This window comes from Zingiber officinale, chromosome 6A (genome assembly GCF_018446385.1).
Source record: "Zingiber officinale cultivar Zhangliang chromosome 6A, Zo_v1.1, whole genome shotgun sequence".
NCBI classification, from domain to species: Eukaryota; Viridiplantae; Streptophyta; class Magnoliopsida; order Zingiberales; family Zingiberaceae; genus Zingiber; species Zingiber officinale.
The window spans coordinates 3,804,339-3,948,517 of record NC_055997.1 but is presented as its reverse complement, the minus strand read 5'-3'; the positions used below and the strand labels follow the sequence as shown (position 1 = coordinate 3,948,517).

The window sequence follows — 144,179 nt, the reverse complement described above, 5'->3', positions numbered from 1 at the left end:
GAGGCATAGATTGTCTCTCTTAGCATGTGTACAACACTTAGGTACTCTTAGAACGTCAAGTTAAGACTTCACAGTAATTAGTTTAGCAAATTTTAAATTAGCTCAGTTTTCCGCACAGTCAGTACAGCAGTATTGTAGCGATTCGCCTTACAGCCTAGTCAGTAGAAGGCGGGTCGTTACAAGGTCCAATCGATTGGAAGCCCTAAATCGTGGCATATAAAGGCGACGATGATGTTCAAACACAAACAACTCTCACACGCTCCTCTCCTCCAGTTCTTGGAAGTTTTGGGAGACAAAGTGTTGCTGCATTTCCCACCTTCAAGAGGTGCTCAAAGCAAGAAAATCTCAAGGGATTCAAGGTTTAAAGTATTAGGTCGTGTTTCAATTTGTATTTACATTTGCTTCCTTGTTTCGAGTTGTGTTTTCTTATTCTTGAGTTATATGAGGTTTCTCTACCTCCGGATTGTTCCGAGAATGAGTATATTTCATAGTAGAGAATATGCTCAGCGTAGATCCTTGGATTAGTCCCCTCTTCTTGAGGTGGATATCAAGTAAATCCTTTGTATTAGTATTGGAGGAGTTCACTTCATGGTTTTCTGCTACAAATCATCTTCAACAAAGCGAGATAAGCTATTAAACTCCCCCCCTCTAGCTCTAGAGTGTTCCAACAAATATCAATGTTAGTATGATAATGATGGAGTATTGAGATAAAATAATTATAGAAAAAATAGCTTAAAAATTATTTTGAATCAGGTTTTTGGGTTATTCGGGCCAGGTTCGGGTTACTCAGGTTCATGTTTAGGGGCTTCAGGTTGAATTCGGGTTTGAGTCGAGTTCGAGTTGGGTTTTAAAAAAAAATTCAACACAACCCAAACCCTACTTGATCCATTCGAATTGACACCCTTAAGCCTGAAGCAACTCAAGAGTGACCGGATACTCGCGAGGAGGCTTGGACCATGAGAGTAATGGTGGTCTTCCATTTGAGAGGAGGATTGTTAGAGATATAATCAAAGTCTCACCTTGGAAACATATAGAAAAGATTGTGGGTTTAAAAAGATATAAGATATCTCCATTGACATGAGGTGTTGGTGCAGGTAACACCATAATCAAACTTATATTTTGATGTTGTCAAAGGTTCAAGTTAAGTCTTGTTATTATATGATAAATTAATCTACTATACAGGATGCTCAACTAGGAAAGCCCTAATAGGTCAGCTGGACCTGATACTAGGCAAAGAAAGTTTCAGCAGATCGTGGAACTAGGTAGGAAGTCCAACTAGGTCAAGTGGACTTGACATCTGGCAGGTGAACTCGATAGGTTTGGAGGACCCGATATTGAGTTAAGTGGAAGCTCTGGTAGTCGATCCGATGCTGAGCAGTTAAGTCTAAATAGGTCTGGAGGATCTGATATTTGGCAGGTGAGTTGAGGTAAGTTATTGGAGGTAGTCCGGTGAGGTCGTGTCCCAGTAGGGAGAAACCTTAGGTGCTGATCCAACTAAAGAAACCATCAGAGGTTTCTAAGTTGAGATCAAACAACCATAACTGTCTTATTCATGCATTTATATATCTATCTAACTCTGTTTTGCTAGACTATTATTGTTGCACTAACTTTATTTTACAAATTGAACAAAGTTTGAATTGATCGAGGGTTCAGTCTACTGAACAGAAGGTTCGGTTGACTGATCCAGCCAATGTGGCACTATTACAATCAGGTTCTGCAAAGTTGGAAATAGAGGCTTATCGATCGACCAAATAGGTTGTTCAATCGACCGATCCAGTGAGATTAGATCAAATTGACATAGAAGTGGTAAGATTCAGATTCGATCGACTGACCAACTGGATTAGTCGACCGAACAACGTGATTTATGGGATCATACAAATCGAATCGTGGCAAACAATGAAGGGTGCGGAGTTTAATCAACCAATAAGAAGTTTAGTCAACTGCTAAGTTCAGTCGATCAAATGGTTTTTCAGTCGATCAAACGATACCTATAAAAGAAGGTCTTGGGATTCAAGCCAAGACAACAATTTCTTATTCTGCTTCATTCTATTTGCAATTTTATTGCTACGACGTCAGAAGGCTCACTGAACCCTAAGCTTCATCTTCATTTCTATTTTGTTGGTATCTTTATTTTACATACACATTATATTCATACTTGTACTATTTCATCATTTAGTGGATTGTTCAAGGAAAGTGATCAAAGATCATGGACCTTGGAGTAGGAGTCGATTAGACTCTGAACCAAGTAAAAAGGAGACTTGTGTTGGTGCAGGGTGTACCAGATGATCGAATCTAAGTTTTAATTATGGCAAAGAGGCCAAATTTAAGATGTCTTGTTATCTAACAAGTGTGAATGAGCTTGTAGGAAAGTCCTAAGTGTTCTTAGGTAAAAGTCCTAGTGTATTCTAAGCAGATGGAAACCCCTAGGGGGAGGTAATCGTAGGTCCTAAGGAGAGGTAATCCTAGGTGATGGAAAGTCCTAACTGCGATTAGGCAAGACGAAGTCTTGGCGGGTCGAGCACTTTGGGTGAAATCCTAGAGTCGGGGACTCTAGGTGAAAATCCTAGTGGTCGCGAACCAGATGGAAGTCTGGACGGGTCGGGGATTCGATGTCTAGCAGAAAAGTCCTGAAGATTCGGACGTTGAGCAAAAGTCCAGTCAGTCTGGAGGACCGATCTGGCAAAAGGTAAACTCTCCTGAGAGGAGTAGGTGAGGATGCGTTCCCCAAAGAGGGAACAATGGGCGTCGGTTCGACCTAGAGTTTTAGCGAAACTCAAAGTCAGAACTGGACAGTCCGGAGACTGTCAAAATAATTTCATATTTTATTGTGCTAACTCTATTTTACAGAGTATATTTTGTATTTGAACTAATATGCCTTGTAGGAAGTGGAAGCACGAAAGAACCTCCAGTGAACAGTGTTCAAGGCGCCTTCCATGGAGCTTGAAGGCGCCTTCGGATAGATAGAATTCACAGAAAGCGGATTTTATCGACGACTAAATCTGCAGGGATGAAATTCAAGCTGGAGGCACCTTCCATGGAGGCTGAAGGCCCCTTCAATAACCTATTTAAGGTAGGTTCAAGTAGAGCTTTAATATACTTGATCTTCACAATCTTTCTATTGTGCGCTGCTCAAAAGACGATCCGACGAAACTGTAACGCAACTCCGACAATCGGAAGCCTGAAATTCCTTATTCGTAGTTGTCGGTATACTTTCAATTATTGTACTTAAATTATTATACTTGTAATTTCCGAATTGACAGTGAATTGCCTAAAGTAAACACTCAACGAGTATGGACATTGGTGTAGAAGTCGCCACAGGCTCCGAACCAAGTAAAAGAAAAGTGTTAACGCTTGTTTTGCTGCCACTTTATTTCTGATTTCCGCTGCATTACTCTGTGCTTTCCGAAACGAGTGAAAAAGTCATGAGCGTTATTTCACCCCCCCTTCTAGCACATCTTGATCCTATAATTGGTATCAGAGTGGGGCTACTCTTAATCAATACAACTACCGTTCGAGCATTTCTTCGTAGTTTTTGTTGGTATAGCGGAGACCGGCAAGAGGGGGGGTGAATTGCCTGCAATAAAAACTAAACCATCCTCAAGACTTTCAACTTAAATAACAAAGCAACAGTTATGAAATTCAACAGAACTAACATAAACAGAAATATAAGACTCAGCTATTTACTTGGTTACAACCAAGAAGGTTGTTAATCCAAGACAGTAAGAGAGTGCACTAAAAGAAGTCTCCTTCTTTGAAGGCGGAGTAGCCTTTTACACTTGAAGAGCACAGAACTGTTGCTTAGGAAATGAGAGTACAAGAGTTGTATTTCGAGATCGTTCGTATTCGTTCACTATTTTCGATATCGCTAAGAGCTACCCGAGACCCTCTTTTATATAGGGGTTCTTGAGCTTATCAGTTCACCTGATCCTTCGGAATCAAGTTTGACTCGAGAGGGATCGGTCAACCGATCCCCAGGTTCGGTCGACCGGACCTGCTGTACCTGCCCAGCTTCGCGTCCAGGTGCAGTCTCTGTGGATTGAGCTTGGGTTCAGTCGACCGATCCTTTTGTTCGGTCGACCGATCTGCCAACGGTCTTCTGCTGAGTTGGCCCGATCAGATTACTCGACTTGGTCTTTGGATAGACTTCGGTTCGGTCGACAGATCAGAAGGTTCGGTCGATCGATCAGCTTCCCAACGGTTGGCTGCTTGACATGGCTTCTGACGTGTCACCAACAGCTGGCTTCGGATACAGAAGGGTTCGGTCGACCGATCAAGGGGTTCGGTCGACCGAACCATTGACAAGTCAACTTCCAGTTGACTTGTTCCGGTTCGGCTCCTTGGGTGATTGCGGCCTACCGGAATAGAGCTCACCCGAACCCAATTCCCGGCCTTCTCCTCGAGCAGGCTTCCTCCCCGGCTTTACGTCCCTCGAACGCCGCGCACATTCTTCTCACCCATCGGGTGTACTCTTCCGCAGCTCTCTCGTCCTTCGGACGCACCGAGCCCGTCGGCTCCCTTTCCGTGCCGTCCTTCTCGCCAGCTGCGTCTTCCGCTCGATTTCCTGTGCTCCTAAGTTCCTGCACACTCAGATACAGGGATCAGACAAAACGCAGGACCTAACCAACTTGGTTGATCACATCAAAACTACCACGGGGTTCAACAATCTCCCCCTTTTTTATGTGCATCAACCAAGTTCAAGTTAGGGGTAAACCAAACAAACAGTAATTTAAAGAAAATTACTAAACTAACAATTCAGGCATAAATTTGCAATTTTGAACTAAATTGCAACATTAAAATATGTACAAAAAAAATTTTTAAATTCCCCCCAACTGAACTTATCTTTTATTCTCCCCCTTTGATCACAGCAAAAACGGGGACAAAAAGATTTTCAATGAAAATTTCCTAAGTGTTCAACATCCAAGAAAAAAAAATTCAACGTTAAACATTTTCTAAGTGTCAAAATGTTTTTCAAAATGCAACTAAAAATTTTCTAAACAATTCTAAACAAATTTCTAAGTCCCAAACACTTTTTCTAAGCACTATTCAATTTTATTTTCAATGCTTTTGTCAAAACGTTAATTAAACAGTTCATTTCTAAGTTTAGCTTCCAGGTAGTGGCGAGACACTAGGCCTTCTTGGTTATTGGAGCAACAACCACTTTCTAGTCAAAGCCGCATTAGGAAAATCCATGTTTAATTTTCTCTTTTGAAGCCTTTATTTTTAAAGGATTAATTAAGTACGGATTTTGGAACCCAATAGAGGTTTCTTCCAACTGGGTTAGTCAGATACTTAGGGTGTATATAGTTTCTTGGTACTTTTCTAAGTTGACCCTGATAGTTTTTAATGTACCAATTTAATTTTCCATAAATCCTAATTTTTGAACTTGGAAATTTCTTTAAGCATGAATCACTTTTCAATTTTTCAATTTCATTTTTTAATTTTGTATTTTCTAATTGCAAAATCTCATTTTCCAAACTTATTTTTAAATTGGCAATTTCTTTTTCTGATTTGAATAGATCTTTAGATAAAGCTTTAATAAACTCAAAAGACTGTTTAGGGTTTAGGGCACGAACCTTACTTACCTGTTTGTCGGTAGCTCCCCCTTCATCGCAGCTTTCCTCTTCTGTCTCTCCCCCTTGATCAATGCTCATCTCTGAGTCTGAGTTATCTTCAAAGAGGTGGTTGGCCACCAATGCTAGTCCCGAGAATTCTTCGACTTCTGACTCGGAGGATGAAGAGTCGTCCCATGTCGCCTTCAAATTTTTGTGCTTGGAGGAATTTGGTTTCTTGTAATTGGTCTTTGTCTTCTCCTTTGGTTTGCACTTCAATTTTGGGCAGTCCTCCTTGATGTGCCCTTCTTCGTTGCAATTGTAGCAACGAACTGTCCTTCTCTTTTGACGATGTTTACTTGACTGCGATCTAAATTGGTTAGATTTAAAAAACTTGTTAAATCATTTTACCATTAACACAGCTTCGTTTTCGTCAATCGTCGCTTCGGAGTCGGGATCATCCTTTTCAGCTCGTAGGGCAATGTTGAGGTTCGACTTTTCTACTTGATTTTCTGTAATTCGAGATTCATGAAGTTCGAAAGTTGAAAACAAATTTTCTAAACTACTTACCTCAAGATCCTTAGAGATGTAGTACGCATCTACTAAGGATGCCCATTCTGGAGTCCTCGGGAAGGCGTTGAGCGTGTATCGGATGGAATCCCGGTTCGTTACTTCTTCTCCAAGGTTGGTTAGTTGCGTGATCAGTTATTTGATCCTTGCTTGGAGCTGCGCTACCTTCTCGCCTTGGTTCATCCGGAGGTTCGTCAACTGGTTCCGGAGGATGTCACGCCTAGCTAGCTTCGCTTCGGATGTACCCTCGTGAAGCTCCAGGAATTTCTCCCAAAGATCTTTCGTGGAGTCATAACTTCCGATCCGGCTTACCTCCTGAGGTGGCAGAACACTGAGGAGGTGGAATTCAACTTTTCCGTTGGTGACGAAATCAGCTTGCTCCTTCTTGCTCCACGTGTTTTCTTCTTTGTCTTTAGGAGCTGCAAAACCATATTTCATAGTAATTAAAATATCAAAATCTGTTTTAAAGAATACCTCCATTTTTCGCTTCCATGTAGTGAAATCTCCGTCGAACTTCGGGGGATGGATATTTGCGCCGGCCATTGTTCTGATTTTTGTGCTTCAGATGGCGGTTAGTCCCTCTGAGGCTGTTAAGCTCTGATACCACTTGTTGGTACAGCGGAGACCGGCAAGAGGGGGGGGGGGGGTGAATTGCCTGCAATAAAAACTAAACCCTCCTCAAGGCTTTCAACATAAATAACAAAGCAACAGTTATGAAATTCAACAGAACTAACATAAACAGAAATATAAGACTCAGCTATTTACTTGGTTATAACAAGAAGGTTGTTAATCCAAGACAGTAAGAGAGTGCACTAAAAGAAGTTGTTGGTGCGGTTAGTACTAACAATTTAACCCAGGTTTTGATGAATGACAAATCAGGTTAAGTTAGTCTGTCGTTATCTAACACTCTGATCGAGTGTGCAGGATAAGTCCAGACAGGTCGACGGACTGACCGGATATCTGGCACGAAGTCCAAGCGGGTCGACAGGCTGACCGGACGCTTGGCGAGAAGTCCAGCTAGGTCGATGGGCTGACCGGATAGCTAGCGAGTGTTGGAGTGTATACTGAAAGCCTAAGCTTTGTAAACATTCATTATGAATAAAGAATCACATTTGGTCTAATTATCTACATTTGTTTGTAGTTGTTCATTTAATTTATATTATAGATAACATAGTATGTGGTGTCACATACAGAAGATGATGTTATCAGTACCTTATAAATTATAAACAGTAGCTCACGACCAGAATGGAAAGGAACAAACCATTAGAAGGTCGTAGTGTAATTAGGTATTAGTTTATCTTGACTATATAATTACACTAGTACACTCAGAGTGTATTGAGTAGGACCATTTGAGGTCGTTCCTTTTATACTGACTTTATAAAGGAACAAAGACCTCAGTTATTATGGAAGTGTGTGCTCTTAATCCTAATATAATAACAAGCACATATGTTTGATATTTATTTCTTTAATTTATCAATGGGTGAGATTTAGTTCGATGAATCAATAAACCCGATAAATTGGGAAATGGTATCACTATAGTGTGTGTTGTTGATTATAGAAGGAAACCGTGTCCTAGTGATACTAGGTTGATAATGTCCTCAAGAGGAGCTCATAAAGATTGTCATGTTAAACCTGCAGTGGACTTAGTCCGACATGATAATAAGGTTGAGTGGTACTACTCTTGGACTTAGATATTAATTAAATGAGTTGTTAATAACTTACTTAATTAGTGGACATTCGACATCTTAAACACAGGAAGACTAACACACTCATAATAAGAAGGAGCCCAAAAATGTAATTTGGGATTGGTGCGGTAGTTCAATAATAGTTCTCTAGTGGAATGAATTATTATTGATAAAATTAATTTGTGTGTTCGGGGCGAACACGGGATGCTTAATTTTATCAAGAGACCAAAACCAATTCCTTCTCTCGGTCCCTATCGTAACCTCTTATTTATAGAGTACTATACCACATATACCCACCTTCATACCCACCATAAAGGGGCCGGCCAAGCTAGCTTGTGGACCAAGCTAGGGCCAGCTTGGGTTTAAGGTGGCGGCCCTAGCAGAACCCAAGCTAGTAGGGCCGACCATAATTAATTAAAAGAAAATTTAATTTTAATGTTTATTATTATGTGGAAGATTTAATTTAAAGAGAATTAAAATTAAAATATCTCTCTTGTAAAAGATTTACAAAAGATTAAAGAAAGAGATTAGATCTCTTTCCTTATTTGTAGATTGGAGAGATGTTTTATTTTATCTTTAAAATTATTCACATGTTAATAAAATTAAAATTATAGATATTTCGTTTTATTAACCATGAAGAGACTTTAAAGAGAAATTTTATTTTTAAAATTTCCGGAAACAAATAAGGAAAGTTTTAATTGTTGATTGAAACTTGTCCAATTTGCTTCCTATTGATTTGGCCGGCCATCATTGTTTAATTGGGGAAATATTATTTTATTTTTCTCAATTAAATCATGTCAAGGAAATTAAGGAAAATTTATTGTAATTAAATTTCCTAATTTACCTAGGCCAAGGAATATAAAAGAAGGGGTGAGGGTGCCTTCACAAGAGACAACATCTATTATTCCTCTCCCTCTTTTGTTCCTTGGTGTGGCCGGCCATCATCTCCTTCTCTTCCTCTTGTGGTGGCCGAACCTCTCCCTCTCCCTTGGAGTTCTTGTGGTGGCCGGATACTACTCGGAGAAGAAGAAGAAGAAGGAGAGAAAGCTAGCATCTCTTGGAGCTTGGTTAGTATTTTGGTTTTTCTCCTTGGTAAAGCTTTTCTTTTGTGGCCGAACCTTGCTTGGAGGAGAAGAAGGTGGTTGGTCGTTTCTCATCTTGGAAGATCGTTGCCCACACAACGTCCGAGGTTAGAAGAGGAATACGGTAGAAGATCAAGATGTTTTTTCTACAAGGTATAACTAGTAATTTCTATTTCCGCATCATGCTAGTTATTTATGGAAATAATACCAAATACAAGAGGCTTACGTTCTAGTATTTCGAATATATTTTTTCGAAGTTGTGTTCTTTTGTTTCTTTCTTTTCCTTGTGATTTGATTGTTCTCTTTGGTTAACCTAAAGTTATTTTAGGAAATTAAATATTAGCTTTCTATTAAAGGTTTTGTCTAGTCGGTGGTGGTTGCTCCCATATCCAAGAAGGCCATGTGCCTCGCCACGTCATGGGAACCTTTATGGAAATTAATATTTAATGGAATTAATAACTTAAGGAGACTTGGGTCGAACGTGTTAAGTTCCGCAGAGATCCAAGTCAAAACCTAAAAGAACAAATAGATTAAGTTTTGGATCAAACGTGTTAAGTTCCGCAGGCGATCCAAAATTTAATTTAAAAGAACACATGGTAGCTAGGAAAAGGTTCAGACCTTTGTACAAAATTTTTGTACAGTGGAACCTATAGGTTTTCCGAGTAGCAACCAACAATTGGTATCAGAGCTAGGGTTTTGCCTCTGTGTATTTGGTATTTAGTTTAATTATGCACATGTCATACATAATTTAGGCAGGATAATAGTAGGATGTGCTAACTTTGTTGATGCAGGATCCAACTATTATGGCTTTTAGTTAATTATGTGTGTGATTGGACCCTTGGACATGTCAAGGGCAATTTATATGTGTGTGCATGATTGTATTAAAATACAGCAGGAGCTGTATTTAGTTTTATTAGGATTTTATTTTTGATCTAGATACATGTACATTCCTTTTATGGAATATAGGATCAAAATGTAAAATTCTATTTATGTCGCGGATCGAATCTTGCAAAGCGTGGAACCTTCTAAGGACCAGAGGCGCAGCGGAACTCGGAGCAAGATGGATGCGATAGTTAGACCCGGTGGCGGTGGCCAAATATGGCAGCAGCTTCGGATGACAACACACGGAGGACAATTAAAGATAAAAGCCATAATAGTTGAAAATTAGATTTTCTAATTATTGCTTTTATATTATGCTGTGTGTGCATGTTAGTTTACAAGTTTAGTAGGCTAGCATAGTTAAAATTCCTCATTTATAAATAACTAAGTGGGAGAGGGATTTTTAAATAAATCCCATGGTCTCCATTACTGGTTTGTAAGTGATACAAACAAGCTTGCGCGTTGGCTCTGAGTGCCTTCCTCCATAACGGATGAGCTTGTTTGTGGATCACTAGAACAGACTTCCATTTTTGGATGACTATAGGAAATTAATTAAGAGCGTGTGATCTTCCCCAACGGAAGGGGCATAATCTTATTAATGGACTTAGTGTCAAGTAATGGTATACACTTAGACACATCTAATAGTATCCTCCCTATTGGAGTCACTGCTATTATTTGTGTGACCAAATGATACCAACTATTAATTTTATTTGTCAAAAAGTTAGGTTGACAAAATAATAAAATTAATGGGTTAAAACCCTCCTTTTACAAATGTTGAATTTGTATACGTCCACACTAACGTGGCATACAAAATTCACGGTGTGATGAGGTGTTGGTTAATTTAAAATAGTATTGTTTGAGGAATCAATATTATTCTAAATTTAGAATTCTGACCAAAAGTTATTTGTGATTCTTAGGATGTCTTTCAACCCACTGTCCATCATACTTCAATAGAATAGACTAACTGGACCAAACTACATAGATTGGAAAAGAAACCTGGACATTGTTCTTACTGCTGAAAGCTATAAATATGTACTGACTGAGCAGTGCCCTGATGCACCTACTGGTGAATCTACCCAAGAGGAGATTGAATATCATAGGAAATGGGTAAAAGCAGATGAGATGGCGCGGTGTTACATTTTGGCTTCAATGTCAAATGTATTGCAACATCAAGATTTACCAATCACCTATGATATTATGAACAATCTCAAGGAACTCTTTGGTCATCGGATAGGGCTTCTAGGCAAGAAGCCATGAGAAAGATAATGACACCACCATGCAAGAGGGTACTCTGTAAGGATCATATCCTAAAGATGATGGCTTATCCGAACGAGATAGATCCTTGGAGGAGAAATTGATGGGGAAACCCGGATCGATATGATCCTCCAACGCTACCTAAAGTTTTGAGCACCGAACTATAATATGAATAAGAGGGTTTATTCATTAGCGGAACTACTGAACTTCAAGAAGCAGAAGGATTATTTCGTCACAATGCTCAAATTCACTATGTTGAAAATGGTTCTACTTCTAAACCGAAGGAAAGAAGAAGAAGAAACAAGTCGGTTCAAGAAAGAAAGTGAATAAAACTCAGAGTACGGGATTTAAGTTGGAATGAAGAAGCCAAAGGGCAAGTGCTTCATCTCAAGCAGTCAGGACAGAAGGCGGACTATCCTCGTAGGAACCAAAACAAAGGTATATCTCATACTCTAGTTGTTGAAACATATTTAGCGGTGTTATCTACCAAACCTGGTGTGTAGATACTGGAGCCATCGATCATGTCTGCAATTCCTTGCAGGGTTCCAGAAACCCGACGACTATCTGAAGGAGAAATTACTGTCACATGGGCAATGCTACTAAGGTGGCAACTGCAGGGGGAGACGTCTACTTATCTTTTAGTAGAAATAGGAATTTGGTTTTAAGAAATTGTCTTTATGTACCCAGTTTTAGAAAGAATTTAATTTCAGTTTCTAAACTGTTTTTAGATGGATATTCAGTTTCTTTCAGTAACGATGTAGTTATTAAAAGAAATAAAGTGATTATCTGTTCTGGTACATTAGTTGGCAATTTGTATACTTTAAATCCAATTTCTTCCACAAAGCAAAACATGGAAATTTATAACTCATCTTCTAATTCTAATAAGAGAAAAGAACCTTCGCAAATGAACCAAGCATATCTTTGGCATCTAAGGCTTGGACATATTAACTTAAGTAGGATTCAGAGGCTTATAGCCGATGGACTTTTGAGTTCATTTGAGTTGGAAAATTTTCCAACTTGTGAATCTTGCTTAGAAGGTAAAATGACCAAGAGGCCGTTCAAGGCCAAGGGGTATAGAGCCAAAGAAGTGTTAGAGTTGGTTCACTCTGATTTGTGTGGTCCTATGTCTGTCCAGGCAAGAGGAGGTTTTGAATATTTCGTCTCTTTCATAGACGATTATTCAAGATATGGATACATTTACCTAATGCGCCGCAAGTCCGAGTGCTTTGATAAGTTCAAAGAATACAAGGCGATGTGGAGAAACGACTAGGTAAAAGTATCAAGACACTACTCGATCGTGGTGGCGAATACCTCTTAGGAGAGTTTAGGAATTACTTATCGAAGGGATTCAATCCCAATTGTTCGCACTGAACACCCTAACAGAATGGTGTGGCGTAACGAAGGAATAGGACTCTTATGGAGATGGTTAGATCAATGATGAGTTATTCAATTACCAAATTCATTTTGGGGATATGCTCTGGAAACAGCAGAACATTCCGAACTTAGTACATTCTAAATCAGTTTCTTCTACTCCCATAGAATTGTGGAATGGGCGAAACCCGCCTAAGACATATTCGGATTTGGGGTAGTCCGGCACATGTGCTAAAACCAGATCTTGATAAGTTAGAATCTCGTATGAAGTTCGCGTGTTTGTAGGATATCCCAAAGGAACAAAAGGTGGTTTATTTTATAGTCCTAAGACCAAGGTCATTGTTAGCACCAATGCCCGCTTTTAGAAGAAGACTATATAATGGATCACAAGCCCAGAGTAAAGTTGTTTTAGAAGAACTTAGAGAGGACATGTCTACTTCAGTACAGGACAAGATGAAGTACCACAAGAGACCGCAACACGTGTCACACATGATACACAACCACGGACTGCCTCGTAGTGGGAGGGTTGTGAGGCACCGAAAGATTCATGTTTTTGGGAGAGTCTTGGACTTGAGCCGGGTAAACATGAACCCGATCCTCGGTATTATGAAGCACTCCAAGATATAGATGCGACATCTTGGCAAAACAATGAATTCTGAAATAGAGTCTATGTACTCTAATAAGGTTTGGGAGCTTGTAGAACCACCTGATGGTGTAAAAGCCGTTGGATGCAAGTGGATCTACAAAAGGAAAAGAGGGACAGACGGGAAGGTAGAAACCTTCAAAGCTAGGCTTGTTACGAAAGGGTACACTCAGAAAGAGGGAATCGATTATGAGGAGACCTTTTCACCAGTAGCTATGCTTAAGTCTATCCGGATACTCTTATCCATTGCTGCTCATATGGATTATGAGATTTGGCAAATGGATGTCAAGACAGCTTTCCTTAATGGAAGTCTTGAAGAGAACATCCATATGAAGCAACCAGAAGGGTTCATTGAAAAAGGCAAAGAGCATCTAGTGTGCAAGCTCAATCGGTCCATTTATGGACTGAAGCAAGCTTCAAGGTCTTGGAACATCCGGTTTAATGAAGTAATCCAGTCATATGGATTTATTCAAAGTCCGGATGAGTCTTGTGTATATAAGAAGTGTAACGGAAACGTGGTGGTATTTCTTGTACTATACGTAGATGATATTTTGTTAATTGGCAACAATGTCAAGGTATTATCAGACGTAAGGGTATGGTTGTCCAAACAATTTGATATGAAGGACTTAGGAGAATGTGCACACATTCTTGGGATCAAAGTTATAAGGGATCGCAAGAAAAGAATGTTGTGTCTATCCCAAGCTTCATATATAGATACAATCCTTGCTCGTTTTAGCATGCAGGATTCCAAGAAAGGTTTCTTACCTTTAGACATGGAGTAGCTCTATCTAAAGAGATGTCTCCAAAGACATCAAAAGAGATAGAGGACATGAAAGCGTTCCTTATGCTTCTGTAGGAAGCCTAATGTATGCAATGCTATACACACGATATCTGTTTTGCCGTAGGCATGGTCAGCAGATATCAGAGTAATGGACAAGGACATTGGACTGCGGTAAAGCATATATTAAAGTACCGAGAAGGATTAGGGATTATATGCTAGTTTACCAAGCGGATGATTTGCTCCACATGGGTTACACGGATTATTTTCAATCGATAGGGACAATAGTAAGTCTACATCAGGCTATGTGTTTACTTTAGGAGGTGGAGCCATTTCATGGAGGAGTGTTAAGCGAATGCGTTTCGGACTCAACCATGGAAGTCGAGTATGTAGCAGCCTCTGAGGAAAGAAGCAGTATGGCTCAGGAACTTTCTAATGGACTTAGATGTGATTCTGGTTTGCCCAAGATCATCACAATTTATTGTGATAATAGCGATTGCAAACTCGAAGGAACCACGAGCTCATAAGGCGAGTAAACATATAGAGCGCAAGTACCACCTGATACGAGATATCGTGAAGCGAGGAGAAGTTGTCATCGCCAAGATTGCATCAGCAGATAACCTGGCAGATCCTTTCACTAAGGCCCTTCCGGCGAAAGCTTTCGATCGGCATGTGGAGGGAATGGGAATCAGATGTATGGTAGAAGATATGGCAGCTTAGTCATTAGTATAAGTGGGAGATTGTTGGAGTGTATACTGAAAGCCTAAGCTTTGTAAACATTCATTATGAATAAAGAATCACATTTGGTCTAATTATCTACATTTGTTTGTAGTTGTTCATTTAATTTATATTATAGATAACATAGTATGTGGTGTCACATACAGAAGATGATATTATCAGTACCTTATAAATTATAAACAGTAGCTCACGACCAGAATGGAAAGAAACAAACCATTAGAAGGTCGTAGTGTAATTAGGTATTAGTTTATCTTGACTATATAATTACACTAGTACACTCAGAGTGTATTGAGTAGGACCATTTGAGGTCGTTCCTTTTATACTGACTTTATAAAGGAACAAAGACCTCAGTTATTATGGAAGTGTGTGCTCTTAATCCTAATATAATAACAAGCACATATGTTTGATATTTATTTCTTTAATTTATCAATGGGTGAGATTTAGTTCGATGAATCAATAAACCCGATAAATTGGGAAATGGTATCACTCATAGTGTGTGTTGTTGATTATAGAAGGAAGCGTGTCCTAGTGATACTAGGTTGATAATGTCCTCAAGAGGAGCTCATAAAGATTGTCATGTTAAACCTCGCAGTGGACTTAGTCCGACATGATAATAAGGTTGAGTGGTACTACTCTTGGACTTAGATATTAATTAAATGAGTTGTCAGTAACTCACTTAATTAGTGGACATTCGATATCTTAAACACAGGGAGACTAACACACTCATAATAAGAAGGAGCCCAAAAATGTAATTTGGGATTGGTGCGGTAGTTCAATGATAGTTCTCTAGTGGAATGAATTATCATTGATAAAATTAAGTTGTGTGTTCGGGGCGAACACGGGATGCTTAATTTTATCGGGAGACCAAAACCAATTCCTCCTCTCGGTCCCTATCGTAGCCTCTTATTTATAGAGTACTATACCAACATATACCCACCTTCTATACCCACCTAAAGGGGGCCGGCCAAGCTAGCTTGGGAACCAAGCTAGGGCCGGCCTAGGTAGGTGGCCGACCCTAGCTTGAACCCAAGCTAGTAGGGCCGACCATAATTAATTAAAAAGAAAATTTAATTTTAATGTTTATTATTATGTGGAAGATTTAATTTAAAAGAGAATTAAAATTAAAATATCTCTCTTGTAAAAGATTTACAAAAGATTAAAGAAAGAGATTAGATCTCTTTCCTTATTTGTAGATTGGAGAGATGTTTTATTTTATCTTTAAAATTATTCACATGTTAATAAAATTAAAATTATAGATATTTCCTTTTATTAACCATGAAGAGATTTTAAAGAGAAATTTTATTTTTAAAATTTCCGAAACAAATAAGGAAAGTTTTAATTGTTGATTGAAACTTGTCCAATTTGCTTCCTATTGATTTGGCCGGCCATCATTGTTTAATTGGGGAAATATTATTTTATTTTTCTCAATTAAATCATGTCAAGGAAATTAAGGAAAATTTATTGTAATTAAATTTCCTAATTTACCTAGGCCAAGGAATATAAAAGAAGGGGTGAGGGTGCCTTCACAAGAGACAACATCTATTATTCCTCTCCCTCTTTTGTTCCTTGGTGTGGCCGGCCATCATCTCCTTCTCTTCCTCTTGTGGTGGCCGAACCTCTCCCTCTCCCTTGGAGTTCTTGTGGTGGCCGGATACTACTCGGAGAAGAAGAAGAAGAAGGAGAGAAAGCTAGCATCTCTTGGAGCTTGGTTAGTATTTTGGTTTTTCTCCTTGGTAAAGCTTTTCTTTTGTGGCCGAACCTTGCTTGGAGGAGAAGAAGGTGGTTGGTGGTTTCTCATCTTGGAAGATCGTTGCCCACACAACGTCCGAGGTTAGAAGAGGAATACGGTAGAAGATCAAGAGGTTTTTCTACAAGGTATAACTAGTAATTTCTATTTCCGCATCATGCTAGTTATTTATGGAAATAATACCAAATACAAGAGGCTTACGTTCTAGTATTTCGAATATGTTTTTTCGAAGTTGTGTTCTTTTGTTTCTTTCTTTTCCTTGTGATTTGATTGTTCTCTTTGGTTAACCTAAAGTTATTTTAGGAAATTAAATATTAGCTTTCTATTAAAGGTTTTGTCTAGTCGGTGGTGGTTGCTCCCATATCCAAGAAGGCCATGTGCCTCGCCACGTCAGTACTGGGAACCTTTTATGGAAATTAATATTTAATGAAATTAATAACTTAAGGAGACTTGGGTCGAACGTGTTAAGTTCCGCAGGAGATCCAAGTCAAAACCTAAAAGAACAAATAGATTAAGTTTTGGATCAAACGTGTTAAGTTCCGCAGGCGATCCAAAATTTAATTTAAAAGAACACATGGTAGCTAGGAAAAGGTTCAGACCTTTGTACAAAATTTTTGTACAGTGGAACCTATAGGTTTTCCGAGTAGCAACCAACAGCGAGAAGTCCAAGCGGGTCGACGGGCTGACCGGATGCTTGGCGAGAAGTCCAGCTAGGTCAACGGGCTGACCGGATAGCTGGCGAGAAGTCCAGACGGGTCGAAGGCCTAACCGGACGTCTGGCAGGTAAGTAAGGTAAAGTCACTGGAGGGGAGTGACTGCGAGGACGCGTTCCCGGGAAGGGAACATTAGGCGTCGATCCGGCTTAGATCCATTTCGGAAATCTAAGTCGAGATCGTGACTAGATTCCGGTCTCGGAAAGACGGAATCTAAGTCATACTATTTGTGCTAATTCATACTATTATAAAATGTGCTAACAATCTATGTTGCAGGTTATATATTGCCTCAGACTAACTTTGTTTTGCAGGAAAAGGGAGTTTTCTGGAACAAAGTGGTCCGGGCACCCGGAAGGGATCCGGGCGCCCAGAAGGCAAATTATATCCAGCCAAGTCGTCGCCACGTGGAGCATCACGGTTTGAGCAGCTACGTCACATTCCAGGCACCCGGAAGGAATCCAGGCGCCCGGAACAACATATAAAAGAAGCCCCAGGCAGGAGCTTCAAGGCATCAATCATCAATCTGAGAACTCTTCTACTGCTGGTCCTGCTGCTCTGCTGCGACGCCAACAAAGCTCCGACAAAGTGCTCCTTCGGTTTTTAGTTAAATTCCTTGTCGGTATTACTTTGTTTCATTAGCATTTCCTATATTTCATCTTGTAATTATATTCGAATTGCTAGTGATTGCCCAACGAAAGTGGTCAAGGACCACGGGCCTTCGAGTAGGAGTCGTCACAGGCTCCGAACGAAGTAAAAACAACTGTGTTCATTTACTTTTCCGCTGCGCTTATACTTTGTATTTTCGAATCGATATTCACCCCCCCCCCCCCTCTATCGAACGATCACAGTCCTACAAGTGGTATCAGAGCAGGTACCGCTCTGATTTGGTGCAAGGTCATTTTTTTTAAAAAAAAAATAGATATTGTTTGCCTTTCGTTTTTTTTCCCTCCAAAACCGTTTTTGAAAAACACATCATCATCTTTTCACCGTTGCTTAGTATTGATAAAATATTACATTTTCAAAATTTTGGAATAATATTATTTTATTAATATTTTATTATTTTTTGAAATTAGTGCAATATTATACTCTTTCTCCAGCACTGCTAATCCAAGACCAAGTCTTGGGATTTTTTTTCTGTTTCTCTGTGTGCAAGAATAATGACTCTTCAAGAAGGACGGAACCCCCACGAACCACCACCATACGATCATGAAGACTTCAACTACTGGAAGCGATTAATGAAATGCTTCTTAGGAAGCGTAGACATCGATTATATGTTAATTTTGAGGAAACCTTCTCAAAACTCGGAACTGAACAAAAAGGTAAGTAACATTATTTGTAATGTTTTACCTAACAATATTTTATGCAGATTAGAAAAGTACAAGAATGCATATGAGCTGTGGACCTAGTTGATCAAGCTTCATGAGACGCCGATGGAGCTAGAAGATCAAGTTAAAGTCAAATATGGACTCGAGTCAAATCCAATGGAGAAGCCTACTGAATTAGGGATTGCGCTCAAGGTTAGTAATTTTTACCAAAATACCCCTGCTAATAGTAGTTTAAATAATCAACATGATGATAAGTATGAAATTAGTCCAAGTATGGTGCATGATAATCTAGATTCAAATGATTTAAATTCAAAATCACAAAATAATCTAGATTCTGATCAAGTCAATCAAGACTCTGATCAATTTGGCATCAACCTTGACTTGGTCAAACAGAACAATGACCAAATCAATTCAAATAATTTAATTAATTCAGAAAATTTAAAATTAGGTGAGCATTTAGACATAAATAAATCAAACATTAAAATAAATTTGAATTTAAATGCTAAAAATGAGAAAATGGATAAAATCAATAAATACCCTGATAAAATATTTAATAATCAAGATAAAATCAGTCTAGAAAATGCTATCCAAAACCAAGATAATTTAATTAATAAAAAATTAAACTTTAAAGATAAAACTAATCTAATAAATTCAATTAACCATATCAATTTAAAAGGCAAAGAAAATATAAGGATAAAATCAAACACTTTGATAAAATCAAAACGGAATTTAACAAACTTAAAATTAAATGTTAAAGATAACATATTAAACAAAAATAATCCAGAAATTTCAAAATTAACAATTAATAAAAAGCTAAAAGATAAACCGTTAAGAAAATATAACTCAAACAGTTTAGTTAATTCAAATTTAAAAATAAATAAAAACTTAAACTTTAAAAATAAGCTATTAAAGAAAGATAATTCAATTAACCCAATAAAATTGAAATTGAAAGAAAATTCAAATATTAAATACACTCTCTTAAAGAAAGATAATTTGACCAATTTAATTAATTCAAAATTAAAAACTTAAATTTAAATTACAGATTAAAACTTAACTAAAACCAACTCTAATTATACAAAAATCTTAAATTAATGGCCAATAATTCAGGGGGAGGCTCCAGAATAGCTAGCACCTCCAAAACTAATCTACCCAAAAAGGGTAACCCAAACCAACCTACCCGATAGGGTAATTAGGACTAGTTAAAGAGGGTTAAAGTTTAACTTGAATCATGGTACTGGTGAAGTTTTATGATGATAGTACGTTGGGGAAGCTTGGGAATCGCATGTCTAGAAAGATATGGCTTCAATCTGATGCATTTGGCCAAGTGGAACCGACCGAAGCTACCTTTAAATTGATCCTAACTAGTTAGACCAAGGTTTAGTACTAAGCTCCGTGGATAGGACTATTCGGAAAACCTCGAAAGGTTGGTTACTTCTAATGACGTCCAAGTGACTCACCAAGCTTAGAAGTTTATCCGAAGATTGCCTATTTGTTGACGCCAAAGCTAAACCTGAATCTAACACAAGTTAAACCAAACTCTGTAATTAAATCTAATTCATCTCACAAAATTATAGAATTCCCTGATTGATAATCTAGATCGGGTGAGATGAATAAGGATTAAATTAATTAATTTTCAAACTAAATTAAAATTAATTAAAATTAAAATTTTAATTTCAAATTAAATTAAATAAAATTAAATTTTTTAAAAAATCAATTTTAAAAATGATTTTTTTAAAACTTAATTTTTTTTAAAAAAAATTATTTTAAAAATTAAACTTAATTTTTTTTAACTTAAAAATTTATTTTAACCTAAAAATTATATTAAATGAAAATTTTATTTTAACCTAAAAACTATTTTAATTTAAAAATTTTATTATTTTAACTTAAATATTTATTTTAACCTAAAAATTATTTTAAATTAAAAATTTATTTTAACCTAAAAATTATTTAACTTAAAAATTTAACTTTAAAAATTTTATATTTAACATAAAAATTTAACTTTAAAATCTTTAAATTATTTTAAAATTATCTACAAAATTCTTTAAAAACTATTTTAAAAAAGTATTTTAAAAATTATTTTAAAACATTTTAAAAATCATTTTAAAAAATCTTTTAAAAAGTATTTTAAAAATTATTTTAAAACATTTTAAAAATTATTTTAAAAACTTTTTTAAAATTATTTTAAAAATTTTAAAAATTCTTTTAAAAATTCTTTTAAAACCTTTTAAAAATCAATTTAAAAAATCTTTTAAAAAGTATTTTAAAAATTATTTTAAAACATTTTAAAAATTATTTTAAAAACTCTTTTAAAAATTATTTTAAAAATTCTTTTAAAAATTCTTATAAAACCTTTTAAAAATCATTTTAAAAACTCTTTTAAAAAGTATTTTAAAAATTATTTTAAAACATTTTAAAAATTATTTTAAAAACTCTTTTAAAAATCATTTTAAAAATTTTAAAAATTCTTTTAAAAATTATTTTAAAACCTTTTAAAAATCATTTTAAAAAATCTTTTTAAAAGTATTTTAAAAATTATTTTAAAACATTTTAAAAAGTATTATAAAAACTCTTTTAAAAATCATTTTAAAATTTTTAAAAATTCTTTTAAAAATTCTTTTAAAACCTTTTAAAAATCATTTTAAAAACTCTTTTAAAAAGTATTTTAAAAATTATTTTAAAACATTTTAAAAATTATTTTAAAAACTCTTTTAAAAATCATTTTAAAAACTCTTTTAAAAAGTATTTTAAAAATTATTTTAAAACATTTTAAAAATTATTTTAAAATCTCTTTTAAAAATCATTTTAAAAATTTTAAAAATTCTTTTAACAATTCTTTTAAAACCTTTTAAAAACTCTTTAAAAAAGTAATTTAAAAATTATTTTAAAACATTTTAAAAATTATTTTAAAAACTCTTTTAAAAATCATTTTAAAAATTTTAAAAATTCTTTTAAAACCTTTTAAAAACTCTTTTAAAAAGTATTTTAAAAATTATTTTAAAACATTTTAAAAATTGTTTTTTTTTAAAAAAAACTCTTTTAAAAATTATTTTAAAAATTTTAAAAATTATTTTCAAAATTTTAAAAATTATTTTAAAACATTTTAAAAATTATTTTAAAAACTCTTTCAAAAATTATTTTAAACCATTTTAAAAATTATTTAAAAATTACTTATAAACTCTTTCAAAAATCAGTAAAAAAAATAAAAAAAAGTCTTTTAAAAATTAAATCTTTAATAAATCATTTTGAAAACTTCTTCTTAAGATTATTGTTCTCTTTGATAAAATGTTGTTAACTTACAAAAAATTATTCTTATTGATTATTTAATTTAAAAAATTATTATTTAGATTTTAATTTTTTTTTCCTTAAACATTATTTTAATCTTAAATTAAAACTCATTAAAACTTAATTTAAACATTACTTTTCAACTTAATTTAACCTAACTGAAAATTAAAACTTAAATTTAAAACTTAAACCTAAATTAATCACTGATATTAATTTAAATCTAAAATCAAAACTGAATTGAACGTATATTAATTGATATTAAATAATTATAAAAATCATTTTAAAATCCTGTTAGAAATCCCTTAAAAATAATAATTATTATAATTCTTTTAAATTCATTTAAAACTTAGACACCTAACTTAAAAACTTAAATTCCGTTAACTTTAACTTTAAACTTAATTATGTAATTAATAAGTAGAACTTAACTATTTAAGTTTAACTTTATTTGAGAACTAAGCTTGATTTGATTAGAACCTAGGTTTTGTTAGGATCGATGGTCGCGGCTAGAGAGGGGGGGTGTGAATAGCCGCCCCAAATTCTTCGCGTTTCTTCCTACGATTAGGGTTAGCGCAGCGGAAATGAAACCGTAGAAACGAAAAGGAAGAAGACAAACCTCAAACTCGATGGATGTAACGAGGTTCGGAGGTGATACTCCTACTCCTCGGCGTGTCCGTAAGGTGGACGAGCCCTATCAATTCGTCGGTGGATGAGTCCCCGGAGAACCGGCTAATAAATACTCCTTGTGGGTGGAGAAACCTCGCCACAATAGCTTGCAACAGCAATATGGAAATACAAAGAAGAGCAAGAACAAAATACACAATGAATGTACAAATACTCGCTTGCCTTCTCGTCGACTGAAGTCCCGGATGAAGCACCAACTTCACGGACGAATGCCAACAAGCAACTCAGTCGAAGAAGCTCACACGAAGCTTCGGAACTCAGCAAAGCTCAAGAGCATAGCTTTCAGAAGAACAGCAGCTCAGTTCAGAGGAGGAAGAAGAAGTAAGAAGTAGCTGCCCTCGATCTCCTTTTATAACCTCTGATATCCTGAGACAACCTGTGAACCTGCAAGCAAAAAGGCCAGAACACAGAAGCCCGAAATAACCTAGCCGTTGAGTCACAACGGCTAGTCCTGGACCGATCAGGCTCCACCCTGATCGGTCCAGGGTTCTTCTGATCGGTCATGGAGACCGATCAGGCTCTATGCTGATCGGTCCCCAGACCGATCAGAATGCTTTCACAAAGAGTTGCCCAACTCTCTGTGCGTACCCTGATCGGTCCCGGGGACCGATCAGGCTTCCTGCTGATCGGTCCCCAGACCGATCAGTAAGCTCACAGAGGCACACTGATCGCTTTCTGATCGGTCTCCAGACCGATCAGGAAACCACAGTATCAGTGGATCGGTCACCAGACCGATCTAGGTCTTGGTTTTTGCCCAAACCAAGTCCAAACCAATATCCGGTCAACCTTGACCTCTTGGTACATCATGCTTAGCATCCGGTCACTCCCTTGACCTGCTAAGGCTCCCCACCAAGTGTCCGGTCAATCCCTTTGACCCACTTGGACTTTTCTCTTCGTGTCAAGTATCCGGTCACTCCCTTGACCTACTTGACCTTCTCAACACTAGATGTCCGATCACCCTTGATCCATCTGGATTTTCCCTTGCCCGGCTTCACTCACCAGGACTTTCACCTAGCTTCACTCACTAGGATTTTCACCTGGCTTCACTCACCAGGACTTTCCCACTGCCTGGCTTCACTCACCAGGACTTATCCGTCTGCCTGGCTTCACTCACCAGGACTTTCCACATCCGGTCCAGAGAACGAGCTACCGAGCCCTCTCCAACTTCCATCCGGTCCAGAGAACGAGCTCCCAAGCCCTCTCTGACCACAGTCTGGAGAACGAGCTACCGAGCCCTCTCCGACTTCCCATGTGCCAAGCTTCCATACTTGGACTTCTCCGTGCCAAGTCTCCATACTTGGACTTTTCCCGTGCCAAGCTCCCTGCTTGGACTTTTCACCATGCCAAACTCCATGCTTGGACTTTTCCCATGCCAAGCTCCCTGCTTGGACTTTTCCCGTGCCAAGCTCCCTGCTTGAACTTTTCCGAGTCAGATCAACTCACCTCGGGTCAACCAGGTCAACCTTGACCATGGGTTGCACCCACAATCTCCCAAGCTTGTAACCTTGTAAAACATCAAGATACAACTTTTCTGTTCACGTCAAACATTGTCAAACATAACTCGTCAAACATCAAAACACAACTCAAGTCAAGTCAACTCGAGTCTGGTCAACCAGGTCAACCTTGACCTAAGGTTGCACCAACAGGTTTAACCTTAGTAAAAATATTAAAATTACTCTAAGTCATTTTTTTATCAACCTTTAAAATATTAATTATTTTTATTAAAACATAATTAAAGTTTGACTTAAATTGAACCTTACTTAATCTTGTTTAATAACGAGTTTAACTTCAAATTACTACCAACTTTAAACTAAGTTAATCCAACTTAAAAGGAAGTAAATGAAAAGTTAAATTATAACTAACACCTTCATCAATTAATACAAAATTTAGATTATATTAAATTATTGAATCAAGCAAAATTTAATCAATAAATTATTAATATTGATTAATTATTGAATTAATAACAACTTATGTTACTTAACATTACACTAAAGGTTAACTCATTTCAACTGAATCTAACGTTAATTACGTTTAGTCAAATTTAAATAAATAATTTTATAAAGATAATTATACAATCGCCTAAAACACTTAGGTACGAAAATATGTTATGGTTGTAAAATTTTATATTAAGGAGGATTAATAAATTAAAGGAATATCAAATTCAGGGGGAGGTTTTTAATTATCTCCTTAAGTGTTATTTTTTAATCTTCTCTTTAAAATCTCTCTAGAAAATTCTACCTCAATTTTTTTCTATTTTGAATATATTTAGCAAATATTTTCAAAATTTTATGTCAGGTTCAGGGGGAGAAATAAAACTAATTCAGTTTTTCAAATCGAATTTTAAACTTAATTTTGAAAATCAAAGTTTAAAAACAATTTTTAAAATCAACCTGTTTAAAATTGTGAAAAATTTCTTAAATCAACTCACAATTGTTTGTTTTAAATCACAAATTTTTTATTCTTTTTACTTAGTCCTTGAAAACTGAACTTTTCTAGTATTTTAAACCATGGTTTTGAAAGTAGTACTTTTGAACTTTGAAAATTTGATTTTTGGTAATTCTACAAAATTATTTTTGTAAACTAAAAGTAAAGTTCAAAATCATTTTTCTTAATGTTTAACTTCACTTTGAAAATTATCCTGAATCCAGTTTTGAAAAATTAGATTTTACTTAATTTTGACAATTTGATTTGAATGTTAAATTTTACAAAAATTAGTTTTAAAAATTGCTTTGTTATTGAAAATTGTGGAAATTAGATTTTTCAAACTAAGCTTCTCAAAATCATTTTCCTTAATTTTGAAAATTGAATCTTTTACAAACTTAGTGTTGAAAAATTAATTTCAATCAGTTTTGAAAACTGGATTTTTCAAACTTAGTTTTGGAATTTTGATTTTGAAAACTTATGTTTGAAAAGCATTTCAAAGTTGAAACGTGTCTTGGAAATTTAAAACTTGATCTTGAAATTTAGAACTTATACACTTATGTTTGAAAGTTATTTTTCTAAAAGCTAAAAGCTAATGCTTCAAACAAGTTTTCAAAAAGTTTAAACTCCCCCAGATTATCTTGACATTTTTTCTTTGTCTGAAGTCTATGCTTACTTAATCCATGCTTATTTTTGATGAATGCCAAAGGGGGAGGGTTAGGTGGTTAAGTTAGCTAAACCAGAATTGAAAATACAAACTAACTTAAAAACTCTTTAAATGCTTGTTTTTTTCTTGCATATGTTTTCACTAACTTAACCAGGTTGTCATTCCATAAAAAAGGGGGAGATTGTTGTTGCGGTTAGCACTAACGATTTAACCCAGGTTTTGATGAATGAAAAATCAGGTTAAGTTAGTCTGTCGTTATCTAACACTCTGATCGAGTGTGCAGGATAAGTCCAGACAGGTCGACGGGCTGACCGGATGTCTGGCACGAAGTCCAAGCAGGTCGACGGGCTGACCGGACGCTTGGCGAGAAGTCCAGCTAGGTCGATGGGCTGACCGGATAGCTGGCGAGAAGTCCAAGCGAGTCGACGGGCTGACCGGATGCTTGGCGAGAAGTCCAGCTAGGTCAACGGGCTGACCGGATAGCTGGCGAGAAGTCCAGACGGGTCGAAGGGCTGACCGGACGTCTGGCAGGTAAGTAAGGTAAAGTCACTGGAGGGGAGTGACTGCGAGGACGCGTTCCCGGGAAGGGAACATTAGGCGTCGATCCGGCTTAGATCCATTTCAGAAATCTAAGTCGAGATCGTGACTAGATTCCGGTCTCGGAAAGACGGAATCTAAGTCATACTATTTGTGCTAATTCATACTATTATAAAATGTGCTAACAATCTATGTTGCAGGTTATATATTGCCTCGGACTAACTTTGTTTTGCAGGAAAAGGGAGTTTTCTGGAACAAAGTGGTCCAGGCGCCCGGAAGGCAAATTATATCCAGCCAAGTCGTCGCCACATGGAGCATCACGGTTTGAGTAGCTACGTCACATTCCAGGTGCCCGGAAGGAATCCAGGCGCCCCGAACAACATATAAAAGAAGCCCCAGGCAGGAGCTTCAAGGCATCAATCATCAATCTGAGAACTCTTCTACTGCTGGTCCTGCTGCTCTGCTGCGACGCCAACAAAGCTCCGACAAAGTGCTCCTTCGGTTTTTAGTTAAAGTCCTTGTCGGTATTACTTTGTTTCATTAGCATTTCCTGTATTTCATCTTGTAATTATATTCGAATTGCTAGTGATTGCCCAACAAAAGTGGTCAAGGACCACGGGCCTTCGAGTAGGAGTCGTCATAGGCTCCGAACGAAGTAAAAATAACTGTGTTCATTTACTTTTCCGCTGCGCTTATACTTTGTATTTTCGAATCGATATTCACCTCCCCCCTCTATCGAACGATCACGGTCCTACAGAAGTCTCCTTCTCTGAAGGCGGAGTAGCCTTTTACACTTGAAGAGCACAGAACTGTTGCTTAGGAAATGAGAGTACAGGAGTTGTATTTCGAGATCGTTCGTATTCGTTCACTATTTTCGATATCGCTAAGAGCTACCCGAGACCCTCTTTTATATAGGGGTTCTCGAGCTTATCAGTTCACCTGATCCTTCGGGATCAAGTTTGACTCGAGAGGGATCGGTCAACCGATCCCCAGGTTCGGTCGACCGGACCTGCTGTACCTGCCCAGCTTCGCGTCCAGGTGTAGTCTCTGTGGATCGAGCTTGGGTTCAGTCGACCGATCCTTTTGTTCGGTCGACCGATCTGCCAACGGTCTTCTGCTGAGTTGGCCCGATCAGATTGCTCGACTTGGTCTCTGGATAGACTTCGGTTCGATCGACCGATCAGAAGGTTCGGTCGACCGATCAACTCCCCAACGGTTGGCTGCTTGACGTGGCTTCTGACGTGTCACCAACAGCTGGCTTCGGATACAGAAGGGTTCGGTCGACCGATCAAGGGGTTCGGTCGACCGAACCATTGACAAGACAACTTCCAGTTGACTTGTTCCAGTTTGGCTCCTTGGGTGATTGCGGCCTACCGGAATAGGGCTCACTCAAACCCAATTCCCGGCCTTCTCCTCGAGCAGGCTTCCTCCTCGGCTTTACGTCCCTCGAACGCCGCACACGTTCTTCTCGCCCACCGGGTGTACTCTTCCGCAGCTCTCCCGTCCTTCGGACGCACCGAGCCCGTCGGCTCCCTTCCCGTGCCGTCCTTCTCACCAGCTGCGTCTTCCGCTCGATTTCCTGTGCTCCTAAGTTCCTGCACACTCAGACACAGGGATCAAACAAAACGCAGGACCTAACCAACTTGGTTGATCACATCAAAACTACCACGGGGTTCAACAGTTTTTTCGTTCATTTTTGGTAAAAATAAATTCTTACTCCTTTCATTTTTTTCCCTCCATTTTTTTTTGAAAAATCTATTCTCAAAGTTTCACCATTAGTTAGAATGGGTAAAATATCGCATTTAACAAAATTTATCACAATATTTTTTAATATTATTATTTTATTATTTTTATCAAAATTCTTGGAACATCCTTATTTTATCTTCTCCAACACTACTAATCCAAGACTAGGTCTTAAAACAAGTTTTATCATTTTTGTCTTTGCAAGTGACTTTTCCTAAATGGCCCACCAAGAAGGGTATAACACTGCATGCCCTCCCCTCTTCTCCAGCGAAGACTTTGGCTACTGGAAGAGTCGAATGGTGTACTATCTGAAGACCGAGGTTGAAATGTGGATTATGTTGGTGCGGGAAGCATCCGACGATCAAACCCGAGTTTTGATAATGGCAAAGGATTCAAAGTTAAGGGGTTTTGTGATCTGACAGCTTTGTTGAGTGTTTCAGGAAAGTCCTAACTGGGGTTAGGCAGGTGAAAACCCTAGGGGGTGGTAACCCTAGGTCCTAGGGGGTGGTAACCCTAGGTGGAGAAAAGTCCTAGCTGCGGTTAGGCAAAGGGAAAACCCTAGGGGGCTGTAACCCTAGGTCATAGGGGGTGGTAACCCTATGCGGAAAGTCTTGGCAGGTCGGTGGCTTCAGGCAAAAGTCCTAGGGGGTGGTAACCCTAGGTGGAAAGTCCTGGTGTCGCGAACCAGGTGAAAGTCTGGACTAGCCGGGAAGCGGATGTCCAGCAGAAAGTCCGGAAGCGTCGAGTGCTGAGCAAAAGTCCAGTCGATCTGGAGGATCGCACTGGCAACAGGTAAATCTCCTGAGTGGAGTAGGTGAGGACGTGTTCCCCGTAGAGGGAATAGTAGGCGTCGGGTCGACCTAGGGTTTCCGGGGGAAACCTGAAGTCAGACCCGGACAGTTCGAATGCTGTCAAAACTTTCATTTTTATCATTCATTATGTTTCTGTGCTAACTTTGTTTTGCAGGGTATGTGTTTGGGACTAACACATTTTGCAGGAACAAAGGAGCAAGTTACAACTCGGATGAACAATGTCCGAGGCGCCTCCATGGAGCTTGGAGGCGCCTTAGATGAAGTTCAAGGCGCCTTGGGTCGAAGGTTGAAGGCGCCTTGGGTAGGCTGAAGGCGCCTTGAACTGGATGAAGTTCGACCAAGTCTGTGCTGATCTCCGCGGGTGACTCGGCCTGTTTAAGGCGCCTTGAAGGGCTTCAAGGCGCCTTGAACACCCTTTATAAGGGGTCTCGAGCAGCAGCACCAGGATAATGAACTCCAAGCAATCCTTACGCTACAAGCTGCTCTAGAAACACCCAGAAGTGCTGTTACAAGTCCCCGACAACCCGGAGCTTCAGATTCTGCTACTTTATTGTTGTCGGTATAATTTGTTTTAGTTCTTTCAATTGTAATATCTTATTGTACATTTTACGAGCTTATAGTTGTTGCCCACGGAAAGCGATCAAGGATCGCGGGCCTTCGAGTAGGAGTGGCCTTAGGCTCCGAACGAAGTAAAACTTCTTGTGTCCCTCTGTGATTGCATTCGTTATTTCCGCTGCGTATATTTACTTTGATAGTTCTTCGATTTCGATACGATCAAAATAGCCACGAGTGCTATTCACCCCCCTCTAGCGCGTCTCGATCCAACAGATTATCGTCCAAACCGGCCTCGCGCTTCCACTCGACGGTGCTTGCAAACTAGTATCATGTGTAAACCAGGACACAAGTCTAATGAAGAAAACCGAGGCTAATGCCAAGGCGACTCGAGCCCTACAATGCGACCTAATAAAAGAAGAGCTGAACCGGGTTGCCCCATTTTCAAGCGCAAAGGAGCTGTGGGAGAAGCTAATTGAACTGCATGAAGGGACTTCCGACACCAAGGTAAGTAAGCGTGATTTAATATTAAATAAATTGTATAATATAAAAACGCAGGATGTTGAATCAGCAAGACAGCTTCACGCTCGCATCCAAGACCTCCTCAACGATCTTTACGCAATTGGACAAAAGGTGGAAAATTGCGATGTCATTAGGTATGCACTCAATGCATTTCCAAGGAACACTTTGTGGACATCCATGGTAGATGCTTATAAAGTATCCAAGGATCTTTCAATTATTAGATTAGATAAATTATTCTCGGAATTCGAATTACATGAACAGACTAATACACCTTCGTTCAAGAAAAGTATTGCCTTTGTCGCAATTATAAACAGAAGGAAGGAACCAAAAGTCAAGCGTCGGACAGAACCCGAGATTGAAAATGAATCGGACTTAGAAGAAGATAATGATGAAATCACCACCAAATTAGTCAAACTAGTTCGGAAAGCACTTAAGAAGAAGAAGGTGACTCAATCGAACACAAAAGCCAAATCTGGAGTTACCTGCTACGACTGTAATAAGAAGGGACACTACAAACTGGAGTGTCCAAACCAGACGCAAAGCGGAAGGAAGGCCTTGAAAGCAACGTGGTCCGAATCCTCGGAAGATTCCGACGAAGAAGATGAGCAAACAAGCTTCCTTGCCCTACCGGTACAAGCTTACATTGCCAAAACAGAGTCTAAGTCCAGAACTGGAGCCGAATCAAAAACAGAGTCCGAAAGAAGCCATGGATTTGTATCCGTTTCTGAAGGGCCTAACAACATTGTAAGTTCTCTAATTTCTAGTACTCAGATTGATGACTTACAAAATTTAGTTTCATATTTATTAAGAAAGCTGGCCAAATCCAATGTCCGGGTCAAGTCACTCCAAAAGGAGGTAACAACCCTTAAGAAAGCAACTAACTTGAGCTCTTTGACTGAGCAAGTTCAGGAAGAGAATTCCAAATTAAAAACTCAAGTCAAAGAACTCAAGGACTCATTGGAACGGTTCACTTTGGGTCCAAGAACCTTGACCTAATTCTTGGAAAACAAATGACCGTATACAACCGATCTGGACTTAAATATAAGGCTAAACATAAATTCAGATCTTATTTATCTCTGGTAAAATGCTCAAATAGAAACTTAGTCTAAGCATGGGTCTCCAAGTCTAATCTAACTAATCAAGTTGGACTTGGCCAATATTTGATCCCTAAGGATCAAATCCACTATCTTGATAGACCCTATCGAGGCTATGATCCAGGGGGAGCTAATAGAAAGATCATTTTTATCATTAGATAGATTTGTTTGATGCTTGCTTTACTGCTTTCACTATACATGCTTAGACTAGGGTAGATAAGGACCTAGACTTGATTCACACTTGACTAGTTATACCTAGGATTTTCAAAAAGGAAATTAAATATTCAATTTCTTTGAAAGGCTTTGTCTAGAAGTGATGTATGATCCCATACCCAAGAAGGTCTAGTGCCTCGGCACAGTCTGGAAGTCAATCATTGAAATAAATATTTAATTGACCAATTGTAAAATCTTAGTCTAACTCAAATATAAATCAATCCTTACATGATAATTTAAATTGAAGATTAAATTAACCATCACACAAAACTATTTAGGTTCCCTGATTGAAAATCTAGAAAACGGTGAGATGGATTTAAGTTTAAATATAAAGTAGTTAACCAAACCCAAATTAATTAAACTCACTCAATTAAAATTCTAAAATTTAAATTCAAACTTATTCAAAACTTAAAATTCTAAAATTCAAACTTATTCAAAATTTAAACTTATATTCTAAAATTCAAAATTCAAAGTTATTCAAAACTTAAACTTATATTCCAAAATTTAAAATTCAAACTCATTCAAAATTCAAACTTATATTCAGTATTTTTGAAATTCAAATTTAACTTAAATTATTTTTGAAATATACTTCAATATCATAAATATGTTTCAAAGTTAAAGATAAAATTAACTTAACTTAACTCCGTTTCACACACACTCATAAGCTGAATATGTTTGATAATATAGAATGAGTGAGATGGAAATTAGGAAAATCAATAATATCTTTTATGTCCTTATTTTACATGCTTGGACTCTAAAATACCCTAAAAAGCACTTATTTTTTGCATTTGTTAAGGGAGACTGAAAGGAAGGTTAAGACATTAATTCTTTTTGTTGAAGCATTGTTTTCAAGATTTCAAAGTTAATTTTGTAGATCTTTAAAAAGTTCAATTTTTTTATTGTTTAACTATTTTTGTATCTAAAAAAACAAGTGTTTATCAAAATAAAAGCTAAGCTTTTATCAATGTCATTTTAAACCCTAGTTTTTATTAAAATCTCTTTTCAAAAAGCTAAATATTTGATAAGGTATTTTAGTTAAGTATTTTTACAAGGAAATCTTTTTCAAAGCTAAAAGTTTATCAAAATCCTTTTAAAAGCTAAATTTTCATCAAAATCTTTTGAACGCTAAGTACTTGACAAAAGTTTTTTAAAAAGAATTTAACTAAAGTTTTTTTGGAAACCCCTAAGTCACTTTCAAAGTTTAAAAATTAGCAAAGTTTTTTCTTTCTTCTTAATTAAATATTCTTCTTCCCTCTCTTAGTATTTTTTTTTTCTTTTTTATATATGTCAAAGGGAGAGAGAGAGGTTAAAGTTAAGTTAAACAGAATCTTTATGAAAGAGGGAGCATAAATTTTTATAAAAGGGGGAGCATAAATTTTTTTCCCCTTTTTCAAATTATTATTCTTTTAATTATTGTTATATTTTACTTAACTTTGAACCAGGTTGCCATAATCAAAAAAGGGGAGATTGTTGGTGCAGGGACCTCCAAATGATCGAACCTAAGTTTTAATTATGGCAAAATGTCCAAAGTTAAGATGTCTTGTTATCTAACAAGTGTGAATGAGCTTGTAGGAAAATTCTAAGTATTTTTAAATAAAAGTCCTAGTGTATTCTAAGTAGGTAGAAAATCCTAGGGGGAGGTAAATCTCCTTTTTCCCTTTATCTGCTCTTCAGAAATTCACAAATATTCAAAATGACCCACTAGCAAAGAATTCTAAGTTGAAAATGTTTAATTCAGAATTTTTTCCCCTCATCCCTTAGCTAAAATATAGGAGCATATTAAGTTATTTTGTGAAATATCTTGAAGAAACTATTTTGTATTACAACGATGCTAAACATAATCTAGAGTATTTTGATAAATCTTAGCAATGCTAAAAATTGCATTATCTCTTCTTTCTTAAATAAAGAAAGCATAGGAAGTCTCTCCCTCCATACATACCATATCTTCTTGGATATTACAAAAAAGAAAAGAAAAAAAAATTGATTCATACCAATTTTCATAAATATCCTTTCAATTTTATCGGATGTCTCCTAAGAAACTCACATATGATGATTGTGGATGTTGAACCAATCATTGATGGACCATCTAATCTTACCGAGGGGACCAAATTAGAGTGTCACATCTTCCATTTATATATCTTTGGCATTGGTTGTGGCTTGGAAGATCTAGATTATCGGTGGGACAATGAAGTGCATGGACTCAAAAGACAAACAAATAATATGGACACAAAGATATATAGATGAACTTGGAGGTGCTTGCATATACACAATGCATTCATTCATGTTTTAATGTATAAAATATGGAGTTAATAGGTTAATGGATATTTTATGATTGAGCAGTTACTCGTTCACTAGATGTTTTATAATTGAATACTTAGTGAGATAGTGGATATTTCTTTTATGTTGTTTTTAGTTACATTGACAGGGATGTTTGACATAATAGTAAAATTATTATCATGTGATATGATGATTATCAGTTTCGATCATAGAAACAACTTCTTGTAATGTAGAATAAAACTACGTACTAGACATAATGTGTATAGATGGAACTTATTTCCTAGGATCTCTTCATTTCTTATCTTTTAGATATTTCATCAAGATGAAACTTTCAAAGTCAAACTGTAGGATACAATCAAAGCCACATATTGAAAAGATATGAAAAATATCATAGGTTTAAAAGGATGTAAGATATCTCAATTGGCATGAGGTATTTTAGGTAGAGTCCAAAAATAAAGTCATGAGTGTTTAGGTCAAAAGTGGACAATATCATGTCATTATGCAGATATGTGAATTCCTTTTGGACATAACAAATGGTATTAGAGTTATGGGCTAGATCAAATGTCATGTAGGGTGACCTTGAACTAAGTTACAGGGAGGCTCGAAATAGGTCAAGAGTGATCAGATGCTCATGAAAAGGCCCGAAGCAGGTCATGATGACCGGATGATCGCGGGGAGGCCCGAATAGGGGTATCAAAAATGAACTCGGCCAGACGACCCAACCTAAGTCAATCCGAAAAAAATAGGCCCAAATTGAAGGGGTTTTGGGTTGAAAATTTTTGGGTCAAGTTCGGGTTGCCTCGGGTTGACCCAAATATAGGGTTTAGTGGTTTTTTAGGGTTAAATCAAATTTTATTTTAAAAAATAAGATATTTTTATGTATATTAATATTGTTGGTGCAATTTCTCCTGCGTCAAGATTGATTGAGTTGACTAAACTTGAGTTGGCTCAAACTTGAGTCTTGATATTTGAGTTTTGATGTTTGACAATATATGGAGATTACAGGTGTAATTATCCATATAGAGATTGATGGTCAAAATTTGACCACAAGCAAAGTAGGTCAAGGTTGACCGGATACTTAACAAGAAAGTCCTTGTTGGAACCCCAAGGTAGTTTTGATGTGATCAAACAAGTTAGGTTATGTCCTATTGGGTTTAATCTTGTGTCTAAGTGTGCAGGAACTTAGGAGCACAGGAAGTTGAGCAAAAGACGCAACTAGCGAGAAGGATGGCACGGGAGAGAGCCGACGGGCTCGGTGCGTCTAAGGGACGAGGTGCTGCGGAAGAGTACGTGGGCAGACGAGAAGGAGGCACATGGTGTTTGAGAGGGACGAGAAGACGAAGTGGAAGGTTGCTCGAGAAGGATGGAAGTTGGGTTCGGGTGAGCCCTATTTCAGATGGTCGAAATCACCCAAGCGAGCGGAGCAGGAACGGAAGACCCGGACCGAGGCGAGCAGAACCGGAGCGGAAGACTCGGACAGAAAAAGTCAACTATGTTGACTTTCTTGGTCTGAGCGCTCGGACTAGGTCGAGGCGCTTGGACCTGGTCAGGGTGCCCAGAACCAGTCCAGGGCACCCGGATCTGGTCGGGGTGCCAAGAACCAGTCTGGGGCGCCCGTACCATCTGGGCGCTCGGAATCCAAACTTTACCCAAATCAACTTGGCGTTTAACCGTTGCGTCAAAAATAGAATTCTATCCCATTCCAGATGCCTGGAACCCTTCCAGGCACCTCGAACAGGGCTATAAATACAACCCTGGTCCAAGAGGTTTAGGACAACACATGTGATTCATTCTAGTTTTGTTTTGTTCTATAATTGAGTACTTTAACTGCTGTAAGAGACTTCTCTGCCTGAAGGAGATTGTTTACTGAGCTCCAACTTCCTTGGATTAACAACTTCCCCAGTTGTAACTAAGTAACCCTTTCGTGCCTCTTTTTTTTCAATCATTTATTTTATTTATGCAAGTGTTAGATTAATTAAGCCGTAAATTCGAGAAAGGTTCTTTTTATTTGTCAGGGCTATTCACCTCCCTCTAGTCGACCGCCAACAGTCCGACAGTCCTAACTGGAGGTTAGGAAAGAGCAAGTCCAACGAGAAAGTTGGCAAAAAATGAAAATCCAAGTGGATCAATGTTGACTGGACACTTGGTGTGAAAGTCCTAGTGAGTGAAGCTAGGCAGATCCTAGTGAGTGAAGTCAAGTGAAAGTCTTAGTGAGTGAAGCTAGGCTGATGAAAAGTCCTGGTGAGTGAAGCCAGATGAAAGTCCTAGTGAGTGAAGTCAAGTGAAAGTCTTAGTGAGTGAAGCTAGGCTAATAAAAAGTCCTGGTGAGTGAAGCCAGATGAAAGTCCTAGTGAGTGAAGTTAGACAGATGGAAAAGTCCTGGTGAATGAAGTCGAGCAGTTGGAAAATCCTGGTGAGTAAAGTCAGTTAAAAGCCCTAGTGAGTGAAGCTAGGCAGATAGAAATCATAGTGAGTGAAACCAAGTGAAAAGTCCTAGTGAATAAAGCTAAGCAGTGAGGAAGTCCTAATGAATGAAGCCAAGCATGTGGAAATCCAAGTGGGTTAAGGTTGACTGGACACCTGGTGTTTGGAAGTCCAAGTGGGTCATGGAAGACCGAACACTTGGCACGAGATGGTAAGTCCAAGTAGGTCAAGGTTGACCAAATACTTGGCGTGGGGAGAAAAGTCCAAGTGGGTCAAAAGATTGACCAAACACTTGGTGATGAAGTCCTAGTAGGTCAAGGCTAACTAGATGCTAGGCACGAGGAAGTCCCAACAAGTCAAGGTTGACCGAATGTTGGGCAAGGGAACCTCAGACTTGTATTTAGTGAGATAGGATTGTGCAATCGATCAAATTGATTGGCCCAATGCCTAATCAATTAGTTGATCGATTGGGAGTTTATCACAAACACACAGAAGGGTTTCTAATCGATCGGTTGATTAATTAGGATATGCTAATTGATAAGGCGATCAATTGGGCTCAAATTTCTCATGATGACGCGAGGAAGCTAGAATCAATTGGTCAATCAATTCCGAGTCTTCTACGATAGCACAAAAGGATTCTGGATCTATCAATCGATCGATCTATATGCTCCTAATCGATCAGTCGATAGATTGGGAGATGACCGTTACACAGAATACGAGGTTTGGATGGCCGAGATCGATCAGATTTGATGTGGCAATCGATTGAGAGCAGGTCCAATCGATTGGAAGCCCTAAATCGTGGCATATAAAGGCGACGATGATGTTCAAACACAAACAACTCTCACACGCTCCTCTCCGCCAGTTCTTGGAAGTTTTGGGAGACAAAGTGTTGCTGCATTTCCCACCTTCAAGAGGTGCTCAAAGCAAGAAAATCTCAAGGGATTCAAGGTTTAAAGTATTAGGTCGTGTTTCAATTTGTATTTACATTTGCTTCCTTGTTTCGAGTTGTGTTTTCTTATTCTTGAGTTATATGAGGTTTCTCTACCTCCGGATTGTTCCGAGAATGAGTGTATTTCATAGTAGAGAATATGCTCAGCGTAGATCCTTGGATTAGTCCCCTCTTCTTGAGGTGGATATCAAGTAAATTCTTTGTATTAGTATTGGAGGAGTTCACTTCATGGTTTCCCGCTACAAATCATCTTCAACAAAGCGAGATAAGCTATTCACCCCCCCCCCCTCTCTAGCTCCAGAGTGTTCCAACAAATATCAATGTTAGTATGATAATGATGGAGTATTGAGATAAAATAATTATAGAAAAAATAGCTTAAAAATTATTTTGAATCAGGTTTTTGGGTTATTCGGGTCAGGTTCGGGTTAGTCAGGTTCATGTTTAGGGGTTTTAGGTTGAATTCGGGTTTGAGTCGAGTTCGAGTTGGGTTTTTAAAAAAAATTCAACACAACCCAAACCCTACTTGATCCATCCGAATTGACACCCTTAAGCCTGAAGCAACTCAAGAGTGACCGGATACTCGCGAGGAGGCTTGGACCATGAGAGTAATGGTGGTCTTCCATTTGAGAGGAGGATTGTTAGAGATATAATCAAAGTCTCACCTTGGAAACATATAGAAAAGATTGTGGGTTTAAAAGGATATAAGATATCTCCATTGGCATGAGGTGTTGGTGCAAGTAACACCATAATCAAACTTATATTTTGATGTTGTCAAAGGTTCAAGTTAAGTCTTGTTATTAAGTCTTGGTCCAAATTTAAGATGTCTTGTTATCTAACAAGTATGAATGAGCTTGTAGGAAGTCCTAAGTGTTCTTAGGTAAAAGTCCTAGTGTATTCTAAGCAGATGGAAACCCCTAGGGGGAGGTAATCGTAGGTCCTAAGGAGAGGTAATCCTAGGTGATGGAAAGTCCTAACTGCGATTAGGCAAGGCAAAGTCTTGGCGAGTCGAGCACTTTGGGCGAAATCCTAGAGTCGGGGACTCTAGGTGAAAATCCTGATGGTCGCGAACCAGATGAAAGTCTGGACGGGTCGGGGATTCGATGTCTAGCAGAAAAGTCCTGAAGATTCGGACGCTGAGCAAAAGTCCAGTCGGTCTGGAGGACCGATCTAGCAAAAGGTAAACTCTCCTGAGAGGAGTAGGTGAGGATGCGTTCCCCAAAGAGGGAACAGTGGGCGTCGGTTCGACCTAGAGTTTTAGCGAAACTCAAAGTCAGAACCGGACAGTCCGAAAACTGTCAAAATAATTTCATATTTTATTGTGCTAACTCTATTTTGCAGAGTATATTTTGTATTTGAACTAATATGCCTTGTAGGAAGTGGAAGCACGAAAGAACCTCCAGTGAACAGTGTGCAAGGCACCTTCCATGGAGCTTGAAGGCGCCTTCGGATAGATAGAATTCACAGAAAGCGGATTTTATCGACGACTAAATCTACAGGGATGAAATTCAAGCTGGAGGCACCTTCCATGGAGGCTGAAGGCCCCTTCAACAACCTATTTAAGGTAGGTTCGAGTAGAGCTTTAATATACTTGATCTTCGCAATCTTTCTATTGTGTGCTGCTCAAAAGACGATCCGACGAAACTGTAACGCAACTCTGACAATCAGAAGCCTAAAATTCCTTATTCGTAGTTGTCGGTATACTTTCAATTATTGTACTTAAATTATTATACTTGTAATTTCTGAATTAATAGTGAATTGCCCAAAGTAGACACTCAACGAGTGTGGGCATTGGTGTAGGAGTCGTCACAGGCTCCGAACCAAGTAAAAGAAAAGTGTTAACGCTTGTTTTGCTTCCACTTTATTTCTGATTTCCGCTGCATTACTCTGTGCTTTCCGAAACGAGTGAAAAAGTCATGAGCACTATTTGTTAGGATCCTTCGTACGGAGGCTAGAGAGGGGGGTGTGAATAGCCGACCCCAAATCGTCGCGTTTCTACAAAACGTGTTAGCGCAGCGGAAAATAAACACAGAAACGAAAGGGAAAGAAGACAAACCTCAAACAAACCGATGTAACGAGGTTCGGAGATAAACTCCTACTCCTCGGCGTGTCCGTAAGGTGGACAAAGCCTATCAATCCGTCGGTGGATGAATCCCCGGAGAACCGGCTAATAAATGCTCCTTGTGGGTGGAGAAACCTCGCCACAATACTTGTAACAACAAGAAAGGAGTACAAGGAAAGCAAGAAACAAATACAAACAACAATATGAATGCAACACTCGCTTGCCTTCTCTGTCGACCAGAGGCGATGAAGCAGCAACTTCACAGCCCAACTGCAGCAGCTGATCGACGACTGGAAGCTCACGCGAAGCTTCGGAAGCGAGCTCAACAAAGCTCAGAACCTCAGAGCACAAAAGCAGAAGCTTCAATCCAAGGAAGAAGAAGAAGAAGAAGAAGTAGGCTCGCAGCAGCAGCCCTCCTTTTATAACCTGCGAAGAAAACGAAGAAACACAGAAGAAATCTAGCCGTTGCGTCGCAACGGCTAGTGCCTGGATCGATCTGTGGACCGATCAGGCTCCATGTGGATCGGTCCACGGACCCTTCACTTCTATTCCGTCCCTGATCGGTCGATCGGTCCATGGACCGATCGGGACCCCTGATCGGTCCACGGACCGATCAGGAACCTCCTGATCGGTCCGTAGACCGATCAGGCTTCTTCTCCCGAACTTCTTTGAGCCTCCGATCATTGTCCGATCGGTCTCCGGCCGATCGAGATAACCTGATGAGGCTCTTGGATGATTACGATCGGCGGTGACCGATCGGGCTATCGATGTCATCGGATCGGTCCCCAGACCGATCCAAACTCCCCAGCCCTAAACCTCAGGCTTCTACACGAATATCCGGTCAACCTTGACCTGTTGGTTCATCATTCCTAGCATCTAGTCACTCCCTTGACCTGCTAGGATTCTCCACCAAGTGTTCGGTCAATCCCTTTGACCCACTTGGGCTTTCCTCTTCGTGCCAAGTATCCGATCACTCCCTTGATCTACTTGGACTTCCCAACACCAGATGTCCGATCACCCTTGATCCATCTGGATTTTCCCTTGCCCGGCTTCACTCACCAGGACTTTCACCTAGCTTCACTTACTAGGGTTTTTACCTGGCTTCACTCACCAGGATTTCCAATCTGCCTGGCTTCACTCACCAGGACTTCCAAACTGCCTGACTTCACTCACCAGGACTTTCCCGAATGCCTGGCTTCACTCACCAGGACTTCCACTTTCACCTAGCTTCACTCGCTAGGATTTTCACCTGGCTTCACTCACCAGGACTTTCCACATCCGGTCCAGAGAACGAGCTACCGAGCCCTCTCTGACCACAATCCGGAGAACGAGCTACCGAGCCCTCTCCGTCTTCCCATGTGCCAAGCTTCCATACTTGGACTTCTCCGTGCCAAGTCTCCATACTTGGACTTTCTCCCGTGCCAAGCTCCCTGCTTGGACTTTTCCGAGTCAAGTCAACTCACCTCGGGTCAACCAGGTCAACCTTGACCACGAGTTGCACCCACAATCTCCCAAGCTTGTATCCTTGTCAAACATCAAGATACAACTTTTCTGTTCACGTCAAACATCGTCATAACTCGTCAAACATCAAAACATAACTCGAGTCAAGTCATCTCGAGTCTGGTCAACCAGGTCAACCTTGACCTAAGGTTGCACCAACAATCTCCCCCTTTTTGATGTTTGACAAAACCCATAAACAAGTTAGGTTAACCCGATAACCTAACTTAGGTTTTCCAAAACATTCTCCCATTCTCCCCCTTGGGACATCTCTCCCCCTTTTTGACACACATCAAAAAGAGGGAATCAAGGTCAAGAGTTCCTTCCCAATGAAAGTCACATACCTTTCATTGAAACCCTTAATTTCCCCCTTGATACTAAACTCAACACTCAACTTAGTGACAATTCCTTATCACTAATCCTCAAAAGTCTTAAGAAGTAAAAACTCCCCCTAAAAGTCAACTCCTCCTTGACTAATAGGTAAAACTCCCCCTAAAGGTCAACTCCCCCTTGACCATTGCACCAACAATGTATTGGAGAGTTTCAAACCTTTAGAAATCCAAAATACCAACTTCCCGAGCTGCAATTTCAGACAAACAGTCGAAATTCAGCATTTGGCACGCCCTGATCGGTCCCCAGACCGATCAGGAACCCCTTGGATCGATTCCCAAATCGATCCTTACTTTTTGGATCGTCACTGATCGGTCACCAGACCGATCAGGACTTCTCTGGATCGGTCCGGTGACTGATCCAGCCTTTGAAATCCGAGATTTCTGATTTTCTCCCCGGGAGAAATTCAGAAACTCACATAAAATTACAAAAAATTTCAAAAATCGTAAAATTTTGAGGATACATTCCTCATACCATATACTATCATGGAAAAATAATTTTAGATGAAAATAACTTCCATTTTCAAATCTTGATACAAAGTTCAAAAACTTTGAAATAGTTCAAGTTTACCTCAACTTTGTATCAATTTGCTCAATGATGAATGCTATCACTAGAAAAGCTTCATCAAGGTTTTTCAAATCAATTTTGAAATGATTTTAAACCCTTTAATTTGGGACCACAATCTTTGGGCTATATGTACATGACTTGTACATAAGCTTTCCCTATGATCCCCAATTAGAATTAGGCTCATCTAGGTACAAGAACTATGCACCTTGATCCTAACTCACAATCCTAATATCTCACACACATATAAGATGTATCAAACACATCCAAGTCAATTTTGATGTGAGATATGGGTTTAGGTTATCTTAGGCTAAGTTCTCATGCATTTTCTAAACACCAATTTGATCTCAATATCAAATTGTGTTTCTATCCTTAAATCAATTTAAATTGATCATTAATGCAAGAGATGATGACATGGCATGAAATAATATCATAAATAGAAGCATGTGCCAATGTCATGATGTCATGGCATAAAGTTTGGAACTTAAATAAACATGACATAAAACTAACCTAAGCATTATCATGACATTTCAAAAGATAAACTTAAATATGATGTCATGACATGTGAGGGCAAACAATCATGGCAAGATTTAGCATGAATAGGACATACCTAGATTACCTATCTAAGTATCCTTAGCCTTAGCTAATACTTAAGCTTTAACCCTTGATTGCCCTAACATGCCAAAATCCTAATTTTGACACTTCTTGAACTCTAGATTCATTCATGCCACTTAAAGATCAAATTTATCCTCAAATTTTGGCATGTTTCATTTTTCCTCAAGAGTTCTCTAGATTTTCCCAAATTGTGCCAATTGAAATTAACATCATCATTTTCCATGATGGCACATTTTACTCTTCCAAGGAGTAAATATTCCATTTCATTTTCAAAGGTTCCCAAAAACTTTGAAAATACTCCTTGAGCGTCAATTTTCTCAAAGTTGGGTTAACTACCCTTCTAATCGGAGTTGACACTCTCTAACCCATCTATGGGGTAGAGAAGATGCTCCTAGGAACCCAATACCTATTTGAGCTCATTGGGTTCACTAAATATTCACTAGGGATAACTTCCCTAGCAACCCTCCTAATGACCCTCTTAGGCTTTAAAGCCTTGGTCATTTGGGACTCATCAAGATCAACTCTAGGGGTGACTCCCCTTGTGACCTTGGTGATGGTCTTCCTAGCCCTAGATTTTGTTCCATAATCGAATGGAACATTATGATAAGTGGGCTTGACCACTTGGGACTTAGGTTTGTGACCCAAAACTTTCTTGTCCTTGGACATTGGTTTTTGACCCTTAAACCCTAGAGATGACTTCTCCAAGTTCTTAAGAGCATTTTCCAAAGTATCAAGTCTTGACCTCAAGACTTGATTCTCCTTCTCTAATACCACAAGTTTTAATTTGTCATTGTTCTTTGAGGCATTCCTAGGCATGTGCCTAGTTGATTTGGGATTCCTACCTAGGTTTTCCTTAGCCTTAGATGAGTTAATTCTAGGGTTGGCTTTCCTAGTGTTATCCTTATCTAGGCTCACATGTTTGGCACCTAAGCACATATATTGATTCCTAAGATTATCATGCTTATCATTCTTGACAATTGCAATAAAACTACTAGCATGAGTCTTATTATTATTGCAAGAATGTGCCTTAAATGTTACCTTAGGGTTTGCATTAGCTCCCCCTATCGACGTGCTCGGTCTCTTGTCCTTGTGAGATTGCCTCCCCCTCGGACATTGACTCCGATAATGTCCCCTTCGCTTGCATTGAAAGCACACTACGTGCTCTTTGCCTTTGCATATCGGGACTCCGGCTTTCTTGACCTTTGGCGCCGGTGGAGACTTCCTAACCCTCTTTGGACACTTACTCTTGTAGTGCCCAAATTCCCTACACTCAAAGCACATTATGTGTAATTTGCTAGAAATTAAAATGCTTGAGTTACCTAGGTTTGAGGATGGATGAACGCTCTCTCCTTCATCCCTTCCGGAGGTAGAAGCTTCTTCTTCTTGCTCCGAGCTTGAAGAAGAACTCTCCTCTTCTTCTTTAGATGTTGAGTGGCCCTCAACTTCTAAATCCATTCCTCCATGATGTGAACTCCTTGGCTCACTTGACTCCTCTTCATGACTTGAAGTGGAGTTCTCCTCATGGAACTTTGCCAAGTTATTCCACAACTCCTTGGCATCGTTATATCCACCTATCCTACACAAAACATCATTAGGTAAAGAGAATTCAATGATTTTCGTTACCTCATCATTGATGGTTGATTGGTGGATTTGCTCCTTGGTCCACTCCTTCTTCTCTAGGGTTTCTCCTTTCTTGTCCATCGGAGGCTTGAACCCTAATTGAACACAACTCCAATTTTCAAGGTTAGACATAAGAAAATACCTCATTCTTACCTTCCAATACGCGAAGTCGCAGCACTCGTAGAAGGGTGGAAACGTAATATCTTCTCCGAGTCGATCCATTCTCTAGCTTGTGCTCCCATGGGTGTTAATCCGACGAAGAGCGCGCCTCGCTCTGATACCACTTGTTAGGATCCTTCGTACGGAGGCTAGAGAGGGGGGTGTGAATAGCTGACCCCAAATCGTCGCGTTTCTACAAAACGTGTTAGCGCAGCGGAAAATAAACACAGAAACGAAAGGGAAAGAAGACAAACCTCAAACAAACCGATGTAACGAGGTTCGGAGATAAACTCCTACTCCTCGGCGTGCCCGTAAGGTGGACGAAGCCTATCAATCCGTCGGTGGATGAATCCCCGGAGAACCGGCTAATAAATGCTCCTTGTGGGTGGAGAAACCTCGCCACAATACTTGTAACAACAAGAAAGGAGTACAAGGAAAGCAAGAAACAAATACAAACAACAATATGAATGCAACACTCGCTTTCCTTCTCTGTCGACCGGAGGCGATGAAGCAGCAACTTTACAGCCCAATTGCAGCAGCTGATCGACGACTTGGAAGCTCAGCGAAGCTTCGGAAGCGAGCTCAACAAAGCTCAGAACCTCAGAGCACAGAAGCAGAAGCTTCAATCCAAGGAAGAAGAAGAAGAAGAAGAAGAAGTAGGCTCGCAGCAGCAGCCCTCCTTTTATAACCTGCGAAGAAAACGAAGAAACACAGAAGAAATCTAGCCGTTGCGTCGCAACAGCTAGTGCCTGGATCGGTCTGTGGACCGATCAGGCTCCATGTGGATCGGTCCACAGACCGATCCATTCCCTAGCCTTCGCTTCTATTCCGTCTCTGATCGGTCCATGGACCGATCAGGGAACCTCCTGATCGGTCCACAGACCGATCAGGGAACCTCCTGATCGATCCACAGACCGATCAGGGAACCTCCTGATCGGTCCGTAGACCGATCAGGCTTCTCTTCTCCCGAACTTCTTTGCGCCTCCTGATCGTTGTCTGATCGGTCTCCAGACCGATCAGATAACCTACAGTAGGCTACTGGATGGTTACTGATCGGTCTGGTGACCGATCAGGCTATCCAGTGTATCACTGGATCGGTCCCCAGACCGATCCAAACTCCCCAGCCCTAAACCTCAGGCTTTTACACCAACATCCGGTCAACCTTGACCTGTTGGTTCATCATTCCTAGCATCTGGTCACTCCCTTGACCTGCTAGGATTCTCCACCAAGTGTTCGGTCAATCCCTTTGACCCACTTGGGCTTTCCTCTTCGTGCCAAGTATCCGATCACTCCCTTGATCTACTTGGACTTCCCAACACCAGATGTCCGATCACCCTTGATCCATCTGGATTTTCCCTTGCCCGGCTTCACTCACCAGGACTTTCACCTAGCTTCACTTACTAGGGTTTTTACCTGGCTTCACTCACCAGGATTTCCAATCTGCCTGACTTCACTCACCAGGACTTCCAAACTACCTGGCTTCACTCACCAGGACTTTCCCGAATGCCTGGCTTCACTCACCAGGACTTCCACTTTCACCTAGCTTCACTCGCTAGGATTTTCACCTGGCTTCACTCACCAGGACTTTCCACATCCGGTCCAGAGAACGAGCTACCGAGCCCTCTCTGACCACAGTCCGGAGAACGAGCTACCGAGCCCTCTCCGTCTTCCCATGTGCCAAGCTTCCATACTTGGACTTCTCCGTGCCAAGTCTCCATACTTGGACTTTCTCCCGTGCCAAGCTCCCTGCTTGGACTTTTCCGAGTCAGGTCAACTCACCTCGGGTCAACCAGGTCAACCTTGACCACGAGTTGCACCCACAATCTCCCAAACTTGTATCCTTGTCAAACATCAAGATACAACTTTTCTGTTCACGTCAAACATCGTCATAACTCGTCAAACATCAAAACATAACTCGAGTCAAGTCATCTCGAGTCTGGTCAACCAGGTCAACCTTGACCTAAGGTTGCACCAACACTATTCACCCCCCCTTCTAGCACATCTTGATTCTATAATTGGTATCAGAGTGGGGCTACTCTTAATCAATAGAACTACCGTTCGAGCATTTCTTCGTAGTTTTTTCGTTCATTTTTGGTAAAAATAAATTCTTACTCCTTTCATTTTTTCCCTCCATTTTTTTTTGAAAAATTTATTCTCAAAGTTTCACCATTAGTTAGAATGGGTAAAATATCGCATTTAACAAAATTTATCACAATATTTTTTAATATTATTATTTTATTATTTTATTGTTTTTCTCAAAATTCTTGGAACATCCTTATTTTATCTTCTCCAACACTACTAATCCAAGACTAAGTCTTAAAACAAGTTTTATCATTTTTATCTTTGCAAGTGACTTTTCCTAAATGGCCCACCAATATAACACTGCACGCCCTCCCCTCTTCTCCGGCGAAGACTTCGGCTACTGGAAGAGCCGAATGGAGTACTATCTGAAGACCGAGGTTGAAATGTGGATTATCGTCCAAACCGACCTTGCGCTTCCACTCGACGGTGCTTGCAAACTAGTATCATGTGTAAACCAGGACACAAGTCTAATGAAGAAAATCGAGGCTAATGCCAAGGCGACTCGAGCCCTACAATGCGACCTAATAAAAGAAGAGCTGAACCGAGTTGCCCCATTTTCAAGCACAAAGGAGCTGTGGGAGAAGCTAATCGAACTGCATGAAGGGACTTCCGACACCAAGGTAAGTAAGCGTGATTTAATATTAAATAAATTGTATAATATAAAAACGCAGGATGTTGAATCAGCAAGCCAGATTCATGCTCGCATCCAAGACCTCCTCAACGATCTTTACGCAATAGGACAAAAGGTGGAAAATTGCGATGTCATTAGGTATGCACTCAATGCATTTCCAAGGAACACTTTGTGGACATCCATGGTAGATGCTTATAAAGTATCCAAGGATCTTTCAATTATTAGATTAGAAAAATTATTCTCGGAATTCGAATTACATGAACAGACTAATACACCTTCGTTCAAGAAAAGTATTGCCTTTGTCGCAATTATAAACAGAAGGAAGGAACCAAAAGTCAAGCGTCGGACAGAACCCGAGATCGAAAATGAATCGGACTTAGAAGAAGATGATGATGAAATCATCACCAAATTAGTCAAACTAGTTCGGAAAGCACTTAAGAAGAAGAAGGTGACTCAATCGAACACAAAAGCCAAATCTGGAGTTACCTGCTACGACTACAATAAGAAGGGACACTACAAAATGGAGTGTCCAAACCAGACGCAAAGAGGAAGGAAGGCCTTGAAAGCAACGTGGTCCGAATCCTCGGAAGATTCCGACGAAGAAGACGAGCAAACAAGCTTCCTTGCCCTACCGGTACAAGCTTACATTGCCAAAACAGAGTCTAAGTCCAGAACTGGAGCCGAATCAAAAATAGAGTCCGAAAGAAGCCATGGATTTGTATCCGTTTCTGAAGGGCCTAACAACATTGTAAGTTCTCTAATTTCTAGTACTCAGATTGATGACTTACAAAATTTAGTTTCATATTTATTAAGAAAGCTGGCCAAATCCAATGTCCGGGTCAAGTCACTCCAAAAGGAGGTAACAACCCTTAAGGAAGCGACTAACTTGAGCTCTTTGACTGAGCAAGTTCAGGAAGAGAATTCCAAATTAAAAACTCAAGTCAAAGAACTCAAGGACTCATTGGAACAGTTCACTTTGGGTCCAAGAACCTTGACCTAATTCTTGGAAAACAAATGACCGTATACAACTGATCTGGACTTAAATATAAGGCTAAACATAAATTCAGATCTTATTTATCTCTAGTAAAATGCTCAAATAGAAACTTAGTCTAAGCATGGGTCCCCAAGTCTAATCTAAATAATCAAGTTGGACTTGGCCAATATTGGATCCCTAAGGATCAAATCCACTATCTTGATAGACCCTATCGAGGCTATGATCCAAGGGGAGCTAATAGAAAGATCATTTTTATAATTAGATAGATTTGTTTGATGCTTGCTTTACTGCTTTCACTATACATGCTTAGACTAGGGTAGATAAGGACCTAGGCTTGATTCACACTTGACTAGTTATATCTAGGATTTTCAAAAAGGAAATTAAATATTCAATTTCTTTGAAAGGCTTTGTCTAGAAGTGGTGGATGATCTCATACCCAAGAAGGTCTAGTACCTCGGCACAGTCTGGAAGTCAATCATTGAAATAAATATTTAATTGACTAATTGTAAAATCTTAGTCTAACTCAAATATAAATCAATCCTTACATGATAATTTAAATTGAAGATTAAATTAACCATCTCACAAAACTATTTAGGTTTCCTGATTGAAAATCTAGAAAACGGTAAGATGGATTTAAGTTTAAATATAAAGTAGTTAACCAAACCCAAATTAATTAAACTCACTCAATTAAAATTCTAAAATTTAAATTCAAACTTATTCGCAACTTAAAATTCTAAAATTCAAACTTATTCAAAATTTAAACTTATATTCTAAAATTGAAAATTCAAAGTTATTCAAAACTTAAACTTATATTCCAAAATTTAAAATTCAAACTCATTCAAAATTCAAACTTATATTCAGTATTTTTGAAATTCAAATTTAACTTAAATTATTTTTGAAATATACTTCAATATCATAAATATGTTTCAAAGTTAAAGATAAAATTAACTTAACTTAATTCTGTTTCACACACACTCATAAGCTGAACATGTTTGATAATATAGAATGAGTGAGATGGAAATTAGGAAAATCAATAATATCTTTTATGCCCTTCTTATTTTACATGCTTGGACTATAAAATACCCTAAAAAGCACTTATTTTTTGCATTAGTTAAGGGAGACTGAAAGGAAGGTTAAGACATTAATTCTTTTTGTCGAAGCATTGTTTTCAAGATTTCAAAGTTCATTTTGTAGATCTTTAAAAAGTTCAATTTTTTTATTGTTTAACTATTTTTGTATCTAAAAAAATAAGTTTTTATCAAAATAAAAGCTAAGCTTTTATCAAAGTCATTTTAAACCATAGTTTTTATTAAAATCTCTTTTCAAAAAGCTAAATATTTGATAAACTATTTTAGTTAAGTATTTTTACAAGGAAATCTTTTTCAAAGCTAAAAGTTTATCAAAATCCTTTTAAAAGCTAAATTTTCATCAAAATCTTTTGAACGCTAAGTACTTGACAAAAGTTTTTTAAAAAGAATTTAACTAAAGTTTTTTTGGAAACCCCTAAGTCACTTTCAAAGTTTAAAAATTAGCAAAGTTTTTTCTTTCTTCTTAATTAAATATTCTTCTTCCCTCTCTTAGTATTTTTTTCCTTTTTTATATATGTCAAAGGGAGAGAGAGGTTAAAGTTAAGTTAAACATAATCTTTATGAAAGAGGGAGCATAAATTTTTTTTCCCTTTTTCAAATTATTATTCTTTTAATTATTGTTATATTTTACTTAACTTTGAACCAGGTTACCATAATCAAAAAAGGGGAGATTGTTGGTGCAGGGAGCTCCAAATGATCGAACCTAAGTTTTAATTATGGCAAAGGGTCCATAGTTAAGATGTCTTGTTATCTAACAAGTGTGAATGAGCTTGTAGGAAAATTCTAAGTATTTTTAAATAAAAGTCCTAGTGTATTCTAAGTAGGTAGAAAACCCTAGGGGGAGGTAAATCTCCTTTTTCCCTTTATCTGCTCTTCAGAAATTCACAAATATTCAAAATGACCCACTAGCAAAGAATTCTAAGTTGAAAATGTTTAATTCAGAATTTTTTCCCCTCATCCCTTAGCTAAAATATAGGAGCATATTAAGTTATTTTGTGAAATATCTTGAAAAAACTATTTTGTATTTACAACGATGCTAAACATAATCTAGAGTATTTTGATAAATCTTAGCAATGCTAAAAATTGCATTATCTCTTCTTTCTTAAATAAAGAAAGCATAGGAAGTCTCTCCCTCCATACATACCATATCTTCTTGGATATTACAAAAAAGAAAAGAAAAGAAAATTGATTCATACCAATTTTCATAAATATCCTTTCAATTTTATCGGATGTCTCCTAAGAAACTCACATATGATGATTGTGGATGTTGAACCAATCATTGATGGACCATCTAATCTTACCGAGGGGACCAAATTAGAGTGTCACATCTTCCATTTATATATCTTTGGCATTGGTTGTGGCTTGGAAGATCTAGATTATCGGTGGGACAATGAAGTGCATGGACTCAAAAGACAAACAAATAATATGGACACAAAGATATATAGATGAACTTGGAGGTGCTTGCATATACACAATGCATTCGTTCATGTTTTAATGTATAAAATATAGAGTTAATAAGTTAATGGTTATTTTATGATTGAGCAGTTACTCGATCACTAGATGTTTTATAATTGAATAATTAGTGAGATAGTGGATATTTCTTTTAGACTGTTTTTAGTTACATTGAAAGGGAGCTTTATGTAATAGTAAAATTATTGTCATGTGATCGGATGATTATCAATTTTGATCATAGAAATAATTTCTTATAATGTAGAATAAAACTACGTATAATAGACGTAATATGTTTAGATGGAACCTATTTCCTAGGATCTATTCATTTCTTATCTTTTACATATTTCATCAAGATGAAACTTTCAAAGTCAAACTATAGGATACAATCAAAGTCTTATATTGAAGAGATATGAAAAAGATCATGAGTTTAAAAGGATGTAAGGTATCTCACTTGGCATGAGGTATTTTAGGTAGAGTCCAAAAATAAAGTCATGAGTGCTTAGACCAAAAGTGGACAATATCATGTCATTATGGAGATATGTGAATTCCTTTTGGACATAACAAATGGTATAAGAATTATGGTCTAGATCAAATGTCATGTAGGGTGACCTTGAACTAAGTTACAGGGAGGCTCGGAATAGGTCAAGAATGATCAGATGCTCGTGAAAAGACCCGGAACAGGTTAGGGTGACCGGATGATCGTTGGGAGGCCCGAATAGGGGTATCAAAAATGAACTCGACCCGACGACCCAACCTGAGTCAATCCGAAAAAAAGTAGGCTCAGATTGGAGGGATTTTGGGTTGAAAATTTTTAGGTCAAGTTTAAGTTGCTTCGGGTTGACCCAAATTTAAGGTTTAATGGTTTTTTAGGGTTAAATCAAATTTTATTTTAAAAATTAAGATATTTTTATGTATATTAATATTATTGGTGCAATTTTTCTTGGGTCGAGGTTGATTGGTTTGACTAAACTTGAATTGGCTCAAGCTTGAGTCTTGATGTTTGACAATATATGGAGATTATAGGTACAATTATCCATATGAAGATTAATGGTCAAAATTTAACCAGAAGCAAAGTAGGTCAAGGTTGACCAGATACTTAACAAGAAAGTCCTTGTTGGAACCCCCAAGGTAGTTTTGATGTGATCAAACAAGTTAGGTTATATTCTGTTGGGTTTAATCTTGTGTCTAAGTGTACAGGAACTTAGGAGTACAGGAAGTCAAGCAAAAAACACAGCTAGCAAGAAGGACAACACGAAAGAGACCTGACGGACTCGGTGCGTCTAAGGGACGAGGTGCTACGGAAGAGTACACGGGCAGACAAGAAGGAGGCACGCGACATTTTCGAGGGACGAGAAGTCGGAGCGGAAGGTTGCTCGAGAAGGCCAAAAGTTGGGTTCGGGTGAGTCCTATTTCGGATGGCTGAAATCACCCAAGCGAGCGAAATAGAAGCGAAAGACCCAGACCGAGGCGAGTAGAACCAGAGTGGAAGACTCGGACGGAAAAAGTCGACTATGTTGACTTTCCTAGTCCGGGCGCCCAGACCTGGTCGGGGCACCAGGACAAGGTCGGGGCGCCCGGACCAGGTCGGGGCGCCCGGACCAGGTCGGGGCGCCCGGACCAGGTCGGGGCGCCCGGACCAGCTCGGGGCGCCCGGACCATCCGAACGACCGAAACCCTTCTGGGCGTTCGAAATCTAAACTTTACCCAAATCAATGTGGCATTGAACCATTGCGTCAAAGATAGAATTCTATCCCACTCTAGGCACCTGGAACCCCAGGCGCCCCGACCAGGGCTATAAATACATCCCTGGTCCAAGAGGTTCAGGACAACACTTGTGATTCATTCTAGTTTTGTTTTGTTCTGTAATTTTGTATTTCAACTACTGTAAGAGGCTTCTCTGCCTGAAGGAGATTATTTACTGAGCTCCAACTTATTTGGATTAACAACCTCTCCGATTATAACTAAGTAACCCTTTCGTGTCTCTTTTCTTTCAGTCATTTATTTTATTTATACAAGCGTTAGATTAATTAAGCCGTAAATTTGAAAAAGGTTCTTTTTATTTGTCAGGGCTATTCACCTCTCTCTAGCCGGCCGCCAACGGTATGACAATCTTAACTGGAGGTTAGGCAAGAGCAAGTCCAACGAGAAAGTTGGCAAAAAATAAAAATCCAAGTGGGTCAATGTTGACCGGACACTTGGTGTGAAAGTCCTAGTGAGTGAAGCCAAGTGAAAATCTTAGTGAGTGAAGCTAGGCTGATGAAAAGTCCTGGTGAGTGTAGTTCAGATCCTCTGTCCCCATGTCCCATTGCTGATCGGACGGTTCAGATTACATCTCAAGGATGCCTTGCACATCACAAGGATGCTGCACACATCTTAAAGATGTCATGATACCTTGAGATGTAATCTGAGCCGTCCGATCAGTAATGGGACATGGGGACAGAGAGAAATGGGGACAGAGGATCTGAACTGTGGTGAGTGAAGTAAGATAAAAGTCTTAGTGAGTGAAGCTAGGCAGATGGAAAAGTCCTGGTGAATGAAGTTAAGTAGTTGGAAAATCCTAGTGAGTAAAGTCAGTTGAAAGCCCTAGTGAGTGAAGCTAGGCAGATAGAAATCCTAGTGAGTGAAGTCAGGTGAAAAGTCCTAGTAAATAAAGCTAAGTAGTGAGGAAGTCTTAATAAATGAAGTTAGGCATGTGGAAATCTAGGTGGGTCAAGGTTGACTGGGCACCTGGTGTTTGGAAGTCTAAGTGGGTCATAGAGGATCGGACACTTGGCATAAGATGGTAAGTCCAAGTAGGTCAAGGTTGACCGGACACTTGGCACGGGGAGAAAAGTCCAAGTGGGTCAAAGGATTGACCAAACACTTGGTGACGAAGTCCCACTAGGTCAAAGCTAACTAGATGCTAGGCACGAGGAAGTCCCAGCAAGTCAAGGTTGATTGAATGTTAGGCAAGGAAACCTTAGACTTGTATTTAGTGAGATAGGGCTGGGCAAACGATCAAATTGATTGGCTCGAAGCCTAATCGATTAGTTGATTGATTGGGAGTTTATCACAAACACACAGAAGGATTTTTAATCGATCAGTTGATCGATTGGGACATGCTAATCGATAAGGCGATCGATTGGGCTCGAATTTCTCACTATGACGCGAGGAAGCTAGAATCAATTGGTCAATCAATTCCGAGTCTTATACGATAGTACAGAAGGCTTCTGGATTTATCAATTGATCGATCTAGATGCCCCTAATTGATCAGCCGATAGATTGGGAGATGATCGTTGCATAGAATATAATGTTTGGATGGTCGAGATCGATCATATCTGATGTGGCAATCGATTGGGAGCAGGTCCAATCGATTGGAAGCCCTAAATCGTGGAATATAAAGGCGATGATGATGTTCAAACGAAAACAACTCTCACACGCTCCTCTTCGCTAGTTCTTTGAAGTTTTAGGAGACAAAGTGTTGTTGCATTTCCCACCTTCAAGAGGTGCTCAAAGCAAGAAAATCTCAAGAGATTCAAGGTTTAAAGTATTAGGTCATGTTTCGATTTGTATTTACATTTGCTTCCTTGTTTCGAGTTATGTTTTCTTGTTCTCGAGTTATATGAGGTTTCTCCACCTCCAGATTGTTCCGAGAAAGAATGTATTTTATAGTAAAGAATATGCTTAGCGTAAATCCTTAGATGAGTCACCTCTTCTTGAGGTGGATATCAAGTAAACCCTTTGTGTTAGTATTGGACGAGTTCACTTCATGTTTTTCCGCTACAAATCATCTTCAAAGAAGCGAGACGAGCTATTCACCCCCCTTTAACTCCGGAGTGTCCCAACAAATATCAATGTTAGTATGATAATGATGGAATATTGAGATAAAAGTAAATAATTATAGAAAAATAGCTTAAAAATTTATTTTGAATCAGGTTTTCAGGTTATTCGGGTCAGGTTCTAGTTTAGGGGTTTCAGATTGAATTCGGGTTTGGGTTGAGTTCGAGTTGGGTTTTTAAAAAAAATTCAACTCGACCCAAACTCTACTCAATTCGTCCGAATTGACACCCTTAAGCCTGAAGCAGCTCATGAGTGATCAAATACTCGTGGGGAGGCCTGGACCATGAGAGTAATGGTGGTCTTCCATTTGAGGGGAGGATAGAGATACAATCAAAGTCTCACCTTGGAAAGATATACAAAAGATCATGGGTTTAAAAAGATATAAGATATCTCCATTGGCATGAGGTGTTGATGCAGGTAACACAATAATCAAACCTATATTTTGATGTTATCAAAAGTTCAAGTTAAGTCTTGTTATTATCTGATAAATTAATCCACTGTATAGGATGCTCAACTCGGAAAGCCCTAATAGGTCAGCTGGACTTGATACTAGGCAAAGAAAGTTTCAGTAGATTATGGAACTAGGTAGGAAGTCCAGATAGGTCAAGTGGACTTGACATCTGGCAGGTAAACTTGATAGGTTTGGAGGACTTGATATTGAGTCAAGTGGAAGCCCTAGTAGTCGATCTGATGCTGAGCAGTTAAGTCTAACCAGGTCTGAAGGATCCGATGTTTGGCAGGTGAGTTGAGGTAAGTTACTAGAGGTAGTCCGGTGAGGTTGTGTCCTAATAGGGACAAACCTTAGGTGTTGATCCAACTGAAGAAACCATCAGAGGTTTCTAAGTTGAGATCAAACAACCATAACTGTCTTATTCATGCATTTATATATCTATCTAACTCTGTTTTACAAGATTATCATTGTTGCACTAACTTTATTTTGCAGATTGAACAAAGTTTGAATTGACCTAGGGTTCAGTCTACTTAATAGAAGGTTTGGTCAACCGATCCAGCTAGTGTGGCACTGTTACGATCAAGTTCTACAAAGTTGGAAACAGAGACTTATCGATCGACCAAACAGGTTGTTCAATCGACCAATCCAGTGAGATCAGATCAAATTGACATCGAAGTGGTAAGATTCAGATTCGGTTCACTGATCAGCTAGATTAGTCAACCAAACAACGTGATTTATGGGATCAGACAGATCGGATCGTGGCAAACAAGGAAGGGTGCGGAGTTCAATCAACCAATAAGAGGTTCAGTCGACTGATAGGTTCAGTTGATCAAACGGTTTTTCAGTCGACTGAACGATACCTATAAAAGAAGGCCTTGGGGTTCAACCCAAGACAACAATTCTTTATTCTGCTTCATTCTATTTGCAATTCTACTGCTATGACGTCAGAAGGCTCACTGAACCCCAAGCTTTATCTTCATTTCTATTTTGTTGGCATCTTTATTTTACATACACATTATATTCATACTTGTACTATTTCATCATTTAGTGGATTGTTTAAGAAAAGTGATCAAAGATCATGGACCTTAGAGTAGGAGTCGGTTGGACTCCGAACCAAGTAAAAAAGGAGACTTGTGTTGGTGCAGGTTGCACTAGATGATCGAACCTAAGTTTTGATTATGACAAAGAGTCCAAAGTTAAGATGTCTTGTTATCTAACAAGTGTGAATGAGGTTGCAGAAAAATTCTAAGTGTTTTTAGGCAAGAGTCCTAGTGTGTTCTAGGCAGATGGAAAACCCTAGGGGGAGGTAACCATAGGTCCTAGGGGAAGGTAATCGTAGGTGATGGAAAGTCCTAACTGCAGTTAGGCAAGGCGAAGTCTTGGCGGGTCGAGCACTTTGGGCAAAATCCTAGAGTCAGAGACTCTAGGTAAAAATCCTAGTGATTGCGAACCAGGTGGAAGTCTGGACGGGTCGGAGATTAGACGTCCAGCAGAAAAGTCTTGAAGACTCGGACGCTGAGCAAAAGTCCAGTTGGTCTGGAGGACTGGTCTGGCAAAGGTAAACTCTCCTGAGAGGAGTAGGTGAGGGCGCGTTCCCTGAAGAGGGAACAGTAGGCGTCAGTTCGACCTAGAGTTTCAGCGAAACTCAAAGTCAGAACCGGACAGTCCGGAGATTGTCAAAATAATTTCATATTTTATTGTGCTAACTCTATTTTGCAAAGTATATTTTGTATTTGAACCAATATGCCTTGCAGGAAGTGGAAAGCACAAAAGAACCTCAGCGAACAGTGTTCAAGGCACTTTCCATGGAGTTTGAAGGCGCCTTCGGACAGTTAGAATTCATAGAAAGTGGATTTTATCGATGACCGAATCTGCGGGGATGGAATTCAAGCTGAAGGCGCCTTCCATGGAGGCTGAAGGCGCCTTCAACAACCTATTTGGCAGGTTTGAGTAGAGCCTTAATATACTTGATCTTCGTAATCTTTCTATTGCGCGCTGCTCAAAAGACGATTTGACAAAACTGTAACGCAACTCCGACAACCGGAAGCCCAAAATTCCTTATTCGTAGTTGTCGGTAGACTTTCAATTATTGTACTTAAATTATTGTACTTGTAATTTCCATCTTGACAGTGAATTGCCCAAAGTAAATACTCAACAAGTGTGAGCCTTGGAGTAGGAGTCATTACATGCTCCAAACCAAGTAAAAGAAAAGTATTATCGCTTGTTTTGCTTCCGCTTTATTTCTTATTTCCGCTGCGTTACTCTGTGCTTTCCGAAATGAGTGAAAAAGTCACGAGCACTATTCACCCTTCCCCCTCTAGCGCATTTCGATCCTACAACTTGTCTTTTGTCTTTATTTGTTTTTATTTCCGCTGCTTAACTCGTTGTATTTTTATTATTACGAAAAGAAAAGATTTCAAACGAACAAGATTCTCTCCTTCTCTCGTCTTTCTCAATCCAACACGTGGCCTTTTAGGTAGAATTCAAAAATAAAGTCACGAAGAATTACGTCCAAAATGGACTATATATATATATATATATATATATATATATATCATGTCATTATAGAGACATATGCATTCCTTTTGGTCACAACACAGTGTGAAAAAAAACAAGTTGTATCATTATGCGCCAAGAGGATTCTATGAGACCAATAGGTAACTACAATAATGGAGCTTACTAATCTGAGATAACCCGATGCTTCATTTTTTCGAAGAAAACCATGAATTATAATGTCTAACATCTTCTGCAATAAATAAATAAATAAATAAATCTGTATAATAACCAAAATTGGGTGGATGGTCAGTAGGAGATTACAGTTGTTAGGGTATCCATTCTGTAACGGAGGAGCTCGGTTAATGGTCAGAGGGGAAGAATCTAAAAGATAAAGAGTACTTGTCAAGTCTTTTGCCAACAACAAGAAAAAACATAAAATCAAAGATGTACCAGAGCTTGTTTCAGTAATGTAGGTTTCTTATGGAGTTCATATATCTACTTGATGTACAAAGATTCCAAAAGATGAATGATAAGCATTTAGGTATGATGTTGTCCATCCACCAAATTTCTTGAGAGAGATCACTTCAAAGTTGGACTGAACTGTGTGTTCTGAGGCTAGTTAATATACACACAGTCAAGCCTTTGAGCAACCACAAGCATGATCCTAAGAAGCCCTTGTCTCTTGATTGTTAATTATATATATGAGAAAAATATTCTATGCCAACCAACTTTTATCTTCACAAGTAGAAAAGGGAACCAAGAATCAAATTGATTTAAAGTTTTTATTGTTTTTTTAATCCCATAGTATGGCAAAGAGCATGCAACATGACAAACTTGGTTGTTTCGTGCAGTTGGTGCAGTGTCCTCTTCAAGATATCTTTGATGCCGGCTTAACATGCAAATACAAGAGACTCATGGAAAAACCTTGCAGCAAAAGATTGAATAAGCTCCATGAAAAATGTGAAAGAACAACCTCTTTATCTTGCTTCTCAGGATCAATTGTGCACATTGTGGAAGGTGTTTTTTCTCCTAATCTTTATGCCAAAATTTCTTTTTTATGTTCCTTCGCTTCTCTCTTTATTCTGTGGACAGGTTTAAGAAGACTGTCCGTATACGGGCTCGCTCTCACTCACCGGTATTAAATTGCAGCGGTCTTGCTTGCATCCACTGCACATTCTCCAAGATCCTCTCTTTCTCGGTGAAGACGATGCTGCAGAGAAGGCAAATGAAGGGAGGAAGATAACAGTGGCGTGTTAAAGAGAATTATAGCGAAATCGAAGTAGAGAAAGCGAATATTTGAATAAAGGTCACACCTTTGCAGTGGAGAACATCTGACGAGATAATGGGCGCCGACGCTGTAACGCTTGGGCGCCGCCGGGGGCTTTCCGCGCCGCTGCTACTGGCGATGGTCGCAGCGATAGCGATTTGTTCGCCATCTCCGTTCACTCCGGTTGACGCCTCCGTTTCCTACGACCGCAAGGCCCTCATCATCGATGGCCGTCGGAGGATACTCATCTCTGGTTCCATTCACTATCCCCGGAGCACTCCGGAGGTGAGGAGTCTGCTCTCGCGCCAAATGTGGCTCCTTTCTGGTAGTTCGATTTAGATTGCTGCGCAAAGGACCAATTTTTATTCGCCGCTTGTCCCCAGATGTGGCCGGATCTAATCAAGAAGGCCAAAGATGGCGGCTTGGATGTCATCCAGACCTACGTGTTCTGGAACGGCCATGAGCCTTCGCCCGGCCAGGTATGCCGGTTATTCCATCCCAACTCTCTCTGGTAACTTTTGGTATCTTTGATAGAGTTTAGGGTTTTGCAGTATTATTTTGGAGGGAATTATGATCTAGTTCGCTTCGTCAAGCTGGTGAAGCAAGCTGGTCTCTATGTTCATCTCAGAATCGGCCCTTATGTCTGTGCAGAATGGAACTTTGGGTAAGCTTCTGATTGATTGTCAAGAAGAACCAAGTGAAATTGAATTTTCGACTTTGCTTTGGATTTTATTCGGTTCTTCATCTTCGATTGTGGAACAGGGGATTTCCTATCTGGCTAAAGTATGTTCCTGGTATCAGCTTCCGGACTAACAATGGGCCTTTCAAGGTAAGTTTTTAGACTTTATTTTTTGCTTTTTGTTTCTCTCAACCTATCATTTCGATCAAATCATTCATTTGTTGATATAAAAGGTTGCAATGGAGAGATTCACAGCCAAGATAGTCTCCATATTGAAGTCTGAACGACTATTCGGGTCTCAAGGTGGTCCAATAATCCTCTCTCAGGTATCGTTTACTCATTCTTTTCCTTCCTCTAATGAATCTGATATCAAGGTTGACAATGTAGTTTCATCCAAGAAATTCTTTGTTAAATTGAACAGATTGAAAACGAATATGGTCCGATGGAGGACTACTATGGTGTTTCCGTTGCGAGGAGTTATGCAACTTGGGCAGCTCAAATGGCAGTTGGCCTCAACACTGGTGTCCCATGGGTCATGTGTAAACAAGATGATGCACCCGATCCAGTAGTAAGTTTAAAAATGAGTACTCTGTTCTCGCTCGCCTGAATTCTCACTGCAATGAATGGTTATAAATGCGCATAGCATCACTTTAAACTGTTTGCATCCTCAATGAAACACCAGTGCCTTTTGCTTTGAGTTCCCTTTATTTGTCACAGATAATAGCATTGATTTCATATGATTCCAATTCATCCTGTTCCTATCCATCTTCGATGTTATATTTCCTATCTTTTAGGGGGGCCAATGTTATATGCGATAGTATAATCGAAGTTTCTTCACAGATTAATACTTGCAATGGATTCTACTGTGATGATTTCTCTCCAAACAAGCCTTATAAACCATCTATCTGGACTGAAGCTTGGACTGGCTGGTAATGTTCCCTTCAACTATTAATTCATGTAAGAGTAAACTAGCTTTGAGTTTGAACTATGATTTATTTCAGAACGAAACACACTTTACCGTATTCATTTTATCTAACAGGTTTACGGCTTTTGGGGGTCCAGTTCCTCACAGACCAGTTGAGGATTTGGCTTTTGCTGTTGCAAGGTTTATACAGAAAGGTGGATCCTTCGTTAATTACTATATGGTAAGAAGTCGAATGTTCTATTCAGATCCACTGATTGTTAATCCTTTATGTGATGCCTATGAACTTTCTTTGTCGAATCTAGTACCATGGAGGAACAAACTTTGGTCGGACAGCTGGTGGTCCTTTCATATCGACGAGCTATGACTACGATGCTCCTATTGATGAATATGGTATGCAGATTATAACTTGTTCAATACATCTACAGCCAAAGTTTGGGTTTGGCCTACTGGTGTCTTTCATTGATACTATGTTCATGGTTTCTCATCAGTTTAACACTCGCAACTTCTGTATTACAAAACCAGGCCGATACGTTTGCTTTTTCTTTTTCTTTTTGTTCTTTGAAGCCTTAAAGTAGCCTTGTTATGCAATCGGTCATCGGTGACAAACGTATGTCAAGCACCAAACTAGAAATTCCTTCATCTAGTGTTGTTCACTATATGTACTCAGGTCTCCTGAGGCAACCAAAATGGGGTCATCTGAGAGACCTGCATAAAGCAATCAAAATGACTGAACCAGCACTTGTATCTGCAGATCCGACCATTTCAAAACTCGGAGATCATGAGCAGGTTTATATCTAATGAGTTTTTGTACGATTAGGAATGAATCATTCAAATAGTTGAAACAATTCATACATAATTCCTTTCAGGCACATGTTTACAGAACAAAATCGGGTGCTTGTGCAGCATTCCTTTCTAATGACAACCCGAGATCGGCTGCAAGAGTTAGTTTTAATGGATTGAAGTATGACCTTCCGGCTTGGTCCATCAGTATACTTCCTGATTGCAAAACTGATGTATTCAACACTGCAAGGGTGAGAAATTTTTTTGTAACCTATTTTCTATGCTTGCTTCAATTTTATGATGGCTTTATCCTCAACATTTATACTCGACATTCTTTGATAACTCGATACAAATCATGATCATAGGTAGCAGCCCCAACAATTCGGTACAGAATGGCATCGGTTGGCAAGTTTTCTTGGAAGTCCTTTAGTGAACCGACCAACTCATTGGACGATGAATCATTCGCGAAGAATGGGCTAGTGGAGCAGCTTAGCCAGACGTGGGACAAATCAGACTACCTGTGGTACACTACTATGTGAGTAGAAGAGTGCCATAAACATATTTTGGGATCTTGATTTGCAGCTTCCATTCAGTTGAATAAAACGAGTTCTCGTCTTCCAGTGTTGATATAAGCCCAAATGAGCAATTTTTGAGCAATGGTCGGAACCCCTACCTCGCCGTGATGTCAGCAGGTCATGCTATGCATGTTTTCATCAATGGAGAAAGAGTTGGTAAGTAAGTTTAGTTCAAGCACTGCAGTTTCTTCTGTAAGAATTTATCGAATTTGATGTGTTTCGATCAATTCCTTGAACTTTGTGGCAGGGATTGTTTATGGTGGCCTAGACAGTCCAAAGCTGACTTACACAGGAAATGTAAAGCTCTGGGCAGGAAGGAACAAGATATCGATTCTAAGTGTAGCTGTTGGTCTACCAGTGAGTACCTGTGTCCCGAAAGTTTTCAAATTGAAATGTGAATGCGCATTGACTCTAAGATGATAAAATTAAACAATAGGTTAAGATGATATGTAAATTATCCTCAAAGATGATCGACAAACAAGTTCTAAAACCAATACTAGTGATGATTTTTCTCTATTTGTTTCTTTCAGAATGTGGGTAACCACTTTGAGACATGGAATGCCGGGGTTCTCGGTCCTGTGACTCTAGAAGGACTCAATGAAGGAAAAAGAGACCTCGGATCTCAGACATGGACTTACCAGGTCTATGAATGTGCGCAACTTGCTTCTTTTTTTTCGCGGCAGTATCCTAAATTGTAACCTTGATGATTGTGTGCAGATTGGCTTGCGAGGTGAGCATTTAAATCTTCATACGCTTAATGGAGGTTCTTCAGTTGAGTGGGATGGTGCTTCCACAAGAATGCCCTTGACATGGCACAAGGTTTGTATCGCATAGCACAAATATCGTCATAGCTCGAAATGCTTAGCATATCATTTTTTTTATATTTATAGTGGAATAAGACTTGGTTGTTGTTGTTATTGATTATCTTATTGTCATCCCAGGCTTACTTCAATGCTCCAAGAGGGAATGACCCGTTGGCCTTAGATATGAGCGCCATGGGTAAAGGTCAAATATGGATAAATGGACAAAGTATCGGTCGATATTGGCCGGCCTATAAAGCATATGGTTCGTGCGGTGGTTGTGATTACCGTGGAACATATGATGAGAAAAAATGTCAAACTAATTGCGGGGATTCTTCTCAAAAATGGTAAGAAATGTCAAAGTACCACAAGCATAATGATTATGCTAAAAGTAGATATAGTTAACTTTTCAAGTGATTGCTAATTCTCAGGTATCATGTTCCTCGCTCCTGGCTAAACCCGACCAGAAATCTTCTGGTTGTGTTCGAAGAGATAGGTGCCGACCGATCTGGAATTTCGATGGTAAGAAGAACAGCTCAGTAAAAGAGCTTATTGTTCGAGATGTCTATGAATAATAGCTAAGGTGGGGATTAAGTTAAATTGCCAATTGCACCATAATGGTGGATATAGTTCTAGGATCACTTGTGCAAAGACATAGTCGACATTCCTGGTGATCAATGGAGAAGCACGAACTGCGCGCAGCCATTGAAAACCAAGACTTGACCGGCGAAGTCGAGTAAGTGTAGTACATTACATAGAGCAAGTGTGCTCGACATGAATTGCTCTAAGATGTATATGAATTATTTGTTGTACTAGTATATTTCACAATGTATTATTCTACGTTCATGCAACCGTATAGACGAGAACAATTCTACTTACGAACTTTAAGTCATGATCTTGAAGTCGCCGAATCAACTTGATGATCAAGAAGCAAATAAAACAAGAAGTTTGAGGTTAGGGGAACAAGAAGAAGAAGAAGAACAAGTTTGAGGTTAGGGGAACCAAAAGAAGAGTCAATCATGGTAATTCTAGGGGATCACAATCCTTTATATATAGCTTTAGATCCATTTTCATTATCAACCTGTTAACATATTTATGCCACAAAAGGCGATTCGTTCCCTCCTAGCGCTCTCGTCATACTGTCCCTAGGTCAACACGGAGGAGGTAAATCACAGGTGGCTAAGGCATGGGGGAGGCATACTTGGACGAGCCGAATTTTGACCCCAAGACCTCATATGACAACACCTCATGTCTTAACCATCACACCGCCCCAAGGGGGCACCCATTAACGGATTTCAACACACATAATTCATATTCATTAAATCAAAAATCAACAGTAAATTATTTTAAAATCTTCAATTACAACTTCAACTTTGCATACAGTACCCATGTCCAAAAAACTTTATTTCCATTACATACATTCAAAATTTTATTTGCTTCAACTCCCTCATACAAACATCATTACCTAATTACCCCTCATATTTGTTAGGTTAAAAAAAGTCTAAAAATGAATATAATTCCTCTTAAATTCAACACTTTGAATTAGAATCGAATATATTTTCTATCAAATTGAACACGGTTTTTTTCCCGCTTAATATAATTCCTCCTAAATTCAGCATCATTTAAAGAGAATCTAGTATATTTTTCATCAAAATGAGCATCATTTAAAGTGAATCTAGTATATTTTCTATCCAATTGAGATGGAAAAAAAATCGTGCTCAATTAAATAGAAAATAAAGAAATTATACTCATTTTTAGACTTTTTGTACCTAAAATATATGAGCGACAATTAGGTAAATAGGTGTTCATTATGTTTGATTAGGGAGTGAAAATAAATATTTTTTTTTGATATGAGGATTACATGCAAAGTTGAAGTTATGATTGGGGATTTTAAGACAATTTTCCCTCCAATCAACTCATAATTATATAATTAATTAAATCATTTTTATTGAACTAATTTTTATGACAAATTCATGTGATGTGATCTTAACCCACTACAACTAAGCAAAAGACATTTGGCATAACTAAATAAATACATCAATATTTTATTTTATTAAAATATAATGAAGACACTAATTACAATTAGATAAACAGCATCTAATATAATAAACACTCAACTTATTGAAAAATTAATAAAGATATTTTTTAAATTAATTCTATATCAAGATTCCTATAATATCTATGTAAATATCTTCGCATTTTTACATTTTATTCATGTATTCAAATAAATACACACGCCTATAACGGAATTCGAGTAAGCATTAATTATGCAACTTGATTGTGACATACAACCTTCTATATAGCTACTTTAATTATTTCAACAATTAACACACTTAATTAATTTATTGTGCTCTTAAGCTCTTGCATTATATCGATGCACATTGTTAGGCTAGAGAATGAGGTTAATCCCTTGGCCGATGAGGGAGTCGGAGAGTAGTTGGTTGGCCGACTCCGATGGATGCACCGCATCCCAAAACACATACCCCGTCGCATTTGGGCACGTCCCGATCGAGTGAGGATTGCACAAGAACACCGTCGTCTCCACTGTTCCGGTGCCGCAGCACCCTCTCCTCGACTCGAAGAAACCTAGTCAATCAATTTATATATAATCAATTCCATGTGCACAAAATTTTAACATAGTGCAATTTGAACAGTGTTGATATCTTAAAGGTAAACTGTAATTTATGAAACTCTAAAGAGTAAAATGCAAAATAGAGCAGATCTAAAATATGAAATTATCAAACGGTTATCAGTCTAATCCTGAAAGTTTAGGAAATTATCATTCGCCCCCTATGATTCTTGAAACCGTTTCATTTTCACGTAAAGGTCGTCTTCTTGTTTTTAGTTTATAAAATAATAAAAATGAAGTCAATTCAAAATATTAGAAAGTGAGGGAGCAAAACATAAATAATGTTACCGAAGTCGGCGGGTCTGTTGACGAGGTCATAGAACGGCTGATAGATATCGAAGATCGAGATCCGGAGATCAGGGAACTCCCGCGTCAACGACTCTGTCGACGCGTTGATCTGCCTGTTGAACTCCTGCGCGGCGGCGTTGAGGAAACCGATGCACCCGCCGCTGCCATGGCCGTACAGCGTGATCGACACCGGCACGCAGCCCAGCGGCGGAAGGTTGGTCACGCCGATCCGGCGAGCTCCTAAATGGTACAAATCCTGCACGCAGCTAGCAACCGATCGATCGATCAACAGGTTCGCAAATGTGAGTCGCCGGAGAATAATTAGATTCTGACCCTGATGAAGTTGGCGTATATGCCGACGAGGAAGGCGGAGAACTGCGCCGGCGACTGCGTCTTGAAGAGAAGAGGGTTGACGTAGTAGTTCTGGATGAAGTCGCTGGATCCGGTGCTGACCACGTAGAGGGATTCGGTGATGATGGACGACGTCTGGCCGCCGGCCACCTGAGGAAGCCGCGACTGGTATTCCCGGAAGTACTCCAACTGCTGAGACAGTGGAATCGCATGCTGCAAGGCGTGCGTGTACACGCATAGAGGATTATTGTGTAACTGATGCTTAATTACAAACTACTTTGTTTTTTTTAAAAAAAAAATTAGCTCGTAAAATAAGAATAAAAATAGAGGGGTGTTATTTATCATCGCTAGAAAAGTAATTTAAAAGAACTAAAATATCCTTTAATATTCATTTTTTTTTAAAAAAAAAAAGTTACTATTACATTAGGGTTACGTGGCCAAAGTATGCATGGAAGAGGAGACAATCTTGTAGTAAAGGGTTCCTACTTTATATTGGATTACAAAGGGATTAAATGATATATAATTATTTACAATGAAATTATTATTGTGTGATTTAAAAGTATCATCCTGACCCAAGTTTGAGCTGGGACACGATTCGTTATCCCTAATTAAGCTCGAGCTTGGCTTGGCATGACTTCGATATAAACTTTAGTTCTTAAGTCCGAGTTCGGCTCAACATAAAATTAAATAACTCTAGCTCGATTAAAAAAAATAGTTTAAAAATTAAACGAGATTAATTCGAGATTATTTAAAATAATTAATTATAATAATTATTAATAATAATAATATATATATATATATATATAGTCTTTTAAAGAATATTTTTACAAATCTCTTAATAAACACGTTCTGGAGTCTCTAAATGAATATATTCGAGAATTTATGAATCAAATACTGTTAAACTCGAGTTTGAAATCAGACTCGAGCTCGGTTCGATAATATTTTTGAACTTGAAATCAGACTCGAGCTCAACTTGTTAAGTTAATTGAACTTACTCGAACAATTTTTTTTTCAAACCAACCGAAATCCGAATATCTATAATTGATATTTTATAAGAATCTATATTAACGGGAGCTTCGTCGGTGAGGTAAAAATGAGAAAGCAGAGAGGGAGGGGGCATGCACTCACAGCACTATTGGAAGTGTCATCGGAATAACCAGAGCCAGCAGAGGCGAAGTTGGCTCCGATCAGCAGGTTGCTTCCTGATGCCTGCGGACTGAGATAAGCAGGCGCGTAGCTGGTGAATCCCAGCGTATCAGCTGCAATTAACGTACAGCGACGCTCGATGATTCAGTACTTTCACCGGAGAATTAATTAATAGATACATAGAAATAATGCAAGGTAGACGACGCCGGCCCAAAATTAATTCCTACCAGTGAGGTCCGTCGCCAGTTTTCCATTGCAGAACCTTCCTGTCGCCTGATGGTTAGGGAAGTCCCTTCCGTAGGGAGGAAAGTCGGCTCTGAAGAGGGTCTTGAGGTAGTTGTTGTTGCCCACGTCCACGGAGGAGTCGCCGAAGGTAAAAATCGCAGGGACCAGCGGCTGCGCGCCGCCGCCGCCGGTGAGCTGAAGCAGCAAGAGGGCAACCAAGCCAATGCCGGCCAGCATCCTCATCTCGCTTCCCATCTATAGCTCCTAGCTCCTCGCTCCTCCTAATTAACGCTGACAATGTAGGTATAAATAAGGATTATATTATGCAAGCATTGTTAGCGATCTGCATTCGCTTCATTAATCTCTGCAACTGCAATGGCGACTCATAACTTCGATGAACTTGGAGTGGTTGAGGAGTTGGGTGTGCCATAATAATGAGAGGCATTTGTGTGGGGCTGTGTGGCGTACGTGCAGACCTTATGTGTAAACTAACACTGTTTGTCAGCAACAACTGCCTCCGATCGATCGAGAAGGAGCAGCAGTAAGTAGATTCCACGGCGACGAGAGAGGCAGTAACACAATGTCTGACAACTTTGGTACTTTCAAATCGGAGAATTAATACCAAGTAGTTATGGTTACTCCTATTCTGGGGGGCTTTACTGCATGAATATGAGAATATAATCCAGATGGATTGATCGATCTGCAGTTTGGTCACCATGGCAATTTAAGAGATGAAAGAGTTGGGCCCTGGCTGGGAGAAGTGACCAAGGTGGCAGTGCCGGAGATGGCATGGAATCAGTACTACTGAAGAAGACTCAAAGGCAATAAATGGGGGAAGTAATGATAAGGGCTGGCAGCAACGTTATGCAAGGTCAAATCAACCTAGAAGATATTGTGGGAAGACGAAACTAGATGGTAGCTAGCCAACACAGCACGTGAAGGTCTTAAATCAGAAGCCAGGCAGGCTGACAGGGTTTGGTTAAGGGTCAGGAACCAAGCATTGAGAGCAAATTGTTTTTATTTTTTATTTTTTTTTATTTTTTTGAGACTCTTTATTTGTTCACTGGGAATTAGATGTTATGGAACTGTTTGTTTAGGTTATGGAGAACAGACTTGAAGAAGCATTTGCATTCACGTCATGCATGTTTGTATCTTTGAATAGAGAGGGGCTTGCTAACTAATGCAATTACTTTGAACGGCCCACACCATTAAGGACGAGGTTAATTAGGAAAAATGGGAATAATTTATTTGACCATCTACTAATTTTTTTTAAAATGGTCCCCTTTTCAGTTTTATGATCGTCAAAGTACTTTTGGAGTTTAAAAAGTTTTCTTATTTAGAAATTAAAATAGAAGAACGTAAATGTGTATTTGATAGAAGTAGCAGCAACATTTGAATGTTTAAAGTGTGATGCAGATTGCTAAGAACAAGGGAATCTTGACAAAGATATGAATGTCTATGACCCATTTTCCAGCCTCATTTCTGTTTGTCTGATTGCTTGCGTCCAAGTAAATAATGAGAAGAATTTGTTTTATCCGCTATTTTCTATCCATTTTCCTTCCCTATTTTAATTTCCACCCGAGTAAAGAACTATTAATCTCTTTTGCTTAAACATGGAATGTATTGTTACTAGGATGTATTTGGTAGGAAGGAATAGAATTGAAATAGTTATACTTTGAGTTTGGATGAATTTTTAATGGAATGAGTCGCTTCAATGATCTATTCCATTAACCCACTAATGTGAGGAAGATAAATTAGGTGGACAAGACACGTCAAGTGATCTAGTGAACCGAAAGAATTGATTCAATTTAGCTAAGTTGGATTACTGAGAATCAGACGGACCGAGAATATCAAACAGGTCATACAGATTGAACTGGGTATAGAGAAGCAGATACATTGAACATGTTAGATAATTAGACAGACCAAGCAATAAGCATGTCGGCAAATTAGGCAAACTAAGAATACTAAACTGATATTTTAAATCCAATTGAAGGGAAAATATAAAATGAATCATCCCACATATGGCATTGCCATTTCTTTTATGCAATCAAATAAAGGAAATGAATCATTCATCTTCCATTCTATTTCCACTCCCGTACAATTCCTTTTTATTGCCATCTACCAAACTAATTATTCAACAAAAAGAGAAGAAAAAACAAGAATATGTAATAATACTTCGATAGCTCATGACCAACAATCACAAGGGTACAACACTATTGACAATAAAACGACAAATGTAAAATCTAATGAGTCGTTGATAATTTCATCCAAATAAAGCAGTCTAAAGTTTACATATAGCTTTCTAGTTTCGAACTACCAAAAGTACAACTTTATATTGGAACCTATTGGCCTACAAAAGAATGAATGGTACACTATTATATTTACAGAGGAGAAAACTGTAACTGCACAATGTTCATTAGGGTTAGTCTGCATCATGAGTGATAAATAGGGCCAGATGCAGAGACATGAAAAAGGGAGAAGAAAAAAAAAACAAAAACAAAAAAACTTGTTTTCTTCTATAGCCTTCACATGACTCCAAAAAAAGGGTCAAGTTCGCTACTAGCTTGGGTAACTCCAACTCAAATATGTCATGATTGCCAGAAAATGGTTGGATTATTGCTATACAATGAACGATCTTGAATCTCTAAATTAGCAACATGCCAATCCACGAGTCTCGCTTGAACACATTTACACAGAACAAGAACAGCTGGGAACAACCACCATCCACTCTCTTCTCTGGTTGTAAACAGTCAGAAACAAGAGTTAGATTTCAATTTATCCATCTGTATGCAGCTAACCAATATGTCCATTATATATATATATATATATAGGGTTTAGTGTTTTTAAGCTAAAGGAAGTGAAAATTAAAAAAATAAAAATAACACTAAGTGCACACGGGTTGCCCATAACAAAACTCTCCTCTCTCTCTCTCATATATATATATATGGAGAAAATAATGGATAACAATTTGCTTTAGAGAGGCAAGGAAAGCTTCTTACATGCCCAGATTCCACGGCTGCAGGTTTTGATGTTTTTGACTTGATGACTTGTAATGCACAAACCCACATATGAACGCTACAATCTGCAAAGTTGGCATTCAAGGAAAAAAAATGAACATTATGCTTAGGAGCATCAATGTTAGTATATTTCTATCTTCATTGAACGATGAAAAGATGCCTACTGTAAAACAACATTATGAGCTCACTATTTAAGTACGCGCAAGTTTGAGCTGTTAGGAAAAGAAAAAAGTTATTAGTTATCAAGAAAATATGGCAATTTCCCCAGATACCTTCATATCAACATAAATGGTAATTTTTCCAGTTAATGTCTCACACCAACAGGAATACTACGTTCCAACAGTTCTAGGCTAAAGAAACCTGAATATAATCCAATTCAATCGACTGATTCTGACCCATATAAAGTCACTCCTAAAAGGATTGTTTATTCTGACTAATTCTATCTATCCTAGCTTGAAATTGTAGCAGGGACCCTTTGTCGAGCTTAGAACTAATTAAACAAAATATTAACATTTCACAACAGACTGATGTTTATCATTGGCAGAACCCAATGTGCAATCAAAATATCATTTTCGTCACCAACATTAGAGATAAAAAAAACTTGAGGCAGAATTACTCTACAATATAAAACCAGACAATATTGATTCATTCAATTAAGTGGAATTATTAAGACCCTGTGCAAATATAATACTAACCTAACCAAGAATAGACCAAAAAAATGTTAGATTAAGATCAAACAAAACAAACCAAGTGAATAAATTTTGTATTATTGGCAACTCTTTCTGTCACTCAAGGATGCAAGAACAAAATTCTAAAGGTCTTTGGGTGTTACTGATATAGCAATATCAGTACCTAGGTCATTGTCATCCCAGTTTAATACCATGTCTAGTATTGACACATAAATCAAAGATCCTCAACAACAGACAATTCAAGCTCAAACTTGCAACACTGTCCAATGCTGCCTCAACCAAAAGACAATAGAGACAAATGAGCACAAGGATACAAGGCCATGGTCATTAGCATTCTCCTGTAAAAGTAACCTTTCATACCATACTACAATCTCATCCCATATTATTAAAGGTTTCTTTGTCGACCATATCCACTATATTCAAAATCATATAAGATTCAAAATTGGATTCATTTCTAGTATAAATGGAATTTAGAAACATTTAAATGTACCTAAACAGGGCCCTATAGATTTGCAGGAAGATGACAAAATATAGTCTAGAGTAACTAATGAAGAGAATAAACAACTTACGACATTGATCAAAGATGTAATGTTCCATAGTGCATATACACGAGCAAGTCCTGCAGATCGTCGAGGTCCATGACTAAAAAGCGCATTGATTCCAGCAGGGAAAGGTGAAAGTATACCAAGGGGAAGAACAAACAAAACAAACAAAACGTCTGCCATTGAAAATGAATATAGTTGAAGCAAAGTAAGCAAGACCAAGCTGAAATCTGCTAATAACAATATCGATATAATCAAACCAACAAGATCCTGCAACCAATAAACAAATAAAGGAAAAAATCAAGATCATTGTCAACAAGTTATTCATATATCTATAAGACTAAGATAGGAAAATTAAATAAATTCAGTTCAAGAACACACCTGATGTCCAATAGGTTTAGTATTGTGCAAAATGAGTGAGAAGGGGTAGAACAAATCCTTTTTCTCCTCAAGCAATTTAAGGTTATCACCATCTAGAAGTCCGCCAATCCTTTTATGTGTAAACAACCCTTTGTTCCTCATATCATTAGATTTACTATCCCTACTAGGCCTATGAACACTGTAGAACACATCAATAATGAATTGGAGGTTATGACATAACTTCAGCTCAACTACAAGGTCTTGGTGAATATTAAATAACAATATCAAGAGGAAAAAACTAATAGTTAGAGATAAATTCTGAAAGACTTACTGTGAAAGTTCATCCATTTTTGAAACTCTAAAGACACCATCAATTGCTGAAGTTTCCCGTTCCACAGCATAAACTACCAAACCAAGTTGGGAATAGCCTAATGTACTAGCTTGAATCTGAGTCAGATCAATGCAAACACCATGCTGTTTCAAAGGAAGACTAGCATGGGTCTCGATCCAACTGAGGACAGGCATAAGAGTTGTTTTAAGCAGACCACGACGAACTAGGCGCAACTGTGCATTCAGTCCAGCAACTAACCTGTACCATATTGTTGGTGGTACAGCCTGCAATATAAAAAGACCAACACATTGTATCTATTTATTGGGCATCAGTATAAGGCCCTTTTTTCAAACCAAAAAAAAAAAGAAGGATAAGTTTAGAGATTTTTCAGAGAAGAGAAGAACCAAAACCTGACTCATGAGGCTAGTCAGAACATTATCGCTGTGAAGCGAAAAAGGAGCCATGTAACTACCATCACCTCCAAAAACAAGGCACATTGGAAATCTTTGATGGAGGCGAGGAGGAAGATCAGGTCTCTTCTCATCTCCACCAAGAAAGAAATCTACATAACCAAGCATCAGATCTGGGGTAGCAGCCACCTGTACAGACAAACATCTATATCTAAGAAACTTGTGATCTTGGTATTCTGAACTTTCGGAGAGCATAAGATTAAAACCAGCAAAGCAGAATGGAGAATGAAACCTACTGTTACTGATTTCAAAATTTGTTATGTTACTTGTTTGACTTAACAGTGGCATCCGCCAGTTTAACAGCCAGAGGACACAAGTAGATAAATTGTTCTAAAAAAATTGGCATTACTGCACTCCTAAACCAAACTGAACAGCAAGGCTGTTCACGCCAGAGTTCAAATGTGAGCCAGATCATCAACGACTCGACACTAAACAAAGTGCTATCAAATAATTGGCATTCACATAGCTTAAAACACGGTCTAATTTTAGTTTGAACAGGTGGAACGTGAAAGAACTAAGACCATGCATGTGAACCATCATTTAAAATCTCGAGTCATGCCTGTTGAGAGGTGAAACTTTTCATTCTGCACACTGACTAACATGCAAAATCCTTGATATTGGTGGTGAGCGATTGTGGTTCCTTCATTGGCATTTTCCACGAAATCCAAAATACACCTTGGCTTCCTTCGTGGCTCCTCATCTATGCCCCAAAATGAAAGTCTAGCTTTATTGAAATCCAGGTTCAGCGTCAGCTTCCTTGTCTCATACTCTTCTTCCTCTTTCTCAACATTGGCATTCTTCCTCTTCTCCTTCTCTTCCTCTAGCATTATTGGTGCACCGTTCAACACACCTCCAACATAGATCCGACTCCTACTTCCCTTTCTTCTCCTTCAGCATACCTTCAACACAGATCTGGCTCCTACTTCTGTTCTTCCTTCTCCTCAAACACCGGCATCCTATCTCCTCTGGGACACCTTTGACACCAATATCATCACTGGCGACACCATCTTAACTAACTGAGGGCTTGAGATTTCAATCCCCCTTCTATCCAGAACATGGACACACATTGAGTAACGTCTTTTCACAATTCCCTATTTCTACTTCTGATTTATGCAAGTGATCCATGAAGCTACCAAATGGGGGTTACCAACAAACTATAATTTCCTTCTTGAAAGGAAAAGAGACAAATTTTTAATAAAATATATGCATAACTGTGCTTTGTCCGCCAATTGAATTTGAATTAGGACAAAATCTGAAGAGAGACAAAGTATGAAAATGGTTCGAAAATTATTCTAATAACAAACCTTAAGCCCTTCATAGAGAGCGCGTGATCGGCAAGAACGCAAACAAGCATGATCGTACTCTGAGCGAACAAATTCCCGCAGTCGCTGTAACTTCTTTCTCCTCCTCCACTGCTGCCAAGACCAAGCAAGTGGGTAGGCAACTATACAAAGAATGCTGTGGACAGCTCCTTCCCACCAGTGATAAGCAGCAAGTGCATTTATCTCATCAACAAATCTATTATACGCATCCTCATACCTAATAAAATATCAAAGAGAGTTAAGTTCAGAATTTATTTAGACATATAATTGTTTTTTATAAAATAAATACAACAAAAGGAAATAATATATATATCCAAACATGGACAAACCAAATTAAAGGTAAGAAACATTGTAACACATAATATCAACACCAAACATCCAACTCACACTATCTCCGTAATTTGTTCAGGTGGACAATGCGGAAGATGCCAAGGCTCACTGAAAGTGTTTGGGCCCATGAAGAACATTCGATGCACATGACTTTGAGATTCCTCAGCCCTGTGTGTTTCCAAAACCTATCCACAGTAAAAGGAATCAAAATAATATTCGAACTTGGAAAACAGAAAGAATGAATGTGGAATTGGAGAACTGAAATGTTGAGAACCTCATTCAATGATTCAAGAAAGGGGAATGAATGATCAATATGAGACCCATGTTGAGTTGGTGCAGGACCTGGTAACTCATCCGTACCAACAAATTTCATTCGTGCAACACTTAGAACTAGAGCTAATAAGATAAGAAGACCAGAAAGGAGAAGACCAAACAGCCATGGGCCACCAAAAGTGTATATCAATTCTTCAAGAGCTGTGAAACAGTGTGGCATATGATATCTCTCGGAAACACATTTGTATGGGCAAGGAGCTTCAGCAACACCTCCTGTTAAGAATGACTCAATAAATAATTCATTGAGTGGTGAGAACATTAACTACACTGTCCAATTTTTTCAAAAAAAAAAAAAGAGAAAAAATAAATGAGCTAGCTAATAAATGGTAATATTTGATCAGGTAAAGTTCAAGAAAATTACGAAGATATCTACAGGGAATACCTCGAACACTCGTATATACAGCCCGATGGGGAAGTTCATTAGAAGGACATGGATAACATAGAGCTTTATCAGATCCAGTAATGTTCTTGAACGTTCCCAACGGACATTCCTAAAGCATTCAAAAAGAAACTTAAATTTCTCAAGAGTGGGTATCAAAGTTACAACCAATAAAGTACTATGGAATGATGAAGTATCAACCTAACAGTGTAATATGCAAAGAACCAAAACAAGAATGCCCAAATACAACAAGCAAAGCATATAGAAATGCATTTCTCAAAGTATGAACTCTCAAATGTCATCAAATGGAGTTTCAAGGCCATAGAAACTATGTTGGCACACATGCTACTGAACAAGGGCAAAAAGTACTAGGAGTGCATTATGATCAAGTTCAAAATGACATAGAGCAATCAAAGTCTCATGGCATGCGAGAGTTTCTGTCTCCTACCAGGGTAGTACAATTTTAGTGTTGTCTCCTATCGACACTCAACACACTAAGCATGCCAAGATGAATTTGAATAAGTTTTAATTAATGATTCTCAACTTGTTTACTTTCAAATATAAGTGCAGAGCAATTAAAGAAATGTTGAATTAAAATTTCATAGCAATAAGTTACATAATAGCATCAACTATTGATTATACTATGCTGATATCAAAACATGTTGCATAGCATAGGAGCATGGTTTAAAGTATTGTTCTGCATTGGAGATCTGATCCCCAGCTGAGCAAGTACAGCCCAATACCATATTATGTCTGACACTTGGCACATTTTGGCACACATTGAAACATGCCAAAATGAATTTAGATGAAGTTTACTCCTTTAATCCTCTTAATTTATTTATTCTAAAAATAACCTTATAGCAATTAAATAGTTTTTAAATTAAAATTTTATTGCACTATATACCATACCAACACACCACATTTCAAAATGTGTTGAAGCTTAACAAAATGAATCCATATAGAGTATTCATTTAACCTTTTTTCATTTACATTTCTAAATTTTAATAAGGCTAAATAATTTTTTATATTTGAATTGAATATGACTTTTTACTTCAATGTTTGTAGAGTTGAACTAAATTGTATTGCTGTAATCTTCTGTCACTTAATTTGTTTTAGAAATAAGGCTGACAAATAAATAGCCAATTAAATTAGAATTTTAAAGAAACAAGATATAAGAATAATAAACATTTGGAATTCATTGTCACACTTGTTGAATGATGCCAAAAAGCATGTCAAGTATTTGCATGGTACAATATTCAATGGTACAAACGGAGGGGCAGCAAAGGTAATTGATACTGATAATATCAAATTTTGGTTAATTTAGCAGATGAGAAAGTTTCAATAGACGTCCAACACAGTACGAGGCTTCAAACCATGGCATAGAGTACTATATTAAAAGCAATAAGTTACCTTGCAAAAAATCCCATAAAGCCCTTTAGGGCAGGCTTTTCCAGTAAGTGTTCCATTCTCCCCTGCGACACCATGGCCTCTACTAATGCCTCCACTGTCGAAAGATGCTAAAATTCAGATGAAAAATAAGGAAATGTGACATATATTGCAAGTATTGTACAATGACAATTGTATAGCAAAGTATCCTAGCAAATCAGAAATTCATGGAAATCAATTGATAGGCTAGCATTATTAGACAACACTTGTTGTAGTAATGCACAGGCAACAAACATTTGAATATTAAATTTAGTTAATAGGCTAAGATAAACACCAGACAAAGCAATATTATTAAAATTTGATTACAAATATAATAAACTCAAATAATAAAATAAAATTTTAAAATCTGATAATTAAAATATTTATTTTTAAAACATTAACAAGATAAAATATTGCAATATATTGCACATTATTAAAAATAAATAAAGATTGAAATGTAAATAAACAATTTAATTTAAATCTAAATCAACAATATATTTATTGTTTTACTTGGATTGAAAAGTGTTATCTAAATACACAAAACATTACAGGCACAAGCAACTTTGAGATATACATTATCATACACTAATTGTCAGTGATACAGACCGTCAATGACTAAACTAATTGCATAATGCTCTTTAGCACAAAGTTCATTTCCTAAATGCATTTTTAAAATGTAAGTACAATGTCAATACCAGCTTTAATTTATTGAAATTAGATTTGTTAGGTTGGCTGTAGAGTTATTGTGGAATTGTAAACTTAAAAAATATATATATAGTAACCTTTTTGACTTACAAAACCATAATCCAACTATATATTATCCTTCAAAACTAAAAATAATTTTAAAAAATGTATGAAGTGCAAATAACCTATAATTAACCGCTTGAATATACCATATAAAGATGGTTTACTTCTAATGATCCAAAGAGGCCTCAGATGATGATAAACATCGAACATAAATGGATTCCTACATCCGACCAAAAAGATGGATCTTATCAAATTGAAATCATTAGAAATCCTATATAAGTAGGGGATGTTTATCTTGTAGTTTTTAAATCTTAAAATGGCAATCAAGACAATGGTCAAGATAAACAGAATTTAGATTGGCAATAGTTTATACAAATAGACAGCAATTCATGAGGAAATGAAGTATAAACTTAGCCACCAAGATCACTAAACAGGTATGTAGTTCAACTGGATACTGTGTTTTTGGCATCAAGCATATATGCTAAACATATTAAGACATGTGTAACAAACTTCCTCAAAGTAGGTAAGGACCTAAACTTTTGACAATTCCGACATAATAGATAATAATGTTTTCCTTATCTACTTAGAGAAATTAACTCAGACCTTGTGTTTATGACTCCCTTTACATTTGCAACTGGAAGATATTCATCACCGGTGGGAATATCTGACCAATGGAAGTGAATCCTTCCACCACCTCCTCCACCACCACCACTACTACTGCCAAGCCCACCAACACTAGAAAGGATAGATGAATCACCCAGGGTTAAGGAGTGCAGAAATAGAAGAATAGTACCACCAGAACCACCACCAGGCCCTGCATCTAACAAGCCAGTGCTGATGGTAGCTTCTTTGAAATCTTCCCCATCTGCTTCAACTGAGCCATCGACTGAGAAGCTGACTAGGGCATGCTCCATTGAACCCATAACTGAAGTGGTTGTCATGATAAGAACAGCATTCCAGAACAAGATATCAGCAGTTTTACAAAGATAGTTTCAAAAAAATTAAAAACATGAATAAACACATACTAATGTTGTGAAATTGATTCACAGATCACATACATAATAGAATAGACAACAACTAAGTAGATATTTTTTTCCTATGAATCAAAATCCATTCTCCCTTTGGACCTCTTTTACCTAAATGCTCTAGCAATAAACAAAGCCGAAAGTTGATCACAGGCAAGACATACCTATGATACCACCACCAGAAGTTGCATATGGTAGACTATCATTTCCACTACCACTACCAAGCTCACAAGGAAAATCAGCATTTCCATAGGCAATGCCACCCTTAACAACAAGATCTTTAAAATGACCATCTCCTCCCTTTCCACCATGCCCACCACCACCACCAACACCATTTTCTAATATATTTCCACGCCCAACACCACCTTTACAGCCTGCACATAAGCAAAAAAAATGCATCTAGCTGAATTTATCATGTTGTATTCAAGTCCCACACTTTATGGAATTCCAAAAAAAGTTAAGGTAAAAAAAACTAAGCCATCAGATCCAATACAGAATATATAAATTTGTGTGAATGAATGCCCTGTTAACACTTATAGATATGATGATGCAGAAATAATCATTTTAAGACAATTTTGTAATCTATAGCCAGAAATAATAAATTATTCCAAACTGAAAAATAACCCAAGTGAGAAGCCTCGCAATTTAAGCTTTCCATCAAATTATGAAGACAAAAGAATGAAGAAATAAACAAAAGATGAAAGGCTGATAGTTCTACTGGAAGTCACTTGAAGAACATCCCTTTACAATGCTGGCGGGTGTACTTCATATAGTACTTAATTCAGCAATTATGCCACTTCCATGTAGGACAATGCAATGGTAGTGCAGGATTTAATTAGGCAGCCTACGAGTGCAGAATAAGCAAGTAATTTGACCAACTCTACAACAACAATAACAACTAAGTCTATCCCACTAGGTGGGGTCGGCTATATGGATCTTTCTACGTCATTGGGCTCTATCTCTTATTCTATCATTATCTATATTTAAATAAATTTTATCTTATTTTATCATTGTCAACCCAGTCTTCTTTGGTCTTCCTTTCCTCGTTTAATATGTATATTTGTCATAGTTTCACATCACTTAACTAGAATAATTATTGATTGTCTAAGTTCATATCTGTAGCATTATCTCCCAGAGTTTTCCTTCACATCAAATATATATACATATATATGTTAAGAACTAGAAGTTTATTTTTGCCAACTAATTTAAGCATGATTTCGTACTCTCCTTTGTTTCTTAACAATCAACTAAAGTTGAGAGAAGCCATAAAGGAGAAGAAAAAGCTCAAGGCAATCTCGTTGAACTCTAGTTTTCTCATCGCTTGCTCGTACAACCCTCAGACATTACAAAAATCAAAATATTAAAAAATGTTAGATACTAATTTAATTTTATCCTATTAATTTTTTTTTTACAATTACAATTATTATTTAAATGACTAATTATGTTAAATTGAACTAATATTTTAAATTTTGAGATTGGGTGGAAGTCGAGTTAGAGTCCATCCAATAGATATAGTGATTAAGATAAGAATATTCAAATCGAACTCGATTTGGATTTATTTTAACATTTAAATTTAAACCAAGTTTATCAATAAAATGGTCTGTTTAATCACATTTAATTAGGTGTATAGTATTGTTAAAAGGTTAGGAATTGTTTAATTCTCTTCCTTCTCTCTCTCTACTTAATCTTCTCCAGATTTCCTGCACATCTACATCGCTTTCTTGCCACTGTTAGCCGACTGCCATCCACCGCTCGATACACTTCTTCTCCACTCTCCTCTCCTCTCTCCTCTCCCTCAATGTCTCTTCTCTCCCTCTCTATTTCCTTCATCGCCCCTCCCCTTCTTTCTCCATCAGTCTCTCTTCTCACCCTCTCTACTGTCATTTTGTCATGCACCTCCCCCATATTAAAGTTGTCCCGCCTATGCCAGCCAACATAGCTCAGCACACAAAAAGTATGGTTCCTATGCTCAAAAAAGTGGGGAAAAAGTTACCAAGTAATATTCCTCTCGCATAAGTATCCAACAATATCTCTTGGAACATTAAGACAGAGTCACCGATTAATTCAAGCAACTATCTACTAAGAACTCTCTGAGCTTGAAACAAGCATTATAGAATCACAAAATCCATATGCATACCAGTTATCACCTCAACCACAGATATTTTCAAACAAGCTCCAAATGTGACTCTGGCAAAACCACAGTCAATATGAAGCAGCAGTTACATCCTTTTCAACCATCAACCTAATGTAATTTAATATATATGACCCTGTAGCAAAACTATGATAAAGCACAACCTGCATATTAATTTTGGTGTTAAAATTCAATCCAATGTTCAAATTAAAGAGACAGAGCAAATCCTAACATAGTGACAACACTGACAAGGGAACAAGATTGCAAGATTCTAGACTGAATTTGACCAAACTGCCCAAAGAAAATCTTAAGGAAAAAAATGCAGCAGAAACCCAGTGTAACTATGGAAGACAATAATAACTCATTACTATCATGAGAAAACAGTATGTATTATTAACCAAGGACAGTTATGCAACAACATAAGAAAAAGAATGAAACACAAGTAATTGTTGGGAAGATAAAAGGGAAAACAGCATTTCAGAAGCAGAGATTTAAAACAGTTCTTACCCAAACCAGTTGCACTAATTTTTCCTGTGGGGTACACAACAATGCTTCTTGCTCTATGGAAATGAACAACAGTTCCTTGTACAAGGCCAGCAACATCAATATCTTCAACACGACAAATCTGAAAGCCAAAAATATATTAGCAATTCAAGAAACTTACTACACAGGATACAGAGATGCAAAAACATTACCTGGAGGGTGAACGAGAGTGAAGTATTGACATTACAGTCTTCTGGTGGATGAACTAACTCAAAGGGACAATCTTTTTTCTCACAATTCAGACTTGGGGTCCTAAACTCACATATACAGCCAGCCAATAAAATTTAATTAGTCAGACAACACAATCCAAGTAAAGAAAGGCAGATAGATAATATCCAAGGAAAAAAGAGAGCAAAAAAATTACATTTCATCAGTAGTTGCATTTATCAATGGCCCACGCAGAATGGATCCAGGTCCAACCTATGAGGATAGAAACTATCTGAGGATTTAAGCATTGCAACTAAACATCATAGATTATAAGATTGTATCAACAACATGAAATGGCAGAAATGAGGAACTGCGTCAGATAATGCTGAAAATATAGGAAGAAGAATAGTATTGACCAAAAAATCAAGTTAATCATAACATGTAATTAAAATGATGTTCCAACAACTTAAGTGTAACTAAAATATTGACAGGCTGAGGTATAAATTTTGTCCAGTAATTTGATGATCTAGAATCCAGCATAACATGTTCAATATATCCATTACATGTTCAGTAATACTGATCTTTGCACATACAGATTCAGAACTAAAGCAAACTACGTGGCAAAGGCAGAAGCAATCAGAGTATTCTCTTGACAAAGACAAGTGTTAAAAAAAAAAGCAAATATTCATTGAGCTAACATAATTGAATTATTTAAATTTTCCCATTTTGCTTATGAAAAATGATATGTAGAAGGAAAGAATCTCATGAAAATGCTCGGGATAGACACATAAAATGATAGGCGTACAAAAAGTGAAAATGATGGGACATGAATTTATGTGTCTATCTCTGAGCTTGTCTTTTTCCACTTGCATATCATTATTCTTTGGAAGGGGAGCTTTGGCGTAACGGTAAAGTTGTTGCTTTGTGACCAAAAAAGTCACGGGTTCAAATCCTGGAAATAGCCTCTTGCAAAAAGCAAGGTAAGGCTGCGTACAATGGATCCTTCCCCGGGATCCCGCATAGTGGGAGCTTCGTGCACCGGGCTACCCCTTTTTTTTATATATATATCATTACTCTTTGGTTATTTTAGTTTTCTTGTGCAATCATTCTAGTGTTATTGAGGTTCAAACGATCCTCAAATCCAATCCATACAGCTGTGCACCAAAAACTTGTGTAGATTAAACAATCATGAAAAAAAACAAATATTTTCATGTTAGTCAAGCTTTGCCAATATCCACCACACTCTAAGTAAAATGCATGTGATATGTCACAATCCATCCTTGTACAGATGAGAAAACCAATAAGTTTAACTTTATTATGCTCAACGACTGGTTTGAAATGCAGCACTGGGGTTGTCAAGCACTAGGACAAATATTTTCATGTTAATCGAGCTCTGCCAATATCCACAACACTCTTGTGACATAACACAACCTACCCTTGCCTAGACGAGAGAACTAATCCAGTAAACTTTATTATGCTCAATGACTAACTCAAAATGCTTAAGTACAAGATAATCATATGCTACTCATTTTGCAGACCCTTCATGAGCCTAACACTCTGCATGTGCAACTAAATTATGGTGTTGCAATCTCCCTTGCATATGGAATTTGTTGCTGTCAATCCCCTAAATTCAACTGAAAGCTTAGAATCATCCCTAAGTGGTAGAATGTGATATCCAATGGTAGCTCCGCCATCATACATATACTACATTATGCTTAGAGTTAAGTTTGCAATGATACCGATTGTCCTAACCCGCCCAAATGAGAAAACTTATCCATTAAATGATTGGGCCCAATCACTAGCCAAAAATAGTTAAATCCAAGATAATAGTAGCACCATCATCTACCCTTATGAATCCTTAATTTTAGTTTCATGACAAATCCCCTAGTGAGATTAAAGCATGATGCCAAATTTCATGAAAGTTGCAACCACTGAATAGCCTCTTATAATGGCATGTGAGTTCTTCCTAAAGTATTATAGTTTCAATAATAAAAACAAACAAGAAAACGAGAACCAATCTAACACTTGTCTGAATTCAGTGCCATATCAAAATTTGGGCAGAAATCAAAAGGGTGCCTCTAATTATCAAATTACCCTTACGTAGTAAAAAGGGGGTTCCTTTTTAAAAATAAAATCAAGATACAACCCCACAATATTTCTCATCCCGAAAATATCTTATTCCAATGTTGTTGTAGAAGCTCCAGAGTAGCTGTTACAATGTGTTAAAATAAACTTATTAGATTTGGTAAAAAAGTATACATAGAGCACTTTTATATTAAAAAAAAAATACAAACATGGTCAAAATTACTTAACTTGTTCAAAATCATTTCAACATATTCAAAATCACTTTTAAAATTATCGTGGCAGCTACAATAATTTTAAAGTGATTTTGACCATGTTGAAGACCATTTTGATCAAGTTTAAGCAATTTTGACCATCTTAGTAAAGAGTTTTTTTAATATAAAAGTGCTCTATGTATAATTTTTTTTAATCAAGTTGTAGATCCTATGGTGTAGCCATTGCAACATTGAAATAAAGGTATCAGGATGAGAAACATGATGAGGTGTTGTTTTGACTATTTTTTAAAAAGGAGCTCTTTTGAGGAAACTGATAATTAGGAGTGCCTTTTGATTTTTTGCCTTTGAAATTTGACTTCACCCTTAGTAGTAGAATAGAAATTTACTTTTGCTATAGGTATCAGAAAAGTTAAGGTCTTAACAAGACATCAAAGCTTAACAAGAGGAGATTGCAAAACAATAGTTTAATCCCATAAAAAGTAGTTGTGGGTTAATGAAAGGTCTTATAACCTTAGACAGACAAGGTTTGAAGTCTCGAGTTGTACCAGAGTTTTGATCTTTAGCTAGAACGATATTATTTCGGTATCATGCCGAAGTTCCAATATAGGGTGCCAGTGATAAATTAGAGGTGCAAGGATGAAATAAATAAATATAAAAAGATAAACAAAAAATAATAATTGTCGAGAAATGCCATGCAATCATCTAGAATGCTATGACTTTGATATTATCTTTTATGGAGATAAAATATAAAAATATTATCTCAATTTTAGCATGTCAAGAGGTGTTGAGCGTTAACATGAAATGATATATTGCATTGGTAGTTGGACCTAACAAAGTTAATCCATGAATCCTCTCATTGAGCAAAGTGTGACAACCTTAATCACCTCAAAGGATTATCACTTCAAAATTGTATATTGTGTAGATTACTCCAATTAAGGGTACTCTTAGATACTCTATGGAAAGTGGAAGGTAATTGAGGTTAAGAAGGGCAAAATGTGTTTATGGACAATCTGATCATGAACATCAAGTAAAGAAATAGAGCACCTCTACAAAGTCACTACGTATCAACTTAATCAACTTCACACAGTGTGCCTCCAGTATGTTATGCATCAACAAATAGAAGTCATCATAAAGTTCCTTATGCCCTATTAAAGGGTTATCAAATTTGTTAGAAAGATGCCATATTAAGTTCATGATGATTTCTCTGCTGTAATATGTATGTATATTTTCCTTTGTTTAGTAGAGAAGCACATTCTCCTCCTTAGTTCTTAATGGAGCCTTTCAATTAAGAAAGGTTGGCTTGCTAGAGCATGAGTGGTGAAGTGCATTAGCCCAAGTCATTCTTATGACAAACATTGACTTGTTATCGCACTACTAGAGTTATTAGATTAGTTACAGTATGGAAATTTTCATTTTTAGGATACTTCCATATGCAACAAAGATGACATGAAAAAGCAAGTATATTAAGTTTAGCTTTCCCATTGTTGATTTGATTCACACTTAAAGTCTATGATCAAAGCAATGAAGACCAACCGACTTGTGAGTTGGGAACAAAAGCTAATTTGGTTCAATTGAAACAACAGAAGATTTTTTTAACATTAAATTTTTGGTCCATTCAACCCAAAAAAATTATGTACGAGAGTTGACTCGCTTAGCCACTGCTCCAAGTTTCAAAGAACAGTTCATAACATGCAAACCTTTTTTTCTCTCTTTTTTGCACAAGAGAAAATTGATAAACATAACTTCCAAAACTTAGTTGTTGCCTTCTTCTTCTTTTGATGCCTTCGTCATTATAATAGTCTTGTAGGCATCCATAACCATGTGACCAACAAAGTTCTCTTTTTGTTCCTTGGAATTCTTGTATAGCAAGAAGTTGACTTGGTGAATATGATTTGAACAAATTTGACTCTTGGAAGAAAGAGTTGTCTTATAAGTTATCCATCGCAACTGCAATTGCCAAACTAGTCACACAGGCTATTAGAAATAACAACCCTATGGAAACTCAACACCTCTGTTCTTGGTTTCTTTGTAATCCAAAATGATCACAACGGTGATGACAATGAGGTTATGCTGCCACATTGTGGAAGGACGTGGAGAGGTCAAGCAACATAAGATGCAGTCAATGACCAGCATGTGAGAGCAATGAAGCTTTTCAAAGAAGTCATCATCACAGTTATTGTGGGAGTAAAGAGTGTCGAAATTCTTGTAGAAAAAGCAATCCGTGTCCAAGAGTTGCAGCGGGTTAATGCCTCTTCAAAGTGGTGATCATGATGAACATTTTCAAGTAATTCATACAGATAATAGTCAATCAATCAGTTTCAAAAGATGGCATAGTTAACCACCAGAAATTGTTGAATTGAGATGGGACTTCCTTGATCTTGGGAAGAGAAAGATGCAGAGAATGAAGTCCATTCTGACCCTTCTCTCCTGCTACTTACATAGATAATGTAGCTACAAATTAAGAGGTTGCACATGCAAGAGGAAAAGAGATAGGGGCTCAATTCTTGGTGTAGAGTAAGCAAGGTTTAAAATTTCGACCAGTGCCGAGATTTCGGTCCTAGACCGGAACAATACGATTTCGGAATTATATCGTGACTTGCTGATACAGTTTCAATATTTTTTTATTTATCTATAGTAATTATAAGATAAATATGTTTATAGTGTATATAAAAATAAGTTGTATATTGATTTTGTATAAATTTTCAATTATTGAACAACTTAATATTGTTAGAAAAAATAATTAAATATAGTTTTCTTTAAAAAAATTGATATATCAAATTATCAATAACTAAAAATTAAAATTGATCTATCTATTCTATAATAATAATAAAAAAAAGGCAGCCCGGTGCACGAAGCTCCCGCTATGCGGGGTCCCGGGGAAGGATTCATTGTACACAGTCTTACGACTCTTACCTTGCTTTTTGCAAGAGACTGTTTCCAGGATTTGAACTCGTGACCTTTTGGTCACAAAGCAACAACTCTACATTGCACCAAGGCTCCCCTTCTCTATTCTATAATAATAAGTATATAAATTAATATAAAGATATTATTTTATATATAATAATTATATAAATTAACTATTTATTCATTTAATTAATTATTAATTAAAATAATATATATTTTAAATAGTAAAAAAATATATCAAAATATAAATCTAATTTATTAGATTTTTTTAGAATTAAAAAAATAGAATTTTCAAAGAATTTTAAAAAAAAATTAAATGAAATTTAAAATAATACAAAATAATAAAATATATATATATATATTAGAATATAAATCAGAATTATTAGATTTTTTAAAATTTTTAAATGAAATTTAAAACATTAAAAATAAATTTTTAGAATATTAATTAATAAATTTTATTTTAATTTTAAATATATTTTTTATATGTTTTATTAGGATAATTTAATTAGGGTTTATATGACGCATCCAAAACGAGGACACCTCCGGTGCCAGTTTCACCCGTCCAGTGGAACGGTAAAAACCATCTATGCCGAACGGCACAAAATGACATTTCATTTGCTAGTAGTAAGGGAGTGAAGAACAAGAAGAACTTCATGGAAGATAATGCAGATATTTAAAGACTTACCTGATACTGATAGAAGGGGGTAAGTTGGAATAATTTGTATACTCTAGGGTTGAAATGAAAGAATTCGAGTTGATGCAAAATGAAAATTTTCCAACAAGAATAAAATTTGCAACAAAGTCATTCAAAAAGTACGTTTAAGACATCCAATACATGATTGGCATGGTTACACATGGATGACCTTTTACATAACATTTATGGCCAACACTAAGTATGGCCACATTGGACAGGCAATGCAGGAGAGTTTCTGCTTGAATGGTAAAAGATGACAATGGGATAAAAATAATTGTTTGATACGAAACCAGATCAGCCAAATGAAAGACAAATATGACAAATGGACACCAAGAAAGTACCAAATGACATTAGTCAATAGCAAAACAAGGTTTTGACTATCAAATTTTAACTATAAAAGATACTGACATTTAGCAGACGATAGTACTAGAATTGATATTATAAATTGACTGAATTAATTGCATCTAGTAATCATATTATATCAATAGCAAGAAAATAAACATATAACCCGCTAACATACATGGATGCTGTAGAAAAGCGACAAAATCAAACGTTGTGCCTCAATGATATCTCCTGGTCCAGATAAATTGAGCAGACCTTGACCATGAACACCTAGATTTGCATTAGAATGTATCACAGATGATTCCTGAAAAAACAAAGTTAATGAATAAAATTGGCTCATATCACTAATCCTTTGCCCACAATGAACCTTGTTTTGAAAACTGATAATGAACAAATTTAGCCCAGAATAAGAACTAGCTTACCCTCAGAACAATCAAATTACTAGCTTCAAGCAATGTCGTTGCCACTATTGTATCCTCACCACCAGCAATAATCATTTTAGAATTCCACATCAAGAGCATTTTAACAGACATACGTAGAGCACCAAACACCTAAAATTAGATATGAAGAGAAGATAAATAGCGAATGTAAGATAAATTTACCCTCTTAGATAGCAATTATAGATACAACCATTGATTAAACATTTAACGTGATGGTATTCATCAATCAAACAAAATAAAGTGATGAGAATAGCAGCACCGACATGAGAATTTGTATGAAAAAGAATGGTATCCATATCAAGAATAACAATCTTCAAGGTATCATTGCCAATCATCAAATTTATCAATCACATTCATGATTATTCTTCTTAACAGAAAATTAAGATCCAGGTTGACCATTTATAAAATTTTTAAAAAAAATGTCATGAAGAAAGAAATCACAGGTTTCAGTCATATTATTGCTAAAGTATAGCAGCTGAATGTTACCAGCTAAAATTAGGAAATCAGAGACATAAAAAACATACGTATGGTTCCATTCATGAGGCTCCATCCATTGTAAAGCCTATCAGTGATTTGATGATCAATAGTGCAGCTTCACCCCCACAATTGCAAATGTCATTACTATTATTTTAAGAACACGTCACACAGAGTAGAAAAGGAGCAACCTTTATCATGGTGCTGAGGCTAAGCCTCAAACTAACATCAATGAGCAAACAATAGAATTGAAAAAGAGAGGCAGAAAAAACATAAGTTGCTGATAATACACTTGCAAAGGAATAACAAAGACAATAAGAAGTAATTGTTCCGGGAGCACCTTAATTACTGAGTCACTCATCAAAAGTTCTTCAGCCAAAAGCTCAAACTCAGAAAACGGATAATGAATCAAACCAAAGGTCAATATGCCACCACTAAGTAGACTAAGTTGCCCTTGAACCTGGTAATTACAGAGAGTAGGGTAAGCTGATCTGACGGAAGCAAATAAATTTTCAAACATGAAGTTGATATTCTAGCATTTGGAAAAAAAAAATACCATAACTAGGTGATCTTACAAACAAGAACCCTACACAACCTATAAAATGAACACCTCCAAACCAACTGCACAGATATCATAAAATCAGCTATGAAGGCCCAACGTTTAAAACAAGCATATTAAGAATAAACCACTAACAAAACCATATCAAATAAATGGCATAAAAGCATTTTTAAAATGTTTGAAAAACATAGCTTCAGGGACATCAGTTTACTTCAGTTGAATTACCAGAAAATCAGAACAGTTTTGGCAGACAACACTTCTAACCTAACTTACCCGTTTTACCTATTTCAACCATATGAGTAGAAGCAAGTTTGATGTATTTCAAAAAATAAAAAATATGAAGCAGACTCTACTCGTAAGCACTTGCAAGTTGAAACTACATAAGTCAGTGATATCACCAAAATATTGCTAAATGCAAAACATTTCATTTTTGTCAAAGCTTATGACTCTAGTAAGTTTTCAAAAGTTCCAAGAAGTCCTGCTTGTTAAAGAGAAGACAATACAACAGCAAATGCCATCTCACAAAACTACTTGGATTCGTTTGGTTATGGACATAGTTTCAAGCCATCAGGACCTAAAGCAACCTTATTCATCCAAAGGTGGACAGACACTGGATGTGTTTTGAAAAGAATCACAGAAAGTAATTAAACAATGTCCTAAAGCAATCTTTGTACAAATTCTGAAGTATTTGTATCACTTACTAATATGATTGCCGTTAGGAAATCCTTAGCTATACATTCTATGCATAAGCATGGAAATGCTAACTTACGTTGTTAAATTCTATGCATTTATATCCTCCAGCAATTTGTGTTTCTTCAATTACTACTGCATTGATCCTATTCAAGTTATCAATTTATAAATGGAATTATATTTAAGAAAATAAGTTCCCAAAGATGTATAAAAATAAAGTATAAACTGTAAACCAATAATTGTTATAGTTGCTTGATCTAATGGTAAGCAAGCTAGATCCAGAGGTGACCCAACCCAAGGTCAGGATTCAAATTCTTATAACAGTATAGTTGGAAGGGTTAACCTTTTTGTTCCCACCCTAGTCAAACACCCAATGTGGTGTAGGAACACATCGTGGTCAAAACAAAAAAAATATATAAGCTGTAAACATTTGTCTACCATAGCACATATTCACATGCAAAACTGATTTTCTCAAACAAGAAATGAGCAAATGAATTACATACTCAATTTGTAAAGACAAATATAGTAATTAATTTTCTAATATAGGTCTTTGCATCCTCTTAGTCAATCCCACCTAGTGGGATAAGACCTGGTTGTCGTTGTTGTATATGTATTTGCATCCTCCATTCAGATTTTGCAGTACTAAGCCTCAGTGGGTTTCCTGTAGTTCTCTAATATTTTAACTAACCATAACATTTAAGCCAATCAATCATAGACTAAACCCTGAACTGTCAAATACAAAATCCTGGGTGCCAGAATTACTGTGTCTTCATGATGTACTAAACCAACAATAGTTTCAAATGGCTTCATTTAAAAAAACACCAAAATCCTCCTTGTGCTATTTTATATTAACATTTTGGGCAACCTGGAAGCTATGGAACAATTCCGTATGTTCATAGACGTAGTTGGGTTTTGGAATATAATACTGCTCAACACAAAATAACATTCAACCAAGGAAACTAACCTGTACTCGACTCCATAGTAGAGGAACAGCAACTTTGGCACAATTCCTAATAAAAACATTTGTCCAAAGCGGCTGATAAGGAAATTCAAGTAGAAGTGTATCAGTCTGTGTTGATCGGTTATGGTTGCTAACTATAAGGCTTTTAGGAACTGAGTCATAAAGTGTTCCAGCAGCACCAGCATTATCAGGACAGCCAAAACTCTTTCCACCTGTGCAAGAAATAACAGACTAATCCCCCAAAAAAATCATGACAAGGCAAACACCAAGAAGAAGCAATCTAAAAACAGCTTATAGTCTAAATAGAATAATATAGCAAGAATGCCAAAAGGAAACACATTCCTTAGTTATGTCTCAGATTTTGATATCCCATAAAGATGGGATAGATATAACAACCAAATCCAAAGTGAAATAGTTAAGCTTATTTATAGAGATACATAACCTTGAAAGTAACCAAGTGTTTATCTAAAGATATCTAACAAAAGAACAATAACATTAAGGTCGTTCAAGGAATTTCAGTGTGCAGTGAAGTACTTTCAGAAACAGTAAACCTATTATTGCCAACTAGAAAACGTTATAAAATAGACAGCAAATCATGCATATGCAATGCCCAAGTATTTACAGAAAAGTTGACTGTCTAAGAACCACATATTAGCCCAAACAAGAATAAATTATCTGAATTTTGATAATTGATGCTGAAAGCATGACCAAGCAGGATTTAAAAAGCAGAAAATCGAGATCAGGAAAAAAAATGAAAAATTTGAATATGCAGATAACATGCAATCATGTTCATGAATCAACAATATCAATATGAGAAAGAAAAGAGAATATCAGGATAGAGAACTTATATTATTACTTTAAAAAAACACATATCAAGGAGATGAAGACATCTTTTATAGGGTTTTATAACCCAATCTCATAAAGACTCAGTTTTGCTAAAAATAAAATAAAATTGTTCATAGCCCTTAAAAATGAAACTGCTTTTAAAAATTTTGAAACAAATTTTTTATTGGAAAAACTTATTTTAAAATAGTCTCTCTAAAACCGAGAGAAATCAATAGAAAATTAGTGTGGTTTTGTTAACAATATAAACATATAATTTAGTTCCTTCCTAAGAGCTTGAATTTCTGGGACAACTGGTTAGCCAATAAATTTTAAAATAGTATCAGAGCAGCAGGAGTTCCATACCAACCTTGCAAGGCGGGCTAATCAAGTTAAGCACTCCACCTAACATAAAGAGGGAGTATAACCCATACATGAGGGAGGAATATTAAAAACACAAGCATATTAATTGGTCTTCTTGCTTACAGCTCGATCTTTAGGACAAGGACAAGTAGTCAGCCAATCAATTTTAACAAATTTAATATCTGGATGAACATAGGGTTAAAAGTAGAAAATTTAAAATAAAAGTTTAATATAAATTTTTAAAAGTAATTTTAAGTAAAGTTTGTTATATTATTAGGGTAAGAATAACCTTATGAATTAGTTAAGAAAATTATACCTTTTAATTGTTCCATAAAATTGGCCCTAAACCCCATTATAAAGCAGATTTATGCTAAACAAAGTTATCTTCAATAGTTTCCTCTCATTGTGAGATTCTAATTTCTCTATATGAGATAGCTATCAATTTGTGTGAGTTTTAGTTAATTTTGGCATTGTATCAGAACCTTCCTATTCACTGTTTGGTATTTCAACATTCCTATATTGATTCAACCTAATTCTCCTTGTGTAACCCACCACATTGACCAACTATCACCCTTTTGGCGTGGCTACTTGGTCTGAGGACCTCCACCATCCACCATTGTTGCCTGAACTAACAACTATGACAAGCAATAACAACAAGATTTTGTAGCTCTGTCCAGAGCTAACCCCTACAAGAAGTGGTTCCTTCACAAACTGTTTCCCTGCAGAAGCGACCCATAACCCCATGGCTTCTTCTAGTTGCAAAAGAGCTCACACCCCGCCCAATGCTTTCTCTTCTATGATTGCAAGCCACTGCGAGTTCACAGATTTGTCAGACACCCATCTCCATGTTGAGCTTCCGGTCGCAAGCAGAGAGGGGTGGATAACAAGAAGGCTTCTTCCTTGTCTGCTTCACCACCACAAGCAGATGCATCCCGTAGATTGCAACTTCCTCACCACCATGACGTAGCAGAGTCTCATCCCACATACAAACTTTTTCTCCTCTTCCTCAGCAAATCCACTTCACTGAGAAGACTTGAACAGATGCATCCCGTAGCTTGCAACTTCCTCACCACCATGACGTAGCAGAGTCGCATCCCACATCCAAACTTGTTCTCCTCTTCCTCAGCAAATCCACTTCACTGAGAAGACTTGTACCTCTCCCGTCATCCTATAGGGCCTTCGATCAATTGGCTCTTGCCAGTGATCTTGTAGCCTCCTTGTTCATCTGAAGAAGACCTGGTCTACCTCAATCTTGTCATAGACCTAGTCTATCGCACAAACACCATGAACAAGAGGATCTCTCCTCGCTGGTAGCCAACTCTCCCACTTGTTGGTTAGATAACCTCTCCAGGGGCCACTATAGGCCTACTAACATTGGCTGCCGCACATGGCCTACTTCATACTGACAACCCCATGCCCACCTTCTTCCACCTGTCGCAATAGGATCCGATGTCATCTGCCCTACTACAGTTGTCACATTTCCAGATCCAGCCCAACAAGGCCTCCAAACCAAGATAGTTTTTCATGACAGTTAACAAATCAGACATATTAGATCTAACAGATTGTTAAAGTTAGAGAACTCGAATTTTAACACATTTGGTGATATCCCTCAACTTATGTCCAAGTCTATTCTCATGCCTGTGATGTTGAGTTGCACCTATGTTATAGCATCTAAAACAACAACAATAACAACCAAGCCTTATCCCACTAGGTGGGGTCGGCTATATAGATTCTTTTACGTCATTGAACTCTATCTCCTACTATATCATCATCTATACTTAAATAAATTTTATCTTATTTTATTATTGCTAACCAAGTCTTTTTTTTATTTTCTCTTTCTCATTTGATATGTGTGTTTGTCATAATTTCACATCGCCTAACTGGAGCATTTATTTGTCGTCTAATTGGAGCCTTAAACGTGTCTCTCGGAGTTTTCTCTCAATAGATGCAACTCCGACTTTCTCTCTAATGCTCTCATTTCTTATTCTGTCCATCTTCGTATGTCCACACATTCACCTTAACATCCTCATCTTCTGCTTATGTGCTCGAGTCATAGCCCAACATTCAGCTTCATATAGCATAGCAGGTCTAACTGCGGTTTTGCAGAACTTTCCTTTACGTTTAGAAACACTTTACGGTCACATAAAACACCCGATGATCTCCTCCATTTCAACCATCCTGCTTGTATTCTAGGTAACACATTTCTCTCAATCCCTCCATCATTTTGCAAAAATGATCCTAAATATTTAAAACTCTCAGTTTCGGATAACTTATCATCTCCTATCTTAACAATTATCTCATTACATCTAATATTGTTAAACTTAAATTTTATATATTCTGTGTTTATTCTACTAAACCTAAAATATTTCTCTTCTAGTATTTCTCGCCAAAATTTTAGTTTAGCATTTATTCCTTCACGTGTTTCATCTACCAAAACAATATCATCTGCAAACAACAAACATCACTGTACTGTGTCTTGAATATGTATAATGAGTTCATCTATAATTAGAGTAAAAAGATAAGGATTTTGAGCTGATCCTTGATGAAACCCTATCTTTAGGGAAAATGCTTCAGTTACTCCGCCTGAAGTTTTTCACTCTGGTCGTTATATCCTCATACATATCCTTAATTAGTTCAATATATGTTCCGCTAACACCACTCTTTTCTAGAGTTCTCCATATAATTTCTCTTAGGACTCTATTATAAGCTTTTTCTAAGTCGATGAATACCATATGTAGATCTTATTTTTGCTCCCGATATTTTTCAACTAATTGTCTAAGTTGATGTATAGCTTCTATTGTCGATCTTCCAAGCATGAACCTAAATTGATTTTCGAACACTGTGTCTCCTTCATTAGCCTTTCTTCTATTACTTTTTTCCAAAGTTTCATGGTATAACTCATTAGTTTAATACCCCTATAAATTGCACAATTTTATACGTCTCCCCTATTCTTATATAAGGAAACTAGAGTACTTACCCTCCATTGATTAAGTATTTTTTTCGTTTTCAATATCATGTTAAATAATTTTGTAAGTCATTCAATACCTTGTTTCCCTAGGCACTTCCATACCTCTATCGGAATATCATCTGGTCCAATAATTTTTTCATTGTGCATCCCATGTAAAGCTTGTTTTACTGAAGTTTGAATTCTATAATAAAAATTTAAATTTCTATACTCATTTGACCTATTTAAATTACCTAAGTTAAGTTTGTCACCTACACTTTCATTAAAAAGTTGATGAAAATACCTCTTCCACCGCTATTTTATTTCTCCATTGTTTACTAATACTCTATTACATTCATCTTTAATACATTTTATTTGGATAAGATCTCTTGTCTTCCTTTTTCTCACTTTAGCTGTTCTATAAATGTCTCTTTTCCCTTCTTTTGTATCCAATTTTTAATATAATCATTCAAAAGTTTCATTTTTGCTTCATTCATTACTTTCTTAGCTTCTTTCTTGGCTATTGTATATTTTTTTTAAAAAAATCATTTTTATAAATATATAATTCCTTATAAGCTGTTCGTTTTTCGTTCAATTTCTCTTGTACTTTCTCATTCCATCGCCAAGATTCCTTATTTAGTGGTGCATGTCCCTTTGACTCGCCAAGTACCCTCTTAGCTACTATTTTCAACTTTAATAGCATCTTATCTCATGTCGTATTAGAGTCACAATATATTTCACCTAATACTTGTACTCTTATATTCTCCTTAAATATATTTTGCTTCCCATCCTTTAATTTCCACCACTTAATTTTAGGAGTCGTATATATTTACTTTCTATTGATATTATGCTTGAAGCGTATATCCAACACTACTAACCTATGTTGGGTAATTAAGATTTTTCCAGGAATGACCTTGCAATCATTACAAATCTTTCTATCCTTCTTCCAAAGCATAAGAAAGTCAATTTACGATTTATTATTCCCACTTTTGAACGTGACTAAGTATTCTTCTCTTTTCTTAAAAATGTATTAGCTAATATAAGGTTATATGCTATCACAAAATCTAATATAGTTTTTCCTTCTTCATTTCTCATTCCAAACTCATAACCCCCATGTACCCTCTCATATTCGTCATTTTTCACTCTGACATGCTCATGTAGATCACCTCCTATTAAAATCATTTCATTTAATGGAATGTTTTGTAATACTTCATCTAAGTCGTCCCAAAACCTTGATTTGATAGCTTCATCTAATCTTACTTGCGGTGCATATACGCTAATTATACTCATAGTTTCTTTCGCCACTATTATCTTAACGGTTATAATTCGATCTCCTTTTCTAACTACTCCTATAACTTTATCCTTTAACGAACTATCTACAACAATACCCACTCCATTTCTTGTTTTACTCTTTCCCGTGTACCATAACTTAAAATCTGAGTTTTCTATCATCTTTGCCTTCTCGCCTACCTTGGCGCATGGCAAAGTTGTTGTCATGTGACCAAAAGGTCAGGGGTTCGAATCCTGGAAACAGCCTCTTGCAAAAAGCAGGGTAAGGCTGCGTACAATGGATCCTTCCCCGGGACCTCGCATGGCGGGAGCTTCGTGCACCGAGCTACCCTTTTTTGCCTTCTCGTCTACCCATTTTGTCTCTTGTACACACAAAATACTAATTCTTCTCCTAATCATCATATCTACTACCTCCATTAATTTACTGAGTTCCTATATTCCATATTCCAAATTTTAGATTATTAGTTTTCCTATCACACCCAAGTTCTCATGGAGATATAGCGGTCCTTGCCGATATGTTTCAATAGTCGAACCTGCAACACAAACTCTTGCATATTTAACACTACACCCTAGTTCTGGAGATATAATGGTCTTTGCCGAGACGTTACAGTCGGACCCTGCAATGAGTTCCTTCCAAGGAACAACCTAACATTAGCACAATAATTCAATGGACTCATTCATTGAACATTTGTCATAGTTTTAACGTTGGCTGGCAATCTAACGCAACCCTCCTCCTTTATCCAGGCTTAGAATCGACCATGTCTAGTTCGTCATGGGTCGAGTTTTATAGCATCTAAAACATAAGATTAAATTTTCCTAAGCGTGCAATGTGTAATGCATATTGCCATTGTTCTTGTTGGGTTTGCATCAATTGAGTGATTAGCTCGTGTAAGATTCCAGGTTTTTAATTCAACAAATAGCTTATTAACAAATTCATCTGAATTTTTTTTAGGTTAGAGTATTTGATTTCAAGATTCACACACCTATGATCTGTATTAGGTTTTATATGTCACATCATTTAGATTGGCATAGTCAAGATATCTTATCCAGTCACCCAAATAAAACCAACATGAGCAGACACAATATTAGTACTCTATGTAGCAATGACAGCAGTAACATTTTTGATATATTCTTCTTCCCTGTCTTCCCCCTCCATGATTTTCCTTCTAATTGATGTCAACTGGCTGGATGCCATGCCAACAAACAGTAATAGCTGATATTTCAATCAACTCACTCAGATCAAGCACCAAAACCTTAGTACAAAATGAGACTTCAAACCATTGTCTGCATCTCTTATGCTAATGGTGTTATCCCACTTGACACTTGTTTATATGGGATAATAACAAATAATTATGGTTATAAAGTGAAGGTGCATAATAAACTAAAGCACAATAAAGGAACTTGTATATTTGGATTTTTTTACAAAAGTATTATGGCATATGGAGCTAATTTACAAATGATTTCCAAAAGAGATTGTGGCTATGGAAGTGATTCAACTACTCAAGCACTGATCAAGAGGTTACTCCACATCTGAGATACACTACAAATCCCGGCACCTGCAGAACAGTCTTCCGAGCTGCTGATTAGGTGGTTTTCTGAAGCCTATGAAGCCTAGGCTCCATCAAAGTGTGGGCAAAGGTGGTGTGGAAATCCTACCTCTTGCCCAAGCACTGGTCCACTTTATGGCTGATGGCTCATGGATGGTTGGACACCAAAGATAGGTTGGTCTATGAGATGGACAAGGTCTGTCCTCTTTGCAGGCAAGCAGATGAAACACTAGATCATCTCTATTTTGCCTACCCGTTCAGCAAGATGTTATGGGACAAGGTGAGGCATGCTATGTGTACGGCAATTGATGTCCACTCGCAAACAACTACTAAGAGTGTTTCATACGAACATACGTGGTACTGGTGACATAACAAAAGCAAGATTTTTGGTCATATCTTGTACGGTTTTTCTTCTTTGGCAAGCTAGGAACAAGTACCTACATGAGGGGGCTGTCCCAAATGTAAATAGCATCTAAAGATACAAACCCATGCGTTTCGGTTCTTAGATGCCCCCTAAGCGCATCCTCTGTAATATTTTGTTTTAATAATATATTTACCTTCTCAAAAAAAAAAAAAAATTCAAGCAAGTTTATTGTTGAAATTTCCATGCATTTAGATCTTGATCAATTCGATGTAGATTTGCATAGGTAGGTTCCTCCCTTCAATTTGCAAGGGTTGATTGAGGGACGCCTAACTTCAATTGCATTGAATCCATGTTGTCTAGCAGAGTTGGAGGTGTGCTCTAGAGATCCTGCACAAGTGGCAAAATAGGAGCAATATGGGCTTCTATCTAGCCAAGACAATGGGATAAAGCTTTGTGTGGGTGGTTGGGGGAATGAGAAGTCCAAGAGGAGATGGAAACGGCTTCTATCAGATAGAGGTACTGGGTTGGTAGAAGAAGACAATGAGATGAGGAGAGTTGGATAAGTGGACCAAGGATTGCAAACCAAGAATGATGCAGTACATGTTGTGTGCCTCCGTCGGTGATTTCATTATAATAGAGAAGAGAGAGAGAGAGAGGAAAAAAAGGACAGCACAGTACACGAAGATGCCGCCAATGTGGGGTCCCGAAGAATGATCTATTGCACGCAGCCTTACCCTCTTTGCAAGAGGTTGTTTCCGAGACTTAAACGTATGATCTCCAAGTCACACGGCAACAACTTTACCGTTGTGTCAAGGCTCCCCTTCTAATAGAGAAGAGAGAATATGATAATAAATGTGCTAATGGAATAAAAGCCTCTTTTGTAGGCATTCAGAACAATGGCCTTTTTAAGACAAAAAAAAAAGACAAGTTGTACTGAAAGTAGGACAAATCATAATCATACCATGAACAAAAACATGTGGTTCGTCATGCCAACTGAAAACTGCAATAGATACACGACCTCCACCACCACCGGCCAAGCCACTACCTCCCGATGCACTTACCATGCCTGTTCCTTTCCTGCAATTAGAAAACGAACATTAGATCGATCTTCAAGACACGATAATTTTGTATATTGATCAAACATGACAAGTAGATCAGCTGTAAATAAAGGCAATAGTTCAGATACTTTTTATATATGTGTATATATATATATGAGTACTGAATGATAAGAATGCATCTAGTTAAGGAACTTCTATATATATGATTAAGAATAAATGAAAGAAAACATAATTAAGAATTCTGAATTGCCTTGGTAGTGAGCTCAATGATGAGATATGATATGCCCATACTATCCTAGAGTTTGGACATACTTCTTTGCTTGATGGTAGTTACAATATTAGCTAGAGTATAGCACACTATTAATCAGTAAATTATACATTTTTGTATTCTGGATTGATTTCTTTCTTTTAACAAAGATGGTTGCTTGCTTAGGGTCTTACTAGTGTTGCATTTAAGGATTGCAGCTCACCAAATAAATGCATTAGATATGCCTGATAGGACAGTGATTTCTAGTCAGTAGTTAAATTGTGAACATAAATGTAATATTCATTATAAAATTGCTGCTCATGCTTTGCTTGTTGATATCTAACTTCCCTTGTCCTTGAGCATATGTCATGATGGATTCTTCATGCTTCCACTGCTGTAGTTACATTGGATCTGCTTCTCATCTAATATTGCAAGTTACACTTCGTGGTGACTCAAATCTCAATTTACCATTCACTAAACAAGCACTCCATCTCAAGCTTCATAACAACCAGCATAGTTGTAGGCTTTGATATGGCATACATGTTCAGCTTCACAAGGTAGCAAGTCAACCAAATCAATATCGTTTTTAGGAAAAAATAACACCCTCAGATATTCAAATCTGAACAAATACAAGTGCCACAAGCACACTATCTGGCATGCATACTCCATCGTGCAGCTCATATCTCCCACAAGCCACACTGAAGATTGTATCTCAAAAATGATAATGGAGCAATGTTCAGGCTGCATCTTCTAAGTCACTCATGACACCTGTCAGAGGTTATTGTCCTTATTCATTGCGACTCTATGACAGCATTGGTTTTGTAAGATCATTTGCAACCATAATCGCATTTGTACAACCTTGAAGGGCTACTTAGCATTGAATTTTACTCCCTTGCCATTTGGACATAGAAATCCTCTCTAATTTGAGTAACTTTCCCAAGTTATCTGAGCACATCAAGCATAGTTCAAAAATCAGATGTGGTACAGCAAATAGACAGTAGTCCTCTACAATGTCAATTCATTTTGGTTTCCCAAGTTCTCGGAATGGATCAAGCATTGTTCAAAAAATCAGATCAGTATGGAACATACAATAATTATCAGTCATACCAGCTGTTAGAATGATTAGAATCATATTCAATTAAAGAATAAAAACTAAAAATTATAAAATTAAGGATAAAAAAGAAACAAAGAGGGAAACTATCTTAAAAAATATATTTCCTAATATTACAAATTTACAATTTTTTGATATTTATTCATTTCAATTGCATAAGAATATGGCATCATATATTGCATTTATTAGTTAACATTTGAATCCAAATTTAAATAAACTACTGATCATGCTTTTTCCATGCTTTTAACATCTTAATTACTATGTCTAAAAAATTGTGTTGGTCATAATATCATATTTGTATACTATATTTTGTACAATAGTTAATATTTAAAGGTAATCTTCCATCATGTTCAATGGAACAATAATATTAATGTAACTAGCCTCAAATAGTTGAGACAATGCTAATTGATGATAATGAATTTTCAATTTTGTATAACAGTTTCTAGAATATTTTTTTAGATGCTCATTAATTGATATATTATATAGTCTTCATTAGTATTACTCCATTTATATGCTTTCAAATTGTTGTCTACTATTTTCCTTAATGTGGTCTTAGTCTGTAGCATATATAATTATCTTACTGGGTGAAAGTTAGTGGAAACATAAGAAAATATACAGACTGCAGTTACATAAACAAAATCTTCAACTTAGAACCAAGTGCTAGTTAGAGTTATGTGATAGTTTATAGACCACTGTGTATAGATCAAATGATCAAGTGTACTGTATAGAATTTAAAGGGACTTGAACATCTACTGTGTGGGTCTACATACCCTGAAAGGACTCAAACATCTTTCAACTTCCTGTGACAAATTAGAGCCTATGCCTTCCCCAATTAACCGTCTATATCTTCTGATTTCTCCACCAAAGCATTCAATACCAAAATTGATTGATTCACCAAATTCAGGATTAATCTTCTGTAGGTTTAGTTGCTTGTTGTCTGATTGATACACAATTTCTTGAGAGATATTAGTTGAGGACCTTGAGGTGAACACTAATCCTACTTGGCTGGTAGAATCTCCCAAGATGGGAATCTATGGGATCAATAGTTCCAATTATTGGGCCCCAGATCTCTCCCTTCAGTACACATGTGTGCTTGTCCCTGAGATATTGTGCGCCGAAAACTTTAAATTGTTGTAGCAATGATTTGCCCTTGATAAGCTGTGATATGATGATGATACCCATGCATTGAATCCAGGGGTAGTGTTTTTAACAGCCTTGCATCAGCTTTGTTATCGTTTCATCCACCCAATATATCATAGTGGTGTTCAAAATTGCTTAACTTAACTAAAAGGATCCTAACTGCATGACTAATTTGAAGAAGATAGTCTTACCTAATAAGATTAATGCAAAGTCAAAAAGGTTCCCCTAAGATAGTTCAAAGCATATGACTAAGCCATGACAAACATCTCCAAGCTGCAATCCATCTATCTTGTCATGTTGTGCATCAAAAACTGCTTCTCAAAGTTGTGTTACAAAATCCATAATAACCAAGCTAAAGTCAAAAGGTATGGAATTCACTATGCACACGTGTTTTTTTGTGATTTGTTATACAGATCAGTTGACTCAAGATTTTAAGAATTGAATTCAGAATTCAACACAAAAAAAATCAACATCCATGAAATCTCAAAACAAAATATAAGTATATAACCAAACAGTTTGTCCCTTTAACCATACCTATTAAACTCATATGAAATTTTCACTGAGTAGTGAAATAGTAAATCATGCCAAAATTCAATTTAGACTGATTTGATAATTGAGCAACATTTCATTAGTGCTTAGAATTTGTTGCCAAATTACATCTAGTTTGTTATAGATTCCAATGGATTGGTGTATATCTAGCACGCAGGCTATATCAATTTACAGCAAAAGCTCAAGTAGTCAACAAACAGAAAGTTAAATAATGGTGACTGTAGTATAATAAATAACCTTACTTTGATTAAGGAAGATATCTAATGTTTACACATTTTCAGAACATTAACAACGTTACACATTTAAGTCCACAGTAAAGGCATGTTAATCGAAATTATTTTGCACTTACATTTTAGTTGCATTGATATAGATGCTCCCACCTGACCCTCCACCACCTAAAGAGCCGCCCTCACCGCCATCAGCCAAAATGCTTCCATTAACCTCAAGGAAATCTTTGACTATGAAAAAGACCTGCCCGCCACCTCCTCCTCCATAATCCTTCTCCCGGCTTGTCGAACCCCCTTTGCTTCCGTAGCTTTCAGGCCTCGTCAGATATGACCAGGAGTATGCATCTCCACCCCAGGAGTCCTCCTGCGTCTGCCCCTCCTTCACCACGCAGCTCGCGCCCCTTCCCCCATGTCCACCACCATCACCATTTACCCCGGAGGGGACCCCACTGGTCTGTGGCGGCGGATCCCCCGCCAGCGCCGTAGTATCGATGGCTGCACCGTCGGCTAGACTCATGTTTCCCGCCCCTAAGCGCACCAACCCAGCCACAATCTTCGCATTGCGCCCGATCCGGATTTCACCCGTAAGATTGACGACGAGGGAGCACCCTGCCAGCGGGCAGCTGAGGACCACATCCGGGTAGACCACGAAGCTCCCATTCGCCTTCACAAAGATGTCCTCGGAGAGTTGCACGCTGGTATGGACCTCGCAGAGGCCGTCGAAGTCGCCGGTGCCGCCCAAGTCACCCTCACATGAGGCCGAGGGCGGGTCCGGCGGAGAAGGAGGCGGGGATGGCGGCGCATAGTCGTGCCACAAAGACTCCAAGTTCAAGATCGAAAAGCGATCCCCGCGATCCGCTCCGCCATCGTCCAGCCGAGGGAAGCAGGCAGCAGGGGAGGCAAACGTGAAGAGGAGGAGGAGGAGGACAACTACAAAAGACGCAGAGGCGGCGACCATGGACGGAGTTGCAACTCATCACCACGCTTTGGCCGGAGGAGAGAATTAGGGCAAGGGACGATTCCCCCAGCCCTGTGGTTAGGATTTGGATGGTTTCCGCTCCTTCTCCCCCCTGCTCTTGACAATTTGGGAAAGTGAGAGCGAGAGGATGGCGAGGAAGGCGACGGGAATTGCTGGTGGCGGTCGGGAGATACCTTTTTACCAGGGCAAGCCGTTCGCGAGAGAAACGGGGAGCCGACGAGGAAAGCAAGAGGAGACTGGACAGGAGGAGGCGAGTCGCCAGGAAATAAAACGGGGGCAGGATAACGACGGTTGCCGGCTCGAGCTCGCATCTGGCCGTAGCGGCTGCCTTAAGATTCGCAATTCGTCGACGGGGACGAAGCAGCCACGCGGCGACTCGTGGATGGATCGTTAGTTACGTTGCTGTTCTAAGAGGCACAGCGTGTACTTGGGAGGGAAACAGACGGTTCGTTCGCGTCACTGAGCGAGACCGGTCGAGTTAGGACGATCGGGTGCACTTGGCTCGAACCGACTCATGTACTTGCCTTGGGGAAGAAGATGTTGTCAAGCATTCATCGGTCTTCTAGTTAACCATTGCTTTGTTTGCTTTTTGTTTTTTTGTGTGTAAATGAGTTTCCTTTCTTTTGTTCACTATGAAAATATTTAGAATAATTGACAAGTCAACCACCACTTACTATGTTGACACATCATTAATATAATGGCTCCTTTACACCTATAATTTTGTTTGCGATTTCTTTTCCCTCTAAACGTAACTCTGGATGGATCGCTCCTCGTAAACATCTTTTTTTATTTATCTTAATAGTAAAAAAATCAAAAAAAAAATTCATACGATCCGATCGATCGCTCCATATTTAAGATTATTTAGTTCAATATTTTCCCTAATTATTTAGGCGGTTAAATATAAATTAATTTTATGATTTACTTTCTTTCCTATAATTTAGAGATAGATTATGAAAAATCTTTTAAAAGTCTTTGGGAGCCTTTAGGGCGTAACACAGACGGTGGATATATAATATCTCTGGCGTAATAGTCAGGGGTCGATTCTCAGGAACTGACGACCTGAGGTTTACCCCATCATGCGCCTATGGCCTATGTACCTGCATGAACCTCCCTCCATATCTGTGGGGTCGACACTAGAGGAGCCACTAAGGTAACGGATCTATCTTTTTTAAAAAAAAAGTCTCTGGGATTACATTATGATCCTGTTCGAACCAGAAATCAACAGACGCTGGGCACGTGGCGCTCCCTGGCTCGCTGATGTAGATCTCCGACTGGTGGCGTGATGCTCCGGCTAACCTGCACAGAAGTCGGGCCGGGAAGGGGGTTCCCGGCGACGACCCTCCGACGCTCAAGTCAGGTAAATTACGATGAACAAGGTGGCTCCCAAAGTCTCAAAGTACGTACCCAGAATCCTTTGTCGATGAAACCTGAGGTTCTTTATATAGAGTTGTGAAAGGTTTGGGCACGCGTACCAAGGTGCATAAGTGTCCTCTGTCCTATCCTAGGTATGCGGCTGTCAGAAAGCTTACCTGTCCTTTCCTAGGTACGCGGCTGTCAGATCGATACAGATCAAAGCATGCCCTCGATGGGACAGCAGAATCCCTGTCACAAGATTTGGAGCATGGCACACACGTGAAACCTACAGGTTGTCAAAGAAAGAAATCCTCTGGCCTTTTCCTTTGCTCCAAACTTGTAGTCCGAGCGGAAAGATACCTAAACATCCGACCGGACATCCGCAGTGGTTTACTTGTGCTTTGTGGAGACTAACAAACAGGGTGCTTTACGATCGCGGCGGTCAAAAGGTCACCGGTCCATGACCTTTTAATCGAGGCCTAACCCCGATTTGACAGGTGCCTCCCAACTATAAGTGCGAGCCAGCGGACCCCTCCGGTACTCGATTCCATCGGCCGGCCGGACCGTCCGTCCGGTCGGACCACACTCTCCTCCGGGTGGGCGGCTGTGGTGACTTCCCTTGGCGTTGACTTTGCAAGAAAAGGGGGCACTTACTACCGGATCACTTGCCTTCCTTCAAGTCTAGTCGAAGGAGGCGATAGTCCGATCGACCGGACTATGAGTCTAGCCGAACGGCTCTTCCATGCTAATACTCTCCGCCTGGTCAGTGGCAGAGATATCCTTGAATGAATCAATGATGGCTTTGCGTTCTGCGCCAATCTTCGACATCAATGTCGATCATACCTTCATTAAATGCTCCGAATGATTGACTGCCACGTGGAGCAATGCCATCAGAGTACGGAGGCGGTTGCATGATATTTTGATGTGACCGAAGCAATTCGAAATAAACGGCTAGATGTATGCATTGATTCCCGTGACCTGGATCCGACGGTGGAGGCCGACCGGCCCTCACCCCATAAATTCTTCGTTTCCTTCTCGCCTTCACACGCCTCCGTTACCTCTACTGTTGCTCTCTGCGCTGTGGAGCTCCGGCGATCTTGTTGCTGCCTTCTGACGCTCTCCGGCGCCTTTCCTCGATTCATCTCCCCTCAGTAAGGTTTTAGATCTCTCCTCCTTCCTTTCCGGTATCTAATCCGTATTTCTTCCCCTAGCTCGAGTCTTTGAAATTCCATTCCTTCGTTTTTGGAACTTCCTTTTTGATTTATCTCGCCTGGATCATGTTCCTCTCCTCTCGAAGAACAATCCCTAGGCCCATGGTATACTACCACGCGATCCTGCTTCAACAACGGATTTTGATATATTACGACAATTTGAAATCCCGAGGATATCGGGTTCGCTGGTCGGTCTCGCCTGGCCACATGCACCACCGCGGTGGTTTCGTGTCTTCACCAATTTATCACGGTCCTGCGGTTCCCGTGACATCCTTTTATAGCGACGTCTAATTATTTTGGCGTGCGCCGGAAGTTTAGTACCAAACACCTTCCGTCTCCTCTGCGTTGTCGCTTTGTTTAAGATTCACAACATCCCTCCGACCGGAGGTCTTCTTTATTTCTATTATCCTAAGCAAGCCGAGCCGCACCTTTATGTTCCAAGCTCGGCCCGGTTTGGTCTTCTTCAATAAACTACCCACTTCCAATAAACATTGGAAGGACTATTATTTCTATATCCGCATGCCCGGTCAGCAACTTTCCGACCCAGTGGCAAGTCGGTCTACCTACCTCACCCGAGTTGAAGAAATTCAAGACCCGACCGGATTATCTTCACGCAGAATGTACTAGCATCTCATCCGACATCAACAAACTTCTTCACGAGGGAGTGATGTACATTTTGGGCTGAGTCCTATACGGACCCCACTTCCGACCGGCTTTGTAAGAATTTTGCTTGGGCACTTGCTTTAATTGCTAACTGATTTCTTCTTCTCTTCATGCAGCTGACATCGTCATGGACTCGGTGATGGCCGGCGTTCTGAAGAGAAAGGCAGCGGCGCTGGAGGCCGCGGCGGCCAAGGAAATGAAGGCGCTGGGTATTCAGCCAGCAACAACGTGGCCAGCGGAGCTACCCCTCCAGGAACCAACGGTCCCCGAGGAAGGGTCCGCTCGGGAGGAGGAACGACCCTTACAAAAGAGGCGCCGAGTGGAGACTCCTCTGCGCTCGGCCACCTCCGCGGTCCAACCATCCGATCGGGTTACGGTGGCTACTAAAGGAAAGGAGCCAGTAGCCGAGACCATTTCATCCGACCGGACGCCCTCTGACTGGGACGAGCCGGCTGCTCCAGTTAAAGCCACTCCGGTCAGCGCTCTTCCGCCCGCTCGTCAATCTGCCCAACGTTCGACCATCCATTCGCAGTCTTCTGCGCCGGCTTCTGATCCCCTTGCGACTGCCGGTCGGATGACCCCCGGGAGCACACCATTACTTTGAAAGGGCCCCTCGCCGAGATGTGGGCCGACGCTCGGGCGGCGTGGTGATCCCTCCGGAACTTAGCCAACAGCCACATGCAAGCGGCTACGGGGTAAGTTTGTTGTTTTTCAAGTTTTGCCTAAATATTTCAGCTCGGCTTTTAACAACCGGCCCTTCTTGCTTCAGAGATGGGTGGAAGAGATAGCAGTTTCCAGCCGCCTGGCTATGGCGGACGAGGAGATAAGACAACTGCGGGCGGCAGGCGGTCCGAGCGGCTCCCAAGGCCCATCCTACTCCGAGCTGCAAAAAGAGCTGAAGAGGGCTCAAACTCTACTAGTTGCTGAGCAGAAGAAAACAGCTGACCAGGCCCACGCCCTAGCCGAGTCCGAGCGACAGGTCAAGTCGCTTGACAAAGATAACTCGGCCACCACTCGGAAGAACACAGCCATCTCCGATCTGGAGAAGAAAAACGTGGAGGCCCGGGGCCTGGAGTTGAAGATAAAGGAGCTGACGGAGCAGCTCGATCGGGAGAAGGCAGGCCGCTCGGCCGATGCGGAGAAGATTGAACGTCTGAATGAGGCCCTCACAAGCTCCCAGGCAACCTTCAAAGAATACCAGGATGCCGAGCCGAGCCGAGTCGCCGCTCTCCGACAAAGCCACATCCGATCGCCCGAGTTCTCGGAGAAAATTTGCGAGCGGATGTACTCGGCTTTCGACTTGGCCATTACGGCCACTATGACCTATCTGAAGTCGAAGGGCCTTCTTCCGGAGTCCACCAATATTCCGGCCGGCGATCAGGTGGAGCTCCTGAGCAACATTCCGAGGGACCTCTACGACTACATCGAGTAATTCTTGTAATTTCGTCGCTCGGCTGAACATGAACCTTTTTGTACTTAGGCCACTCGGCCTAAGGTTTTAATTTTAATGAAATGCTTTCCTTTCGTGTACTCTATCTTTTTGCACTGTTCCCTTGCTAACACTTGTACTGTCCGCTCGTCTTCTATCACATCATACCTTGGGCATTTATAGCCGGACAGCGCGGCTCTCGATCTTTAACGACGGTTCTCGTCGGATATTTATAGCCGGACGGCGCTGCTCTCGATCTTTAACGACGGAGCTCGTCGGTTCGTCCGCTCGGATTATTTATAGACGTCGCCTCGTCTCTACGACGGCGCGGATAATTATAGCCGGACGGCGCTCGATCTTTAACGACGGAGCTCGTCGGTTCATCCGCTCGGATTATTTATAGGCGCCGCTCTCGATTTTTAACGACGGAGCTCGTCGCGCGGATATTTATAGCCGGACGGCTCGATCTTTAACGACGGTGCTCGGCGGTTCGTCCGCTCGGATTATTTATAGACGCCGCCTCGTCTCGATTTTTAACGACGGAGCTCGTCGGCGCGGATATTTATAGCCGGACGGCGCGGCTCTCGATCTTTAACGACGGAGCTCGTCGGTTCGTCCGCTCGGATTATTTATAGACGCCGGCTCGTCTCTCGATTTTTAACGATGGAGCTCGTCGCGGATATTTATAGCCGGACGGCGCGGCTCTCGATCTTTAACGACGGAGCTCGTCGGTTCGTCCGCCCGGATTATTTATAGACGCGGCTCTCGATTTTTAACGACGGAGCTCGTCGCGGATATTTATAGCCGGACGGCGCGGCTCGATCTTTAACGACGGAGCTCGTCGGTTCATCCGCTGATTATTTATAGACGCCGACTGTCTCGATTTTTAACGACGGAGCTCGTCGGCGGATATTTATAGCCGGACGGCGCGGCTCTCGATCTTTAACGACGGAGCTCGCGGTTCGTCCGCCCGGATTATTTATAGACGCCGGCTCGCCTCGATTTTAACGACGGAGCTCGTCGGCGGATATTTATAGCCGGACGGCGCTCGATCTTTAACGACGGAGCTCGCCGGTTCGTCCGCTCGGATTATTTATAGGCGCCGCTCTCGATTTTTAACGACGGAGCTCGCCGGATATTTATAGCCGGACGGCGCGGCTCGATCTTTAACGACGGAGCTCGCGGTTCGTCCGCCGGATTATTTATAGACGCCGCCTCTCGATTTTTATCGACGGTCGGCACGGATATTTATAGCCGACGGCGCGGCTCGATCTTTAACGACGGAGCTCGTCGGTTCGTCCGCCCGGATTATTTATAGACGGCTCGTCTCTCGATTTTAACGACGGAGCTTGTCGGCGCGATTTATAGCCGGACGGCGCGCTCTCGATCTTTAACGACGGAGCTCGTCGGTTCGTCCGCCCGGATTATTTATAGACGCCGCCTCTCGATTTTTAACGACGGAGCTCGCCGCGGATATTTATAGCCGGACGGCGGCTCGATCATTAACTACGGAGCTCGTCGGTTCATCCGCTCGGATTATTTATAGACTCGTCTCTCGATTTTTAACGACGGAGCTCGTCGGCGCGGATATTTATAGCCGGACGGCGCGGCTCTCGATCTTTAACGACGGAGCTCGTCGGTTCGTCCGCTCGGATTATTTATAGACGCCGGCTCGTCTCTCGATTTTTAACGACGGAGCTCGTCGGCGCGGATATTTATAGCCGGACGGCGCGGCTCTCGATCTTTAACGACGGAGCTCGTCGGTTCGTCCGCTCGGATTATTTATAGACGCCGGCTCGTCTCTCGATTTTTAACCGTCGGCGCGGATATTTATAGCCGGACGGCGCGACTCTCGATCTTTAACGACGGAGCTCGTCGGTTCGTCCGCTCGGATTATTTATAGACGCCGGCTCGTCTCTCGATTTTTAACGACGGAGCTCGTCGACGCGGATATTTATAGCCGGACGGCGCGACTCTACGGTTTAACGTCTGGGCTAGACGACCTTCAAGGCTAACTCCTTACCAGGTCGAGCGACCTTGGCCTTCCTTTCAGCAGAGGATACCCTGTGCTTTCATCTTTCTACTTCCTGCATCGCAAGTACATAGGCGACCCAAAAGTATATAAGTTTATATTTAGCGCACCTTTCACCCAACTTGGAGAACGTATTCATGGCCGAACGGCTCAGGGTCTACTTCGTCGGGCATTTTGGCTCGAATAAGTTGCCTCCGTCCGAACGGCACGGGGCCTTCGTTCCTCGAGCGCTTGGCTCGACCCATTTACCTCCGGCCGAGCGGCGCGGGGCCTTCGTTCCTCGATGATAATGCCTTATATTCGCTTTTTTGACTTTTCATTTCTGCATTTCCAGTAATCAGTCGAAAAATGTACACAGGATGATTTACATAGGCATACCTTTCATCCCGCCCGGTAAGGCTGGAGGTGGTTCGCGCTCCATGGCCTATCTAGCTGCCTACCGTCCTCATCCTCCAAATAATATGCGCCCGAGCGGAGCTTTTCGATGATTTTGAAGGGACCTGCCCATGGAGCTTCAAGCTTGCCGACGTCGCCGACCGGCTTGACTTTCTTCCAGATAAGATCGCCGACCTGGAATGATCTGGGAATGACGCGCCGGTTGTAGTTTTGCCTCATCCGTTGACGGTACGCCATCAGCCGAACGGATGCCTTGGCACGCTCTTCGTCTACCAAATCCAGCTCCATGTTTCTCCGCTCGGCGTTGCCTTCATCATAACACTGGATCCGCGCGGACTCGACGCCGACTTCGACCGGAATGACGGCCTCACCGCCGTATACCAAATGGAACGGCGTGACTCCTGTCCCTTCTTTTGGCGTCGTTCGGATGGCCCACAAGACGCTCGGCACTTCATCCGGCCAACTTCCTCCCAAATGATCGAGCCGAGCGCGTAAGAATTTCAGGTTGGCTACTTCGGCTTGACCGTTGCTTTGGGGGTAAGCCACAGACGTGAAGTGTTGCTCGATGCCGTAGCTTTTTGCACCAATCTTCCAGCACCTTCCCTGTAAATTGCCGCCCGTTGTCGGAAACCAATCGGCGAGGGATACCGAACCTACAGATGATATGTTGCCAGATGAATTTCTTGACCATCTGCTCGGTGATCCTGGCTAGTGGCTCGGCCTCCACCCACTTGGAGAAATAATCGACCGCCACTAGCAAAAATTTCCTCTGCCCGGTCGCCATAGGAAACGGACCCACAATATCCATTCCCCATTGATCGAACGGACATGAGACGGTTGATGCCTTCATCTCCTCTGCCGGTCGGTGGGAGACGTTGTGATACTTCTGGCATGAAAGGCAAGTAGATACTGTCCGGGCGGCGTCTATTTGTAAGGTCGGCCAAAAGTATCCAGCTAGCAAAATCTTCTTGGCTAGTGATCTTCCGCCCGGATGTCCTCCGCACGATCCTTGATGTACCTCTTGGAGGATGTAAGCCGAGTCTTCCGAGCTCACACACTTCAACAGCGGGCGAGAGAAAGCCTTCTTGTAGAGCTGATCGCCGATGAGGGTGAACCGACCGGCCCTCCTCCTGAGCAGCTGGGCTTCATCTCGACCGGCTGGTGTGGCTCCCGAGCGGAGGAACTCTATGATGGGTGTCCTCCAGTCGCTTGGAAATGTGAGGCCTTCCATCCGGTCGACGTGCGCCACCAGCAGTACTTTTTCAATTGGTTGCTGAACGGCGATCGGCGTTATAGAACTTGCTAGTTTGGCTAACTCATCGGCTGCCTGGTTCTCCGTTCGGGGAATCTTTTGAATAAGAACCTCTCGGAAAGTAGCTTTGAGTTTTTCAAAGGCTTCAGCGTAGAGCTTAAGCCGAACGCTGTTGATTTCAAAGGTACCAGAAAGTTGCTGAGTGGCCAACTGTGAATCCGAATAGAGAGTCACCCGACCGGCTCCCACATGTCGTGTTGCCTGTAATCCGGCTATGAGGGCCTCATACTCTGCTTCATTGTTGGTGGCTTTGTAGTCCAGCCGGACGGATAGGTGCATCTTTTCTTCTTGAAGTGAGATCAGCAATATTCCAATCCCACTTCCGAGTCGAGTGGAAGACCCATCCACATATATCCTCCACAGAGCTTCCGGCTCTGGCCTCTGCACTTCGGTCACAAAATCAGCCAAGGATTGCGCTTTGATTGCCGAGCGGGGCTGGTATTGGATGTCAAATTCACTTAGTTCTGTCGTCCACTTGATGAGCCGTCCGGACGCTTCTGGATTTAACAGCACTCTTCCTAGTGGACTGTTTGTCCGGACAATGATGGTGTGAGCCAAGAAATATGGTCGAAGGCGCCGAGCGGCTAGAATCAAAGCAAAGGCCAACTTCTCGAGCCCGGTGTAACGAGATTCAGCATCTTTTAAAATGTGGCTTAGAAAATACACCGGCTGCTCTTCGCCGCTCGCCCTCACAAGTGTCGAGCCTACAGCATGCTCAGTTGACGACAGATACAGATAAACTGACTCACCCCCGATCGGCTTGGCAAGTATAGGCAGAGAATTCAGATATGTTTTCAATTCTCCGAACGCTCGGTCACATTCCTCATCCCACTGGAACCTGGTAGCCTTGCGCAGGATCTTGAAGAATGGTAGGCTCCGGTCGGCGGTTTTGGAGATGAATCTGGACAAAGCAGTTATCCGACCGGTTAACCGTTGCACTTCCCTTGTATTTCTGGGAGGCGGCATGTCTTGCAGAGCTTTCACCTTGCTAGGATTGACTTCAATTCCCCGCTCGGTCACTATATATCCCAAGAAACGCCCCCCTTTTGCTCCGAACAAGCATTTCTGGGGATTTAGCTTGACTCCATATCTGCGTAGCGTTTGAAAGGTTTCTTCCATGTCCTTGAAGAGATCGGCCGCTCGGAAGGATTTGATAAGAATGTCGTCCACATAAACTTCCAGATTCCGCCCGATCTGCTCCCTGAACACTTTGTTCATCAAGCGTTGATAGGTGGCCCCGGCATTCTTCAATCCGAACGGCATCACATTGTAGCAATATGTGCCGTCGGCAGTCACGAAGCTAACCTTTTCCTGATCTTCACGGGCGAGCGGTACTTGGTGATAGCCCTGGTAGGCGTCGAGCATGCAAATTAATTCACAGCCGGCCGTAGAGTCCACCAGCTGATCTATCCGGGGCAAAGGATAAAAATCTTTGGGGCATGCTTTGTTTAAGTCCCGAAAGTCGATGCAAACTCTCCACTTGCCGCCCGGCTTGGAGACCAATACCACGCCACCACTGAACCGCACTCAGATGTGGCCCTCCAAGTTTCTACCGCCTTGGGATGATAGCATTCTCGCAAATCTCTTTTCTTCGCTTCACCGCCGAGGCGTCGGACATGCAACTCATGCCGCGTTAGGCTCGGCGAAATTCATGTGTCCAGACGAAGACATCATGATTTCGTTGGAGGCATTGAATCAGCTTCTCCTTCTTCCCGATTCGAGGCGATAAAAGTCGTGGCCTCCGATCGGGTCGGATGGATCTGGACTTCCTCCTTTTCATCATAAATTAAAGCAGGAGGTTTCTCGGTTATGGCGTGTACCTCGATTCGGGGCGCCTTCCGAGCGGAACAAGCTTCTGCTCGGATCATCTCTATATAGCACCGCCGAGCTGCTAGCTGATCTCCACCTTCTCCTACTTTATCCGCCACGGGGAATTTTATCTTCTGGTGGAAGGTTGAGACAACCGCTCGGAATTCGCCGAGCGCCGGTCGTCCCAAAACGACGTTGTAGGACGAGGGAGAGTCGACCACCACGAAGTTTATTGTCCTGGTCCTCCTGAGCGGCTCTTCTCCCAGCGAGGTGGCCACCGGATTTGTCCGACTTTACTGTTCGTAAACCCGTAGAGCGGGTCGTCATGGGAAGCAGCTCGGCTCGATTTGCAGTTGATCGAACGCATTCTTAAATATGATGTTGACCGAGCTCCCGTGTCAACAAATATGCGTGAATGGTGTAATTTGCTATTACCGCTTTAATGAGCAGCGTCGTGGGGCACTTCTACTCCTTCTAAGTCCCCGGTCCGAAAGTGATTTCCGCCCACTTGCCCGCTCTTGGTCGCACCGACCGCTGGATCTGCGGTGCGGATGCCCGCCTTTCGGCTCGGTTGGAATCTCCTCCGGCCGGACCACCAGCGATCTCGCCCGGGAAGTGTTGCTCCTATTTTCCTCCTCCCGAGCGGACGGTCGTGACTGTTCTCTGGACGATTCTCCTGCCTCGGGGATCGGTGCCGATCGGGTGTCTGGTGATGTCGCCCCTCGGTGCGGGCCAGCTTCATGAGTCCTACGTCTCCTGTCGATGGGAGGCGACCGTCGTTCGGCTTTCCTGGGAACAGGATTGGACACAAAGGGAAGACTTCGGCAATCCCTCGTGTTGTGCGTATCCGTCTGGTGGAAGGTGCAGAACATAGGGGTCCACCTCTTCTTTGGCTTTGGCCGAGCAGCAGCCACTTCTTGTACGTGCGATCTGGCGTGCAGGGATCGAATTGCTTCGGCCCTCGGTCCTCTGGGTGGCTGCTGAGCGGCGTGCTGTTTCCGCTCGGCATGAACAGGTGCGTGCTCGGCTAGAGTTTCCTTTTTTCGAGCGGCTTGCGCTTCTTCCACGTTTATATATTCGTTGGCTCGATGTAGCATGTGATCATAATCTCGGGGCGGCTTTCAGATCAGCGACCGGAAGAAGTCCCCATCCACAAGGCCTTGCGTGAAGGCATTCATCATCGTCTCCGATGTGGCCGTGGGGATATCCATCGCCACTTGGTTGAATCGCTGAATATAACCTCGAAGCGATTCTCTCGGCTCTTGCTTAATGGCGAATAAGCTGACACTTGTCTTTTGATAACGCCGACTACTGGCGAAGTGGTGGAGAAAGGCCGTTCGGAATTCCTTGAAGCTAGTGATGGATCCGTCTGGCAACCTCCGGAACCACCGTTGAGCAGATCCCGAGAGAGTGGTAAGAAAGACTCGGCACTTCACTCCATCGGTGTATTGATGGAGCGTGGCTATGTTATCAAACTTACCCAGATGATCATCCGGGTCCGTCGTTCCATTGTACTCGCCGATCGTCGGAGGCACGTAGTGCTTGGGTAGAGGGTCTCGTAGAATAGCCTCCGAGAATTGGCGATTGATCCGCTCGGGAGATGAGTCCGCCCGGGGAGCTTTTCCTTTTCTGTCATCCCGCCTTGGAATTTCGTCTGAAGAAGAGCCTCTATCTCTTCGAGCTGGTGCGGCTTCAGGGGTGCGAAATAAGGCCCGATGGAATGCGACGGTGGCTGGAGGTGCTTCCGCTCGGCCACCAGACGCAGATGTTGCTTGTTGCTCTGGCCGTTCGGCTGATGTTTTTTGTCTTTGCTCCACTAGTTTGGCAGCCCTCATCTCGACCAGAGCTTCGAGTTCTTCTGTTGAAAGCGCCACCGTGTGTTGTCGTCCAGCCTCGTCCATTGCTCTTGTTCGAATGCAGGTGCGTTCCCACAGACGGCGCCAATTTGATCCTGTTCGAACCAGAAATCAACAGACGCTGGGCACGTGGCGCTCCCTGGCTCGCTGATGTAGATCTCCGACTGGTGGCGCGATGCTCCGGCTAACCTGCACAGAAGTCGGGCCGGGAAGGGGGTTCCCGGCGACGACCCTCCGACGCTCAAGTCAGGTAAATTACGATGAACAAGGTGGCTCCCAAAGTCTCAAAGTACGTACCCAGAATCCTTTGTCGATGAAACCTGAGGTTCTTTATATAGAGTTGTGAAAGGTTTGGGCACGCGTACCAAGGTGCATAAGTGTCCTCTGTCCTATCCTAGGTATGCGGCTGTCAGAAAGCTTACCTGTCCTTTCCTAGGTACGCGGCTGTCAAAAAGTTTACCTGACCCATATCGCTACAGTCAAAGCATGCCCTCGATGGGACAGCAGAATCCCCTGTCACAAGATTTGGAGCATGGCACACACGTGAAACCTACAGGTTGTCAAAGAAAGAAATCCTCTGGCCTTTTCCTTTGCTCCAAACTTGTAGTCCGAGCGGAAAGATACCTAAACATCCGACCGGACATCCACAGTGGTTTACTTGTGCTTTGTGGAGACTAACAAACAGGGGTGCTTTATGACTGCGGTCGGTCAAAAGGTCAGCTCGGTCCATGACCTTTTTAACTGAGCGTCGGAACCCCGATTTGACAGGGTGCCTCCCAACTACCCCTCCAGGTACTCGATTCCATCGGCCGGCCGGCAGTCCAATCGGACCGGCCGTCTACGGCCGTTCGTCCGGTCGGACCACACTCTCCTCTGGGTGGGCGGCTGTTCCGGTGACTTCCCCTTGGCGTTGACTTTGCAAGAAAAAGGGGGGGCCCACTCTTACTACCGGATCACATTATAATAGAAGGGTACTAAGTTATTACCCAAAAAATTCGATCCTCTATTATAGTATATTTGTAAGAATGTTTTATAGTCCCCAGGGTATGGTGTCGCGGTAGGACATCCAGGTTGTCACCCACACACCCGCGGTTCGATCCCTAGCTACGACGTATTTGCAGGAATTTTCTTCCAAATGGGAAGCGCAATCAAAGGATGTTGGGTGTCTGGGTTGACTGTCGCGCGCGCTTCCCGATTTACCCTAGTAGCCGGTGGGAAGCTTCCGTGGGGCCGGGGATTATCATTTTTTTTTTGTAAGAATTTTTTATAAATGAAATGTACAATCACACGATAATAAACTTTTAGATCATTCATTGTAAATACTTTTCAATTTATCCGATGTGTATTAAAAAAATATTCTAAAATCGAATCAGACTTGATCCGATAATACGTAGGGGCGATGACACGTGGAAAGTCAACGGTCAACGTCGTGAGTATCTGGCCAAGTGGGCGTATGTGTGTCCGATTCTACATTACAGCTCGGCCTGATGTCGAGCTTCCAACGCTAAGAAGACTCAAGCATGACTATCAAGGAGGAACAAGGGTCGAGCGGCCTCCTCGCTCGGTCGACCGAGGAGCGCAGCTTCGGCCCTGCAAATACGGTTTCTTCGCTCGGCGAGACAGAACTGAGACAATAGGATGATTGGCCGAGCGAACATCCCGCTCGGTCCGGCCCTAGTGACGCAATAGGATGATTAGCCGAGCGGACATCCCGCTCGGTCTGGCCCTAGTGTCGCCTGAAAGGCATTAGCCGAACGGTCCCTCCGCTCGGCCCGGTAGAGGACAAAGAAGCAGTTGATGATATCTTCTTGGAGACCAGTGTCACCGACAGGTGGCATGGTCGGCAGCATGGTCAGACAGAGAATCGTATGGAGGAAACTTCTACTGTCTCGTCAGGGATATGCTCGTGCTATTAAGGTATGACATCAGACACGCTTTTCTGACACGTCCATTCCAGGTATGTTTTGAGGAGTGTGCACGCCTCGGGGATCGTGCACGCGCCTCTGGGGAGCCCTATATAAGGACCCCCCAGACTTCGACGGAGGTATGTTCACTTCTTTACTGTAGCTACAGTTCTCGTTTCCCCTTTGCTCTACTTCTTTTTGCCGGAGATCTTACTTGAGCGTCGGAGGGCCATCGCCGGGGAACCTCTCCCCGGCTCAGCGTTGTGCTTGCAGGTCCACGTCCGCGGGAGATCTACACTTGCAGAGTCTTCGACCAGTCAACGGGAGCACCATATTCCCAGTGTCCATCGACTCAGCTTTTGGACAGGAACAAATTTGGCGTCATATGTGGGAACACACCTGAATCCGAGCCAAGGAGATGGAAGAAGTTGGACGTCGGCACACTGTGACGCTCTCTCAAGAGGAGCTCGACGCGCTCATACAGGCGCGAGCGACCAAGATAATAGAGCAGCAACAGAAGGCGCTAGCTGATCGGCTAGCGCAACAAGCAACCTCAGCATCTGGAGGTCGAGCGGTGCACGAAGACCGGCCGGAATAGCTCTCCATATGGGGCCAAAATAAGGGTCTGACTGGCATGGAAGTAGAGGCATCGCCCGCCCCGATTCCATTCCATCAGGCCTTGTTCCATACGCCATCTGAAATCACGCAAGCAAATCGAGATCGGTCTTCCTCTAATGAAGCTCCCGCTTCGGACGCGAGAAAGGGCAACGCGCCCTAAGCTGACTCCTCCCCCGAACAAATCAACCGCCAATTCTCCAAGGTAATTCTGCAGGATCCTCTGCCAAGGCACTACACACCCTTGGTGATCGGCGAGTACAATGGGTCGATTGTTCTGGACGACCACCTCGGTAAGTTCGATAACGCCGCAACCCTTCATCAATACACAGATGAGGTTAAGTGCCGAGTCTTCCTCACCACGTTATCCGGCTCGGCACAACGTTGGCTTCGAAGATTACCGGATGGATCGATTCAGAGCTTCAAAGATTTCCTAACGATCTTCTTCCACCACTTCGCGAGCAGCAGGTGCTATCAGAAGACCAACGTCAGTCTATTCTCTATGAAGCAAGGACCGAGAGAGACTTTACGGGCCTACATTTAACGCTTTAACCAAGCGACCATGGATATCCCCACGGTCTCGTCTGAAACTATGATGCATGCCTTCACCCAAGGGATCATCGATGGGGACTTCTTCCGCTCGCTTATCAGAAAGTCGCCCCGTGATTACGACCATATGCTGAGGAAGGCCAGCGAGTATATCAATGTGGAGGAAGCTCAGGCGGGCCGAAGGAAAGAAGCGCCATCAAAGCCATCAGTGCACGCCGAGTGAAAGCCGCCGGTCAGCCACCAGCCTCCGAGAGGGCCCCAAGCCGATGTGGCACGATCGCATCAGGAAGCGAGGTCGCACGTCATCCAACACGTGGCCACCGAACGACCAAGGCCCAAGGGAAAGGTATGGACACCTATGTTCTGTACCTTCCATCAATCAGCAACCCACAACACCCGTGATTGTCACGGAGTCCCTGCGGTCGCTCAGCTGACTCCCAGAAGTTACCGCCACCAATCGCCTTCCCCCGAACTGCGATATAGGCGGCCGAATGTCGAACGGCGAGAGGAGACCAGGCGGTCACCCGAGCGGCAACATCATCATCAAGCAAGGAGTGATGACCACACCCAAGCCTCACACGAGCGAATCAGGCACTCCACTCGGGAGGAGGAAAACCTAAGCAACGCCGCTCGGGGTGAGATCAACATCATAGCTGGCGGACCAACCAGCAGAGATTCTAACCGAGCCCGAAAGTCATATGCTCGGTGATTAGAGATCTATGCTGTAGGATGCAGCCAAGAGAGGGTGAACGGGCCTGAAATTAGCTTTGGCCCCGGGGATCTTGATGGGTTTGAAGTGTCGCACGACGACGCCCTCATCATCCGTGCGGTAATCGCTAACTACACTATTCATCGCATATTTATTGACATAGGGAAGTCGGTCAACATTATCTTCAAGAAGGCCTTCGACCAGCTCTAGATCGACCGGGTCAAATTGCTACCGATGACGACCCCTTTGTATGGGTTCACCGGCAATGAGGTCCAGCCGATCGGTCAGACAAGGTTGGCCATATCACTCGGAGAGGAACCGCTCCGAAGGACCAGGACTACCACTTTCATCTTCGTGGACGCCCCCATCAGCCTATAACGTCATTCTGGGCCGACCGACCCTCAATGAATTTCGAGCGGTAGTCTCTACATATTGCCAGAAGATCAAGTTCCCCATGGAGGATAGGGTCGGAGAAGTTAAAGGAGATTAACTTGCTGCTTGGCGCTGCTACGTCGAGATGGTGAAGGCGGAGGCTAAGTCCGCTCAGAAAGTTCCTCGACTCGAGGTAAACACCATAACTGAGAAACCTCCTACTTTAGTTTATGAAGAAAAAGAAGAGGTGCAGATACACCTTGGTCGGTCGGAGGCAACGACTTTCATAGCAGCCGACCTACAAGCTGAGCAGAAGGCCGAGCTGATTAGATGCCTTCAGCAAAATCATGATGTCTTCGCCTGGTCCACCCATGAACTACCCCACATTTCCCCGAGCGTAGCACGGCATGAGCTCCACTCCGACTGGATGTTAGGCCGGTGAAGCAGAGGAAAAGGGACTTCAGCGCCGAGCAGAATCAGATCATCTAAGCTGAAGTAGAGAAGCTATTGGAGGTCGGCCACATCAGAGAGGTCCAGTTCCCGAGATGGCTCGCGAACGTGGTGCTGGTCTCGAAACCCGACAACAAGTGGAGGGTCTGCATCGACTTTCAAAACCTCAACAAGGCTTGCCCGAAGGACTTCTACCCACTATCGAGGATCGACCAGATGGTGGACTCCGGTGCAGACATAGAAGAAACTTGCCAGACGCTCCGCATATATGGAATTAAGCTGAATCTGAGCAAGTGTCTGTTCGGCGTAAAGGGTGGAAAATTCCTCGGCTATATCATCACCGAGCGGGGCATCGAGGCGAACCCTAGCAAAGTGAGGGCGCTATAAAATATGCTGCCGCCAAGGAATTTGAAGGAAACTCAGTGCCTCACCAGTCAGATAACTGCCTTATCTCGATTCATCTCCAAGTCTACCGACCAGAGCCTCCCTTTCTTCAAGATATTGCGCCGAGCTACCAAGTTCCAATGGGACAAAGAGTGTGACAGGGCATTTGAAGAACTAAAAGCATATCTGAATTCTCTGCTTGTATTGGCTAAGCCGGCTGCCGGCGAGCCCGCTTCGCATTTATTTGTCCTCGACTGAGCATGCCGTCGGCTCGGTGTTGATGCGGTCGAACGGCGAAGAACAACCAGTGCATTTCCTAAGTCATATTTTAAAAGATTCTAAATCTCGCTACACTGGTCTCGAGAAGCTTGCCTTTGCTTTGGTGCTCGCCCCTCGGAGGCTTCGCCCATATTTCCTCGCACACACGATCGTGGTAATGACCAACAACCCTTTGGGAAGAGTTCTCCTCAATCCAGAGGCATCTGGGAGGCTGATCAAATGAACAACGGAGCTTAGTGAATTCGACATACAGTATCAACCCCGAAAGGCCATCAAGGTAAAATCCTTGGCAGACTTTGTCACGAAAGTACAGAATCTCGAGCCAGAAGTCACTTGGAGGGTATATGTGGACGGATCGTCCACTCGGCAAGGAAGCGAAGTCGGTGTACTACTGATCTCCCCCCAGGAGGAACAGATGCACTTGTTCGTTCGGTTAGAATATCGGGCAACTAACAACGAGGTCGAATACGAGGCACTTATAGCAGGCATGCAGACTGCTCGGCATGTCGGAGCGATCAAGGTCTTGATTCACTTTGATTCCCAGTTAGCCGCTTAGCAACTCACTGGGACATTCGAGATAAGCAACACTCGACTCAAGCTCTACGCTGAGGCCTTTGAAAAGCTAAAGGCCGACTTTCCGAGGTGGTTATTCAGAAGATACCCCGAGCGGAAAACCAAGTGGCGGACGAGCTGGCTAAGCTAGCTAGCTCCATATCGCCGATTGTTATATCGCAGCCGATCGAGCAGGTATTTCTGGTGGCACACATCGATCGAATGGAATGGACTCACCTTCCCAAATGATTGGAGGATAGCGCTGATAGAGTTCCTGCGATCAGGAATTACGCCATCCGATCAGGAGGAAGCACACCAGTTGAGAAGAAGGGCAGGAAGATTCACGCTAATTGGGGATCAACTATACAAGAAAGCTTTCTCTCGACCCTTGCTCAAATGCGCCGGGCCAGAGGACATCGACTACATTCTACGGGAAGTGCATCAAGGAACTTGCGGAGGACACCCGGGCGGTCGGTCATTAGCTAGAAAGATACTGTTGGCCGGATATTTTTGGCCAACCCTCCAAGCAGATACCGCTCGAATAAAGTACCACAGCCTCTTGTATCGACCCGCGGAGGAGATGAGAGCGGCCGTAGTTTCCTGCCCGTTTGACCAGTGGGGCATGGATATAGTGGAGCTCTTTCCCATGGCGATCGGCCAACGAAAATTCCTGCTCGCCGCAGTAGACTACTTTTCCAAATGGGTCGAGGCTGAGCTGCTCGCGAGAATAATGGAGCAGATGGTTAAGAAATTCATCTGGCAACACAGCATATGTCAGTTCGGAATCCTGCGTCGGCTCATCTCTGACAATGGAAGACAGTTCGCTTGACAACATCTTAGAGAATGGTGCGAGGGGTATGGGATTCGGCAAGCCTTCACCTCCGTAGTCTATCCCCAAAGCAACGGACAAGCCGAAGTCGCCAATCGGAGATTCTGCGAATTCTTTGAGTTCGGTGTTAGGATCCTTCGTACGGAGGCTAGAGAGGGGGGTGTGAATAGCCGACCCCAAATCGTCGCGTTTCTACAAACTAGGGTTAGCGCAGCGGAAAATGACACATAGAAACGAAGGAAAAGAATACAAACCTCAAACAAACCGATGTAACGAGGTTCGGAGATTAGGGCTCCTACTCCTCGGCGTGTCCGTAAGGTGGACGAGTCCAGTCAATCCGTCGGTGGATGAGTCCCCGGAAAATCGGTTAATATGAACTCCTTATGGGTGGAGAAACCTCGCCACAACTACTTCTTGCACCAGCAAGATAAGGAGTACAAATACAAGAGAAGCAAGAAGTAAATACACAGCAAATGTAAACAACCCTTGCCTTCTTGTCGACTGTTGAAGAAGCAACAGCTTCGCAGACGCCAACCACAGCAGCAGCTCAGTCGGAGTCCCAGCCGAAGGAAGAAGCTCACGCGAAGCTTGCGAAGAAGAGCTCAACAAAGCTCAAGCACCAGAACAGCAGCTCTGTAGCAGAAGAGAAGAGAAAGAAGCAGCTCGCAGCAGCAGCCCTTCACCTAGATTTATACCTGCGAAGAACCTGCAATGAAAACAGAAGACGCAGAACCTAGCCGTTGTCACTCACAACGGCTAGATCCAGACCGATCAGGCTTCACTCTGATCGGTCTGGGGCTTGCCTGATCGGTCGTGGGGACCGATCAGGCCCTGTGCTGATCGGTCCCCAGACCGATCAGAAAGCTTCACAGAGAGTTGCCCAACTCTCTGTGTGGAATCTGATCGGTCCCCGGACCGATCCCACCTCAGGTGGTAGCGTCCCTGATCGGTCCCGGGGACCGATCAGGCTCCATGCTGATCGGTCCCCAGACCGATCAGTAAGCCCACAGAACCATGATCGCCTTCTGTTTGTTATCCGATCGGTCACCAGACCGATCAGATACACAAACATATCACTGGATCGGTCTGCAGACCGATCCAGAGCTTGGTTTTTTGCCCAAACCAAGTCCCAAACCTTCCAAACCAATATCTGGTCAACCTTGACCTATTGGTACATCATGCTTAGCATCCGGTCACTCCCTTGACCTGCTAAGACTCCCCACCAAGTGTCCGGTCAATCCCTTTGACCCACTTGGACTTTCCTCTTCGTGCCAAGTATCCGATCACTCCCTTGATCTACTTGGACTTCCCAACACCAGATGTCCGATCACCCTTGATCCATCTGGATTTTCCCTTGCCTGACTTAACTCACTAGGACTTTCACCTAGCTTCACTCACTAGGGTTTTCACCTGACTTCACTCACTAGGATTTCCAATCTGCCTGGCTTCACTCACCAGGACTTCCAAACTGCCTGGCTTCACTCACCAGGACTTTCCCTTGCCTGGCTTCACTCACCAGGACTTTCTCGAATGCCTAGCTTCACTCACCAGGACTTTCACCTTCACCTAGCTTCACTCACTAGGATTTTCACCTGGCTTCACTCACCAGGACTTATCCCCGTGCCAAACTCCCTGTTTGGACTTTCCTCGTGCCAAGTCTCCATACTTGGACTTTCCGCGTGCCAAGCTACCTGCTTGGACTTTTCCCGAATCAGGTCAACCAGGTCAACCTTGACCTAAGGTTGCACCTACAATCTCCCAAACACCTATTCTTGTCAAACATCAAGAATACAACTCTCTTCTCGTCAAACATCGTCAAACATCAAAACACAACTCGAGTCAGGTCAACTCGAGTCAGGTCAATCAGGTCAACCTTGACCTAAGATTGCACCAACAATCTCCCCCTTTTTGATGTTTGACAAAACCATAATCAAGTTAATGTTCTTCCTTGAACATTATCTAGAACATTCTCCCATTCTCCAACACTCTCCCCCTTTTTGACACACATCAAAAAGAGAGAATCAAGGTCAAGAGTTTCCTCCTAATGAAAGTCCCATACCTTTCATTGAAACTCTTAATTTCCCCCTTGATACTAAACTCAACAATCAACTTAGTGACAATCCTATGTCACTAATCCTCAAAAGTCTTAAGGAGTAAAAACTCCCCCTAAGAGTCAACTCCCCTTGACAATTAGGTAAAAACTCCCCCTAAAGATCAACTCCCCCTTGACCATTGCACCAACAATGTCTTGGAGAGTTTCAAACCTTTAGAAACCCGAAACTCAACTCTCAAAAATTGAAATTTCAGACATCTGCTGAAAATCAGAAACTGGCACGCACTGATCGGTCCTAAGACCGATCAAAAACCCCCTGGATCGGTCCCCAGACCGATCCATGCTTCATTGATCGCAATGGATCATCACTGATCGGTCACCAGACTGATCAGGCCTTCACCAGATTGCACCAAGCTCTCTGGATCTTACTGGATCGGTCTGCAGACCGATCAGGACTTCCCTGGATCGGTCCCCAGACCGATCCAGACTCTGACAGGAGATTTCTGAAATTTCCTTCCCGAAATTCGGAAACTCCTAGAAAATTTCAGAAAATTCGAAAAATTGTGAAATTTTGAGGATGCATTCCTCATAACATATACTATCATGGAAAATTAGTTTTCTATGAAAATAACTTCCATTTTTCAATCTTGATATAAAGTTCAAAAACTTTGAAATAGTTCAAGTTTAACTCAACTTTGTATCACAATGTTCAATGATGAATGCAATCACTAAGATGGCTTCATCAAGGTTTTCCAAATCAATTTCAAAATGGTTTTAAACCTTTTAATTTAGGACCATAATCTTAGGGCTAAATGTACATGACTTGTACACAAGCTTTCCCTATGATCCTCCATTTCTTGAATTAGGCTCATCTAGGTACAAGAACTATGCACCTTGATCCTAATTCATGATCCTAATATCTCACACACATCTAAAGTGTATCAAACACATCCATGGCAATTTTGATGTGAGATATGGGTTTAGGTATCTTAGACTAAGGTCACATGCATTTTCTAAACACAAATTTGATCTCAATATCAAAATATGTTTTTCATCCTTAAATCAATTCAATTGATTATTAATGCAAGAGATGATGACATGGAATAAAATGGTATCATAAATGAAAACATGTGCCAATGTCATGATGTCATGGCATAAAGTTTGAAACTTAAATAAACATGACAAAAAAAAACTAGCCTAAGCATTATCATGACATTTCAAATGATAATAAAACTAAACATGATGTCATGACATGTGAGGGCAAACAATCATGGCAAGATTTAGCATAAATAAATATACCTAGATTACCTATCTAAGTATCATTAACCACTTGGCTAACTTCAAATTTAGTCATAGATTGCCCCAAAATGCCAAAATCCTAATTTTGACACTTCTTGAACTCTAGATTAATTCATGCCACTTAAAGATCAAATTTATCCTCAAAACTTGGCATGTTTCATTTTTCCTCGAGAGTTCTCTAGATTTTCCCAAATTGTGCCAATTGAGATTAAAAATGAAATTTCCAATCTTTAGGCACATTTAACTCTTCAAAGGAGTAAATGATAATTCCATTTCATTTTCAAAAGTTCTCAAAACCTTGAAAATGCTCCTTGAGTGTCAATTTCCTCAAAGTTGGGTTAACTACCCTTCTAATCGGAGTTGACACTCTCTAACCCATTTATGGGGTAGAGAAGATGCTCCTAGGAACCCAATACCTATTAGAGCTCATTGGGTTCACTAAATATTCACTAGGGATAACTTCCCTAGCAACCCTCCTAATGACCCTCTTAGGCTTTAAAGCCTTGGTCATTTGGGTCTCATCAAGGTCAACTATAGGGGTGACTCCCCTTGTGATCTTGGTAATGGTCTTCCTAGCCCTAGGTTTTGTTCCATAATCGAATGAAACATTATGATAAGTGGGCTTGACCAATTGGGACTTAGGTTTGTGACCCAAACCTTTCTTGTCCTTGGACTTGGGTTTTTGACCCCTAGACCCTAGAGTCAAATCCTTAAGAGCCTTTTCTAGAGAGTCAAGTCTTGACCTCAAGACTTGATTTTCTTTCTCTAATACCTCAAGTTTTGATTTATCATTTTTCTTTGAGGTATTCCTAGGCATGTGTCTAGATGATTTGGGATTTCTATCTAGATTTTCCTTAGCCTTAGATGAGTTAATTCTAGGGTTAGCATTTCTAGAATTGTTCTTATCTAGGCTAACATGCTTGACTCCTAAGCACATGTATCGATTTCTAGTGTTAACATGCTTATCATTATTGACAATGGCAATAAGACTACTAGCATGCATCCTACTAGAATTGCAAGAATGAGCTTTAAATGTTACCTTAGGGTTTGCCTTAGCTCCCCTTTACATGTGTTTGGCCTCTTGTCCTTGTGAGGTTGCCTCCCCCTTGGACATTGACTCCTATAGTGTCCCCGTTGCTTGCATTGGAAGCACACCACGTGCTTCTTGCTCTTGCATGTCGGGACTCCGGCTTCCTTGACCTTTGGTGCCGGTGGAGTCTTTCTAACCCTCTTTGGACACTTACTCTTGTAGTGCCCAAACTTCCTACACTCAAAACACATTATGTGTAATTTACTTGAAATCACAGTGTTTGAGTTACCTAGGGTTGTGGATGTAGATGAGCTTTCTTCTTCATCCCTTCCGGAGGTAGATGCCTCTTCTTGCTCCGATCTTGAACAAGAGCTCTCCTCCTCTTCTTCCTTGGATGTTGAGTAGCCCTCAACTCCCAATTCGCTTCCTCCATGATGTGAGCTACTTGGCTCACTAGGCTCCTCTTCATGGAATTTTGCCAAATTGTTCCACAATTCCTTGGCGTTGTTGTACCTATCTATCTTGCACAAAACATTATTAGGTAAAGCAAATTCAATAATTTTTGTTACCTCGTCATTGATTTTGGATTGTCGGATTTGCTCTTTCGTCCACTCCTTCTTCTTGATAGGTTTTCCTTCCTCATCCATCGGAGGGGAAAACCCTTCTTGTACACAAAACCAATTTAACATATTAGTCCTAAGAAAATACATCATCCTTACCTTCCAATATGTGAAGTTGTCGTGAGACTCGTAGAAGGGTTGAATCGTGACATCTTCTCCATAGAGATCCATCTCTAGCCCGTGCTCCCCCGGGTGTTGATCCGTCGAAGAGCGGCCTCGCTCTGATACCACTTGTTAGGATCCTTCGTACGGAGGCTAGAGAGGGGGGTGTGAATAGCCGACCCCAAATCGTCGCGTTTCTACAAACTAGGGTTAGTGCAGCGGAAAATGACACATAGAAACGAAGGAAAAGAAGACAAACCTCAAACAAACCGATGTAACGAGGTTCGGAGATTAGGGCTCCTACTCCTCGGCGTGTCCGTAAGGTGGACGAGTCCAGTCAATCCGTCGGTGGATGAGTCCCCGGAAAACCGGTTAATATGAACTCCTTATGGGTGGAGAAACCTCGCCACAACTACTTCTTGCACCAGCAAGATAAGGAGTACAAATACAAGAGAAGCAAGAAGTAAATACACAGCAAATGTAAACAACCCTTGCCTTCTTGTCGACTGTTGAAGAAGCAACAGCTTCGCAGACGCCAACCACAGCAGCAGCTCAGTCGGAGTCCCAAGCTCAACAAAGCGCAAGCACCAGAACCGCAGCTCTGTAGCAGAAGAGAAGAGAAAGAAGCAGCTCGCAGCAGCAGCCCTTCACCTAGATTTATACCTGCGAAGAACCTGCAATGAAAACAGAAGACGCAGAACCTAGCCGTTGTCACTCACAACGGCTAGATCCAGACCGATCAGGCTTCATCGATCGTGGGGACCGATCGGTCGTGGGGACCGATCGGGCCCTGTGCTGATCGGGTGGACCGATCAGGAAGCTCCACAGTTGCAACTCCGTGGAATCTGATCGGTCCCGGACCGATCCCACCTCAGTGGTAGCGTCCCGATCGGTCCGGGACCGATCAGGGCTCCATGCGATCGGTCCCCGCACCGATCGGTAAGCCCTAACCATGATCGCCTTTTGTTATCCGATCGGTCACGGGCACCGATCGATACCAAGCGTATCACGATCTGCGATCCGATCCGAGCTTGGTTTTTGCCCAAACCAAGTCCCAAACCTTCCAAACCAATATCTGGTCAACCTTGACCTATTGGTACATCATGCTTAGCATCCGGTCACTCCCTTGACCTGCTAAGACTCCCCACCAAGTGTCCGGTCAATCCCTTTGACCCACTTGGACTTTCCTCTTCGTGCCAAGTATCCGATCACTCCCTTGATCTACTTGGACTTCCCAACACCAGATGTCCGATCACCCTTGATCCATCTGGATTTTCCCTTACCCGGCTTAACTCACCAGGACTTTCACCTAGCTTCACTCACTAGGGTTTTCACCTGGCTTCACTCACCAGGATTTCCAATCTGCCTGGCTTCACTCACCAGGACTTCCAAACTGCCTGGCTTCACTCACCAGGACTTTCCCTTGCCTGGCTTCACTCATCAGGACTTTCTCGAATGCCTGGCTTCACTCACCAGGACTTTCACCTTCACCTAGCTTCACTCACTAGGAATTTCACCTGGCTTCACTCACCAGGACTTATCCCCGTGCCAAACTCCCTGTTTGGACTTTCCCCGTGCCAAGTCTCCATACTTGGACTTTCCGCGTGCCAAGCTACCTGCTTGGACTTTTCCCGAATCAGGTCAACCAGGTCAACCTTGACCTAAGGTTGCACCTACAATCTCCCAAACACCTATTCTTGTCAAACATCAAGAATACAACTCTCTTCTCGTCAAACATCGTCAAACATCAAAACACAACTCGAGTCAGGTCAACTCGAGTCAGGTCAATCAGGTCAACCTTGACCTAAGATTGCACCAACATTCGGCTCGACCACGTCGGAGGCGGCTGGGTAGACGAGCTTCCTGGCGTGCTATGGTCAATCCGCATGACTCCAAAGGAGGGGACGGGAGTGACCCCATTCCACTTGGTTTATGGAGGCGGAGTAGTCGTCCCAGTTGAAATCGGAGTTGAATTCGATCGAGTGCAGCAGTATAGCGAGGACAACGTCGAGCGGAGACTCCTGGAGCTGGACTTGGTGGACGAGGCGCACGCCAAAGCAGTCATCCGGCTGACGGCCTACCGGCAGAAGATGCGCCAGAATTACAACAGGCGGGTAATACCTAGATCTTTTCAGGTCGACGACTTCGTCTGGAAGAATGTGAAGTCAGTCGGCGATGTCACCAAGCTGGAGGCCCCTTGGGTCGGACCCTTCAAGGTCATGGAAAAGCTCCGATTAGGTGCTTATTACCTAGAGGACGAGGACGGGCATAGGCTAGAGCATCCATGGAGTGCAAACCACCTCCAGTTGTACCGAGCTGGGTGAAAGGTGCGCTAATATAACTAATGCCATGTAATCTTCATTTTTTCTGCGTCCTTCGACTGCAGGATTAAAATCTAAAGCAAGGGTTTACAAAGTTATCATCGAGTGATTAGTCAGCTTTGAAGACCGTCGAGTGGCGACGTTAAACCCTAGAGTCGAAGCGGCGACTATAAAAACCCCGCCTTAAAGACCGTCAAGCGACAATGTTAAACCCAGAGTCAAAGTAGAGACTATAAATATCCGCCCAGAAGACTGTCGAGCGGCGCTATTAAACCCCAGAGTCGAAGCGGAGACTATAAATATCCACCCGGAAGACTATCGAGCGGCGACGTTAAACCCCAGAGTCGAAGCAGCGACTATAAAAACCCCACCTTGAAGATCGTCGAGCGGCAACATTAAACCCCAGAGTCGAAGCGACAACTATAAATATCCGCCCGGAAAACCATCGAGCAACGACGTTAAACCCGAGAGTCGAAGCGGCGACTATAAAAACCCCGCCTTGAAAACCGTCGAGCGGCGACGTTAAACCCCAGACTCGAAGCGACGACTATAAATATCTGCCCGGAAAACCGTCGAGAGGCGATGTTAAACCCTAGAGTCGAAGCGGTGACTATAAATATCCGTCCGGAAGACCGTCGAGCGGCGACGTTAAACCCCAGAGTCGAAGCGGCGACTATAAAAACCCCGCCTTGAAGACCGTCGAGCGGCGACGTTAAACCCTAGAGTCGAAGCAACTACTATAAATATCCGCCCAGAAGATCGTCGAGCGGCGACGTTAAACCCCTAGTCGGAGCGGCGACTAAAAAACCCCACTTTGAAGACCGTCGAGCGGCGACGTTAAACCCCAGAGTTGGAGCAGCGACTAAAAAACCTCGCTTTGAAGACCATCGAGCGGCGACGTTAAACCCCAGAGTCGGAGCGGCGACTATAAAAACCCCGCTTTGAAGCCCGTCGAGCGGCGACGTTAAACCCCAGAGTCAAACGGCGACTATAAATATCCGCTCTGAAAACTGTCGAGCGGCGACGTTAAACCCCAGAGTCGAACGGCGACTATAAATATCTGCCTTGAAGATCGTCGAGCGGCGACGTTAAATCCCAGAGTCTGAGCAGCGACTATAAAGACCCCGCCTTGAAGACCGTCGAGTGGCGACGTTAAATCCAGGTCTCCACCGACGGTCGAGCGGCAACCTTAAACCCGTGTCTTCACCTACCAGCTTATTAGAGCTTCTATCTCCCCCATTCGAGGTCGAGCTGTCTCGAAGACCGTCTTGAAGATCCCACCTTGAATACCGTCGAGCAACGACATTAAGCTCCGGCCTTGGAAAATCGTCTAGCGGAGACGCTAAAGCCAAAGTCGAGTGGCCACTATAAACCCTGAAGGTGATCCTAGTGAATATTCTGAGTAATAAAAATATGGTAGTGACAGCCGATCGGAACTACACAGCTAAATACTTAGCAATCAGGCGCCATATGAAGAAGGCACAAAACGATTTCATTAATAAACGCTGTCGAACGACAGGAGTACAGTCAAGGCTTCGTCAACATGATCAAAGGCCTCAATAGGATCAAAAAACAACAAAACACTCTACCGACCCCTCGCTCACTCAATAGGATCAAAAGCCTCGTCGGGAATAGCCTCGAGAAGCTAGACTCGGTTGACATCCTTGTCAGAGAAAGCTTCAGGAAGGTGGTCATTCGTCTTCAGCTGGACGAGCGTGGCATCGATGGCTAGTTTGAACGAGTGGACGATCCGGTCGGTCGCCTTTGCCATAAATTGGTCCGAGCGCAAGTATTGTTGCTTCAAGACGGCAAAGCGACCCGGTTTGGTTTCCTGATAGGTCTTAAGGGCGGCACGGGAAGCTTCTAATTCCTCTTCAAGATGCTTCACTTGGCCCTAAAGTTCAGCCTCCCTAGCCGAACGACTCTCCCGCTCGGCCACCAGGAAGTCCTTCGCCTTCTTCAGCTTCTCAGCCAGCTTCCGAGCGTCCTGGTTCTTTTGCTCCAAGTCGACAATGGCTCGTTGCTTCCTTTTAGATGCAGTTCGAGTTTATGATCATATGTCTTCAATTGCTCCTCGATCTGGCCCATCCTACTAGCCTGTTCGGCCAGCTTCTGCTGTTCTTCGGCGAGAAGTAGTTGGGTCTTCTCCAGTCCGACCTTCAGATGAGCGGGCGGTGGTCCCTAGGAGAAGGAGCCTTCCCCAGAAAATTTGAGCTTCTTTAGCTCGTCCTCCACTTGTGCCAGTCGCTGGCACATAGGAATATTCTCCACCCAAAACTGCAAACAAACATTAGTGTCGATCGGAGGTAAAGCATAAATTGATGAAGTTGAGAATACTAACCTCGATGGACATTTCCAGATGGTTGTCCGCAAGCACACCAGGAGGCTTCAGCGCCGCTCGAGCCTTTGCCTCCTCCCAGATGCGGGTGAGTCGGCTGCAAATGTAGACTTGGTGTTGGGGAGAGCTGGGTTGGTCGCTTGACACCCGAAGGTCCTCTATCGGCAAGTGGAGGGTAGCCGTGATGGAACGATGCCCGCCCGGCGCCGATTGAGTGAAAGCAAACGGGCCTGAGGCTTGAGCAGGGCGGACTGGAAGAATGACTGATTGGGTTATCCTCCACCTAGCCAGAGGAAGGGAGGTGATTGGCTGAACGGGGAGCGGCTCCTGTAGCTCAGCCATGGACGGAGTCCGATCGGAGGAGGTGGCCTCCACTATTGCAGGAGCTGGGGACGGGGCGCCTCCCCCCGCATAAGCTTGGACAGCTGAAGTGGCGGATCGGGATGACACCTCCATTCGACGCCTCTTGCGGGATAGCAGTACTTCGTCGCCCGAGGACCCCGAACCCTCAGCAGGAATGACGGGTGGGGCGCCGTGAACCGATCCTGGTTCGGTCACCCCTCCTACACTGGGTGTCCGGTCAGCGGTCTCGTCGCCCATAGTTGTTGTTTCCCCAGCTGTGTCTTCCTGTAAGCCAACGGGAGGCAGACCGAGTTGCTCCATCTCCTTGGCGGTCGCTGCTTCGATTTCGGCCTGCTTAGCCTTCATTATACCAACCGCCCAGGCACGCATCATGATGTTGGTTGCAAAAGAAAGACAGAATCAGTTAGACCCAAAGGAAGAAGGTTAAGAAATTTCATACCTATGCTGCTCGGGAGCTTCACTCGGTTCGAACTCAGCCTAAACATGTACATCACTCCCTCTGGCAACAACTTGTGGATGTTGAACTTCAGCCCAGCCAACATATCGGCAGCATGAAGGTAATTCGGTTGAGTCTTATATCTCTTTAGCTCGGGCGAGGGTGGCAGGGCGGTCCACCATTGAGTTCGGAAGTGGGGCTGCTCGGGAAGTCTCATATAGAAAAAGTACTCCTTCGAGTGTTTGTTGGAGGAGGGCATCTTGTCGAAGAAGACCAGACCAATACGAGATTAGAACAGATAGATGCCCAGCTCGGACTATTTGGGATAGTAGAAGTAGTGGAAAACCCGAGGGATCAACGGGATGTTGTGCACTCGGAACAACACCACCACTCCGCACAGTAGGCGGAAGGAATTGGGGACGAGCTGGGCGAGCGGGATTTGAAAATAATTACAAACTTCAGTTATGAATGGATGGATAGGAAACCAGAGACCGACCACAAACTAGTCTCGGAAGAAACAGATGGTGTCGGTCGGCGGGTTGTATGGCCGGTCGGATGGTCCGGCCAGGATAATCTCATGGTCGGACGGAATATCAAAGGCGTTGATAAGGTGAGCCGCGTCTCCCACATCAAACCTGGTCTCCATGGTGGTATACCAAAGACCAGGGACAGGGTCGACTAGCTGGATGGAACTAGCCATGTTTGGAAGACAAAGAAGCGGAAGGACTCGCTAAAGGAATCACCGGAAAACCAGAAAGCTAGATCGACAGAAGGTTCACCGAGCAAAATGGCGGAACGACTAAAAGCGCTAAAGGGCGAGAAAGGAAAACGAAGGAATAGAAGTGGAAGCTTACAGAAAAGGGGAGCGCTGGAGTAGAAAGTCGGAGATCACCGGAGCAATAAGCACAGACAGTCATCGGAGCACACGGACACGAAAACAGCAGCGATGAAACAGAAGTCGGCGAAGCGGCCTTATAAAGATCAAGCCTGGCTGAGCGGAGCTGTCCGATCTAGGTCATGAAAATCGACGCATGCATCCAACCGTCAAATTTGAACCGCCGCACGTCACATCATCTCTGACGCATCGATTGGGTGGTGACGGTGGCAGCGCCATTGGCATTTACCTACAGGGGCGCATTTAATGAGCTCCATTACTGGGCATGGTCGCGTGCTCTGTTTAATGACGATGACTTGCATGAATTTCGAGGACATCCGGATGACATCAGCTTTGACCGCCCGCGGACCAGGACCCTGAGTGGTGAATTTTGCATAAGTATCGGCACACGTATCGCCGAACAGCGGAGTGAGGCCGGTTGGACCCTCTGCAGTAGCACGACCGAGCGACCGACGGAGCACTAGACTAATTTTGTCCAGTCAGTTGGACCTCCGGCCTCCTTCGACTAGACTTGAAGGGAAGACATGTGATCCGGTAATAAGTAGGGGCGATGACACGTGGAAAGTCAATGGTCAATGGTCAACGTCGTGAGTATCAGGCCGAGTGGGCGTATGTGTGTCCGATTCTGCATTACAGCTCAGCCTGATGTCGAGCTTCCAACGCTAAGAAGACTCAAGCATGACTAGCAAGGAGGAACGAGGGTCGAGCGGCCGAGCGGCCTCCCCGCTCGGTCGACCGAGGAGCGCAGCTTCGACCCTGCAAATATGATTTCTTCGCTCGGCAAGACAGAACTGAGACAATAGGATGATTGGTCGAGCGGACATCCCACTCGGTCTGGCCCTAGTGATGTAATAGGATGATTGGCCAAGCGGACATCCCACTCGGTCCGGCCTTAGTGTCGCCTAAAAGGCACTAGTCGAACGGTCCCTTCGCTCAGCCCGGTAGAGGACAAAGGAAGCAGTTGATGATATCTTCTTGGGGACCAGTGTCGTTGACAGGTGGCATGGTTGGCGGCATGGTCAGACAGAGAATCGTACGGAGGAAACTTCTACTATTTCGTCAGGGATATGCTCGTGCTATTAAGTATGGCGTCAAGCACGCGTTTCTGACACGTCCATTCCATGTATGCTTTGAGGAGCGTGCATGCCTCGGGGATCGTGCACACGCTTCTGGGGAGCCCTATATAAGGACCCCCCAAACTTCGACGGAGGTATACTCATTTCTTTATTGTAGCTACGATTTTCGTTTCCCCTTTGCTCTACTTTTTTCTATCGGAGATCTTACTTGAGCGTTGGAGGGCCATTGCCGGGGAACCCCTCCCCTGCTCGACGTTGTGCTTGCAGGTCCACGTCGGCGGGAGATCTACGCTTGCAGAGTCTTTGACCAGTCAACGGGAGTGACACATCCCAGCATCCATTGATTCAGCTTTCGAATAGGAACAAGGCTGTAGCCTCAGTTTTGATACTACTAGTTCAATATTTTTGTTCTTTTAGGTTTGATGTTATCTGGTTAAATTTGTTTTTTAGGATGTTAAACAAAGTTGGAAAGAATATGAAAGTCTCTTCTTTCATCATCATGCTATAGGGATTAAGCATCTTCATATCTCCTCTCTTTTGTCTGATTGGATTTGAGCGATGAGGATTAAAAATTTATTATTGCTTAAATCAACAGTGATTGAACTCAAATGACCAACGATGATTGGACTGAAATGACCCTCAAGCTTAGGGCTATTATGAAACCGTATTTATTATACCCCTTGGTGGTTAGTCGCTCTTTGTTGGAAAATTATTAATGTAATCATTAAATTGATCATTTTAACTAAGTTGAAGTGAGTTCAAACTTAAGTTTCAATATTTAAATAATATATGAGACGGGAGTTAAGTAGGTCATAGAGTACTGGATGTTTGACTAAAAAGTTCTAATTGAAGATTAGGCAAGATAAAATCTTAATTGTGATTAGGCAGAGAAAAGTTCAAGTGAATCAAGGAGGATCATGTTAGGACACTTCGGAGGTAGAGGAGGGGGGGTGGTGGTGAATAGCTCTCTCACTTAGAATAACGATAATTTACAACGGAATACTTGAAGCAAACTCCTCCAATGTTAATAAAATTGATTTACTTGGTATCTGCCTCAAATGAGGTAACTAATCCAAGAATCCGACCCTCTCTCATACATCCACTATAAAAACACTCATTCTCGGAAACAATCCGGAGGAGGAGAAACCTTGTACAAGCTCACACACAAAGAAGATACAAGAAGAGAAAGATACAAGCTAATACAAATAAAATCTTAAAAGATTTACAATAATAAAACTCTAGTTTGCTCTCTTCTTACTTATAGACACCTCTTGATCAACTTGGAAGTATGACAATACTTCTCTCTAAGTCTTCAAGAATCTGGTGTGTGTCGGTGAGAAATGTGGACGAGAGAGAACTTGAAATAGTGTCGAGCAAAAAAACTTTTCTAAAGCTCTTCGGGTGTCTTAATCGATTAAGAATCTTCTTAATCAACTACCGCAATTACCACATCAACAACCCGCTCAGAATGACTATATTTTCGAATCTTAAATGATTACCCTAATCGCTTAAATAGGACATAATCGATTACCATAATCAATTATGCTCCCTTCTATTTGATCGTGAGAGGGTCATAAGCGATTATGCTTCCCTGCTTAATCAATTCGCTTATCGCAACTTCTGTTTCAAATAGAAAGATTCTTAAATGATTGTTATAATCACTTAAGATTATTGAATCGTGACGCACATGAGAGGGGGGGTGAATCACGTGGTTTTCACAATGCTTCTTTTTTGTTTTTTGAAAACACAAGTATGCAGCGGAAAGTAAGAAATAAAAGATAAGAAACACGAGAAGAACACAAGCGGTTTTTACTTGGTTCAGAGGCTTCGGCGACTCCTACTTCAAGGCCTAGGTCCCGTGGACCTATCGATGGACAATCCACTAAAAACCTCTTCCGGTACCCCCGAAAGAGAGAATTAAATACAAGAGATGTTAGGTCAAGTGCAACACACTACACTTGTCATTTTATAGTAATTAAGTATAAAAACAAATATAACCAACACTTTTTAGAAATTGAAATGAGGCACTTTGTGTTTATGTCTGTCTGTCGGGCGCGATCAAAATTCCTTGGAGTAGTCGTCGGGCTTGGCAGCTTCACAGTAGAGCCATAGTAGACTAGCTTTCTTGCTTGCCTTGCATAAAATGTGTTAGTCTAAATATTCTGCAAGGCAAGTGTTAGCACAAATAATAAATAGTAGTAATTAGACTCTGTCTCCTTGAGACGAGAATCTAGTCAAGGTCTCAGTTTAGGGATCCCAAATGGACCTAAACTGGACCGACGCCTACTGTCCCTTAACTGGGATACGTCCTCACAGTCACTCTCCTCTAGTGACTTACCTTTACTTACCTTTTGCCATACATCTGATCAGCCCCTTGACCAATCTGGACTTCTTGCCAACTATCCGGTCGTTCCGTAGATCTAGCTGGATTTCATGCCAGCTATCCAGTCGACCCGTCGACCTAGCTGGACTTCGTGCCAACTATCCGATCGGCCTGTCAACCTAGCTAGACTTCGTGCCAGCTATCTGGTCGACCCATCAACCTAGCTGGACTTCGTGTCAACTATCCGGTCGATCCGTTTACCTAACTAGATTTTTCCTGCACACTCAGTCAGATCATTATATCATAACAAACTTAACTTAACTTACTTTGTCATTCATCAAAATCTGAGTTAAACTATTAATGCTAACCACACCAATAAAGATGTGCCTAATCGATTAAGCTGATCAATTAGACAACTTTCTGTGCACTCGTGAAAATTGGCTTTATCGATGACCCTAATCAATTATGCATGTCATAATCGATTACCCTAATCGATTACGACCCTTTCTGTTTCCTCACATAGATATCCTTAAGTGATCACCCTGATCGTTTAAGGCCTACTAACTTACTTACCCTAAGCGATTCAGCAACCCAAACTCCTAAACTCGAGTCATAGGGTTCCTCGCCCAACATCCAGTCAACCTTGACCTATTGGGACCTCCTTATGTCTAGCATCCGGTCAACCTTGACCTGTTGGGACTTCTCCACCAAGTGTCCGACCCATCCTTTGACCCACTTGGACTTTTCTCCCGGTGCCAAGGGTCTGGTCAATCTTGACCCACTTAGACTTATCGTACACCAGATGTCTGGTCAACCTTGACCGATCTAGACTTTTCTCCCTGTGCCAAGTGTCCAGTTAACCTTGACCCACTTGGACTTATTGTCTCATCCCAAGTGTCCAGTCCTCCATGGCCCACTTGGACTTCCAAACACCAAGTGCCCGGTCAACTTTAACCCACCTGGATTTCCACATACCTAGCCTCACTCACCAAGGTTTTTCACCATCTGCCTTCACTCACTAGGATTTCTCTCTTCCTGGCTTCACTCACTAGGGCTTTTCACCTTGCTTCACTCACCATAACTTTTTCTCTATCTAGTTTCACTCACTAGGATTTTCTAACTATCTGGCTTTACTCACCAAAACTTTCCAATCTGCCTAGCTTCACTCACTAGGACTTTCTCACTGCCTAACTTCACTCAATAGGATTTTTTACTTGTCTTCACTCACCAAGTCTTTTCATATCTACTTAGCTTCACTCACTAGGGTTTTTCATCACCTAGCTACACTCACTAGGATTTTTCAATCTGCTTGGCTTCACTCATCAAGACTTTCCACACCAAGTGTCTAGTCAACACTGACCTACTTAGATTTTCTTCTTTTGTCAATCTTTCTGTGACTTACCCTTGCTTAAACTTCAGTTAGGAATTTATAGTCAAGTATCTGGTCAACCTTAACCTACTTGACTCTTCTACACATCAAACTGGTCAACTCTTGACCAGAAAGGAATTGCACCAACAATCTCCCCAAACGGACAATTGCACCAACAATCTCTAAAACATATATCGTCAAATATCTGGTTAGCCATGATCTATTTGACTCCTTCCTCTCATATTGTCAAATATCGAAACCCAAGCACAGCGAATTCGAGCTTAGTCAACTTGGTCAATATTGACCTAGGAAAATTGTACCAACAGACTATACGTTGGCAAAAGAAAAGTCCTAACTGTGATTAGGCAGAGGAAAGTCCAAGTGGGTCAAGTAGGGCCATACTTTGGTAAAAGAAAAGTCTAACTGTGATTAGGTAGAGGAAAGTTCAAGTGAGTTAAGTAGGACCGTATGTTGGCAAAAGAAAGTCCAAGTGGGTCTGGGAGGACCACACGTTGGCAAAGGAAAGTTCAAGTGTGTTTGAGAGAACCACATGTTGGCAAGAGGAATGTCCTAACTACAGTTACGTAAAAAGTAAATCTAAGTAGGTCAAGGAGGGTCATATACTTAGCGAGGAAGTCCCAACATGCCACAATTGATCAGATGTTGGACAAGGAAACCCTAGACTTGAATCAAGCAAGTTAGGATTAGGCAATTGATTGAGCTGATCCTAATCGATTAGGGCTGCTCCAATCGATGAAGACGGATTCTTAATTGATTGGGGGCTTCATAAAGATAAATCATGAAAACCATAGCTTAATCGATTGGGCCAATCGATTCAACCACTAATAATTCATTGGGTCAATCGATTAGGCAGTGTTTTGTCACGAGAAGGAAGAATTGATTGAGATAATTGATTAAGAAGTCTTAATCGATTGGGCTAGTCGATTAAGACCTTTTCACAAGTAAACAGAGAGTTGCATAATCGATTAAGGCAATTTGAATCAATTGGATTGACTACTCAATCTATTAGGGTTTCAAAAAATAGCCATTCTGTAGGTTGAATGGGCAAATCCTACGTGGCAATAGATTAGGAGTGAGCCTAATCGATTGGAAGGTGTCAAAGAACCCTAGAAAAGGGTTTTCATGGACTTTTTTGAATCTATCTCTCTTATACACTCTCCTCCAGTTCTTGAGCCCTTAGAAGACAAGTGTTGCTGCACATTCCAAATGATCAAGGGGCATCTACAAGCTACAAGAGATCAAACAAAGTGTTTATTGTATTGTGTAGTCATTTCTTTGTTGTATCTTCTTGTTGTGAGCTTGCACAAAGTTCCTCCACCTCCAAATTATTTCCAAAAAAGATTAGTTTTTATAGTAAAGTGTGTGCACTATGTGGATCCTTGGATTAGTCACGTCAAGGAGTTGGATATCAAGTAAATCTGAGTGTTAGCGATGGCTTCAAGTTTTTCGCTATAACAAATCATCAACGAAGCAATTGGAGCTAATCACCCCCCCTTCTCTAGCTCCCAGAGTGTTCTAACAAGTAGTATCAGAGTAAGGTCTGTTAGGATCGGTGCAGCCGACAAGAGGAGGTGAATCGCTTGCACAATAATAATAAAAAAAACCTTTCTCGATCTTTGGAAATAATAAGATACTTGTATAAAAGAATTAATAAACTAAAAAGAAAGAGGTTACCAATTTTTAACTTAGTTACAACCGGGAAGATTATTAATCCAAGACTCTGAAGCACTACTTAAATTCTCCTTTCGTCGCAAGCGGAGAAACCTCTTACAAGTGTTGGAAGCACACACAGTTGTGGAACAGTTAAAGAAAATTGTATACAAGTTGTTCTAGACTACTGGGATCAGGACTATATTTATAAATCTGTTTGAGGCGCCTGGAAGGGTTCCAGGCACCTTGAAGGGTTCCAGGTGCCTGGAGGGGGATAAAATTTTACCCCCGTCGCAACAGTTCGCGCCACATCGAGTTTGGATAAAAGTCTTGGTCCGAGCTCCCGGAAGGGTTCCGAGCGTCCGGAGAAAGTCAACATCTTGTTGACTTTCGGTCTCAGTCTTCCACTCCGGTTCCGCTTGCCTTGGTCTGAGTCTTTCGCTCCGGCTCTGGCTCCACTTAGGTAATCTTAGCCTCCCGGAATAGGGCTCACCCGAACCCAACTTCCGGCCTTCGAGCAATCTTCTGCTCAGGCTTCTCATCTCTTGGAAATGTTGCACACCTCCTTTTCGTCCTCCCGCGTACTCTTCCTCAGCACCTCATTCCTCGGATGCACCGAGCCCGTCGGCTTTCTCCCGTGTCATCCTTCTCACTAGCTACGTTTTTCTCTCGACTTCCTGTGCTCCTAAGTTCCTGCACACTTAGACACAGAGGTTAAAACCAACAAGACCTAACTTGACTTAGTTGATCACATCAAAACTACCTTGGGGTACTAATAAGGCCACTCTTATTGGACTAATCACCTAAAGAGCAACGAGCTAGAGGAAGAAAAAGAAGAAGTTGAAGCTTGAAGTCCTAATTTCAACAAGTCAAGGTTTTATCATTTAAGGAGCTCAAGTTCAAAAAATGGAGTGTAGAAATGGATTCAGACATGATATCCGAGCACTTCCACCATTCGAAATGGGAAGCTTCGATCTTTTGAAATCAAGGATTGAAAATTTTTTCATGATGGAGATAGAGCAATTATTTGCTCTAATGAAGGAGTTCCAAGCTCCAACGGATACCAAAGTGAAGTGTCTCAAGATGGATCGAGGAGCAACTAAGAAAATCTTAGGTAAATGATAAAGTAACTAAAATTTTCGTTAATTTATTGCCTAACAATATCTACAAAATAGGATATTACAAGATTGCAAACAAATTATGGAGCAAGTTGACAAAACTCCATGAAGATTCATCCTTAACATAAAGTGATGAAAAAGGCAAGAGGGAAACTCTTTGTTTTATATACATGAGGATTCAAAGGTTAAGAGACATTCAACATCCAAGGATGAAATTAAGGAGTCATCCACTTCAAGGATTGAGAGGGAGCATAGTTCTTTGAGACCTGAACAAGAAGAGGTGTCTACTTCAAGGTCAAATAAAAAGGACCATGTGCCACCCCTACAAGCAAAGGTATAAAAATTTTAATTTGTAAAAACAAAAATAATATCATTTGCTTTGACTGTAGAGAAAATAGACATTACAAGAGTAAGTGTCAAGTACATCCAAGGGCAAGGAGAAGCCAAAGGAGACATTACCCATGATACGCAAAGACAAAGAGCACATTGTGTTCTTCATATGTAATAAAAGGAGGTATTACTAGAATCAATGCCCAAAGGGAAGGATTAACAAAGAAGGAAGCTTTAATCAAAGGAGAGCTTCCAAGGCCAAAACCAAGGTACCATTAGTAAATGGTATTTATTTAAATCATGATCAAATGCATGATAGACTTTTTTTTATCATCTTAATACTATTTATCATGAAAATAGAAAGTATGATAAGTCCAAGAAGAATTATAAGTCTTTTCATGCTAGGACTACCTTATCCAAGGATAGGAAGGTGGAAAATGGTTTAGGCAATAAACCAAAATAAGTTAAATATGTGCCTAAAAAGAAAAGTGTCCAAAGCAATAATAGAAATTCAAAATTTGAGGATTTAAGGATAGAAAAATCATGTTTTGAGGTCAAAACTTGAAAAATTAGAAAAACCCCTTAAAAGAATAGAAAATTGTTTAAGGAGTCAAAAGAACAAAACCTAGGTTTCGGAAAGCTAAAGTCATCCAAGGGCAAGAAGGGTTTGGGATACAAACCTAAGTCCAAGAAAAAGGTGGCCTCATATCATAGAGTTCTATATAATCATGGAACTAATCATAGGTCTAAGAGTCAAGCCAAGGTTATAAAGGAAGTTATCCCTAGAGTTGACCTTGAGGAGACTAGCATGACTAAGGCTTCTAAGAAGCCTAGAAAAATTATTAAAAAAGTTTCTAGGAAAGTTATCCCTAATGAGTACCTAAAACACTCAAGAAACACCAATAAATTTTGAATTTTTAAGAGTATGTTTTCTACACCCTAGATGGTTTAGAGTATGTCAACTATAATTGGAAGGGTGGTTAATCCAACCATGATGAAGTTGACACTTTGAGACATTTTTAAGGTAGTGTGACACCTTGAAAATGAAGAGTTATTTTTTTTCCCTTGAAAGAGTAAGAATGTGTCAATAAAAGTTGAAGAATTGAGCTTGATCAAATGGACACGAATAAAATAGAATTCAAAGAAATACCAATTTAGGATTTTGGTATTTTTCTATGGAGAAAAAGGGAAAAATTATGTTTATTTTTAAATTTAGCAATTAGTTAGTGATCCTTAGATAGATAATCTAGATATTTTCTTTCTACTAAAATTGTCATGATTGTATGCCCTATTAGATGTCATGATATCATACTTTGCATTCATACTTATATGAAACATGTTATATGTCATCTCATACATATATCATTTAGATATAGTAATTTTTTTCTTTTGAAATATACTCATTTTGATGTATACCATAATCATTAGCATGCATTATTTTTAATTCCTTGAAATTAAGGACAATAACATCAAATTGGCATCTTAAGTTGGATGATCAAAGTTTAAATGCCTAAGTAAAAAAAAAAAAAAATACATGACCTCTTAGTTTAGGGGAAATCTATTATACATCTCACAAGAACCATAAAGTTGTCTTATATGTGTTTTGAGGTACATTAGATATAAGTACAATGTTAGGAAGATGAACAAACTTAAGATGTTGATTTAGTGCATCTATTTGCGTTTGATTTTCATCAAAGCATATGAATTATGTGAAGTCTTAATCATAGGGAAAGCAAGTGTACAAGTCGTGTGCATTTAGCCCAAAGATCATGGTTGAAAATTTATATTGAAAAATATTTCAAAATCATTTTGAAAAACATTGGTGAAGTCTATCTTTTGAAAGGAATCATCATTGATTAAGTGAATACAAAGTAGAATGAAACATTAAAGTTCTCAAGGGGTTCTAATTTTATATTAATCTTTGAAAATTAAAGTTATTTTCTTAGAAAATTATTTTTTCTTGATAGTATATTACATAAGTAATGTCGACATAAAATTTTATGATTTTTCGATAATCATAAAATTATTTATGATTTTCTTAAATTGAATCTGAAATTATTTTTAGAAATTAGAAAATTCATATATGGGTGATCGATTGGCAATCGATTGAGATGAATTTCTATGAGCACAGAGGCTTAGGGAATTGATTAAATGATCGATCAGGACATTATAATAGATTGGATCAATCAATTAAAACATGTGTAATCTATTGAATCCCAGCTTCAATCGATTCAGAGACGCTATAATCGATTGGTAGCTGACAATTGATTAAGAATGTTGATTATGGATGTAATGGCCTTATTTCATTTCATTAAACAATGTTTAGTTGAGTTAACAATTCCTAACCCTCTAAAATATTTGTATTTAAAAGTAATTTTCGTGATGAAAATACAAAAGAAATGGTTAAAAGAGGATGAATTCGAAGTTTAGGTAGAGGTTTGTATTCAATATTAAAATTTTCAACCTTATAACTTTAAGTTGGGTTTCCTAAAGGTCTAGGAACTTTAAATCATTATTAGTGGAATGATAGAAGTTTGGACCATATTTTAAGAGGGAGTTTCTCCTTCAAAAGCATGATTTTTTCTTTAAATCATAAGGATTGAAGATAATGGAAGATTGGACATCTTCATTGTGATGAATATATGCTCAAGGTTGAACATAGGATACAATGAAAGGTATAAGATTTTCATTGGATCTCTTTGAATATAATTGTTGGAGTAATCTGGGTACCCTAGGTTTTGATATTTGGACAAATGTTTAAGTTAGATTTATTGTTGTATTTGATATGCATTGTGAGTGTGCAGGATACATGTACAACAAGGAAAGTCCAAGTGTGATCTTGGCAAAGGGGGAAATTCCAAGGATGAGTCTTGGCGGTGTAAGTCCAAGCATGTAGTCTTGGCAACGTAAGTTCAAGTGTGACTTGGCAATGGATGAAGTTCCGGAGGTACGACCTCTTGGCAAAGGAAGACCCGACAACAATGACAAGATCGATGGAAGCTCCAGAAAACAAGACGTGATGGATGGGGAGGCATCTAAGGGGAGTAGGGCTGATGGAGGACACTAGAAGGCTAGGTCTAAGTTGGTCAGGCGAGAACGAGTGCTGAGTGAATATACTCGAGGGTAAAATCCTAGAATTAGGGTTTTACTGTAGTATTATTGTAGTGTTATTATAGTAGTACTATAGCAGTCGACTGGTGGTTTCATCAGTTGACTGGGAGCAAATAGAATACTTCTGTTCGCTCGGCAGTGTGGAGCAATCGACTGGTACTTTTACCAGTCGACTGGTATCGAGCCGTTGGGATGTAACGGTCGAATTTTCATAAGAGGGCAGTCGACTGGTAGGCGGGATTTTCCAAACCCATGGCCTATATAATCAAGCCTTAGGAGCTTCATTGAGGTTGACGAAATAGAGGTGGTTAACCCCTATTAGTGGTCTACCTATGCCCTAGCGTTTCAAGTGTTCTTGTGAGAGTTGTGGTGAGATTTCTCCACTCACAAGGAGCTACGTGAGCTAGCCGGAGTTTGCCGGGGAGTCATCTACCGACGGATCGGGATCGTCCACCTTACGGACAGACGTGGAGTAGGAGCCCTGATCTTCGAACCATGTTAAATGATCGTGTAGCTTGGTTTGCATTTCTTGTCTTGTATTTAGATTAGCTTTCTACTTGTTTGTTTGTATTTCCGCTGCACACTAACCATTGTAGGAAGCAATATTTTGGGTGAGACGCTATTCACCCCCCCCCCCCCCCTCTAGCGGGCATCAAGGTCCCAACAAGTGGTAGAGGAAGAAGATGGAGTTGGAAGGTCCGCTAAGATGGGACATCCGAATCCCACCTCCATACGAGAACGAGGACTTCAACTATTGGAGGAAGTGCATGGAGATGTGGTTCCAAATGAGTTAGAACCAATGGATTGCGTTGGAGGAACCGTTTAAAGCTCCAACAGACAAGAAGGGAAAGCGTCTCTAATCTCGATATCGGACCGAGGAGCAAAGGGAACAATCGGAGATGGATAAGGAGGTAACTAGAATTTTAATTAATTTATTACCTCCTAATGCAATATTGAATGTAGGTGAATACGAGAACGCAAGTGACCTTTGGAAAAAGGTAATTACGCTTCATGAGAGTCCTACACAAATCCAAGAAGAGGAGGAGCCCAAAGAGAAGAGCTTATTGGTCCAAGAAGAGAAGAATCAATTGGATGTTGACACATGTTCAACATCCGAGGAGGAGAAGGAAGATGAGG

General features: G+C 40.5%; 3 protein-coding genes across 3 annotated transcripts; 1 reads left to right on the top strand and 2 right to left on the bottom strand.

Annotated features, from left to right (window-relative positions):
• The first annotated feature begins 57,379 nt into the window (after positions 1-57,379).
• Positions 57,380-62,286, top strand: LOC121995627 (beta-galactosidase-like). Its single transcript, XM_042549361.1, has 18 exons — positions 57,380-57,977; positions 58,076-58,171; positions 58,244-58,356; positions 58,455-58,521; positions 58,605-58,697; positions 58,793-58,939; positions 59,212-59,300; positions 59,411-59,516; positions 59,599-59,686; positions 59,964-60,082; positions 60,163-60,327; positions 60,442-60,611; positions 60,698-60,807; positions 60,899-61,008; positions 61,182-61,292; positions 61,369-61,470; positions 61,593-61,798; positions 61,883-62,286. The coding sequence occupies exons 1-18, from the start codon at positions 57,768-57,770 to the stop codon at positions 61,992-61,994; spliced, it is 2,214 nt and encodes a 737-aa protein (XP_042405295.1). The 5' UTR covers positions 57,380-57,767; the 3' UTR covers positions 61,995-62,286.
• A 1,411-nt stretch (positions 62,287-63,697) lies between these two features.
• LOC121995626 (GDSL esterase/lipase APG-like) lies at positions 63,698-66,388 on the bottom strand. Its single transcript, XM_042549360.1, has 5 exons — positions 66,093-66,388; positions 65,848-65,978; positions 64,702-64,932; positions 64,369-64,624; positions 63,698-64,037 (listed from the first exon to the last, which is right to left on the bottom strand). Exons 1-5 carry the CDS (start codon positions 66,343-66,345, stop codon positions 63,841-63,843), a joined length of 1,068 nt encoding a protein of 355 aa, XP_042405294.1. The 5' UTR covers positions 66,346-66,388; the 3' UTR covers positions 63,698-63,840.
• A 1,939-nt stretch (positions 66,389-68,327) lies between these two features.
• On the bottom strand, positions 68,328-102,161 carry LOC121995625. Its single transcript, XM_042549359.1, has 22 exons — positions 101,027-102,161; positions 97,534-97,649; positions 89,246-89,454; positions 87,373-87,492; positions 86,541-86,669; positions 86,297-86,422; positions 80,099-80,154; positions 79,887-79,986; positions 79,699-79,816; positions 77,225-77,434; positions 76,639-76,960; positions 75,274-75,367; positions 73,867-73,975; positions 73,426-73,697; positions 73,209-73,336; positions 72,804-73,038; positions 71,440-71,628; positions 71,030-71,313; positions 70,720-70,897; positions 70,366-70,608; positions 69,090-69,172; positions 68,328-68,826 (listed from the first exon to the last, which is right to left on the bottom strand). The coding sequence occupies exons 1-22, from the start codon at positions 101,860-101,862 to the stop codon at positions 68,679-68,681; spliced, it is 4,305 nt and encodes a 1,434-aa protein (XP_042405293.1). The 5' UTR covers positions 101,863-102,161; the 3' UTR covers positions 68,328-68,678.
• Positions 102,162-144,179: the final 42,018 nt, after the last annotated feature.

Excerpts from the sequence above, each read along its gene's own strand:
- LOC121995627 (XM_042549361.1), top strand. The coding sequence starts at position 57,768 with ATGGGCGCCGACGCTGTAACGCTTGGGCGCCGCCGGGGGCTTTCCGCG. Across the intron at positions 60,808-60,898 it reads CATCAATGGAGAAAGAGTTG|GGATTGTTTATGGTGGCCTA; the intron begins GTAAGTAAGTTT and ends ACTTTGTGGCAG. Across the intron at positions 61,293-61,368 it reads CTCAGACATGGACTTACCAG|ATTGGCTTGCGAGGTGAGCA; the intron begins GTCTATGAATGT and ends GATTGTGTGCAG.
- LOC121995626 (XM_042549360.1), bottom strand. The coding sequence starts at position 66,345 with ATGGGAAGCGAGATGAGGATGCTGGCCGGCATTGGCTTGGTTGCCCTC. Across the intron at positions 64,933-65,847 it reads ATGACACTTCCAATAGTGCT|CATGCGATTCCACTGTCTCA; the intron begins GTGAGTGCATGC and ends CACGCCTTGCAG. Across the intron at positions 64,625-64,701 it reads TATACGCCAACTTCATCAGG|GATTTGTACCATTTAGGAGC; the intron begins GTCAGAATCTAA and ends AGCTGCGTGCAG.
- LOC121995625 (XM_042549359.1), bottom strand. The coding sequence starts at position 101,862 with ATGGTCGCCGCCTCTGCGTCTTTTGTAGTTGTCCTCCTCCTCCTCCTC. Across the intron at positions 76,961-77,224 it reads TTCTGGTGGTGGTATCATAG|TTATGGGTTCAATGGAGCAT; the intron begins GTATGTCTTGCC and ends CAACCACTTCAG. Across the intron at positions 73,039-73,208 it reads GAACAAATTACGGAGATAGT|GTATGAGGATGCGTATAATA; the intron begins GTGAGTTGGATG and ends ATATTTTATTAG.